This window comes from Vipera berus (genome assembly GCF_964194415.1).
Source record: "Vipera berus genome assembly, chromosome: 5".
NCBI lineage: Eukaryota > Metazoa > Chordata > Lepidosauria > Squamata > Viperidae > Vipera > Vipera berus.
Window position 1 is genome coordinate 78,339,845 of NC_138207.1, and position 123,073 is coordinate 78,462,917.

The 123,073-nt window shown below is 38.2% G+C and overlaps 2 protein-coding genes across 6 annotated transcripts; one reads left to right on the forward strand and one right to left on the reverse strand.

Annotated features, from left to right (window-relative positions):
* Positions 1-18,645: 18,645 nt before the first annotated feature.
* On the reverse strand, positions 18,646-84,954 carry PTEN (phosphatase and tensin homolog). 4 transcript variants are annotated; one of them, XM_081328673.1, is made up of 9 exons: positions 84,102-84,954; positions 70,910-70,994; positions 64,712-64,756; positions 63,286-63,329; positions 60,108-60,346; positions 36,091-36,232; positions 33,516-33,682; positions 26,534-26,761; positions 18,646-22,377 (listed from the first exon to the last, which is right to left on the reverse strand). In XM_081328673.1, exons 1-9 carry the CDS (start codon positions 84,178-84,180, stop codon positions 22,192-22,194), a joined length of 1,215 nt encoding a protein of 404 aa, XP_081184799.1. In that variant the 5' UTR covers positions 84,181-84,954; the 3' UTR covers positions 18,646-22,191. The 4 variants fall into 4 exon arrangements, with proteins under 4 accessions (XP_081184799.1, XP_081184800.1, XP_081184801.1 ...); XM_081328674.1 differs by lacking the exon at positions 84,102-84,954 and adding an exon at positions 83,796-83,813; XM_081328675.1 differs by lacking the exons at positions 60,108-60,346; positions 63,286-63,329; positions 64,712-64,756; positions 70,910-70,994; positions 84,102-84,954 and adding exons at positions 50,521-50,625; positions 59,487-59,539.
* A 9,798-nt stretch (positions 84,955-94,752) lies between these two features.
* Positions 94,753-119,000, forward strand: ATAD1 (ATPase family AAA domain containing 1). 2 transcript variants are annotated; one of them, XM_081330069.1, is made up of 11 exons: positions 94,753-95,024; positions 97,294-97,400; positions 97,504-97,684; positions 99,759-99,857; positions 102,132-102,252; positions 102,973-103,173; positions 105,467-105,573; positions 107,834-107,923; positions 110,793-110,843; positions 113,615-113,748; positions 114,281-119,000. In XM_081330069.1, the coding sequence occupies exons 3-11, from the start codon at positions 97,523-97,525 to the stop codon at positions 114,399-114,401; spliced, it is 1,086 nt and encodes a 361-aa protein (XP_081186195.1). In that variant the 5' UTR covers positions 94,753-95,024; positions 97,294-97,400; positions 97,504-97,522; the 3' UTR covers positions 114,402-119,000. The 2 variants fall into 2 exon arrangements, with proteins under 2 accessions (XP_081186195.1, XP_081186194.1); XM_081330068.1 differs by having other exon boundaries at positions 94,753-95,021; positions 97,290-97,400.
* Positions 119,001-123,073: the final 4,073 nt, after the last annotated feature.

Here is a 123,073-nt window from a genome sequence, read left to right on the forward strand (position 1 = left end):
AGAAAGATTTGGAGAGCTGATGCTTTCCCTGGCATGAACTAAAGCATAAACCTGTGTTGAAGGAAAAGTCTTCATCATGGTTCAGTCCAAGCTGGGAATAAACAACATGGCGACTGCTTTAGAAAGAAGGTTGCAGTTTATTGAAGAGGAGAGCCAGACAGGAAGATAGCTCTGGAAGGAAAAAGAGTGAGCACATGTAGGGAGTGGGTTTTTATAGCTTCTTGACCCTTTTATTTGGAGTTGTTCCTGTGGCATGAACTTTGACCTGACTCTGAGTGTGCCTTTCTGGTATTCTGATGGTGATGGGTTAATCCTATTATGTCCCAAGGATCATATCCTGCTTCCCTGTAGCTGTGGCTGATGACTCTTAGATTTTTGGTGTTGATTCTAAGGATCTTTCTTCCTAATCCCAGTTTCCTGATTCCACTCTTTCTGACAAGATTATCACATCTGCAGTTCTGCAGACTTGGTTTCTGCTTGGGTCAGAGAGACTTGGAGGCTGGGGTGGTTTCTTGTTTTTAAAATCCTTTAGGGAAATATATTCTGCCCTTTTAATATTTCCTTCTCTGAGGGGCTGACTTCCCACACATGCACCTAGTCAGGTGCCATACAAATATGAGTCACAGGGTTGTCAGGAAGATAAATCTGGAAGGGAAAATCACACAACAGTGTTTTCAACCTCAGCAGTTTTAAGATGCATGGACATACTAGCTGAAGAATTCTGGGAGTTGAAGTCCACACATCTTAAATTTGCCAAGTTTGAAAAACACTGCTCTATATCATCCCAAAAAACTAAGGTAACCAACATGGCTGGAACAGGAAATATTTATGGGAAACATAATTGGACATATTTCACAAGTGTATCTACAAAACTTTATTATTTGCTTGTTTTGGGAAATCTTAATCCACCTAATTTAGTTTTCTTTTGAATTTCTGATTTTCATTTCTGTCTTGATGCATTTAAATTGGCATTAATCTATTGTTAATGCGAAATCTATTTTTTCTTTTTATTTTTGGTCTACCCAGGAACCCTTACTGTGTGTTTGCCAGGGATCAATAGGTGATTCAAATAATAGTCCTTTAAAAGATTGTGTGTATGTGTGTGTGTGTGTGTGTGTGAGAGAGAGAGAGAGAGAGAGAGAGAGAGAGAATTAACAATGCCTCATCCCTTCAACCAGAAGAAATTTCTGAATACAATTCTCAAGACATTGTTCTGGAGAAACAAAATTGAACATCTGGATGTTCATCTAAGATTATAACAAGATGCAGTTTATTTTTCCCCCTCCTTTCCTGTTTTTATTTTTCTATTTAGTATTTTACCCTACCAGGAATCATGGCAGAATTTAAACAGACCATAGATTCATCTGTATTGAAAAGATGTGGAGTGGATTTTTCCTTCTTTTTCATGTTTCCCTCAATTTATTTAAGCAGAAGAACAGAAAAAGAAAAAAAAGTGGCTGAGTTTTTTCAAGGGGGTGGTGGTGAACTTTGTATAATTTTGGAGTACCTCTTCCAGCCTTTTAACAATGTAAAATTAAAGCAAAATGCAAAACCTTAGCCCAAACCCATTTACATTCCAATTACTGAATTAATAGCCAAAATTCCAGGTGGATAAATGTCAGGCCATCAGTTTTCTCCATTATGGGTTTATTGCATTTGTAAATTGACCAAGCCTTTGATCTACTGTGTGCTATTTGGTTTTGAGGCATTTGTTTTGTTTATTCATTCGTTTTTCATCTTCCCTGGTCAAAAAGGCATTTTCCCACATATCCAACTCTGCCTCAAAGAAAAATTTACTTGCTGGCATTCATTTCAGGCAATGTTTGCTTGTGCCTCCACCCCCAACCCCACTGATCCAGCATTAAACCTAATTTACAGTTTGTAACTCTAATAGCTTCTCTGAAATAGCCACATACTTTGCTTAGCCTCCTTCTCAAATTACTGCTCTCAGCTTAAAGAAGCCAAACAAAATCTAAACATTTATGGAAAGTTTGCCATACTTGAATTCCTTTGCTAGACAAGGAAGTTCACACAGCACTGAAGAAATGGAGAAATCTCTTCCAAGCAAAAAGAAATAAACACTGGGTACTGAATCACAGGACACAAGTCTGCTCCATAAATAGGGAAGACTCCCCCCCAGCACCCTTTCAGCATTAAATTATCCATCTCTTAATTTGGGAAGAGGTACAAATAAGAGGAAAGGGAATTTTTGTCAAGATGTCTTATCAACAATTGCCATCCCCCTTCCACATGATCTTTGAATTATATGAGCAAAAGAATATTCGAATACAGCTAATAACAAGACTATTTCTGAAAAACTTTAATCATAATCATAATAGTAAAGTTGGAAGGGCCCTTGGAGGTCATCTAGTCCAACCCCCTGCTCAGGCAGGAAAACCTATACTATTTCAGACAAATAGCTGTCCAGTCTCTTCTTAAAAACTTCCAGTGTTGGAGCATTCACGGCTTCTGGAGGCAGGTTGTTCCACTGGTTAATTGTTTCAACAGTCAGGAAGTTTCTCCTTAGTTCTAGGTTGCTTCTCTCCTTCATTAGTTTACATCCGTTGCTTCTTGTCCTGCCTTTGGGCGCTTTAGAGAATAGCTTGACTTCCTCTTCTTTGTGGCAGCCCCTGAGATATTGGAAAACTTCTATCATGTCACCCCTAGTCCTAGACCTCTAATCATCTTTGTTGCTCTTCTCTGTACTCTTTCCAGACTCTCAACATCTTTTTTACATTGTGATGGCCAAAACTGGAGGCAGTATTCCAAGTGTGGCCTTACCAAGGCATTTTAAAGTGGTATTAATATTTCACATGATCTTGATTCTATCCCTCTATTAATGCAGCCTAGCACTGTGTTGGCTTTTTTGGCAGCTGCAGCACACTGCTGGCTGATATTTAAGTGATTGTCCACTAGGACTCCGAGATCCCTCTCACAGTTACTACTATTGAGCAAGGTACCACCTATACTATACCTGTACATTTGGTTTTTCTTGCCTAAATGTACAACCTTACTTTTTTCACCATTGAATTTCATTTTGTTAGATTTATTTTATTTTATTTTAATTCCATTTATATCCCGCCCTTCTCCGAAGACTCAGGGCAGCTTACAAGCTTAGCAGTAGCCTTCATTCTATGTATATGCCTGCTTATTAGGGCTTTCACACACACACCCCAAGCGGCATTATTACAAAGTCAGCTTAATTGCCCCCAACAATCTGGGTCCTCATTTTACCTACCTCGGAAGGATGGAAGGCTGAGTCAACCTTGAGCCTGGTGGGATGCGAACCTGCACTAATTGCAGGCAGCTGGTGTTACTTAAGGAGGCATTAGCCCACTGCTCCACCAAGGCTCTATTAGATAGATAGCGCCAAGTGTTCAAGTCTGTCCAGATCCTCCTGTATCTTAAGCCTGTCTTCTGGAGTATTGGCTATTCCTGCCAGCTTGGTGTCATCTGCAAATTTGATGAGTTCCCCTTCTATCCCCTCATCTAAATTGTTGATGAAGATGTTGAAGAGCACTGGGCCCAGAACAGAGCCCTGGGGCACCCCACTACAAACTTCCCTCCATGTAGATGCGGTTCCATTGAGGACCACACGCTGAGTACGGCCTGTCAGCCAGCTACGAATCCATCTGGTGGTGATGCTATCTAACCCACATTTTTCTATCTTATCAAGTAGTAGTTTGTGATCTACTTTTTCATATGCCTTACTGAAGTCCAAGTAAATTATATCCACAGCATTCCTCTGATCCACTAATTTTGTCACTTGGTCAAAGAACGCTATAAGATTTGTCTAGCATGATCTGTTTTTGAAACAAACACTGTCAGAAAGCATCGTCAGGTAGTTGGTGGGATGCTAAAATGAGCTGAATCAGTTTGACCCTGCCAATGTGTTGCTGACTTCCTAAAATATCATGCCTCCAGGAAAAATGGGGCTTAGTTTAAAACAAACCACTCATCTTTCAAAGTAATCTTTGTTGCTTCTGCTGCTGGAGGAAGGCATCGATCCACTGCTTGCTACATGTTCTTTTGGGTTACTTTTTTGATACCTCTCCTGACCTCTCTAACATTCAGGAACTGGACATCATAGCTTGCAGAAACTGGACTTAGCTCTATGTAACTGCTCACTTTGCCACTTTGGGGATTATACATATGAGAAGCAGCTGATAGCTATTTTAAAGAAATAAGTCCTCAACAATTATCTTCTGAAGGGTAATTTACTGTTACTTGTATGTATCTGTGGATAAGCTCATTCATGGATCCAACTGTTGGGATGTATCCAGTTGTTGGGATGCAGTTTGGCACCTATAATTCTCAGCTTAGCTGCATGTTATATATGACAGTCCATACTGAAAATGTTATTTCAATCAGAATAGAGCTGGAAGGAACCTTGGAGGTCTTCTAGTCCAAACCCCTACTCAAGCAGGAGAACCTGTCCCATTCCAGAGAAGTGGTTTTTCAATTTCTTCTTAAGTCTCTTCTTAAAAACCTCCAGTGATGAAGCACCCACAATTTCTGAAGGCAAGCTGATTAGTTCCACTGGTTAATTGTTCTCCCTGTTAGGAGGTTATATATTATAATCTGTTAGTATAGTTTTAAGGTGTTTGTTTTGTGAATCCAGTTACTTAGGATCACATAAATATAGGGAGTCAAGAGGAGAAGTCATCCTATTCATAAGAAGAGTTTCTCCAACAAATCAGAGAAGCTCAGAGAGAACAGTCTTTGGAGGAAAGGGGGTTTAATTTAGGAGCTGAGACATTCATATGCTTTGGGCCTGCCGTACAATTGCCCAATTTGGAACAGAAATTCACAAACTGCCATCCCAACATTGTAGAATTCGTTGCTTATTAATATATGAAATCAATCAACATACCAGGAGTTACGAATACTTTACATGTGGGACAAATTGTAGAACAGTAAAAGGCTTAATTAACAGTGGAGTGTTGCTTCTGGGCTCTTTGACTATATATGAATCCACATTTTCTTGAGCTTATGACTCTGTATTTCATGTAACTTCCTTTTCTTTATTCCCCTGTGTCTATTGCTAACTTGCAAATTTTAGATATTGCAGTCTGAGGATGGAGGAATCCTTCTATAGTACAGGGTTTTATTTTGCTGTAATTTTCTTAAGTAGTTTTTATTTTGCTGTAGTTTTCTTAATGAAGGGAAAGCAGCTCTGTTCCTAACATTGCTCAGGAAAACGTTTGAGGCCAGTCAGGAAAAGAGGATAGATTAAATGATTAAATGATTGGTGAGCAGGCTGTATGGAGCAAGTGTTCAGTGCGTGAGTTTAGAGACCCACTCAACTATGTCCTATGGGCCCACAAGTGCTACCATGAATTCCAATTCCTGATTAAAAAACTAATAGACTTGTACAACATTTTCTAGATAAACCACTACCTTAACTTCCATTTCTTATAGCATCTTCATTAAAATTAAACAAAGTGGAAGGAATCATGAGTGAATAAAGAAACATATTAACATCTGAAGTTGTCAAATAATTTCTTTCTCTCTAGATGATTAATAAACCAAGTGGTAAAACATGTATCAATGCAGGTCTACATATGTCTACTCCAATATAAGGCCATTTGAGTTCATTTTCCAGGTAAGGGTATTTCAGTCTGACTGGAACAGAAAATTCCTGTGAACATTCCAGTCTTTAAAAGTTCAGTCAGTCCAAATGAATCAAACTGAACAATATTCATCTAAATTTCACAATGCTTTGCTCCCTCTCACCACAGAAGAGAAAGAAAGTTTTTCAATATTTAAAACAATTTAAGATTGATGTTATATGTTTGCAAGAAACGCATATTAGGGTTATGGACCAAAAGTATTTATCGAACTCAAGGTTGGGCACGCAATTTGTTGCTTCTGCGATGAATAAGAAAAATGGAGTGGTTGTCTACGTTAAAAGTACTCTAACAGCGGAATTAATTGAAGCAGATAAGCAAGGAAGATATGTTATGATAGATTTGTTGTTAGAAGGTAAAAAAACGCTTCTAGTTGGACTGTATGCTCCTAATCAACAACAAGCTGATTTTTTTAGTTCACTTCATACAAAGCTTACTCAATTGGATTACAAATCGTTTATTTTTATGGGGGACTGGAATGGTGTTTTGGATGCACAGATGGATAAGGCTGGTTCTTTTAAGCGTGTTCCGAGTCATGCCAGATTGCCTAAATCTTTTTTTGAAATGAAGGATGATTTGGAACTGCGAGATATCTGGCGTGACACTCACTTATATGAAAAGGATTATACTTTTTTTTCTGACAGACATCAATCTTTTTCCAGGATTGATTTTATTTTGCTGACTAATGATTTTTTTTCTAGGATTAAGAAGGTAAAGATCTGTGCAAGAACTATTTCGGACCATAGTCCAGTTTGGTTAGAGATTAATAAGGACAATAGGGATAGGCGCTCGTGGCGCGTAAATGAGAACTTGTTTAGAAATCAGAGAAATGTGGAAGAATGTAAACAGCGGATGAAGGATTTTTTTGAAATTAATATGAATAAGGGCACCTCTATGGACATGGTTTGGGATGCTAGCAAGGCCTACATGAGAGGGGTGTTGATATATATGAATAATAAATACAGACGTACTTTGGAAGCCAGAAGGAAAGAATTGGAGAATGAAATTAGGGAAAAAGAAAAGGCCTTAATTTTGAACCCATTGGATGTGCAGACTAAGGAGGTTATTAAGCTATTAAGAGGACAATTTGATAAATTGATGGCTGATCAAGTGGCAACCAACTTGCGGTTTGCCAGGCATAATACTTTTTGCAATGCTAACAAGCCAGGCAGATGGCTAGCTTACAGACTAAGGAAAAAGCAAAGGGCTTCTAATATAGACAAAATTGAACATAAGGGGAAGGTTGTGTTTCAACAGGATCTTATTAAGGAAGCCTTTGTGGATTTTTATTCTAAATTATATGTTAAGGAGAAGATTAATGAAAAAGACATTGATGTATATTTGGAGAATGCTAGCATCCCGGTTCTTACGCAAGCACAAAAAGAGGAGATTAATCAATTGATAACAGAAGAAGAAATTTTTATAGCAATTAAGGAATTGAAGATGGATAAGGCGCCAGGTACGGATGGTTTGACTGCGGTTTACTACAAAAATTTACAAATGGAGTTGATAAAGCCGTTAAAGGAACTGTTTCAGACAATTCAGAGAAGGGGAAAGGTGCCTCCATCTTGGAGAACTGCTTTTATCTCTTTGATTCCGAAGGAAGATCAAGATGTTACTCAAGTAAAAAACTATAGACCGATATCACTTTTAAATACAGATTATAAGATATTTGCTAAGGTGTTGGCTAACAGATTGATGAAGGTTCTGCAACAGGTGATTCATGGAGATCAAACCAGGTTTATTAGTGGTAGGCAAATGAAAAATAATGTGAGGCATATAGTTGATGTGTTAGAGTTTTTGGAAAGGAACAACCAGATTTCTGCGGCGCTAATTTTTTTAGATGCTGAAAAAGCTTTTGATCAGTTGAATTGGCAATTTTTGATGAAAGTTTTAGATAAAATGAATTTTGGGGATAAATTTTTGCAACCAATTAGGGCATTATATCAAAAACAAACTGCCCGAATAATAGTTAACAATAGTTTGACTGAAGCATGTAATATTGAGAAGGGCACAAGGCAAGGGTGTCCGTTATCGCCTTTACTATTTGTGTTAACATTGGAGATATTACTAGTTAAAATACGGAATTCGGAAAGAATTAAGGGTATACAAATTAGAGATCAGGATTATAGATTGAGGGCGTTTGCAGACGATCTGGTTGTTACAGTGACCCAGCCAGAAAACTCTGTTGTGGACCTGATGGAGATAATAATGCAATATGGGAGGGTTTCTGGATTTAAAGTTAATGCACAAAAAACTAAAATTCTGGCCAAAAATATGACAGCATCGCAAAAGGCTCTTTTAGAAGGATTAACTGGATTTGAGATTGCTAAAAGGGTCAAATATTTGGGGGTGTTTTTGTCACCCTCTAATACTAAGTTATATAAAAATAACTATGAAAAATTATGGGGAAAAATTCAAAAAGAAATGGAGAGTTGGGAAAAATTGCAATTGTCTTTGCTGGGAAGAATCGCAGCAGTGAAAATGAATGTCCTGCCTAAATTTTTATTCTTATTTCAAATGATACCGGTTCTTAAGAAAGATTCTAATTTGGAAGAATGGCAACGGGGTATCAATAAATTTGTTTGGGCAGGGAAAAGGCCACGAGTTAAATTTAAGATTATGCAGGATACTCGTGAAAGAGGAGGTCTTAAAATGCCCCATCTTAAATTATATTATGAAGCTGCTGCGTTAGCAGGAATAAGTGACTGGATTAATTTGACACAAGAGAGATTATTAAATCTTGAGGGCCATGACTTGTTATTTGGCTGGCATGCATATTTGTTGTATGATAAGAAGGTAGATAATGTGTTTAAAGTGCATATTTTAAGACAGGCGTTGTTGAGAGTTTGGAAGAAGTATAGACATAAGTTAGATTACAAGATGCCGTTGTGGGCAATCCCAAAGCACGCAATAGAAAACATAAATGTTGGCTTCAAACATGATGTGACTACGTATAAGGAGATTTTAAGCTTGGAAAGAAATGTCTGGTGTTTGAAGCCGTACAACCTCTTGCGAGATGAGAAGATTGTTCAAACTTGGTTTCAATATACTCAGCTACGGGCCAGGTGGAAAGAAGATCAGAAAATTGGTTTTGCAATGACTGATGAAAATTTGATAAAGCAAATTAGAAATCAGGGTCCAGCACATATCAAACGGATATATCTTGCATTGATAGAAATTGACTCAGAAACAGAGCTTGTTAAGGATTGTATGATAAAATGGGCCCAGAACATCCAAGAAGTTATTATAATGGACACGTGGGAAAAGATCTGGGTGAGGAACGTAAAATTTACACAAGCTCAAAACCTAAGAGAGAACTTTTATAAAATGTTTTATAGATGGCATTTAGATCCTAAAAAGCTTGCAAGTATGTATCCGAATTATCAGCCAAAATGCTGGAGGTGTGGTGGCGAAGATGCAACATATTTTCACATATGGTGGACCTGTAAAAAGGTCAAGGCTTTTTGGATAAAAATTTGGTGGAATATGCAGAAGATCTTCAAGCAAAGGATAAAGTTTTGTCCGCAATTCTTTTTGTTGGGTATAATTACAGATGCTACTGTTGTGGACACTAAGTTGATGTTGAATTTAATCACAGCAGCAAGACTTTTAATAGGTCAATATTGGAAGAAGGAGGAACTGCCGACTATAGAAGAATGGACCTTAAAGGTTTCTGACCTGGCAGAAATGGCAAAGATCTCGGCTTATTTGAAAGATCATTCGCAAGAACGTTATATTATGGAGTGGAAAAAATGGATTGAATATATCCAGAACAAATATGGGACTAAAAAGTTTCATTTAGCATTTGAATAAGTCTTCCTTTCTATTTTCTTTTTTTTTCTATATGAAATATTAGTATTGCTTGTATTGCTTGTAGTTATCTTATAGGAGCTAGAGAGTGATAGATTTAAGAATTTATTATTGGTAGCAAATGGATGTTTATGATTGGTTTTTTTTGTTTTTATACCCTGTACTTAGCTCTGGGAAGTCGGGGGGGGGAGGGGGGAAAGGGGGGGAGGGGTAGGGAGGGATAGGTAGGGGAGGGGGAGGGGGGATTGTTAAAGATAAAATGTATTTTAAAACTTTTCAATTAAAAAAAAATGCTTTGCTCCCTCCATTTATTGATATACCAGTCACAGCTTGTAACTGTATTTCATTGACATTCATTCATTCATTCATTCATTCATTCATTCATTCATTCATTCATTCATTCAATCATTCAATCATTCATTTAAATTTGTATGCCATCCAACTCTCAGCAATTCTGGGTGATTAAATCCACATTTTTAAGGTAAATGGAAATTTGTATGATGCAAACCCATCTTTCTAGAATAGGGTGCCATCCAACTGCATTAGAGTTGCTGGCTAACAATTCTGAAGTTGGAAGCACAACACAGTCCGAAGATGCTTGGTTGGAGACATCTCACAGAAGGAGAACGGTGGTTGTCCTCTGCAATCCACACAGCAAGCCATTTGTAAGGGCAACTTTAGGAATCCTTCACCGATGCAAGATGAGGAACAATCAGGTGTGGCGAGTAAGGAAGATGGAGATATGCAAAAACTATTGCGTTGGTAAAAGAGGTTGAAACATTTTTCAAATCCAGAGTGAGGTAACATTCAGAAGCAGCTCTTGATTTGATTATGTGCCATCAAGTCATTGTCAACTCTTTTATGACCACATACATTTTCTCCGTGATAATCTGCTCCTAGCTTTGTCTTTCAGGTCTTCCAACAATGCACTCGTCACCACTGTAACTGAATGCACCCATCTGGGGTATGCAAGTGGCAGGGGAGGCATGGCAAGGCACAGGGAGATTGCAAGTGGGTGGTGACGTGCAAGCATAGAGGGATTGGAGGAGAGCAAGGGAAATGCCCCGCCAACTTGTGACCTTCCCTGCTGGCTTCTCTGTTGACTTTCTGGGGAAGCGGGTGGGAAAGGTGTCAAGTGGCAATCACACGATTGTGGAGTGCTGCAACTACTGGTAAGCGAGAACCAGCTGTACCCAGATTAGAATCTCATGACTGCATTGGTGCTGGGATGGCTGAACTCTGAAGACCAGTTGTAAGCACTATTGGTTCAATGATGTTGGAACTTTGAACTGTGGCTGAAGGAATGGTTGTTTTGTTACAGGGCTACCAGTAACAAAATCTTGAAAGCCTGATGAAGTTCATCTCTATCTTATTTTATACTAAATAAAAATCAAGGTACAGTTGAGTTTCTTTCTCATACTTTTTTGGACTGTGAAATCTCTTCTCACTCCTTACTAGGCTTGCTCACACCTTCCTCAAAGTCAGATCTACATTCCTTTATGCCAACATTCAGTTGTTGGGTTAACTCATTGTTTTTATTGATAGTTTTAAACTCATTAGTGACTGCCATTTTTCAGATTTATAGTATGTTTATTGCTGTATGTCTTTACATACCACTGTTTAAATGTCACATTTAACACCTGTGTGGTGTGAACCTGAAGAATACACAGTACTATGCAATCCTTACTGAAGGGTTAAACAAAGATTAATGATTAAAGTCACTTAGCTGAAGACCAAAAGCTTTAACACTCAGCTAGATGAAGATTCCTTTTATGTTTTGTACTAAGCACAGTGATTAACATCATTCTTTCTGCAACTTGAACAAAGCACAAAGAATCCCACATTGTAATATAGCTAATTTAAAGTAGGATTGCTCAGATTTGCAGTAATGTTCTTAAAAACACCTGGCTATAAGGTGAAATCTGGCCTGGGAAAAGTCTTTTTTACTTGTCCCTATTCTCTGATTTTACACTTCTGAATCACCAGCTGATGGTGATATCTCTTTAAAAATAAGCACATAATATTAGTCTCCACTTAAAATCAGAGTTATCTGTACTGAAAATAGTTGCACATATGGAATGGTTCAAACTACCAGTCAAGTGAAGGTTTGACATAAAAGTATGATGCAAATGTACAACAAAAAAATTAGAGCAAATACCGGTAATTAAAAACTTGATATGAAGCTTAAGTACAAATATAATCTGTAATTTTCACTTCACTGTAAGAATAATCAAAGTCAGAGCTAAAAGGTACTAGTTAGCAAAGATATGTAAAATAGGTGGCACATTTAAGTTATAAACCACCAGATTTGAGAATGGATTTTTCTAAATCTATGTTGATGTATCAAATCTTTTGAAGAAAACTATGGTGGAATTCTATGCTACAGTGCTTAATAATTGGCACCTGTAATGCGGAACCATATTTCCTGAAAGTCTAATTGAACCTTTTCCTTGGATTAGTTTCTTTCATTGATAGAAATATGCCAAAAGTATATGAAAATCTGAAACAAAAAACTGCCTAATGTTTACTGTAGCTCCTGAATGTGATTAATTAAATATCCAAATGTATCTTTTTTCCAGCAACAAATTAAAGGGTTATATTCAAAATGTAAATTAGTTTATGTAATGTGATGACATGAAGGATAGTGGTTCCCAAATAAATAAAAGACCTTTCAACTCTTTAAACATTGTTCTGAGATACCTACTGGCTTTTATGCATGTTTTTCAATTTATAAAATGGTTTGAAGTTAAAAGGACAAGTGGCAATAAACATTGCCTGTTGTGTTTTTTTTAATTTGCCAAAATGTGATTACTACATACAAAGTTGGATGCATGTATCTTCTCTGTCAAATAAATATGAATTGAAGCACTTCTTTTGTTCCTTTATTTGAACTTTTTTTTTCATTAGCAGGGGCCCCAATGGGGGAACAAACCTACCTAAAAATTGTAAGACTGCAAATTACACTAGAGGGTTAATTCTGACAGTAGAATGAAAAGTCTAAGTACTTAGATGGGATTTTTCTACAAAAACAACTTCCAAGAAATTTTATCTCATAGCATGAAATTAATGGAATTCAAAATTTATCAAAAGATAAACTGGGCAAGCATAGTGTTTTCTTTTTCTTTCTCCTTTTTCTTTTATTGTTGGATATGTGTAATATAAAAGAGTTGGAATGGCCTATATAAAGGAAATGTTTTAGATATTTAAAGGTGATTAAGAAAACTATAAATGGATTTAAAAATGTTTTGATTAAGAGTTAAAAGAATAGAGGATTAGGATTATTAAAGGAAATATTTTAAGATTAAATAGATTTTCAATTATGGTAAAAAAAGAACAATTTTTTTTGGAAATAAATATGTGTTAGCTTATACGAAATAGGGATTTTAAGTAGTATACTATCATTTTATTTTATTTTATTTTTATTCTCATTCTTCTTCTTTCTCTTTTTGGTCTTATTTATTCCTTAAGAAAGGTAAAAGTATTGGGTTGGTTTACATGAGAAAAAAATAGATTTAAATATTTAAATGTAATGAACTCTGAGAAAATCTTAACCAGTAAAAATGTTTAGAACATTGTGGGAAAAACAAATGCAAACAAGAACTGTAAACAGGATATATGGTGAGACAACCAGAATGACTAGATAGAAAGGGAATGCTACATTGCTGTGATTATTATTTGTAGAAATATTAGAAAATGTTTATACTTAATTATCATTTATTAAAACAATAAGAATTGTATTAACTTAAGGTTAACACTATGGGGAAAAGAGGAAATCATGTAAAGTTACCATGTGGATTATAGATTATAGAATTTAATTGTTAATGTTTGTTAAAAGTAAACCCAGACAACACACTGTCTACAGAATATTAAGGTGATTATGTTAAAAAATTAATAAAACATACTTTCAAAATTTGTCAAAAGATAAATTGGGTAAGCATATATGTCAGTAGCATCTGTAGTTTATATATTCCAGTACTGAACTCTTCATGTCTTCATGGCGCCCGACCTGCGCTCCTTCCGGCGCGATCTAAAGACTTATCTCTTCGAACAAGCTGGCCTGGCCTAATGGGATGGGGTTGGGTTTTATTATTTTTAATGTGTTTTAACCTATTGTCAGAGTTGTGGGCATTTTGTTTAATCTCTTTTAACTTTTGTATTTTGTCTTTTAACATGTACTGCCCTGTTCACCGCCCTGAGTCCTTCGGGAGAAGGGCGGTATACAAATAAAATTAATAATAATAAAATAATAATAAATAATGTTTAGTGATGGCAATTATTCATTTTTATGTGGTTAAAATGCCAGGTAACTAACAAAATGTAAAAATGAAAACAGATTGTAGAGGGAAAAGCAAGAGGGGAGAGAAATCAAACCTGTTGATAGAATATGTAAAACCTGGCAAGAGATCATACATGCGTATGTACACACTGGGGAATAAACAAGGCAAACATGGTGTAAGAAACAGCAAAATGAAGATGTAAGGAAAAGGAAACATTGCTAAACCTTGTTCACACCAACACCACTCACTCTAACTGTTTCTATCCTTGGAAACCATTCTTGCTTCCACATCTGTACAACTTCATTCACCATCTTATCTTTTAAGGCCCTACCTCTCTCTGAGGATCCATTGGTCAAATCTCCCATACTGGCATCTTCAAAAGACTCTTTTCCTGCTATTCTTAACAACCAGTAAGGCAAATGGGAGACACAATCCGGTTAACTGTGTATTACAATGTGTTGTGCCCCACACTGCACTTGGTTCACAATGGGTCAGCCATAGCTGTAACTTTAATCTGCTCCATCAAATGTACCAGATGTATAATAAATGGGGCTTTATTTCTGTTGTCTAAAGAAATAGCTGGATTATTTCTTCCAATTTACATATTCTTCTCTGGTGCCTCTACGTAATGAATCTACTTCTTGAGTTTACCTGATGCTACTTTTGTGCCTTTTCAATATCAAGTAAAGATACTTTGGTTTACCCAAGCCTTTTGAACAATTCAACTAGGCATGGCATATAACCATGTGTCCTGTTGTGTTTTATTTGTTTTTACACTTGCTGCATGTAATAAGGAGAGATGCTTTTCCACTTATAAACAAAGCTGGTCATAAAGCCAAGATGGAGCAGTAATTATAGCAATCCTCAAGGGAAATGTACACTGATGCTTATGACCATCACTTTGGTGGCTGGAACCTAAGAACGCGAAATCCACATCCAATTTTCTCTTAAATTTGATCCCTCACTATTCCCATGGGGCCACTGCTTGGCACCCATTCAGGATTCCTGCATTAAACTTGTTGCACTGTAACTATCATGGCTACCAGTAGCATCTGATTGCCATTAGAAAATAGCTCAGCAATTGTTCTCTTGAGGACAAATCTTCATTCAGGTTACATACTAAGATAGTATGACAGCTACCTTGTTAAACTGAAACAGTCTATCATCTATCTATCATCTATCTATCTATCTATCTATCTATCTATCTATCTATCTATCTATCTATCTATCTATCTATCTATGTTTTAACATTAATAATTAATGTTAAGGTGTTAATTATCAGCATATTAATATCAGTAATAAAGAAAATTGAGACAGATGATAACAGCAGCAGAATAACTCTATTTACAGAATCCAGTTCAAAATTTGTGATTTCTCAAATACAGTTGAGTAACTAGCTTTGACAGCATCCAATTCAACTTTGGTAAATAACTGCATTTATTCAAGAGAGAGGAAATGATTATTTTAGATTTAAGACAAAGATTTGCATTTTTTAAAATAATATAATCATAATAGTAAAGTTGGAAGGGACCTTGGAGGTCATCTAGTCAGGCAGGAAAACCTATACCATTTCAAATGGCTGTCCAGTCTCTTCTTAAAAACTTCCAGTGTTGGAGCATTCACGGCTTCTGGAGGCAGGTTGTTCCATTGGTTAATTGTTCTAACTGTCAGGAATTTCTCCTTAGTTCTAGGTTGCTTCTCTCCTTGACTAGTTTCCATCCGTCGCTTCTTGTCCTGCTTCTTCTTTATATATATAAACAAAAATAAGGAAGCTCTAAGCATTCTGAATTATCTGATCACGATAAAGTGGGGATGTGGAAGATCCTTCCCATTTGTGCATATGCCCATTCACTTGACTGGCAAGAATAAACCATTAAGAGTTTCAATAAAGAAATGTGGACTTGACAGTGGTTACAGATAGAGCCTGATGTGGACAGTGGTAAGATTTCAATCAAATTCATCTCTTTTCAAAATCACTTTGACTTCCTTTAATTTTTTTTTAGTTTCATTCAAACATTTTATGTTTGAAGGTTTGCGACTGCAAGCAATTCTTGGTTTGGTTTTAATAAACAGGCAGGAATTTTTTTAAAAAGACACCAATATGAAGATTCTGGATAAAAGGTTACTGTACCATATTGCCATTTTCTAAAATTATCAATCCACTCATCTTCATCATGCTATTTTCTTTTTTGAAGTAAGCAATATTATACAAAGTGGGGAAAAAAGGAATAAAGAAAGCCAATGAAATTACGGTAGGAGGTGAGACGTGGAGGAAATATAGGTTAACTGTATGCCCATTAATTATACTTCAATGTAATGATTCCTGCAAACCGTTCTTGTTTCTCCTATAACAATCTACTTCTTCCATTGCTTGTTGTTTCTTAAAACCTCTCATACACTTTTGAGGTTCTCAGCAGATCCATCCAAAAGCATTTTTCTTCAGTCTCAACTTATTCAGTCTTCCCATATTTGTATTACAATCTGATTCTAATTCAGTCTTTTTTATATGACTGAACCATCTCAGTGTTGTTTTGTCCTGGTCACTCACCTGTATATATAGCATCTACAATCATCTACAACCCGATTTACCACACCCACTTATTTTTATTATTTCTATTCTATAGAGGGCATGCCTCTGTTGACATGGCCAGATCTCATTTCCATAGAAGGAAGTGCACAGAATTGCTCCTTTCAACCATTATTCCTCATTTAAAAAAAAAAAAAAGTATAGTACTATCTTTCTGCTGGCATTTGCATGTGTTAAAATTCCTGCATCTATTTTCTCAGCTCTAGTAAGCGTTTAAGAGAACCAGTTGGGTCTAATGCAGAAGATACTGCATTAGACCCAAGAGCGAGAATGGGTAGCTTTAAAAAAAGACTTTCTGGCTAGAAAGTCTGCTGGGTGTCTTTGGACCAATCACTCTCTTGCAGCTCTAGGAAGAAGTCAACGGCAAATGTCTATGGAGATTCTCAAGTCATCCAGGTCCATGCTTGTCCCAACGGTGCTTTTTTTCAACTGGGCTTTGTTTTCCCTTGGAGACGTTTCGCTTCTCACCCAAGAAGCTTCTAATAGCCAGTCAGAATTGAAGAAGCTTCTTGGATGAGAAGGGAAACGTCTTCAAGGGAAAACAAAGTCCAGTTGCCTTTTGAAAAAAAACACCTTTGGGACAAGAAAATGGCAAGGCATTTCTGAAACTGCCGGCAAGGAAATTGTACGAACCTGTCCATATAGTTGCCAGGAATCAAGTCTGACTAGAAAGCAGGAAAAAAGCATTAGACCAAATTCATTTACGTACTCTAATTCTGCTTTGTCGTTTTTGTATAACTTGCAACTTTTTCATTCCATTTTCCTTGACAAAACATGACCTTCGTCGAGGAGCTGATTTTCAGGTACACGGGCCTAGTTGCATCCATCCATCCTATCTCAATCCTTTAGGTTTCCAGACCACGAAACTGCAAGGTCTGCATGCAAAAGTGTAAGCACGTTCACGTGCCCAAAAAACACTGCTCGCATCACCACAATCACTCCTTAACAATTTATCCCGAAATACATAAAATTTTTATTTTACCCTTGGTGTTGGAAGTAAACTGTTCAATAAATATTTCACTTAATCTTCTGCTTGCTTTGCTTTCATCGTGTAAGTACTGTTTTCAGCAAGACATCTTCTACATCCTCAAAATATTTCGTAATTCAAGCCTATCGAATTTACCTTTTTTTAAAAAAAAAAAATCAACCGACGTACAATGGGATTTCTTTCTCAAGATTCATACCCTTTTCACTGTAAAAGCAACTATTGTGACTAGCATGCTAAAACACATGCGGGTGGCTAGGACCTAGGTGCAGTTACTAGCAGAAACCCACAGTGCAGATGGTACACAGTACTTGACTTACAACAGGTTTAGTGACCGTTCAGTTACAAAATGGCACTGAAAAAAGTGATTATGCCCGATGATTGCGGCATCCCCAAGGTCACATGCTCAAAATTCAGATGCTTGGCAACTGACTCATATTTATGACACTTAAGTGTCCTGGAGTCACTAATTGTGCAACCCTCTTATAAGCAAGGTCAATGGGGAAGCCAGATTCACTTAGTAACTGTGTTACTCACTTATCAACTCGTGATTCACCTAACAAATGTGGCAAGAAAAATCATAAAACGGGGCAAAACTCAATTAATAAATTCTCCACTTAACATAAATTTTGGGCTCAACTGTGGTCGTACGTTGAGGACTGCCTGTACCTCTCTGTTGAAATTTGTGAGATTTAATGAGTGCTTGCACTTCCAAAATGGGGAGGAAAAACAGTGATGTGACTTTTAATCTTTGAAAACAAGTACAGCATAAAAGAGCATTTTGTGCAGAATTCGGTGTATCACTCAAGAATAGTACTACAAATTCAGATCATCTCAACATTCAAAACTGTATGCATTTAACAGATGAAATATAAGAGACTTGAACAATTGTTATAGTTTTAAACAAAATTCTTTTACTGGCTTCTAGAAAATGTTAAATGTTATTTATGTTAAACCCTGTAAAAAACTTTGGGCTGTTTCCAGAGATATTAACACTGAAAATGCTTCTACTTGTATTTGATTCTTGCATGGAACAAAATTATTCATGAAAATTGCTTATTTCTAGGTGATAAAAGATTTGAATGCTGCAGGATTAAACCCATCCAGATCTAATATATTCAATCTTACCACGAAAACAAAAAGATGGAGACATTTGATCAACATTCAAACTGTATTATTTAAGTGCTTTAGTTTGGAAAGGAAATAAAACAGCCACTTTACAACGCAATCAGAGTAATGGGTTATTTAGTATCCGTCTTCTTTAGCTTTTCTTGACCTCAGGCAGATTTTTTTTCCAAAATTTGTGATCATGGTTACTTTGGATTGAAGAAAAGACCAATCTTTTTAAAAACATGTTTTCACATGCAACCTTTTAATGTAGGGATATGCAGGCAACATCCTCCAAAAGTTTTGGACTTTGGATCCCATCAGCTCCAGCTAGCTCAAAGGCAAGAAGCTGAGAGCACTGTAGGTGGAAATATACATAATGGGGCACTATACAGAATCACTTGTCCGTCTTAATGCAAAGGTTGTAACATAATGCTATGCCCACACTAACGCACTCAAAATCAAGGTGTAGATCCCAAACATGAAAAGTTATAGTCACATTCATACTTTCATAATGGAAAACTTTTAAAACATTGCAAGAAAGAGTTACCTTTAAAATTCAATGAAAAAATAGCAAAAGCCCACCAATCTGCTTTTTAAAGAAACTTGAAATTTGGTGTTTTTAAATGTGCTTATTATGACTCATATAACTTTAGAGAAACATAAGCATTTTATTCAATATACTTCCATATATTTATTTTATTTTTTATTTATATATTTAAACAATTTATATGGCCGCCCATCTCACAAAAGTGACTTAATACACCCAACACAGTGACAAGAATGAAACTTTAATCAGTTTTAAGTGGAGTTTTAACACTAAGATAAAGGGCTGTTAACACAATAACAAACGGACATCTGATTCATATGAGACATTAACCTGTACATGTCATTTTCTTGTCGTGTGCATAGCATTACACACAGAGCCACTGTTGCACAGCACAATAGTATCTGAAGAGGCTGAATCAGAATAAGGCTGCTTAAATAGATTTTTTTTTAAAGTGTGTGTGTGTGTGTGTGTGTGTGCGTGTGTGTGTTCTATATGAAAACAGACTGAGAATTTTGAACTGGCAGAGTAAAGAGGCAGCTCTACTCAAGCACTGCAATTAAAGCCTCTGTTTTAGTGCGCAGTTCCACCCCTTCCATCTGCATGCATGACACATCTGAACAGTATTTTTAAAAAGGTAAACGAGGCACTTTGTGGCAACCACAGGCATCGTTAACATATTGCACGTTGCTAGAATTTAAACATGGAACTGTACACTGGCACCCTAAAACTTACTCCTTCCTTTCTCCCTCCCTTAAAGCTGAAAGAAATTGGTGCTGCATATAAACGACCCTTCAGTTTGCAACCATGCCACAGCAAAAACCCTCGGTGCTAATTTACACAACTGCCCTTTAACTATTGTGACAAACTATTGGAAGTTAGAATACAGATGAGGAGGGATGGCACAGGGCCTAACAGTAAGCTCCTGTCAAAGTAATGCCTTCAAGTAATTTTAGACATGTAAGCTACTGTACATCCGAAAATTTAAGCACACAGTCCAGAAACTTAAGAAATTACCAGAGGAGAATGCATTTTCACGCCAATGACTGTTATAAATAAAGTTTGAATTAGGACTCAAAACCTTTCAGTCAGAGGAATTCTTGCCATGTTCTATGGGATGGTAGCTGAAATTAACTATAGGAGAGTATGCATAATATATATGTGTTATACATACATACGTATATATGTATATATAAATAATGACATTTTCCTTTCCAATGACTATACCATAAAAACATATGCAAGGCTTCTCAGAACTACTGACACATTCAAAATCCAAAACCCTTACTCAGACCTTCACACTCCAAAGGAAAAACAACAGTGCAAAAAGCCATTCAACAATTTCCAATCTGGAGCTCCCTGCCAAATAGCAGAACTGTACAAGACATTGAACACTGTCAACATCCACATATTCTTAAAGCACTACTTTTTTAGGTAGCTAATGTTGCTGGCAAAAGTGTTGTATGAAAGCCAAGTTCAACGCAGTTCACTGGACAAAAGCCAGAGGTAATTCTGAAGTTGCCTCTTGCCAATCAAATCTCCATCTTCTGTATTGCAGAACTGGATCAACTTAGGAAGCCTGAACATTAGCGTTTTAAAAAGTTTACATAATGGATGAAAGCTATGGTTCTGTGCAGCTACATGCAAGCTCTACTAAAATCAGTATAAAATTATAGGCACAGGACTACACACAGGATTAGAAAAGATAACAAAATTCACCAATGAATGTTGAAGGAGCAAGTTTGCTCCTTTGTCCAGTATTCAGCCTGAGTTTTGCCTTGACTAGTTGCCACTACAATCTTGTTATTAATGCTAATGGACTGGCACAATGGATTTCAAATTTGTTTACTCGAGTGGGATAATAATGAATATGTTAACCAATAAACAAGCAGGTTTTTACACAAAAAATCAAAATGGCAATTCCATGTTTTGAAAGACAAATGGGGAGGGGTGGGGGTGGGTTGTTGGTTTTTTAGACATAATATTGCTCTGACATTTATCATCCAAAGCTTGGGAATGGCAATTATAACACACAAAACAGTTTTGTAAGCCCATCTCTGCTAGATAACCATCACATCGGTATGACTATTATTGTTGCCCTCTGCAGGCAATTAGACTGCAACATGCAAACATATGCACTCAAATTATCCCAAGGGTGAGGGTACACAGGCAAGCATCACCCCTAACATTCCCTGCCTACAACAGGAAGTTTTGCAGGTGTTGTGTTCACCTGGAGACACCTGCAACTGAAGGACTCCAGCCTTATCAACCTTTCCAAACATTGAACAGTAAACTACATTCTTTGCAGCACTTACAACTCCCTACATATCTTAGTGACTACAGGTGTATGTGAAATTCTGCAGGGCAGCTAAATGTGCAGGGATGTGGGGTGGAGCCTGTACGCACACCCCTTCATCCCTTTTAACTGTCATGTGTACAAGCTGAAGATCTGGTTTGTTTCACGTAAAACCGTATTTTTTTTAATCCCTTCATTTATAGAGCTTTTACGATGCCATTGAAGGTTCATTCCTGTTCCCCTCCAGCTGCCTTTTCTAGCACCATTATGCTTAAAAAAATAATAATAAAATGCACAAACAAGCAGTGACAGCGGCAATTCCTCAAATGTCCAGGATTTATTACTGTAGCATGCGAAAGAGGTGCATGTAAGCTAGAAATGGTACACAGTCCAGGGTCCAGCACAGAACATTCCTTTCTCAGCTTCTCCTTCCACACTCCTATCCATGGTACATGCATTTGAACGTAGTAAAACCCAGTGACTTCTCTGAGCCAACTGCAGACTTATCTGTTGCCACAAAAGTGCAAAGAAAGGGGCAGGATGTGAACCTGTGTATTAGAAAGAGCTTTACAGGAACTTCAGTTGGTGACAGAACACAAAAGGAAGATTCCTACGTATACACAACAGATCTGTCTCCACTTTTATAAAACTGGAATCAAATGGGAAAGTGCCATTTCTGTGTATTCCTAATTGAAATTTCAACGTCCTCTTGACACCAAAAGGTATATACATAACATAGCTACGTAACCTTTTTTTCCCCTTTCTTTTTTTCAATGGGAGAAGTGTCAAGCCAAAGGCTTAATAGGGCAAAATGAGATTGGTCAGGTAAAGAACTGTTCCTACAACAGGTAATTCTGACACAGTGTCCTATTGCCATTTTAAAAGGTCCATAATTCAGTTTATTCAAGTTTTCTTCGTTGTGGTATTTTTTCCCAAATTAAAAAAAAAATCAGACTTTAGTAATCTGCGTATGCTGATCTTCATCAAAAGGTTCGTTCTCTGGATCAGAGTCAGTGGTGTCAGAATACCTATAGTGATCAGGTTCATTATCACTAACATCCGGCGTTACTGAAGTTGAGCTGCTAGCTTCTGGGTTTGATGGCTCTTCTACTGTTTTTGTGAAAAATAGCTTCACCTAGAAAAAAAAAGAGAACAGAAATTAGTATAATATGTGCCTAAAAGAGCTACTGTCTGGCCCATAAAAAAAAGCAAATGAAATATTTGATACAATGCAAATATATATTTCATTAAGTACAAACTAAAATATTCTCTCTTCGCAAAAAGCAATGGAAACCTACAAAGCAGCATCAATTATGACAAAGACTGAATTGATTTAAACATTCCCATTAATTCTGAGGTGCACATTTATTTTCTGTGCATGTTGTGACTCAAGAGGTTTGGCCAGAATGGACCTGCATTTGGCTAATAGAAACTCCAAATATCTTCCTTGTTCTGGGCTTCAGTTGAGTCAAATCTGGAGACATCTTATAAAATGTGTGCAGAAATACTGATGCACTTTTCCCCCTCTTGATTCTGACAAGTATTTCAATCAATGGGCCTAAAGGCTCACTGGGATTTTTACAGCAAATAAGGGAACAAAATAACATTCCTTCATGACCTAAATGTGTGCTTATGAATTCCAAATTAAAGTTAAGAAAGCTCATTTTCTTTCCAAAACATTACTGAACAAAATTCAACTAAGATTGTGTTATGCCAAAACAAGCAGGATGGATTTTCCAGCATAGATAATATATATTTGTATGTTAAGTGTAGGTGACCATTCTCAACTATTTGGCTCAAGCTAAGTATGAAGGGCAATAGAAGAAGGGGACGACAGAGAATGAGGTGGCTGGATGGAGTCACTGAAGCAGTAGGCGTGAGCTTAAATGGACTCCAGAAGATGGTAGAGGACAGGAAGGCCTGGAGGAACATTGTCCATAGGGTCGCGATGGGTCGGACACGACTTCGCAACTAACAACAACAACAAAGTATGAAGGATGATTTTTCAGTCCACATGGAAAAAGGCAGTGGCAACTAAAATCTCATCCTTGGGCTTCTCTCCGGATCTACTCAGCATGGGATATGATTAGGCAGAAGCAGCCACAAAACTCCGTGTACCAAACATAAAGCACCAACTGGATCTAGTTAGGTCCCCAGTCTTTATTGCTGCTGAATCCAAAAGCTACTTTGCCTTCCTTATGGCCTACTTAATTAACCTCAAAGTGCCTAATTGCCGGATGGCACAATGTCATGACCTCCCCTCAACTGTCCTTGAAGGTTGATAGAGGAAAATCCCCTATCCAGAGACACAATGCACCCGTGACTGTGGCCACACAGAAACATAAATGCACAGGGTTGACAGAATAATTCTATAGCCCTCTGCTCTTCTCAGATACTAACACTGCTACAACATATAAGATTGCCAGATTCTGCACAGCAGCACTTAAAATTCATCAGTCATAACTTGTGCCATAAACTTAATGACCATCCACTTTGTCATTCCAGAATGCTCTGTATTGTGATAAGATTTAGTCTGCCACACAGTAATCTTTATGCTCCTGTACACTCATCTAATAATCTCATCTCTCCTTTTAGTTCTCTTTCAGACTGTTTAATGTGTAACTTTTAGATTTTTAGCTTTTCCTTATTATTTTTCTAGCCTTTGATGTGCTTTCTATGCTTTTTAATTGATAATCTCTTTATGTTACTCTTTGACCATAATAAAAGATTTGATATGCTATTTAAAAATCCAGTATTTTAGTGTTAAAAAGTAAACTCTTTTATTTACATAAAGACATTTTTTATTATTAAAAACGTAGATACTGCGGAATATCCAACGCTCCCACTGGTAACTAATCTGCAGCCCCTCATTTTTAGAGTAAATCTGAATTCAAGAAATTAACTATAACATCTAGGCTCAATTGGATTTTTATTTCTTTGCTTACTCATTTTTATACCACTTTGCCTGATGAAGACTTTTATAACATGAAAAACGTGCATACCTCTGTGTAGCATTCTGGCAGGTCCTAATTAAGCAACCATCCAACTTTAAATATTAACCACGTGAATTCATTACTATTTTCCCCCAAATATTTGACTGGAAGGTTATGCATAGCTTGCTTCCTTTTATTTGAGTTATCACCTGTAAAGTCAATGGGTGGCTCTATTCTGAAGCCTTCCACAGTTTACAGAATTATTTCCCCCTCCACCCTTCTACCACTGCCTGTAACTAGATGCACGGCTACCCACCAGTTCCGAAAACCCAATCTGAAAGAACAGTGAAAAACCAACTAGGGAAGAAAGACTGTTTGAATTCACAGATGGCCATTTAAAAAGTGCAGCTACAGGTAAGGAACTACCGTATTTTTCGGACCATAAGACGCACCGGACCATAAGACGCACCCAGTTTTTAGAGCAGGAAAAGAAAAAAAATTCTTTCTCCTTCTCTCTCTCTCTCTCTTTCTCTCCCTCCCTCTCCCATTGTCCCTTCCTTCCTTCCTTCCCTCCCTCTTTGTCCTTCCCTCTCTGCATTAGAGCAGTACCCGCGGAGGCGGCCCTGCAGCCCGGCTTTCTCTTGCAGAAAGCAAGCTGAAACGGAGGGAGATTGCCAGAAATGCGAATCGGCCGATCTCGCGCTCCTGCAAACTCCCTCGCTCGGTTTCAGCTTCCCTTGCTACAAGAGAAAGCAAGCTGAAACAGAGTGAGGGAGATTGCCAGAAATGCGAATCGGCCGATCTCGCGCTCCTGCAAACTCCCTCGCTCGGTTTCAGCTTCCCTTGCTACAAGAGAAAGCAGGCTGAAACGAGGCAGATTGCAGCAGCGCGAGATCAGCCGATTCGCATTCCTGGCAATCTCCCTCACTCCGCTTCAGCCTGCTTTCTCTTGTAGCAAGGGAAGCTGAAACCAAGCGAGGGAGAGTGCAGGAGCGTGAGATCGGCGTTTCTCAGCACGTGCCGATTCGTGCTCCACTTGCAGAGTTTGGGGCTGGCCATACGGATCACCTTCGGACCATAAGACGCACCCTCGTTTCCCCCCCCCTTTTGAGAAAAAAAGTGCGTCTTATGGTCCGAAAAATACGGTAGTTTGCTTCCCACTATGACCTGTGATTCACGTACACGAGTAAGTAGCAAGCAGTTTGAAAGAAGAAGAGTGGTGATAGACGGCAACAAAAGAAAGAATGGTCCTTCCGAAGTTCAGCCCAGATGGCCAAGTAGCAGAATTATGCTAGGACCTAGCGGCTAGGTGGAAATAGCCCAGAAGATTGGTGACTCTTGTGGAGCAAAGATGAATCAGAAAGGAACCCTGTAGCTTGGAGCCAAGCTTAACTGTTGGCACTGATCCTTTTTAAAGAGACAGCACAATGAACCTACTTGGTCATTAAGTATGCTGCTGCTTGCAGGTAGGTAATACTGGAGCCCAGGATGAAATGGATATCCTAAACATTGCCAGTCAGACCTAACATCCCCTACCAGTGTTGCCCATGTGTTCAACTCAAGACACTGAACTTGAAAGTCACTGGCAGAGTTGTTTCCAAATAAAACACATTTTTTTTAACATAGTGTAGCATTGAGTTTGTGACCTTAACCAGGAAATCCTCTCATATAGACACGCTTTACAAGATTTGGTATGCCTTTCAAATGTTTGAGGGGTTTTTTAATGCATCTTTCTATTTGCAGCTTGATCCAGAGTTCGGAACATTTTTGGGAAAGATCTAAGTGGAAGGAATTGTCTGAAATTATCCACCACTGGATAATTCTTTAATGCAGGGCAGAATAGCTCTAAAATTTGCCAACCTTAAAGCCTGATAATAGACCACAATTCATGAATGGGAAGAACAATTGTGACAAGCCTGTTTTGGCAGTGTCTACTGCACAAACTTCACCAAGACACAAAAGCAGAACTTATGCCCATCCAAGAAGGAAATCTGTTCCCACAACATTAGAACTTGGGAAACAGCAGGCCTAGTGTGCTGATGCACAACTCAAGACGTCTCCTGAGAAAAACTAGGAAAGGATAAATAATACTGATAGGAAGGAGAAAGAATGTCAGCTCAATAGCAAGTGTACTTATTAATACAGTAGTTTAACAGAAGGGGTTCAGCTGACATTAAGCCTAGCTGAATGTTAGGGGAGAGATGGAATACTCACAAAATAATTCTGTAAGCTCTAAAAAGTTCTGAATAGGCCTCTGTGAAGGCATATAAGCCGTAGGCGTGAATCAGAGACGACAACGTATAACATAAATTGCACACAGTTTATGTTACATTACTGGACTGCTTTGAAAATACTTACTCTAAAGTTTGGAGAAAAATATCGATTTGCTTTGTCCTTATTTGCCTTGTCCAAATCATTTTTTGTTAGTGTAAGGATTAAATATTCCTTGTCATTATCTGAACGCTCTGTACTCAAAATGCCATCAAGTTCCTGATCTCCAAGAAGACTTCCATTTTCTACTTTGTCAGAGTTTTCTTCCAGTCCTGGTATGAAGAATGTATTGACCCAGAAATGAAACATTTTGTCCTAAAGGTAAAAAAAGGAGATGTTTTAACATAACACAGCACAATAACCACCTATTTACAGTCTTAGGTTTAACAGTGCAAACATAAGACATCAGAACAACATATCTGCAAAGTTTTGCAATGAGGACAGTTCTGCTTCCCATTCTATTTCCATGCTAGCAAATAGTTACTCTCTGCTTCTAACACCACCCAGCTTCTATTGGGCTTGAATATTTTAATTTTGTTCCTTCAGCAACTGAGTCATTATCAAATTAAAAGGTATTTCTTCTTGATGATTTGAAAGTTTAAAATCAAGTTAGGGATGGATGGAAGGTGCTTTATAATTGGCACGAAACTGAAGTACTTATGCACAACATTTCCTGAGAAGAGAGAAATTGCTCTGTAATTGGCATTTTAGAACCAGCATGGTGCAAATAGGATCGTAATATCCCCTCAATGCATCCCTGGATTAAAAGGTGAATTATAATGATAATGAATACATTCACAAACTTTATATCCTGGTCCTGATAAGTTGGGGTTAATTGTGTTCATGAGTGACAAGAAACATACTAACCAAGAGACACAGCAAGCTAAGCAAAGTTAAGCAAGACTGTACTGTCCAAATTTGATTTAAAATGGACCTGGACAATGAACTGTTCTTTTACAAATACACCAAGAGGAATAATATTTGATTCATGCTAAATCTAATTATACAGTCAAGAATATACTGGGGGTGCCTTGATGATCACACAATGAGATTAAATCAATCCTGTTTCCTGTCTAATTTCCTTGAATTTTCCTGATACCAAGTTATGCCATAAGTAACTATGGAGTAATGGTGGTTAATACTGATATGGCAGAGGAAGATACATATATTGGAATTGTTTGTTCTCTCTGAGCTTGGTTGTTTACTTGCAGATGTTTCACTGTGTAACTGGGTCATATAGATGGTCCCGGTCTTGAACAGCTCATTTAATGACCATTTGAAGTGACGACGACACTGAAAAGAGTGACTCATCAATGTTTTTTACACTTAGGACTTTTGCAGCCTCTTCATGATCACATGATCAAAATTCAGACACTTGGCAAACGACTCATGACAGTTGCAGCATCCTGGGACCACGTCATCACCTTTTGCCCCTTCTGACAAGCAAAGTCAATGGGGAAGCCAGATTAACTTAACAACCACGTTAAGAACTTAATAACTGTGGCAAGAAAGGTTGTAAAATGGGGCAAAACTCACTTAACAAATGTCTCACTTAGCAACAGAAAGTTGAGGATTATTTGTTTTCTCCCGCTCATCTCAAAACATGAGCTAGGAGGTGTGATGCTGGCCTGTTACAAAAATCAGGCACTGAGTGGATATTTATAATCTTTGAAATTTACAAACTTCACAAGACTCCAGAAACAATTCCAATAGGTAAGAACTGCAGTAACACTTAAAAAAAAATAAACCTAATATAAAGGTTGTCTCTGTATCCCTTCTTCATTCCTGCTGGAATCAAAGATTAATGACAACTTACACTGAGTGCAGTAAAGCTATTTAAAATATCTATGTTAGTATATAAAACCACACAAGAATTTCACAATTATAACGATAAAGGTAGGTATAATATTTTCTTTAGTTCTGTATTTTGATAGCCCTAAATAGATGTACTAGAAGTTATCAAAAGCTGTGACTGTTCAATAAAGCTGAATTAGCACTTCTACTGAGAGGTAGAGTCAGCAAGAATGCAGTTTCCACTAGTTTCATCCCTAATTCACCATAATGGGCATAAATATTTTACCTAATGTGGCCTTTCCATTAAAGGTTTATAGGTGTTCTTTTTAAGAAACTACGATCTAAAAGTAGGCAAAACAGCCTATCTTTCACTGAGCTTTTTTTCAAAGTTGCTCCATTATAGTAATTTCAATAAAATGATGCAGAAGATCTGAATTAAATCCTCAATGTGCTTTTCACTTGTTTTTTCCCCTCTTCTTACAAATCACAGAAATGCCTTAATACCTCTAAAAACCTATTCAGTTTGGGTAAATTATGCTAAGCAAATTTTTAAAAATGCAGCCAATTTGGTATGGTAAACTAAATGACGACTTCAAAATGGGCACAGGTAGTCCTCGACTTACAGCCCATTCGTTTAGTGATTCTTCAAAAGTTATAACGGTACTGAAAAATAGACTTAGGATCATTTTTCAGTTATGACCTTTGCAGCATCTCCATGATGACATGATCAAAACTGATGTTTGGCAACTGACTCACATTTATGACAGGTTTACTGTCCCGGGGTCACGTGATCCCCTTTTGCAACCTTCTGACAAGCAAAGTCAATGGGGAAGCCAGCTTCACTTAACAGCCATGTTACTAACTTAACAACAGCAATGATTCACTTAACAACCGGGGCAAGAAAGGTCATAAAATGGGGCAAAATTTGCTTAATAACCACCTCGCTTAGCAACAGAAATTTTGGTTTCAATTGTGCTTGTAGGTTGAGGACTACCTCTTTGCCCTTTGTAGAAATTTTCTATTTAGCAAACACAAAAGGGCATTCCAGAGTGGTACACATCATCCATCATCCTACTGAAATGCATTTCAAGAACAGTTACATACAGGAAAAGAACAATACTGAGCTATTACAATTTCTCTAAAATTGATTGAAAATTTAATATTTAAAAACTAAGGTAGCTGCGCTACTCACCCATCAAGATAGCAGTCTTTTATTTATTATGATCTAGTTTTGAATATACAGATATTAAATTTTCTACAACCCTCTCAATCAGGCCTGGCCTTAGATCCCAAACTCCTACAAGTCCAGGTTGACATTTGCCAAGACAAATGCATTTGTCTAATAAATTGACATTTACTACTAAAGCAAACTTTACTAGATTTTTTCCCTCCGAAGATGATACACTCATCACTGAGAAATGTTAATTCTGCTATGCTCATATGTGCAGCAGTGAAGAATGAGAATATTTAATTGTTCAAGCTTGTACAGAAATAGGAAATTATCTCCAACCTTTTATGTATGCATATTTCATATTTTATGGTTTAATAACTAGGTTTTAAAACTGATGGGAGCAATTAAATGCAAAAAATGAAGCATGCTCTAGCTGGAGAATTCTGGGAGCTGAAGTCCGCATATCTTACAGTCGCCAAAGTTGAGAAACACTGATGTAGAAGGGATTAATAACAAATGCTAATGTTTATGGAGGAAGGAATGTGCATATGCTATTATGTTATATATTATTCAATTTTATTAAGTTTGATAGACTTATGTTTTTGCTATTTACTATTTTTCAACTCTACATTTCCCCAAATAATGTACAGCATTACATTATACTAGCTAGCTAATATATTTACAATTTCCCACTACTTCTTATCCCTATCAATTCATATATTTGCTTGATTCGAAATGCCTTTTCTCTAATTGCTATTTTTCAAGTCAATGAAGTTATTTATATTTTAAGATGCATATTATTACATGAAAGAGGTATTGTGCAAAATACCTATTCATCATTAGTAATAATAAATCCATATGAAGGTCAACACCAGCTAATGAACTGGCAGCTGGGACTTCACATTGTTGTGAACAAATAATAAAGAAAAAACCAAATGAAGAATAGACAAGAGACATGCCAAGCCTAAGTATTAGATAGCCAGTACATTAAAAAAAAAGTAGGCCAAGCAAATAGCAAGACTTGGAAAGTTGAAAAAAGAGGAGTTAATTCTGATTTCACAAGAATAAATGCATACCAAGCCAGAATTAGGAAGACAGCTATAGCCAGCAAATGCCACCTCTGCAAAACAGCTAAATCAGGGGTCTTCAAACTTGGTCCTTTTATGTCTTGTGGACTTCAACTCCCAGAATTCCTCAGTTGGGCATGCTGGCTGAGGAATTCTGGAAGTTGAAGTCCACAGGTCGTAAAAGGGCCAAGTTTGAAGATCCCTGAGCTAAAGAAAGGGCGGTCCACCTAGTTAGCTGCTACAAGAAGATGCCACAGCCCGATTATAAACCAAGGCTCCCCCAACCCCTAGCCCACTACCGGGACACAGCCTGTTTGAAACCAGGTCGTGGGAGAAATGGGCAAGCAGACACGTGTGAAGCTCCACTTGTGCAAGTGGTGGGCAAGCATGAGCACAACGCTCCACTCATATGAGTGGAGAGTGCTTGTACTCATGTGGGAAGCTTCACTTGCGTGAGTGTAGGGTGCTTATGCTCACATGCGAAGCTCCATTCATGCAAACTGAACTTTGCATACAATCGCCCTCTGCACACACAAGTGGAACTTTACGCACAAGTGCCTGTCGCTTGCATGAGTGAAGGGCATGCGTGTGCACCACTCGCACAAGTGCACGCACCTGCCACTCATATGGCAGGTATGTGCACTAACCTGCCACTCATATCCACCCCCAACACCCCAGATTGTCGATAAGAAGGACAAAAAAAATCTGGATAGTGGATGTGGCAGTACTCAGAAAAAGCAGAATTGAAGAGAAATAACTGAAGAAAATCACAAAACACTGAAGCCTGAAAATAGAAGTAGAATTACTGTATCAAAAAAGCAATGATAGTATCAATAATAATAGATGCCTTGGACGCAATCCCAAAACATCTGGAGTGCCACTTGAACATCACTGGCACTGACAAAATCACCATCAGTGACTTACAAAAGACAACCTTGCTTTGAACCCCTTGTATCCTGAGACGATATCTTTAACAGCATCAAACAACAGCATCTATCTATCCCAGGTCCTTGGGAAGGACTCGATAAGTGGATAAAAATGCCAAATCCAATATTAAACCGCTGAGTGTGCGATGAACCATATTTATTATATATCATAATTTATTATTTATGGATGCTACACCAAAATACCTTGACAGATAAAATCTGCATATTGACAAAATTTCTACTGTCAATTATAAAAAGCATTGCTTTGGTCCACACATATACGATGTCAATACATTATGACATCCTAGGTTCTTGAGAGGAACTCAATATGAATGAAGGCCAACACAACTAAAGAACTGGCAGCAGCTATTCTGTGTTGTTATGTATACAATAATTTATTAAATTTATATGCCACTTGATTCCCAGTGACTCAGGGTAGTTTACAGTTATTAAAATATTTAAAACAAAGCTAGACCTTTATATCTTAAAAAATTTCTCCTAAAAATTTTAATTGATACATGTCCATCACAGGGCATAAACCTAATGTGTTAATTTCTTATATTTTAACAGTGTATATTTTTTGTAGTAAAGTCTAAAAGGTAGCAGATTCCATTTCAAGTTTTTGTCCCCATTTTCTACATACAAAGGTCCACCTGTTTATATAGATCCATTTCATGCTAATCGGACTATAACAAAGCTGCATCACCCAATATACATCTGGAAGGTCTCAGAAATGGTGTTTTCAAGTAACAACAACAACAACAAAAGTGGGGCTCTCAGCAAAACAGCCCAATTATAATTCAATGACAGAGTTTGACTGGCAAATTAGAGAGGCCAAATAAATACAAAGGAAAGCAATCAAACAGAAGATGCTAGCTAGAGAAAGAAGAGACAGAATAGTTATCTCTATATGCATCTCTATATTTCCTGGTTCAAAATGAAAAGATACTTTAAAATGTTCCCTGAGATGAAAGGGGAGCTATGTATAATACTAATGGAGTCATTTCTACTGGAACAGTCAACAAAAAGCAGTCACTGTTTTACTAGTTACTCTAGCAAAAGCATCCTACACGTGTAGAGACACTTTTAGAAGTCCTAAAGCAGCAATTACGTTTTCTTTTCTCAATCCTTTCCAGAAGTAATGCCTACAATCTTGTTTCTCTCTTTATACACGAAAATGGTCAGATAAAGACTCATATGGAAAGTCTGATCAGATATGCCAGGAAGACTTACTTCACATACTATTTATCCTTAATTGGGATCCAGGTTTCTTGCACAAGCAGAAGGCAATTCTGCCAATCGTCCTGCTGAAATCTCCTGCCTACCGCAGGGTCTTTTGACCCGTCAGGAATAGTTTTGAGGAGCATATGATCCCCAAGGGACGAAATCTCTCTGAAATCCCCAAAACTCTTTTTCTAGATTCAACTATCTGTAGACACTGTCGTGCAACCTGATCACTAAAGTCAACCACTTTTCATAAGGTCTGCCAGTTCCCCCCCCCCCCCGCCAGAATCAGTCTGAAAAAGGAAAAAAAACAGCTTATTCTAGTGGAGGACTTCGCTTCAAATAAGTCCCATTCTACTGACCTCTTTATGTATAAATGTGACTTATGAAAAACCAATTTATATACTGCTGTTAGATAAACCTTGATGACTGAAAATTTGCAGAACCACTGCAATAGTTGGACATTTATACAGAAGCAAATCGCTATGAGTATTTTCTCTCAAATTCATCAAATTATAAAACGGCAATCCTTTCAGATTTTGTAAATAAGCTAAAATGTTGCCGCAGTTGTTTATTCTAAAAGAAGGTTGGAAAACTTCATATGCTGCACATTAAAGTTGTAACATGGAAATTTCATGAAATATAAAACAGAAAGAGTCCTTCTTTAGTGGCTTTCCAAAACATTTCAAACAACAGAAAGTGGATAAATATTACACATATGCTTCTGTTTTTTCACCTAAACTCAGCAGCACTGATAGTAAAAGCATGAACCTCTCAGATTTGTTGAAATTCAAGGGAAATGCCTGAAATAAATGAAGAGAGGGTGAATAAATTTAGCACTTAGAATTAAAAATCAAGCATGATATCAAGTTAAAAAACAAACAAACCTTTTTCAACATCTTGTTTTGCTTGTGGAAGAATTCCACCTTGATATCACCACATACTGGCAACGGCTGAGGGAATTCAAAGTACATGTATTTGTCTTCACGTCTTGTAGGTCCTGAAGAGGAGGTGAATATCTTTACCTTAAGCTGGTACACTACAAAGTGAGGATCTGTGCAATAAAACAATTTTTACACAATGAGGTTAAAGAACCATCTTAAGTTCTAAAAGAATTGTAACAGTAAGCAAAAAAATTAAAATTAAAAAAGACTTTAGGACAAGAATATCTAGTATTGCTTACATTATGCTATAGTTATATCAACCGTACATTAACAACCTGGAAAAATTCCAAACTGTTCCTGGTGCTTCTACGTCAGCTTAGCACAGAATGAAAGTTGAACTGACATGAGATTTACCTTCTATAGAAAGGATATTATACAGGTAGTCTTAACGAACATAATGGAGCCTGCCCATTAGGATTGGAAGTTAGGACCAATGTTAAGTGAACTACCTCATTTTACAACCAAATATCCCTGCTCTCCAAGTACAGGTCATTAAATGGAGCATTTGGGGTGGGGGAGTGTACATGCAAGCCAGCAAAAGACAATGAGAAAGGAAATTGTTAGGAGCATTCATTCCGTTGCCCTTCCTCTTGCCAAAATGTCCCTTGAGAGAAAAGCAACACTCAATGACAGATTTAATATAATTTTACAACTGCAGATAAGCCACTGTTTTATCATATTTTATATTTGACTTATAGTTATCACCTGTAGTAAATTGACTGCAGTGCCTAGTTATTTATACCATCTTATAATGTCAAAGACCTATGATCAGGACATATAATTGTGAGAAATATCATCTTAATGACCTCAGTTGATAGAAAGTATAGGAAGTTTTCACCTATGATGTGACTGGCAATTTAAGACATAAAACTAAATCGCATCTAAGTTCATTTGAAAGCAAGTTTAGTTTTTAACTAAACGAAATTTAATCAGAAAAAAAGTACAGGTAGTCCTCGGTTTATGACCACCATTTAGCCCAAAATTTCTGTTACTAAGTAAGATATTTGTTAAGTGAGGCTTGCCCCATTTTACATTTTTTGCGACAGTTGTTAAATGAATCACTGTGGTTAGTAACAGTTGTTAAGTGAATCTGGCTTCCCCATTGGCTTTGCTTGTGAGAAGATCACAAAAGGTGATCACATGACCCCAGGACACGGCAACCGTCATAAATGTAAGTCAGTTGCCAAACATCTGGTTTTGATCACATGACCACAGGAATACTGCAACTGTCGTTAAATGTGAAAAACGTTCATACGTCACTTTTTTTAGTGCCGTTCCAAATTTGAACAGTCACTAAACAGACTATCGTAAGTCAAAGACTACCTGTACATAGCAATTTAAGTATTGATTTTAGGTTTGAAAAAGTTTTATTATATTATCTATTCCAGTAGATAAAGTAAAATCAAGGACAAGCTATATAATTAAGTGAAATCTTTAGAGCATTTAAAAAAAGCCTGTGACTTAAAAGATGGAAGCGGCCTTTATATAAATATTACATGTTATGCCATGCCATGTCTTGTGTTATTATACTATAAGGTAAAGGTAAAGGTTCCCCCACACATGCATGCTAGTCGTTTCCGACTCTAGGGGCCGGTGCTCATTTCCGTTTCAAGCCAAAGAGCCAGCGTTTGTCTGAGGACGTCTCCGTGGTCATGTGGCCGGCATGACTAGACGCCAAGGGCACACGAAACGCTGTTACCTTCCCACCGTAGTGGTCCCTATTTTTCTACTTGCATTTTTACGTGCTTTCGAACTGCTAGGTTGGCAGAAGCTGGGACGAGTAACAGGCGCTCACTCTGCTACATGGCACTCGGGATTCAACCCGCCAAACTGCCGACCATCTGATCGACAAGCTCAGCATCCTAACCCACTGAGCCACCGCGTACCTTATTATACTATACTATATTTAAATAAATAATGATTGTAGACATAGTATTCTTGCCATTCTAAAATGAGTTATGTCCAAACAGGAAAAGTGCAACAAATTTCTATCACTAGTGCTGCTGTGCCTCTGCAGTGAACAACCCACAATAGGCTTGACTGAATTCCCAATAATTTTTTAGACAAGCTTATGCTGCATTAGGATGTTGGGATCACGTTCACAATACACCCTGAATCAAATGTGCAGGATATTCCGCAGGGCAAACCAAAATGTGAGGACAAAAGTTAGAGAAGAATCAAACTGAACTCTGGAATCTCACCTATCTCTGGAAAATGTGGAAAAATCAAAGTAAGGAGATATTATCTATATTGTCATGGTCACTCAAAATAAATTAGGTGAAGGGGAAAGAGGGTAAAGGAAAAAGCTAGCCAGAAAAAAAAGTGAGGGATAAAAGTCTAAGAAATACATATCCCAAGAATGCAGAAGGTTATTTTATCAAACTAGTGACTTTTTAATATTCTACTGGAGAAGACAGAATTATTTAATAGTACTTTATATTTATTTCAATTTTTAGTAAGTACTATACAAACATTGCATATAATTCCACATAGTATGACTGCTTAAAATGTTACTTACTGCAAGTGCCGCCACTGAACATTGGAATTGTTTCAAACATCATTTTATGAAACAGCAGTGCTACTGGTCTGTAATCCAGATGATTCTTTAACAGGTAGCTATAATAATATACATAGCGCCTCTGACTGGGAATAGTTACTCCCTTAATAAAAAGAAAAAACATTGATCATACATGTCGTCACAATTTGTTAGCTGAACTGACTTTCATATAGTAAATTCTAAAAAGGAATTAGAATGGTTACATGCAGCCAAATCTATCAACAGAAAAGAATGTTTGTAGCTCAGGGATGAACTGTGGGGTCCTTGGTGCTGTCTGTGCTTGGTTGTTGTTGGGTTGTTTTTGGTAAACATTTCATTACCAAACTAGACAACATCATCAGTGACAGGAGGAGGTGGGGTGTGCTCTCTGTTTAACCCTAACCCGCACAAATCTATCAATCTCATACATATTTTATTATAGTCTTAGAGGTTTAATGTAACTCTTCTACAATGCATTAAAAAAGGCCAAGTCTATTTTTCAATGAGGATCTACACCACCTATATTCAGCATACACTTTCTATACACCAAATTGCAAATAAAGTGTAATCAATCCAAGAGGGCAGTCAATCCACAGTGGTTGGACACTTTTATAGGACATTCAGAGGAGTAAAGTATATTCAAATATTGTTGTTGCTTCTGTCCAGGTTTACACTGTACATAGCTAAGAAAATAGCACAGAATTGTTTGGAAAAAAATAGCTGTGCAAATGGAATGTGATTTGTAATCTGATCTACAAAATCTATTACTGTGATTCTTATGCTAAGCTTGTAGCATATTATAAAAACAACATTCATCATTTTTTGTAGAGCAACAAATTACTACAATATTCCCATCACCATCATCATATGACTTTACATACTAGTTTTATGTTTGTTTGTGGCCACAACATTGCTAAGTGCAGTTAGTATATTAAAAATTGTATATGCATGAGAAGATATGTGGTTCCTCCTCAGTAAATTTTCTGTGAATCTAGTCCTCTCATTACCTTTCATTGTTTAAAGCAAAAGAATGAGATGAAGTACGAATAACTACACCCACATCATTGCTGAAGAATGAGCGACATATTCTTCCTGAAGACAGAGCCTACCCAGTTTATGAATTTTAATCTATTTTGTAAGCTATATTGTTTCTCATTCTTCTCTCCCTTTCTTTGTCCTGATAATACCCATATTAGACCACTTTTTTCTTCCCAATAAAATGATCCCTTTCTTTTAAATCATTTATCATCCCATTTACATTCTACCTGTTTTGCTTTTTGAACAAAGAATGTTTTGTCTGTGCAGTGTAGTCTTTCTGTGTCCCTGATATAGTGGTTTGTATTGAGATAGAGATATATAGGAGAAAAACCAATGTTAAAAATGAGGTGCTTTATTTTATAGCTAATTAAGTTTAATCAGTAGTTATTAATTCAGTTTTAGGTTCTTTTTGGGATATGGCTTTTGGCAGATACTCATAAAAACACTTTTGCACTATCACACTATGCGTGTGATGCATTATCAACATCAATTGTGGGGAGGGGACAATCTCCAGAATCAGTTTCTGATGAAGCTGACAACCATTGATAAAGTGGAGAATATGGGAATTGCATAGGATCATTTCCCCGCCCCCCATGTCTAGAGTACTTTGGAATGTGGTCATCTTAAATCCAGGGTCACGTTCTTTTTAAGTGAATATGTAGAAACTCCACTAGAAAAGGGGGGGGGGAACCAAAGGGAAAAACCAAACAACTAGCCACTTACTTCTAGAATTCTAATCTGCAATAGGTTGTTGTGAAAAACATTATAGATTAAAGACAGATTTTTGATCTAAGTAATTCTACTTTTGTCTCTTGAATACAAATGCTAATAAAAGAAAATTGATCTAAAGAACAATCATGTTCAAAATTGCCTCAATAGAAGATAGATTTTACTACATTCCATAATCTCTTAATTTAGTTATCCTAATTAAATTGGAGTATAGTGTAAGAATCAATCACATATTGGTGTGAGTGAATATTTAAAAAGGCAAATAATCCTGACTTCTTCTTATCTACTGGTAAACGCAGGGATGGCAAAGTGGCAGGCAAAAAAAGTTTTTACTAGAAACTTTTTGCTGTAATATTATTTATTAAATTTACAGAGCATTCATAAGGCATGCAGACCCCCTTCACTTGTGTCAATTTTGTTATGCTGTAGCCTGATTCTACAGCTGAAATTCATTTTTCCTCATTAATCTACACTCAGTACCTCATAATGACAAAGTGAAAGCAGAAGCTTAGAAATGTCTGTAAATTTATTAAAAAGAAAAAGCTGAAATATCACATTTGCATAAGTATTCAGACCCTTCACTCAGTACTTTGTTGAAGTACCTTTGGCAGCAATTACAGCCTCGAATCTTTTGGGGTATGACACAACAAGCTTTGCACATCTGGATTGGGGGATTTTCTCCCATTCTTCCTTGCAAATCCTCTCAAGCTCAGTCAGGTTGGGTGGTGACCATCAGTGGACAAACGTTTTCAGGTCCAGAGATATTCAATAGGGTTCAAGTCAGGGCTCTGGCGGGGCCACTCTAGGACATTCACAGAGCTGTCCCTAAGCGACTCCTGTTGTCAGAATCCATTTATATCACATTCATAAATGTATGTTTAAAACATTATCCCCCCCATGGATTCTGCCATCTCCTGAGGAAGGAGGAGCGCATGTGGATTCAGCCTGCCTTAGGTTATTTCAAAGACCAAGGGAAACCTTTTGAACTGGGAGAACAAAGGGGAGGGTTAGGGAAGAAGGCATCTGGCCTGTGTCTCCATTTGAATCTGTAAAGGAAGAAGGCAATAACCGTAAAGATTCGAAGTTCCCTTTTTCCCATGAAAGGGATGACACGAAGTAAAATGATGGGGGGCTGACCAAATGGGGTTGAGGGAAGGGGGGGGGGTTTGAACCGGGAGCTCTTTATAAAGTTTCAATCTGTAAAACAATACCAAGTCCTGTCTTGTATTTCCACAACCAAGCATGTCCTAGTAAAAATTCCTTTTGGACTAGAACTGACTCCAAGAGTTTTTGTTTTCCTAAGACGTGGATTGGGGTGGGTCCTGACACCTGTGTTGTCTTGGCTCTGTGCTTAGGATCGCTGTCATGTTGAAAGTGAACCTTCCACGCAGTCTTGAGCTCCTGAGAGCTATGGAACAGGTTTTTATTGAGGATACCCCTGTATTTTGCTCCATTCAGCTTTTCCTTAACCCTGACCAGTCTCTCAGTCCCTGCTGCTGAAAAACACCATGCTTCACTGTTGGGGTGATATTGGGCAGGTAATGAGCGGTGCCTGTTTTCCTCCAGACATAATGTTAGAACTGAGGCCAAACAGTTCATCTTGATTTCATCAGACCAGAGAACCTTCTTCCTCACAATTTGAGAGTCCTTCGGGTAGGTGCTTTCTTGCAAACTCCAAGCGAGCTTTTCATGTGTTTTGCACTGAGGAGAGGCTGTCCTCTAGCCACTCTGCCATAAAAGCCCAGATCAGTAGAGGGCTGCAGTGAATTTTGTCCCATCTCCATACAGGATCTCTGAAGCTCACTCAGAGTGACCATTGGGTTCTCCCTCAATTGTTCAGTTTGACCCAGAAGAGTCCTGGTTGTGCCAAACCTCCTCAATTTGAGAGTTATAGAGGCTACTGTGCTCTTAGGGAACTTCAGTGTAGCAGAAATTTTATTGTAGCCTTCCCCAGATATGTGCCTTGCAATAATCCTGTCTCTGAGCTCTCCAGGCAGTTCCTTTGACCTCATGGCTTTTGCACTGCCACAGTATGGATCATCAGCTGTGAGACCTTTTATAGAGAGATGTGTGCCTTTCCAAATCATGTCTAGTCAATTTAATTCACCACAGGTCAACTCCAATCAAGGTGTACAAACATATCAGCAATGATCAAGAAAAATGGGAGGCACCTGAGCTAAATTTCAAGTGTTGTTGCAAAGGGTCTGAATACTTAGACCAATGAGATATTTTTCAACTGTTGAATCAGACTGCAGCATAACAAAATTGACACAAGTAAAGGGGGGTCTGAATACTTTCTGAATGCACTGTATATGTTGTCCATTTCACTCAGCAAACTGACTACAGGTAGTCCTTGACTTACAACCATTTTAGTGTCTGTTCCAAGTTACAACTGAAAAAACTGATTTATGACCGTTTCATTTATGCAGCGTCTTCATGGTCATATGATCAAAATTCAGCCACTTGGCAACTGGCATGTATTTATGATGTTTGCAGTGTCCCAGGGTCATGTGATTCCCTTTTGTGACCTTCTGACAAACAAAGTCAATAGGGAAAACAGATTCCCTTATAATTGTGTTAATAGCAACTGCAATGATTCACTTGAACATGGCAAGAAAGATTATAAAATGGGGCAAAACTCACTTCATAACTGTCTTGCTTAGCAACAGAAATTTTGAACTCAACTGTGGTTGTAAGTCAATGACTACCTTTAATAGTTATTTCAGCACTCTTCATAGATCTGCTGCTTTCTGGTGTGTAACAACAGTTTTGAAATGTCTAGAAATTGCGAAATAGTCAATATTCATTCTCTGCAATATAAACTACAGTTATGATAGTCTGAAAACAGGTTATGTTCAGTATTATCTGAATTTACACATGGTAAACAGAACAAGTTTTGTTTTATGAAGGAAACAATGCTCCTTCATTAGCATGAAGTGATCTAAAATATATCCAGATTTTTCAAGAAAAGTATATTAATAAGTAAGCTTTTTCAAAGTCATTTCTGCAAAACCATACCAAGACAGCACAAATCAAAGGAATTTAATTTCAGATTGTAAAATAACATATTCCATGCAAAGTATTTTCTATCAGATTACAAATCTGCAAGAAATTTGTTTGCCTTTCCAAAATATTTTTACATGCAGCTCAGATTTTTCACCATCTATGTATAACTGCAATTTTGTATTAAAAATGATAATTTAGAATCAGAAATCAACTTCAATTGCATTGACTTAAGATAGCAAGTTCCATCCAAGCCTAATATGCACGTTTTTCTGAAAGCCAAATGAAGACAAGACTTTACATGGAGGTCTCAGGAATTGTATTCAATGGCTCATCAAGAACATATGGCTAATGAACAAAGAATGAGGACACAAGATATCCCCTTGAACTGACCAATGACACCAGATTAGCACTGGCTAACCTCTTGGATCTCTACCAGCCTCTATATATTCTCTCAATCTTTCTTTTCATCCCAGTTGAACATGAATGTTATGTCTGGCTTGTCCTTCAACTTGGCTATCACCATTCTCTAAGTGCTGTCTTTCTCTAGTTTAGCTCTTGTTCAAACATCAAGTATTGCTTTTCAAAAAAGACACTGCATCTAACTTTTTGCCCCAACTGGATTACCAATCATTAATATTTCCTGAGAACCAAGCATGCATGCAGGAATTGCTTAAGACAAGTGGGAATAAAGAGACATGGTAGGGTTGTGCAAATAAAAACAGGTAAGAAATTTACTGGAAACAGGCATTTGTGGGGGATTTGACCTCGCAGAGTATGAAATGTCTATCTAGTGCTAGTCAAGTGTTCCCTTGTTTGCTAACTTTGAAAGCAATAGAAAGAAATCTGCTTATTTTTCCATTTTTAAGGGGAGCAGATAAAACAAGAAGCATTCATTTCATGCTACTTAAGTATAATTATGATTTGCCTATATAGAAACAATGGGAGGAAACAATCTCTAGGTCCACAAAAAAAATCTAACAGCCAGCTAAAATAAAGACTGACATAAATGGAACAACTTAAATCAATCAAAAGTATGAAGAGACTTTGTATAAAATGGGTGGATCCTGAGAGGTAACAAAAAGAAACAAATGGACAAAAATGGTTTATATTACTAAGGCTTAATGGCTAATTGTGTTTTGAGACATACAAGACTACTCGTCAGATGGTTGGAATGAAAAAAACAAACAAACGGTATATCTAATGATAGTGTTTCAATACTATTTTAATTCAGAAACATCACATTCAATTTTTATTTTAGATGAGATATAATATTCAGTTTTGTCTATTACAAACATATTATTATAGGTCATCTTGGACTATCTGGCAACCCTCATAGGTTTAATTTTTCCTAAAAAATTATCAAAACATTCTCTTTAAAAAAATAAATTGCTCACTGACCCAAATTCTCAATGCATAATCATCACTTTTCAAGAAAAGGCCTCTACTCAAATTTATTCAAGTTTAATTGGAAATGCAGTGAACCTAACTGGAAGTACTAACTGTTATTTATAAATATGTATCACAGATGAAGATAAATTCTTATGCAATGATCAGTCACTGAAGGGAGGGCTTCTGTGAAGAATAGCTTGCTAGAGCTGAGGTCCCCAACCTTTTGGGTACCAGGGACCAATTCCCTGGAGAGAGGTTTTTCCGTGGACCGGAGGGTGTGCGGTTTTGTGTGCTGCCTGCACCTTGCGGATGAGGCTTTGCTTGTTTGTGCGGACCGGTTACTGGCATGCCACAGCCCAGTACTGGTCCACAGACTGGGGGTTGGGGACCCCTGTGCTAGAGAATTATACTCTGGGTCTTCACCTTGGCATCTATCCACCACTAGTATCCAAAATGATGCCTCCCTTGACATATATTGACCCTTTTAATCAATTCTGCCTTCTGGTAAAATAGCCATTTACTAGAAGATTCGTCTCCACAATCATTCTCCAAAATGTTTGTGGCAATCATCTTGGAGAATGCCTATAAGATCTTTTCAAAATTCTAAATCCACACACTGAAAAGGCTAGGAATCCTCGATTACCACCTTCAAATTCTGAAATATATTGCTTTGAGTAAAGCAGTATTCTTCGCTTAATGTGAGAAGACAGCATTAAATAACTCTTTGATTTATTCACTCCTTGATGCATGCCAGTTCTTAAAGCAAAATACCGCCACTGTGATTGTACTGAATCATTCTTAGTACCAAATGGCCATTTTAAGTGTTCTGAATTCAGAACAAAACATCCAGTGTTTGCCCCAAGATCAGGACACAATGATATATTTGCTGTATGTCATTTCAAGAGTTCTAGTGCTCATCTATGCAGTCTTCTAAGCCATGTAAATTTAGAAAATGCACTAAAACGTGCCGGCTATGCTTCCACTCTCTGTAACTAGCTGAAGGTAGAAGAGGGATGTATTTAATAATCAATTAAACATGGCCCAACAGCTAGGTTTAATGCTTTTTTTAAAAAAAATGCTATGGGGAGCTTTAATTCCAGTTAATGCACAATAATATTGTCCCTCTGTGTTGTGTGTCTACAGAGCTTTCTTTGTCAAGGCACATCGTCAAATATAAAAATATGTTACTAGTATTATTATTTTTTATTTGAACAACTTTCAGGTGCTAAATACAAACTTCACACCCCTGTTTGTCAAGATTAGTAATTAAGGTTACTTTAAAAAAAAGGAATTGCTCGTGTCCATTAGGAAAACTTGATTATTATTTTTTTGTTGTACGGTTAGCTGTTCATGGGTTGGTTTGAAGAAAATAACTTGCTATTGATTCTTTACTGGGCTAGGTTCTGTGGTTACTGTCTGAGCAAGCAGTATTGCAAGGGCTGTTGGTGGGGGGGAGCGGGAGGAAGGAGTGAGCACTATTGGTACGTACACTACCTTGAGCTTCTAAAGAAACAAGTTCCTATCGTGTCCCACATCGAAATAGTAAAAACAAATATTGGTTCTTTGGAATTCAGCAAAATATCCTGACATGACGTTTTTTTCCAATATGGAGCTTGGGAGAGTTTTTATGTTTATGTTCAGTATTAGAACATTTAAATTCAGGGCAGGTGCCATTTTTTATTATTACTAGAGAGAAGGAACAACCAAGGACCATATTTCAATAATCTCGTGGCATAGCCATGACCAGAATTTCTGAGAGATGTTTCTCAAACGCTAGGCTTTACTGGAGGTGCTATTTTTCAGGTGTGTCAAGTCTACACAAAAGCTTATACGTGAATTTTTACTTGTTTTCTGCTAAAGTAAGGTGGAAAATGAGACTATTTTATGATGCAATTGAAGGCAGAAAAGATATGAGCCTCATGCAGCTGCCTGTTTATGATTAAGCTAATGTATTTGATAAAAAGAAAACCCAGAACTACAGTCCTGTAGTAAAAGTTCTGGGCAGTTACGCAAAAATGCTGTAAGTTAAGAATGCTTTCAAAAATATATATTTTAATTATTTTTTATCAATTTACAAAATGCAAAGTTAGCAAATGGAAGAAAAATCTAAATCAAATAAATATTTGGTGTGACTACCCTTCGGCTTCAAACCAACATCAATTCTTACACTTGTGCACTTGCACAGTCAGGGATTTTGTAGGATTAGAGGCAGGTGTATGATTAACCAACTATACCAAGTAGGTGCCAATGATCATCAATTTCATATGTAGGTTGAAACTCTGATACTAAGGTGAGGTTGTGGAAGAAAGTTCCATATTACAGGTCACATACCATGGCAAAACTGAGCACAGGAACAAGACACAAGGTGTTACATCAGCAAGGTCTCTGCCAGGCAAGGATTTCAAAGCAGACTGAGATTTCAAGAAGTGCTGTGCAAGCTTTTTTTGAAGAAGCACAAAGAAACTGGCAATGTTAAGGACCGTAGACGCAGTGGTCAGCCAAGGAAACTTAATGCAACAGATGAAAGATATGTCATGCTTATTTCCCTTCGACATTGGAACATATCCAGCAGTGTCATCAGCACAGAACTGGCAAAAACCAGTGGGACTCAGGTACAACCATCTACTGTTCGGAGAAGTCTGGCCAGAAATGGGTCTTCATTGAAGAATTGCGGCAAAAAGCCATAACTCCGACATGGAAACAAGGCTAAATGACTCAACTACTACATGAAAAGATAGGAATTGGGGTATAGAAAAAATGCCAGCAATTGCTCTGGACTGATGAGTCAAAATTTGAAATATTTGGCTGTAGCTGGAGGCAGTATGTTTGTTGAATGGCTGGACAGCAGTACAATAATGAGTGTCTGCAGGCAACAGTGAAGCAAGGTGGAGGTTCCTTGCAAGGTTGGGACTGCATTTCTGCAAATGCAGAATGGAGAGTTGGTCAGGATCAATGGTGTCTTCAATGCTGAGAAATACAGGCAGTTAGTTATCCATCATGCCACATCATCAGGGAGGCGGGTGATTGGCCCCCAATTTATTCTGCAGCAGGACAATGACCCCAAACATACAGCCAATGTCATTAAGAACTATCTTTAGCGTAAAAGAATAAGAAGTCCTGGAAGTTGGCCCCCACAGTGCCCTAATTTCAACATCACTGATTCTGTCTGGGATGACATGAAGAGACAGAAGGATCTGAGAGTCTACATGCACAGAACATCTGTGGTGAGTTCTCCAAGATTGTTTAGAACAGCCTACTTGCCGATTTCCTTCAAAAACTGTGTGAAAGAGTACGTAAAATTGATGCTGTTTTGAAGTCAAAGGGTGGTCATACCAAATATTGATTTGATGTGGATTTCTCTTCTGTTTTATTTACTTTCCATTTTGTTAATTGATAAAAATAAATTATTAACACTTCTATTTCTGAAAGCATTCTTAATTTGCAGTATTTTTGTACAACTGCCTAAAATTTTTGCATAGTAATATATGTCTGTTTTAGACTTGGGTTACTGCTTTTTTATCTTCCCAGACGCTCAATAAACATAGCAACTGCTTGTAGAACAAAGTACAGCTACTTCTGCACCTCTTTTTACCTTTGTACCCCGGAAAATGTTACCATAGAAATATATTAATCTGTTACGTGAGGTGAAACTTTACTGAAATTGCACAACAAGCAATTGTATTTTAATTGAATAAAGCAAGATATAATTTGATTCTTGGAACCAATCAAATTGGAAAACAGCAAGGAGCAATGAGTTATTTTGGATATAGAAAAAGTGAATGCAACATGGAGAGACATATGGTAGTTTTCCAGTTTCCAAGTCTGTACAATCCAGCTAATAATATAGAAGCAATAGAACAGTGGGAAATTGAAGAAAATAATGTGGTTACATCAACACAGAAAGCTACAATAGCAAGAGAAAATTTGTGGACTGTTTAAAATTATCCAAATATGTAACCTACAAAGCAAACAGAGCTTCCTCTAAGTCTAGTTAACAGATTCTTATTAAGCAAACACACCCTAAATAAGATACTGTGCTATGTCTTTACTGAATATATTAAGACATTTATTGTCTTTGCTAGGAGCAGGGTGAAAAGCCATAGGAAAACCAGTTCTCTTACTGGCTTAAACTAAGCTAGATGTTCCAATCAATGACAATGGAGGATGAGTTGCAGACGCCTCACCTATATTAACACATGTTGGTTCAATCCATAGTCAAAGAGATAGTATACAAACGGACAAATGGACATTGTTACTATTCCTAGGGGTGGTCATCCAACAAAAATTATTCTAAGAGTAAAGTATAAAATATTCTGAAGGTCACAAAGAACCCCAGGATAATGACAATGGATTTGTCATTTCTGCATCATTTCATGTCAAGTGGTCATAAGTCTACCATAACGACATTGTTGAGTAAAAGTGATATGCGTTGGAAGCTAACTTGGAAAACTACTGCATTCCAGGAAATATAATGCTCAAGTTGACCACAGACCACTTAGATAGTCAGGCTATATAAGAACATTTTGTAGATACATGAAAGAGGAAATTTTGGGCATTTATATGAAAAGATGCTTGGGGGAAAAAAATTTATCCAACATGAAGCAAGGCAGTGGAAGTATCATGGTTTGAAGCTGCTTTACAGCATTAGATCCCAAGCAGCTTTCTATCATTCTGGATGGTACCAGAAAATTCTATAGAAGACTGTCAGGTGTCTATCCATGAGCTGAACCTTAAAATGATCCTCACCACTGACTTTAAACTATAACAGAAAGAGGACTGAAGCAGAAGAAATCTTACATTTGCAATAACTAAGCCAACGCAATGACCTTAAATGGATTCAAGTTGTTGTGGTTTGAACTGAACTGAGCTTTACATGCAGCCTAAAAATATCAATGATATGAAGTAGTGCTGTATGGAGGATAGGCCAAGCCAGTATGTGGGAATGACCCTCAAGTGAGGAAAACTTTCAGTTGAAGTCACTGTTGCTTAGAGATACCACTAGTTTCTAAGCCAACAAAGGCACTGAATGTTGGCCTAATATGTTCAATGAAGACAAGATAAAGTACATTGTTTTGTGTGATGCCTATTAAGGAGAAATACTTTATCAATTCTATGTTAGTAGAACTTTGATCACATTTGAATTGTACTATTGTAGGATTACTGATAGTTCTAAAAGGTTTACAAATGTTCTCTCACCACTGTTACAACTTTTTACAATTTCTATAAGATACTCTTTCCCATATACTGAGAAATCCTGAGAAATCACAAATATGAAGAATTCTTATGCAGATTAGCAATTAATGCATATATAGTAACTGAATGAAGTGAAGACTATTAAAAGCACCAATACTTTAGTATAGGTTGTATGATGTCTGGATGATTTGCATTACATTTTTATTTACAATGTAATTCAGACATAAATTCCAGCTGTAATATTCTGGGCTGCTTTATTAAAATAGTACAAATGGCTGCTATGCTGCAAACTTTATGGGCAAACAGAAGAATATTGTTCAGAAGCAAAGAAAGGTCAATATAAGGTCTATGCAAAACCACGTTAACGCATTTCTTAAAGGATAAGTTTCATATGCCATTGAGAGATGCCCAGTGAAGTGTCTCCTTATCAAGAAATCTTAGCAGAAATAATTTGTCACTTGGAAATTCAAGATTGACAGTGAGAAATTATACATCACTCCTTATTATCCAAGGAAGACAGAGAAATAAACTGAAATATGTTGACAGTGACATCTCCCTACTAAACACAATGGGATGACATGACAATAAGCATCTTTCTCAAGAATCAAAAACACAAAGTAGATGCTCTTTTCTTGAAAGGACAGGTGTCTTCATTGCCAGCAAACAAAACCTCTAATAAAATGTTTGTTTAGATGTATGCTTTTCTCTCTGCCATTATAAATTACTAAAAAACTCTTGGGACAAACTTTCCCTCCTCATATTATAACCACTAATTCTCAGACCAATAAAAGACAACCGACAGGCAAAATCTTCACAGTAATCCAAAAGAATGGGTATTAGCAGCACAGAATAGGACATCATGCATGGGGGTTAAATAAAAAGCAATGCTTTTCAAGTTGCTAACAAATGGCAATACTAATGTGCTAAGAAGCTCTGATGTGGTCTTTAGCATGTTCGTTCATTTCACAGGAAATTGCTATAAAAAATATTGTGCTGCTGTTGTTCATGATTTCATGAACCCTAGTGGGACCCTAGTGAGTACCCATCAGTAAACTTCCTAAGCAATGCGCCATGACAGAATTATTTTTACTGCCAAATGAATCCCTCCAATTGTAATTCACTGCCAAATCAGGTTGTTTATAGAAATAACTGTTTTGATGAGTGCTGTGCATCACTGGCCAAAAAAAAAAAAAAGATAAAAAGATAGTGAACTGAAAAAAGTTGTTGCGGGTGATCAAGAACGAAGTGGATAACCCATGATAGCCTTCGATGAGTTTCACATGAGAAAGGGTTGATGACTTAATTGAGATCAATCAGCGGATGACTCAATCGGAAATTGCTGCCAAGTTTTGGCATTTCACAGGAATATGTGGGTCACGGTGATGTTCTTAAATTCTATCAGGTTTGTACAAGATGGGTGATAGCAGAAATCAAAGTTTGAAAAGCAGAAATTTGCCAGCAACTAATGTCATGCTACAAGAATGAGGGTGAGAAATTTCTTCATAGAATTATGACAGGTAAAAAAGCATGTATATGATTCAGAGACAAAGCATGAGTCCGTGAAATAACATTACAAAGCTTCACTTGTAAAAAAAATAATAGCAACTGAGAATCAAGACTTCAGCAGGGAAACTCATCGCTGTGCGCTTTCGAGATGCAGATGGTATTATTCACTTGGATTTCTTTGAACTGGGCACTACTATCAACTCAGAGCTCATTAGAATATTCAAAATTTTGTAACGACTAGACCACTTTTATGAGCTACCCTAGAGACCTGCGAAGCTGGATCTTACTGCCTTTCTTCAATTGTCATACAGTCCAATTGCAGGGCCTTGTGACTTTCACCTTTTGTCAAACTTGAAGAAATCTGTTTGATTCAAGTTAAGAATTGAAAAGGATTGCTGAGACTGGATGAAGAGATAATATACTGGGTTCTTTTCTGACAGCTTTAAGAATGGGTCTAAAAGTAGTAGCAATTATGGTATAATAGATAGAGGTAACAAAAGATTTCATTTTTCCTATTTCATTTATTAAAATATCCCTATTTAAACTGAACTTAAGGAAGCACCAGTATTTTCATTCAACTCTTGTATATCTAAATCCTTCATTGAGAAAATCTCTGGATATGGATATAAGGGACACATATATTTATTTGAATCTAACTGATAACTCAGGTGAGAAATTTTTTTTAAGCCATGAAATAAAATTTTAAGAAAGCTACACCTGGATGGACTGCACACTTGGATGGCTTACAAGTGAGTGTTTCAGAAAAATGCCCATAGCATCTACGGAAAATGAGAAAATCACTATAGTGACAAGAACACTCACAATCAGCGGTCTTCAAACTTGGCCCTTTTATGATTTGTGGACTTCAACTCCCAGAATTCCTCAGCCAGGCAATTCTGGGAGGAATTCTGGGAGTTGAAGTCCACAAGTCATAAAAAGGCCAAGTTTGAAGACCCCTGCTCACAATCATATTACATTTTATTTTTATATTTATGTTCCTTGATCAGTATATTTAATTTTCCCTACATAAACTCAACACAGACTATCACCTCATGGTACTAAAAATAACAAATACAATATATGTATCTGATTACTTCAAAATACTTCAAACTAAATTACATGCACTGCTCTAAAATTTCATTGGTAAAGTCCAGCTTTGAGTGCTTTTTGTAAATACAGCAGTCTCACCTTGGTGATGAGTTTCTATAGCAAAGGGGCTTATCCCTGAAAAAGCCCGTTTCTTAGCTCCTTCTCCTTGACTTCTCAACCTGACCTCATGGCCTGCATTAAATGAATTAGATCAGGAGACCCCAACCTTGGCAACTTTAAGACCTGTGGACTTCAGCTCCCAGAATTCCCCAGCCAGCATTGCTGGCTGGGGAATTCTGGGAGTTGAAATCCACAGGTCTTAAAGTTGCCAAGGTTGGGGACCCCTGAATTTGATAGTTCCAGTGGTACAAAGATCTCAGTCACAGGGGCTTTATACATGAAAATCAGCACCTTGAATTGGCCAAGAAGTATATGGTAATAAAGGATGCTACTTTGCTGTACCAGTGTTAGCTAGTCCATAAGCAACGGAAGTGCATTCTGGACCACAGCAAGTTTCAAACTGCTTTCAAGGGCGGCTCCACTCTAAACCAAGTTGCAGTTCTCCATCTACAAGGTGACAAGGATAAAAATTACCATTAGCAGAGTCTTCAGACCTAGAAACTGCATCATGGTCAGCAGCTGAAGCTCAATAAAAATCTTGCTGCCTAGTGTCAACTTGCTGCATCAATAGGAGCTGTGAGTTCAGAAGGACTCCCAAGTTGTTACCTTTTTTTTCTTTCTTTCAGAAGTAATGACATTCCATTCAGAGCTAAAAATAATGGAGTTCTGAAATGTAAGCGCTTTTGAATGCTTCTGAATAAACAGTACTTCATTCTGCTGAGATTAATATCAGTCTATATTCCATCAAACCCTTCCCAGCCATCAGGTCAATTCTTCTACCACACTGCCAGGGAAATACGGGATAGATATAAACAATATTGGTAATTACCCTAAACTAAACTAACAGATAACTTTCCTAAATGCTTCATATATATTTGAAACAACTTGAGCACTAAGGCATTCCCACATTGATTGGCCCAGGGTCTCCATCAACCCTGACTGGAACAGGAAGGGAGAATATTCACTTAATACCCAGATTATTTACAAACTGGAATTATATCCACAGATGTCCATTACACAGATGTCCATTAAAATTGAGAGATCATCAGGAAAGACCATTCTTCTGATGCCAGTCTGAAAGCTGCTACAATCCACACCCATTCTTATTATGTATCTACACTCCCTCTTCCAGACTTACAGTAGCCAAAATAACACTGGTATCGCTTCTTTTCTGTAACGTAATCACTTTCTCTTTCTTCAACTATACCAATTCCTGAATCCACAGTGGAAACAACTGAAGAACAAAACTTGTTGCACTCATTCTCATAACTACTTTACACAATTTAACAATCCTTTTTCCACTATTCTTGCTAAATCCAGCATCATCTAGACCTCTTCCCCAATGCTTTATCTAATGTTCCAAAACTTCAGCTTTCTATTCTTGTTATCTTCACAACACGTCATATCCTTTTCTTTCATCCCCGCAAACTCTGCTTTTCCAAGTCTCTACGGTTAGCTCTTTCCAGTTTGTCTCAATATCTTCTCCAATTTCCAACCACTTTCAGGATCATTCCTTGCGAATCCTCCAACCTCCACAATCTCCAATATGACTATTTCTGCTCAATACTCAATTTCACGCTTACTCCTATACCCAATGTCATCCAGCTACTCCACTAAACCATAGGCAAATCAGAGACTGCCATAAAATATTCAAGTAAGAAAAACAGCAAATCACCACCAAAACAGGAAAGGACATTGTTTTGTTTTGTTTTTGTTTTTTTAAATTCAGACCACCATGATGGCAAAAAAATAGAAAAACAAAAAAAGTACATTTTGTTCTGTCAAGCAGATCTGGGATCAACAGCATGGAATTTATACTAATTATGCTATACAAACAGGCATCCATCAGACATTTTTATTTGCCAGTGAATGAAATGGCATTTTTATTTGCATATGGTGGGTGGGTGATTTCTTGTCAGAAATTGACTGGTGAAGAGATAGAAGCAGTCTACTGCAATTATCCTAGGCAGAGAAAATTTCTCTATTGTCAAATTTCAGCAAAATATATTCTCCCATCTCCCATAGCAGGGCAAGTGCTCTTATCTCCACTGATATGCACTGAAGAAAACCTCTACAATTGTACATTTTATTTTAAAAATGAATAGCTGCATTCATTTTTCAAACAACCAAAGCACAGACTGGTAGCCATTAAGTTGCAAGACCTAACAGTATAGATAACCATGGCCCCTATAAATGATAATAATAGCTGAAGAATATTCAGCACAAACTACCATATATCTACATAGTTGTGTTCATCTTGTGTTTAGTTATTTTAGAACTCTGTCAGGTTTTTTTTTAATTGTTTGACATTCTGAATGCAACTTTTAAGCCTTTATGATTTGCCCTCTATACATGTAAGCATCATTTCTTCAAAAGAGAAAGGGTAACTACTCTGGAATAATTCTGAAGTAGTTTCAGAACTATCATGTGGTGCAACAAAGTGCAAATGTATTGCAGATGAGAACCTACATGTTACTCTCTGCCTTTGAGATATATATATATATATATATATATATATATATATATATATATATATATATATATATATATTTATTTATTTAATTTTATTTTTATACCGCCCTTCTCCCGAAGGACTCAGGGCGGTGTACAGGGCAATAAATACAGAAACAGAATACAAAAGTTAAAAGCGATTAAATAAATGCCCAAGGTTAAAACAATAATTAAAACGTATTAAAACCCCAACCCTAACCCATCAGACCAGGTCAGATTGCTTGAATAGATACGTTTTTAGATCGCGCCGGAAGGAGCGAAGGTCGGGGGCCATCCGGAGCTCAACCGGCAAGCGGTTCCATAGGTCTGGCGCGCCCACACAGAACGCTCTCCCCCTGGGGGCCACCAATCGGCATTCTTTGATTGGAGGCACCCTGAGGAGGCCCTCTCTGTGGGAGCGCACTGGACGGAGGGAAGTTGACGCCGGCCGCAGGTGTTGCCGTAGGTAATCCGGACCCATGCCATGTAGGGCTTTGTAAGTCATTACCTTGAATCTCACCCAGAGGGCAACCGGCAGCCAATGCAGCTCGCGGAGCAAAGGTGTAACATGGGAGTATCGGGAAACCCCCAGCACAACTCGCGCGGCTGCATTCTGCACCAGTTGGAGCCTCCGAGTGGACTTCAAGGGCAGCCCCATGCAGAGAGCATTACAGTAGTCTAGACGAGAAGTCACGAGCGCATGAGTGACTGTACGCAAGGCATCCCGGTCTAGATAGGCGCACCAGGGTATGGCTGGTATTATCATAGGAGACAATCAAAATATTTGAATGGGGAAAGACTAGGAGATTAAGGGCAAAACTATGCTTGTGTTATTAGGCCTAGATTCTTCTCATAGTCACTCATGTCTTTTATCACCTAAGGTTTGGACTACTGCAATATACAGTATAGAGCTGCCCTTGAATACAAGTGGGACTGGATTTTCCATCACAAAGCAATGCAGTCGTAAAACCAGACATCAAATGACTACATTGCTTAACATTAAAAATCCTGACAGTCCTGGTTGCTATTGCAAATCAAGAATTGCAAGTTGTTAAGCAAGTACACAACCCAACCCAAGCCATTCTGGCTTGGTCCCTCTCAGCCCCTAGCCTCAATAAGGTTAAGGGACTGCCTCTAACTCTCTCCACCCTATCTCCATCTCTGCCATCTTGGTTGCTCTGCACCTTATTTTGAGGGGCAGAAGGCAGCCCCCAAACATACAGTGGGCACTCACCCTCCACCACCCTATACTCCAAGATCCCTGCCATGCCAATGGTAGAGCAGAGTGTTCAGATCTGAAACTAGAACAAGATCTCTCTCTCTCTCTCTCTCTCTCTCTCTCTCTGTGTGTGTGTGTGTGTGTGTGTGTGTGTATACGCGCGTATGCGCGCAATATTTCTAAACCACCCATCTCCCTCAAAGAGGGGCTCTGGGCAGTGTATAATACAACTGATAAATAAAAATGTATAAAAATTAACATCAAAATTAAAAATTAAATTAAGGTTAAAAAAATGTTAAATTATAGAACAATGACCATTAAATATCAAAAGGAGAAAAAACCCCACGGATGGCTATTTAACATTGGAGTATTACAGACAGGAGGACTCTCACTAGCCAACCCCACAATTGCATGGTCCTCTGTGCCCCCCCCCATTCAAGGACACAGAGCCAAGTTTTTGACCTCTTTTGGGAAGGCCAAGAGCAGAATGTTCCACAAAGTGGGGGCAGCCACAGAGAAGGCTCTCCTCCTAGACCTAATACAGGTAGTCCTCGACTTACAACAGTTCATTTAGTGATCATTCGAAGTTACGCCATTGAAAAAGTGACTTATGACCATTTTCACACTTATGACCATTGCAGCATCCCCATGGTCACGTGAGTTACATTTAGACGCTTGACAACTGACTTCCATTTACAAAAGTTGCAATGTCCTGGAGTCACGTGATCCCTTTTTGCCACTTTTGACAAGCAGAGTCAATAGGGAAAGCAGATTCACTTAACAACTGTGTTACCACTTTAAGAACTGCAATCATTCACTTAACAAATATGAGAAAATTCTTAAAATGGGGCAAAACTCACTTAACAAATTTCTCGCTTAACAACATACATTTTGGGCTCAACTGTGGTCTTAAGTTGAGGACTACCAGTATACCACATTACACCACTTAACTGAGAAATATTACGGTCACCCCAAAAGCGCCTTTTATGTAACATTATATACAGTTGAGGGTAGCCTTTGATTCCATTTCATGAGAATGACTCTGGAAGAACTTACCCACTAAAAAAATAGATTGCCTCCTTCTTAGACTAATAATGCTATTTATCAGTCCAAGTCTAGAAACAACGCCCCAAAATCCAATTCAGTCTTCCTCGTACTGTCCTGAGATTTATTTAACATTTCACATGTTGCATATAGGACATTATATACTTGGGTAGAAATTGCATTACCTATTTAGAGCAACAACTGGTTGCTATATAAGGCCCCTGAACAAAAGCTAAACTTGCTTCTGTTCGGATGAGTGGAATCAGTTCCACAAGTTAGTAAAATGTTCATAATACATCAACTGATAATCAAGTTTAACACTTCCAATTGTTTATAGCTCCTATTGCAATTGTAACCAAGAGTCCATTTCCTTCTCCTAGGTGACTATTCTTCAGAAACCTGTTTGCAAAACTCTGATCAAGAGTTATAGCTAGTAGAAGCTATAAATTCCTCCTTTATGTTATTAATTATTAGTGTTAATTGCTTTAGGATTTTCACGCTATTTTAATACTTCATTTTTTATGGCTATTATACTTCATTACTAGTCTTTTTCTTGTTTAGTTTAGTTTTATTTGATTTCTATACCGCCCTTCTCCCTAGGGACTCAGGGCGGTTCACAGGGCATATATAAATAACGATACAAAAGTTAAAAGGAAATTAAACCAGTGCCCAGTTAAAAACAATAATAAAATACTAAAAATCAATTTAAAAACCCATATTCCCCCATCAGGCCAGACCAGCTAATTCAAATAAGTGGGTCTTCAGCCCGCGGCGGAAGGATCGGAGGTCTGATGCCGTCCGGAGCTCAACCGGCAGTTGGTTCCATAATGCCGGAGCGCCCACAGAGAAGTGTTTGGTCTTAGACAGTAAATAAATTTTGATTGGTCAAAAAACTAAAAAGTTTTTGAAAACTAAATATTTTCTGGTTACTTCAAAAGGTCTTCAATTCACACTCACAAACTATTGAAATTATAGTACTATCACCATCTCACTTTTACATATTAGAGAATAAAAGTCTTACATTGTGTAAGGTGTGAAAAAATTCCACAAATTTCATTTTATTAAAGGCTAGGTTTTCCTAAATATGTTTTATGTATTTTATGTTTTATATACTGTATATGTAAGGCTTTTATACACTGCATACTTTCAATTATTATTGCTTAGGCACGTAACATTTGTGAAAAAAAATCTGATTTTGTGAATATCCTAGTCTTTTATACTATGAGAAAAAAATGTTTGGAATATGGAATCACTTTGTTAGAAATATCGCTTTTTTCCATGAGTTCAAATGTGATACAATTTAATCCAAGTAGGAAACATCCCACAAAATGAACTATGTTATTTACTACCTTAGTAACCTGAGCATCTTAAGCGGGATGTGCAAACCATTTAGGCTGAGAGCAATATTTGATCTTCAAACACCATGCTAGCAAAGGGCAGTAGCATCAATTCAAATAAATTTACATTAAACAGTTAAAATGATTACATATCCAATGCCCTCACTCACATTAAAATTACAATTTGGTGCTAACTTTGTGAAAGTTACATTATTGCAAACTAATTGCAAAGCTGTATATAGAAACAAAATGTACTTCCTGAATTTACAGATCAAATAATTTTTGATTCAATACAAAATATATTTAACTTAGATTAAGCTATAGTATCTCTGACTCAAGAACTATTTGATATATATATTTAATTATCTGATATTTTATAATGTACATTTTATATTTAAGAGTTAAATATCATTCATAAGAATAAACATTATTCTTTTCACCGGGACATTGATCTATGAGCATATTTTTCTTACAATAATTTTTTAATAGACATAGGAAGGATTGTTAAATAGCTACAACTTAATAAATCACCAAACTGGACAACTTTTGTCAACTGAAAATATACTTCTTTCTGAAGGTGTATGTAAAATCTAACTCTGCTATGCTTCCTTTCATCCACCCCATTTATAAAATAGGAAAATGCAATTTGCAACATTGTCTAAGAGTACTACCTATGTCAATTGTACATATTTTGAAAGAGCAGAGATTAGAAATGATGGTTACTTAATTTTAAAATTAAAACTTTCTGTTTCAAAACTAAAAATTGAATTTTTCACCTTTTAATATATTAAAATCCTTTTGCTTTAGTAAAAATTGTTCAATTAAACTAAGCAACAGATTTTCTTGAAGGAACACACTTTCTAAAGTACCGTATATACTTGAGTATAAGCCGAATTTTTCAGCCCACTTTTTGGGCTGAAAAATTCCACTTCGGCTTATACTCCAGTCAACAAAAAAAACTTACCGAGGACTTGTGCGCGGCCGAGGCTTTGGTGCTTCCGGGATCGCCCGCACCTCTCCCAAGCCACCGCCGTCCGAGACCTGCCGAAGTTTGGGGAGGTTTGGGGAGGTGCGCGCGCACCTCCCCAAACTCCGCGCCTTGCCTGCCTGCTTCTTTCCGCAGCGGAAAGAAGCAGGCAGGCAGGGCGCGGAGGAACGGAGACTTGCCGACGTTTGGGGAGGTTTGGGCGCCTCCCCAAACCTCGGCAGGTCTCCGTTCCTCCGCGCAGACCTGCCGACGTTTGGGGAGGTTTGGGCGCCTCCCCAAACCTCCCCAAACCTCGGCAGGTCTCCGTTCCTCCTGCCGACCTTTGGGGAGGTTTGGGCGCCTCCCCAAACCTCCCCAAACCTCGGCAGGTCTCCGTTCCTCCTGCCGACCTTTGGGGAGGTTTGGGCGCCTCCCCAAACCTCGGCAGGTCTCCGTTCCTCCTGCCGACCTTTGGGGAGGTTTGGGCGCCTCCCCAAACCTCCCCAGGTCTCCGTTCCTCCTGCCGACCTTTGGGGAGGTTTGGGCGCCTCCCCAAACCTCGGCAGGTCTCCGTTCCTCCTGCCGACCTTTGGGGAGGTTTGGGCGCCTCCCCAAACCTCCCCAGGTCTCCGTTCCTCCTGCCGACCTTTGGGGAGGTTTGGGCGCCTCCCCAAACCTCGGCAGGTCTCCGTTCCTCCTGCCGACCTTTGGGGAGGTTTGGGCGCCTCCCCAAACCTCGGCAGGTCTCCGTTCCTCCTGCCGACCTTTGGGGAGGTTTGGGCGCCTCCCCAAACCTCCCCAAACCTCGGCAGGTCTCCGTTCCTCCGCGCAGACCTGCCGACCTTTGGGGAGGTTTGGGCGCCTCCCCAAACGTCCCCAAACCTCGGCAGGTCTCCGTTCCTGTTTGGGGAGGTTTGGGCGCCTCCCCAAACCTCCCCAAGTCTCCGTTCCTCCGCGCAGACCTGCCGACCTTTGGGGAGGTTTGGGCGCCTCCCCAAACGTCCCCAAACCTCGGCAGGTCTCCGTTCCTGTTTGGGGAGGTTTGGGCGCCTCCCCAAACCTCCCCAAACCTCGGCAGGTCTCCGTTCCTCCGCGCAGACCTGCCGACCTTTGGGGAGGTTTGGGCGCCTCCCCAAACCTCCCCAAACCTCGGCAGGTCTCCGTTCCTGTTTGGGGAGGTTTGGGCGCCTCCCCAAACCTCGGCAGGTCTCCGTTCCTCCGCGCAGACCTGCCGACCTTTGGGGAGGTTTGGGCGCCTCCCCAAACGTCCCCAAACCTCGGCAGGTCTCCGTTCCTGTTTGGGGAGGTTTGGGCGCCTCCCCAAACCTCCCCAAACCTCGGCAGGTCTCCGTTCCTCCGCGCAGACCTGCCGACCTTTGGGGAGGTTTGGGCGCCTCCCCAAACGTCCCCAAACCTCGGCAGGTCTCCGTTCCTGTTTGGGGAGGTTTGGGCGCCTCCCCAAACCTCCCCAAACCTCGGCAGGTCTCCGTTCCTCCGCGCAGACCTGCCGACCTTTGGGGAGGTTTGGGCGCCTCCCCAAACCTCCCCAAACCTCGGCAGGTCTCCGTTCTTCCTGCCGACCTTTGGGGAGGTTTGGGCGCCTCCCCAAACCTCCCCAAACGTCGGCAGGTCTGCGCGGAGGAACGGAGACCTGCCGAGGTTTGGGGAGGCGCCCAAACCTCCCCAAAGGTCGGCAGGAGGAACGGAGACCTGCCGACGAGCCGCGGCCACACAGGGTATTCCTGTGTATTCAGGCTTGCAGAACGGCGGATCGGCTTATACTCGAGTCAATAACTTTTTCCAGTTTTTGGGGGTGAAATTGGGGGTCTCGGCTTATACTCGAGTCGGCTTATACTCAAGTATATACGGTATTTGGAAAGCAGATGCTTGTCCTCATTATTATGAACTAATGTATGTTCTTTAATATTTGCATGGTTTGCCTAAAACTGGTAGCCTTTTTCAAATTTTTCTTTTAACTTATATGCAGGGTTAAATAGATCAATTAACTGAAATACATACAATGAATCAACTAAGCAACTGATGCTTATTAACATATAAGCAGGAAGCAGACACATTAATACTGCTTCCTTCCCGAATGAAACATAGCTGTGCTTTTAACAGCTGCATCAGTAAGATAGTCCTATGTGAGACTTTCATTATGTGTATTTCCTCTTTTAATAAATATATTTCTGACATGGATCAAAGGGAAATATGTAATTTTCTTAACAAGGTAAGGGTCCCTCAGACTGACCTTGCCTTCTAATGACTATGCTGATATAATAATCTTTTCTTGGCAATAAAACAAGGATGTTTCTTTCATTCTTCTTTTTCTTCAAATTTCCCAGCCTAGTTTGTGGCCTTGGGATTTTCTGGCAGTTTCCCATCCAAGTCTTAACAGATCTGATTTTTGAACTTTTTTTAGATCAGCTAAATTCAGCTAAGTGCCTCTAGTTGCTGTATATCTAGTAAAAAAATGATACTCATATGAAACTGGACAGTGAAAATAGGAAAGAAATCTATTTCTCAATTATTATCATAATTATAGAGATGTGTAAAAAGAATATTCACTAAATGACTGAATGCTAACCAGATCTCAAATCCAAAAAAGTGGATCAAAGTACACTACAGAGAATATCTGAAATCTTAAATGAATTTTACTTTTGCATTGCAAAGAAATACAAATACAGTTTTTCCTAAAGGCAGATGTTTCTGATCATGTAAGTGAAAGGAAATTAAGTAACAATGCAATATTTTTAATTGTACATTCACCATCCATAATACAGTAAGGACAAAAAACAAACAAACCATGAAATCTAAGAATCAAGACTCAGAAAAGAAAAGAAGATAAATATGGAAAAAGCAAGTTTCTTACCTTTTTATCTCTGGTCCTTACTTCCCCATAAAAATCTAGGGCTTCTTGTGCTTTCTGAAACCTTCCTCGATGTAACAAATAAGCACAAATCATTACACCAGTTCGTCCCTTTCCAGCTTTACAGTGGATTGCTGCAACATGATTGCCATCTTCACTAAGCCATCGATCAAGATCTTCACAAAAAGGTTTGATGAGCTCTAGCTGTGGTGGGTTGTGGTCTTCAAAAGGGTACTGTGCAACTATAAAACAAAAAATGGTATCATTCTATTGAATGCTAATATTGCTTGCTAAAAACATCTGTTGCACAATTCCTTGAATAAAAAAATCTGGGCATTTCTAAGTCTATTAGAGATTGCCATGTACAGATTATTTTAATAACACGAGCTTCACAACTCAAAATCTTCATTGGTCTCCATTTCCCCAAGAAACTCCAATGAAAAAAATCTAGATACTAAAAACTGTTCACAATTCAGTCTAAATCTATCTGACCATTTAGGGGTTGTTGTTGTTTTTTTTTAAAAAAGCAAAAAAAAAATAAGATATACACCCATGGCTTTGGTTTTATATATGCACAGAAACAGAAGTAAAATATGAATGGGTATCATATGACACATATTTAAGCTTATTAACTCCCTCTGTCAACTTTTGTATTTAGCACCAGCAAGACAAATGGAAGAGTTTAATTTTACTCTCTGTCTCAATCAACTATATGTGAAATTAATCAGTGGCCAAGATTCAAATGCAACTGAATTTAACAGAAAATGGAAGCAAATTCTCTTCTACCTCTCAGACAGGGAATGAGTGGGGAAGAATGAACTAGATAGCATTAAGGTATAGTTTATGAATCACATCTAATCAAGTTCGTGGGTGGTAAAATAAATGTAATGAAACTGAGGTAAGACAATTATCTTATTTCCTTAGTACAAAATTTTGTTGCAAGGTGTGAAATCAGTGAGATATATTCAGACAAACCAAAAGCTACCAAGTTGGCCAGCAACAAAAAATATTTCACCACCAAATGTAAAAAAACCAGCCTGCTGAGTAGGTTCAGCCTACAATATCACTGAGTATCAAAAGTTCCTTAAATCACTGAAAGTGCCAGAAGAAGACTGCTGAACTTTCTACAAAGCTATATCCAGCATTCTTGCACATTGGCAATTCTTACAGGATAGATTCTTCTCACCCTGGCAATTTATCTGCATTGCAGTGTTAACAGCCCCTTAATTCTTTCTTGATAATGGTTGGGGTTATATAGTTACATTTCTCAGTGACTGAGGCAATCTAGGAAAAAAAATCCTTTTGATGAGATCATTATTGATAAGCTGTGGTAAAATAGAGACTCTTAAACAGAGGTTGTATATCCAGATCATGAAAAAATGAAGTCCTCATTCAGGCAAATGATTGAACATGTGAAGGGCTCAATCTGGGTCCTGAAAAGGCTGCACACACAGGTCTCATACTTGCTCTAACCTTCATCCCTTCAGCTGTAAGTTTTTGAGAAGGGTAGCTGCTCTTAAATTCTGTAGAATTAACCATTAAGCACAACATGCAAAACAATATTCTTTAGAGTTCTGATATATGAACTCTTTCTTTCTTTAAACAGTGATTTCCAGTTTAAAAGTAGACATATTTTACATGTTTTTACAAGCTATTTGCTGCTGCCCCTCAGCAACAGCCCTTTACTGTTAAATATAAGCCCATTCCCAATAAGGCACAGAATTAAGGGCCCTTATCTTTTAAGGTCTTTAAAATTTTGAGAAATGTTATGACCACTTTCAGAAAATAGCTATCTCAATGTGTGTGGACAAAGCAGAGCAATCATTTTTAAAATAACTATCCCCTCATCGTTATTTTATACCTTGCTCTCTCTGTAACATCAGTCTGTCATGAATTTTACTGAGTCAGTGGGCACAAATCGTAGGAGAAAGGCTTCTAAAATGTTTATTTTCAATATGCCACAGGGACTAAATGTCTGGAGATGTTCTGCTTTGAATTGCAAGAGTCACAAAACCTTCTGCAGGCTATAAATACAGTGTTCCCCCTTTTTTTAAAAAAAATTAAAACAATCCCAAAATAATAAAATCCTATAGCTATACAGTCCAGCAAGTAGCATATTGATATTTTTTAATCATAAGATGGAAAACCTACTATGTCAAATAGAAGTACACGGTCACACAGCTATAAAAGCTGATGCATTAACAAATAAATTCCTTGCTTAGTGTATGCTGGGATACACAATTTATAATCTGTGCATTAACTCCTGAATGCCCACTACATGACCGTATTCCCAGACTACATATTGAAGTTATTTACTTATCTGTTTTAAACTATGAGTGATGAAATCTGAGCCAGAGAGTTGAGGGGGGGGTTGTTGGTAGGGGTTTCTCTTTCAAAAACAAACTTCTTAAGAGATCTAAGATACCTGCCTTCTTTCCAATGAGTTGAATTTTGCTATTGTTTCAAAGAAATTGTTTCAATTCCTCTCTTACCAAAAAGCTGATAGGGTACACTCTGGAGATATCATCACTTCCTTAGCTGAACTTCTTGTTGCCCTCAGAGATCAAATTAAAATAAAGTGCAAATTCTGGCTATAAAGAAAATATTAGTCCTAATTTACCGGTACTAACTAAAACTTACAAAGAGCCACAAATATATATCCCATATAACATTAACCTCTAAACAAGTTCAAAATATGGACAAATACATAAATACACATCTACTCAAGAGACAGCTGAGCTAAGCAGCAGCTGGATAACTATCAGGCTGTGTAATTACCTTTTAAGAATAAGCAATTTCTGAGGAGTTGGGGAACATAACTCAGCATCCCAAACTTCTAAAGGACTGTTGAAAGGGAAGGGCTAATTTTTAGTCTTTCTAAATTGTATGCTTTGGGAGTATTTAAGAGTTGGGGATAGGAATACAAGGGACTAAGAATGAAATTCTTGAGATTGAACTCTTGCATGATGTTCTAGGAGATATTTGGTGTGCTTGGAATTCATTAGGTCATGAAATGTTTGTGAAGAGGTTCCCCCCCCCCAAATAAGGGGATGAAAATAAAAGGAAAATTGACATTACTAATATTAACACATTAACACTTCAGATCTGAAATGGAATTATTGTTCAAGGCTCTGCTTGCTCTCTTGTTTCTTAACTTATGAAAAATACGAAACAAACATACCTCTGCAGTTAAATTTGGCGGTGTCATAATGTCTTTCAGCACATCTGAAAGAAAGTTAAAATTGCATGAAGCATTATTTTATCATTTCATAGGGGGACAAACTTATATATACAGTCCAAATTTCTTTCTACAATGTAATAAAACAATCATAAAGAGAAGAGTAAAAAAGCACTAGTGTTTGGATGTTTTTCGTGCCTTATAGATACAAGTTTCAGCAAACCATTCAAAATTACAACAGGACTGAAAAAACAGATTTATGATCAGTCCTCAAACTTGCAGCCATTGCAGCGTCCCTACAGTCAAGTGACAGGCGCTTAGCAACTGATGCACATTTACAAGGATCATAGCATCCCAGTCACATGATCACTATTTACAACCTTCACAGTCAGGTTCTGACAAGCAGTCATTGGGGAAGCCGACAGGAAGTCTTAAGTTGTGGTCACCTGATGACTGTAAGGGATTTGTTTAATCACACAATTAAATGCAGCTGGAACTGACACCATTAAGTAAGATGTAGCCGCTTGAAGTTTCACTTAATGACATTACTTAGCGATGGATGTTAGTCCCAAATACAGTCAGTAAAAGAGGATTACCTGTATATTTGAAAACATAACAGCTATATACAGAATTCTTTCTCTTATTTGTGGCATTAATGTGATAATCACCATACACCTAAATCCTAATAAATTTCTACACAAAGTAATAAAATTATAGTCCACATAAATCTGAAAATAAAAGAAAAAAGGTGATTATAAGAAAGATGAATAACTCAAATAAAATGTGAGTTCATATCACTGTTCAGTTATAAAGATCCTAGGCAAATTTGGGACTCTGGTAAGTATATATTCTTTCCCTAATAACTCTCTTCTACAAACAAATAAAAGCCAACTCCTGCTTAAATAACACTCAGCTAATAGGGAAGCAGGTAATATATTGAATCTTGTTTTTAAAAAATTACATTAAGAAAATCAATATTAAAAATATTTTTATACCTGTTTTTCCTAATAAAGATCATTAGGAATTAAACTCCAAACTCTCAATTACTTTACAGAATAAAGTATCATAACTTATGAGTTATTAATGCTTTAATTCTCTTTTTACTCATTATGAAGTCATTCACTTGCTAAAACTAAAACAAGTTAGGTAACATATCATTGCTTCTTTTCCCGATCTGCTCAACTCTACTTTTTTGATTTAAAAAAAGATTACAAAATAGGTTTCCTATAAAAAAAAAACCAGGCTGCGGAAGTGAAAAGCCAGTACAAGTGATCAGGCAGTGCCCGAAATCACACCCCTGGTCCATGAAAAAAGTGCCCTTCTCTGAACTGGTCCCTGGCATCCAAAAGGTTGGGGGCTGCTGCTTTGATGCATTTTAGCACATTTAAGGCCAGTATATATAGAAGCTACATACAAAAAGCATACTTACAGATTGTATATCTTGTAATGGTTTTTATGTTTTGAATCCAGAAACCTTAAGAGAAAAGTCACAGGTTAAACTCATTTTGATGCTTTTTTAAAAAATGAATAAAATATGTGCATCACTAAGTTTGACAGCAATTTTGATCAAATAATATTTTATGAATATAACCTATCAACTGCTGCTTTTCATTCCTGTTTTTTCCCTTAGTTATATATATATATATATATATATATATATATATATATATATATATATATATATATATATATATATATATATATATATATATATATATATATATATATATATAAATGGATCTTTGGTTATTCGGGTTTTTCCCCACCTTTAGTTCTATGCGGGGAAAAACCCCGAATAACCAAAGATCCACATACGAACACCCGCGAAAACCTCAGAAAACATATATAGATAGATAGATAGATAGATAGATAGATAGATAGATAGATAGATATAGATATAGATACACACACACACACACACACACACACACACATATATATACACATACACACACAAAAAAAAACAACTCTAAAAAGTATTCCTGTTACTGAACTAAAGGAAGTTCAATTTCTAGCACCATCTACACTGAAATTCAATTTTAACTTTCATACAATCTGTCCGAAATGAAAATAAATTCAACACAACAGAAAACAAAGCAGAGCCAACTTCAGATTTGTCTGATTTTAGTAGGAAAAACCTCAATTTCAAATAATAAGGTTTTTAAGCAAAGATGTGGTTCTATGTATTTTAATTACATTAATTACAATTAAATACAGAATGTGGAGTATTAATTTCCCCCCACTATTTTAAGAAACCCCAATATTCAACAATTACAATGAAATTCTGACTCATGTGCTATGTGGTTACTGGAATTTTAACAATTTAAAGTTTCTTCAAATGCTGGAGCATTGCATAATTTATGCAGTGGCATATAGCACTGCATCATTTATCAAAAACCACTCATAAAATTTATTCTACATATTTAGAAAAATGTGATTATTTCTTGCATAATCATAATCTACCTTCATGAATCAATATTTCTCAAACTGAAAACAGCTTAACAGAACCAGTTCTTAATACATCAAACTTGAATGACATTTAATAGAAGCTAAATAACTGAGAATTTAAATGGGGGAGGGGGTCTGTTTCTTTAGGAGATGTCAGTTATCTAAATAACCAACAGTTTCAAAACTGAAAAGTCCAGGGGGAAAAATCTCTAAGCTATGAAAAGGACAGGACAAAGAAGCACCAGATTTAAGCTGTAGTTAGGATAAGAAAAAACTATATGCTAATGACGGTAAAGAAAATCAACTGTTTATATTGGCTTCATGTTGGTATGCAATAAAGATTCCTATCTAGTTTTGTTAAGTAGACTGTCTGGGAAGCTTTTGCTGAATTCTATCTTTTTTTTTAAATTCCATTTATATCCCGCCCTTTTCCGAAGACTCATCTTGGACCCCTGACAAAATCTGTATGCTATGGTAAATCATCAATTCAGGATTTCAAATTTATTTATGATTCTTGTTTTGTTAGAAGTAATTCAATCAACATTGTTAGTATTAAGGTAGCTATTTTAATTGTGGCGTCCATGATATTTAACTACTTGGATGAATTGATTAAGTATGCATGAGTACATTACTACAGCACACTTGAGACAGAATCAATTGCTTAGTGTTACTGCAAAATTGGACAGATACTTGTTAACACATGCCAGTTCATAAATTATCATAATTATTTCACCCATAAATCCCAGGGAAAATTTTTATACAAATGTATTCTTATAGCAGTGTACTGAAGTACCCAAATCCTTTGTCCTATTATCAAGCTTCAATTTTAGTCATAAATGGTTTTAATACATAAATAATGCAGTTTTTATATAGAATTGCATAATTATTTTACTAATTTTATCTTGGGATAAGGAATCAGAATACCATTCCTCAAATTCTAGATCTCCTTGTCCAAAATACTATGCTATGCTATTAGTACATGATATATGACAGCGGCTTCCAACCTTTTCTATACCCCTCACACCTAGAATGCTTCTGATATTCTTGAACTCCTTACAAAAGTTCAAAATAATGGCAATGAATTATGCATACACACTATAATTTTGATATACTTTTCCAGTAATTTTCTCAATAATTTGCTATCATAACAAGTTAACCATGATTTTTTTTTGAAAGCATGTTTTTAACAAATATATTGTAGCAATAGGGGACGCGGTGGCTCAGTGGGTTGGGACGCTGAGCTTGTCGATCAGAAGGTCGGCAGTTTGGCGGGTCAAATCCCGAGTGCCGCGTAACAGAGTGAGCGCCTGTTACTCGTCCCAGCTTCTGCCAACCTAGCAGTTCAAAAGCACGTAAAAATGCAAGTAGAAAAATAGGGACCACTCCGGTGGGAAGGTAACAGCGTTCCGTGCGCCTTTGGTGTCTAGTCATGCCGGCCACATGACCACGGAGACGTCCTCGGACAAGCGCTGGATCTTCGGCTTTGAAACGGAGATGAGCACCGGCCCCTAGAGTTGGAAACGACTAGCACACATGTGCGGGGGAACCTTTACCTTTACTTTATTGTAGCAATAGCAAGCTGAATTGTAGAAGATTTTAGATTTGTATTTAATTAATATAATTATTTTAATTTTGATTCTAAGATGGCCGCGCCTGGATTGGGTGCAGCTGTATTGGCTCTCAAGGGTGAATTTTTTTTGGAGGGATATAGGCCACATGATTGGGAAGGCTTTAATGTGTTTGAGCAACGTGGTGGGAACTAAGGTAACATACGACTGACAATCTGCTGGTATGGCAGGTTTTTGGCTGTTTTGGAACTGTTGGTGAGACTGTTAAGTCGCTTGCACTGCTTGAAATTGTTCTGCTGGCAGCAAGATCTGACTGCTGGCCCAGTGATGGATTCTATTCCAAATCAGGCCTGTTTCCAAAGGAGGCGGAGGAGGAGAGGTCCCGAGGCTTATGGAGCAAAGGAACTGGATGAGGCTGTCAGCAGGCCCAGAGGAAGACAGAGGTTTTTGGAGGAAGCTCCAGGGGCAAAAAGGAGCGAGGCCACTTTAAGGAAAAGGTGGAAGAGACAGGATCAGAAAAAGGAAAGGAGGCGAGGTTGTTGTGCAGGAATGCAAGCTAATATGAGGGCTAATCCACAAGGAGCTCCGTTTCCATCTGTCCTGTTTGTCATCGTTCGCTCCCTAGAGACTAAAATGGACGTTCTGAAACTTGAGCTGGCCGCGAACAAGGAGTGTATACTGGAGGTGGTGGCCCTTTGAGAGCTGTATGCAACAAAATTTCATTCTGATGTATGCCGATTGGTGTACATTCAAAGTGACAAGTTATTATTATTGTCAAACAGATTACTTTTAAAGTCTTAGTTAAAAATTGCATCAGCGTATTCACCTTAGGTATATACATATTAAACTAATCAGTATATATAATCTGAGAAGTAATAATATATATTGAATCTTATTTTAAGTATCCATTATTTGCTGAAATGTAGTTCATGTAACTGAAATATGTCCAGATTTGATCTATCCACTAAATATATTTGCACAGAACAATTCTCAAATTATAACTGATTCTTGTTCTTTTGCCACCCTTTTACTACCCTCTTCATAGACCAACAAGCTTGACTGTCAGGTTTCTGGGTGTGAAATGAATCAACAGAAAGCTGGTAAGACAAAACCACAAATGTAACCACTGTTTAATAGCTCTAAAATAAGAGTACTTATTTCAAAATTCTTTTGTTTGCTCTATTTAATACCTATTTTTCAATTAATCAGATGAATCAGGTCTTTGGAAGAAAGGTACCCTATTCTTTACTTTTGCTTTTTAAAGAATTGTTTTATACCAAAATTCTTGCATCCTTAACATTTCCTACCAGAAATAGTATTAATTCTGTACATGAAGGAGCAGATTGAGTTTTCTCGTACAAAAATATGTTTTATCATTATTATGATACTATTAACATTGAGTGGAATTAGTCACAGTGAAACTTTTATTCTCAAATCTAAATCAATTATAAACTGTTAGACCTTCAAAAATCAGATACCAAGATTTCAAGACTTCCTGTTTCAAAATAAGCATCTAATGTATGATGTATGTATATTATATACAGTATAAGGAATGTTGTTATCCATCTAATATGAATGCCATTTGTCTTGTAATTATAATATTTTTATTTTTTCCTTTGGATTTTTTTTTATTTTTTAAATCTATGTTCTGTTTATTAAATACCAATTGATGGTTATGTGCCTTTAAGTCACTGTCAACTCTTAGTGGATACACAGAACATTTTTCCAGAATGTAATAAAGAAAGCAAAAATTTCTGATCTGAACAGAAAATCACTTTATCACATCTTCTTGAAGATAGTTAAAATAAGACGAATGGAATGGCACTGCGGTATTAGTTTTCCTAGAAAAGTAAGCAGTTTGAACACTAGATAGGCTAACCATGAAAAGAGATTGATCTGTGTAATATTTAAAAAGCCATCTGAATTGCCAATGTAGAGGCTATTTTTCCTTGAGATCATGTTTATTCTCCAGGTTAGAATTGGAAATATCTGATGCAAGATTAGTGAAATTCAAAAATCCTTGTTGGTAGACACATATACCACAAAAACAGCTTTGTCATATCCCAGCTGAGTGCATATTTAGGCATGATCCATAGTTTGAGGAGAACGTACTGCCTATAGCAAGGGTAGGCAACCTCGGCTCTTTTATGACTCGTGGACTTCAACTCCCAGAATTCCTGAAGTCCATGAGTCATAAAAGAGCCGAGGTTGCTTACCCCTGGCCTATAGGTAAAGGCATCTGGAAAAGCTACAAAGCAATTGTGCTGTGCTTTCTAGAGGACATGACAGCCTTAATATTATGTGGGGGGGTTTCATTTCACAAAGCAGCTCTCTGAAAGCTTTACATAACCCTAAATTAAATATGTGGTTCAAGGATCCCCTCCTCAAAATTATAACTGTGACATAAAGAACTGTATCTATATAAATCTACTCAGGCCTATAAATCATATGCAGTAAAGAAGATGCTAGGTCTGAGGGAACAAAAGGTTCTTTTTATTTTTTGGCAGATTAACTCATAGCTCTACTTATTTATTGCCATTATCAATGGCATTTTATTTTTATGTTTTTTTAAAACAATCCTACCTATTTTTACCACCCTGCACCATACATACGTACTCCAACTGATGAAGTGGAATGATAAAAGCTTGCATGATAATGAAATTAAGTAACCCTTCTGGGTATTATAAAATACTTTTAAACATCAAATTGTTTTGTACAAGTTTCAGTTCTCACACTGAAATGAGTTTTCTAAGCTCCATTTAAAAATAATTTATATTTAATACTTTAAAAAAACTGAACAAAGGAAGCATCAACAATAAAGGGGGGGGAAAGGGGGGGGGAGGACAATTGATTTCCTATATCTGTGGCCAGGCATTGGAGGAATAGGTTCATAGATAGTGGAAAATTAAAATGGGACTGAGATTTGTTACACTTAACAAATTCATAAAAGAGAGTAATATTTGAAGCAACCAAATTCATTCACTACTTTTCTGACTTGCGGTTATTATGCTTTTATGTTTCGGTTGACAGGGCAGGAATAAGCTAACTTTTTGATAGCTGAAAGGGCATTCTCATCAGGATTAAGGACTTCAATGGATGAGGTAGTAATATTAAGAGGGGACAACGTTGCGGGGGGTGTATATTTTTCTTTCTTTCTTTCTTTCTTTCTTTGTTTCTTTCTCTTTCTTTCTTTTTTCTAATATATAAATGGACATCTCTTCCATTTCCTTCAGAAAGTTTGGAAATTATCCTGAATTGTGCTAAATGAAGTCCTCTTCATCCTGAATTTAATCTAAAATAATATAGATATAGGCTTTTTAGAAAATACAGCAATTTCCAAACTTTCTGAAGGAAATGGAAGAGATCTTCATGCTGTGGATAGACAATGGCTAAAAGGATGAGATTAAATTCAAAGCTTAATGCTTTCTTAGCTCCACTGAATGTTTTCATAGAACAGAATCCAAATTTTCAAAATACTTTTATTCTCTAATCAGTTCTTATATACTGACAGTATTAGATTCATTCATTCACTCTCCAAAATGGTAAACATATTGACAAACCACAAAATATTAAGTTTGTCATTGACATACACATTGAGAATACATTCTTACCTCACAACGTCGTCAATATTGTTTCTGTACACTCCTTCAAGTCGTTCTGCCGGAAAACCCATTGCAATGATATTTGGATAAATATCTGAATATTCATGTTAAAGGAAATATTTACAAATTTTACAAAATTGCAGAATAATTGTAGTAAATACTTCAAATATTTAATTACATAAATTGAATTTTTAAAAATTGCTCAGCTACACCCTAATCCTAAACCAAGCATTTTTAATCACGAAGCAGTGCTTCCCTAAAACTGGTTTATCATTTAATTAACTGTCCAACTTAAAAGCAACAGCACCTAAAGGGACTACTACAGTCAGCCCTCAATAAACAACCACAATTGAGTCCAGGATTTTAGTCATACCTTGTTGCAGTCATTAAGTGGTCACCATGACTTATTTTACAACTATCTGTAAAATATTTTCACCACAACCATGAAACAAACCATATAGTTGTGAAGCAAACCACATGATGACTAAGCAAATTCATTCCCACTAATGGGCAGTTTTTGCCCGAAACCACAGGATACTACAACTTGTCATAAATGCAAGCCAGCTGCCAAGCACCTGAAATGCGATCATATAACCACAGGGGTAGGGTGTGTTTGTGTGTGACAGTCGTAACTTTGAGGACACATCATACATAACTTTTAGGGACCCGTTGTACCTTCAAACAGTTGTTCAGTGATTAAGTAAGTAGTACATTGAACAAAAACTGTCTTCCCACATAACTATTCTTTGAGCAATATGATACAGAATTTTAAAAAAATCATTTCCAAAGAATCTAATAAAACCATTGCCTTCAGGATGTATATTAGTGCTTACTTAAAATATATGTAATTAAGGTCAAACAGTATTATTGCATCATGACTGCATCATGAATACACAAGTATAACCTATCTCTAAACTTAGGAACCAGGTAAGAGGTTCACAACCATGTACGTCACTAGAGATAACAATAACTATGCCCAACTAACAATTGAATAGCCAGCAACCCCCACAAGTCACAAAGCACAGCTTAGTAGTACTGGAAGACTAATAACAAAACAGCCCGTCAGAATCTAACTAGTTGTAAGTAGAGGTATGTCTGTATTACAATATACATCTGACAGCTAGAACCCACCATAACAAGAAGATGCAGTAATTATTGTAAAGGTAGGATAACAGACAGGAGGTAGAAATATGAAAAAGCATAAGGATTTCAAGGAACAAGTATTCTCCCTATCATCATTTTCTTCATTTAGCAAAACACCACTGACTCCCAGTGAAATAAAAGAAACACAACATGGACAGAAAAATAATTCTTTTCTCTTGATAGGTTTTTTTCTCACTAAACGCTATTGCTATTTTCTTTCAAGTGGAAAGTAAATAACCCAAAGAAACAAACAGTACTACAAATCTGGATTTCTGGCTAGCAACACAAAAGGTCTAGTAACAGATGAAAAAAACAACAACAATCAAATATCCGAAATCCAGCTAGGTAAACTTGCATCGATTAACTAAGAACATTAAAAGATATAAACTGATTTTTAAACAATTGAAAGAGAAAGCATCATACATTATGTTAGCCAATGGCTAAGGCAAAGATAAAAAAGGTGAAGTATTTTTAAATCAAAGCAGATTTAATAAGTTCACTAAAGATTCAGATTTAGCACTCATGTGACAACTCATGCAAAATTGAAGATCCTAAAATTTTCAAACACAGAATGTTTGAATGGGAAAAAGAGAAAAGGAAATAAGCAAAACAAAAAGCTAAAATATTTTTGAACTGTTTACTATTAGCATTTATTGGATTATTTATTGGATTTGTTATGGCTAACTCGCAAAAAAACCCTGAAAACCAATATTACTTGATCTAAAACAACATAGTCCTCAAAAATGCTTTTTCCCAAGACAACTAGACTTTCTTATATTTCTCTGAAGACATTTCACTTCTCATCCAAGAAGCTTTTTCAGCTCATCCAAGAGCTGGAGCCTTCTTGGATGAGAAGTGAAATGTCTTCAAAAAAAAACCCAAGAAAGTCCAATTCCCTCATGAAAAGCATCTTTTGGACAACTGTGACTTGGATGACTGAGAATCTTCATACAGTCCTCAATTTTCTACCATATTGGGACCAGAATGTTTGTTGCTAAGTGTTAAGTGAAACATGCCTGAATTTATGACCTTTTCGCCATGGTCATTAAGCAAATCATGTGGTCATTAACCAAATCTGTCTTCCCCTACTGATTTTGCTTATTGGAACCCCCTGGGAAAGTTGAAATGGTGATCTTGCGACCCCCAGACTCTGCAACCATTGTAAATACATGTTGGTTGCCAAATGCCTGAAGGTTGACCACATGACCGTGAGGATATTGCAACAGTTGTAAGCAGAAGAGCTGGTTATGTCATCTTTTCAGTACTATTGTAACTTCAAATGGTAGTTAAATGAATGGTTGTAAGTCAAGGACTACCAATCTATAGTTTCTAAAACATTGTCGCAACCTGTTTTGCCTTTTCAGTATTATGACTCAGTAAGGAAGATGTCCTATTTTTATGTAGAGTAGTTTTGCAAAATATTCTAACAAAAGTCTTCAGGATGATACCATAAGACTTAACTGCAAGTTTTTTTTAAAGAAATGTATCAATGTTAATCAAAAAGGGATACTTAGCAATGCATTAAAAATCCTTAAAAATTGTTAGCTATGACTTGGCTATAGAATTTGACAATACAATAAACAAATGCAAAAATGATCCAAAATGAAGAATATTCAAATTGTGTTTAAATGGAAAGTCAGGTGTATTAGAACTTTTCTCAGAAGAAAAAAAGTATCTATAAGGCTGTGTGTATGCGATTTGTCTGTATGTATAGATTCACAAGGACGTTTACATTTAAATACATACTTCCAACAGAGAGAAGGAAATGTAACCATTTCTATGGAAGAAGGAAATGTAACCATTTCTATGGAAAATATAGAAATGTCAATTAAATAAAAGTTAAATTAGGTAAATAACATGTTGTCACAAAGGACCAATGCCCGAAACTACACTAAGCGGAGCACAATTCAAAATATTCAGTACTGTCTGAAAGGTTTAAAACCATTTCGTACCTTTGAATTCAATATTTATAAAAATCTATTTTTTCTTACTAAATATAAGAATTTAGATTAAAAAAAACAGTCACAACATAGAAGCAGCTCAGTGACATGAGAACAAAGGGACGTCTAGTTCAGCATCTTGTTTCTAACATGGCCAAACAGATGCTTCCAGAAACCTTCATGCCCTGCTTGCAGGCTAACAGCCTTTTTCCTGCTTACCAGCTGTTAGCAATCATAGAAGTTCCATTTAGTAATCATAGTTATTCAGTGCTGACAAATCTCTTCTTCTTAAATTTGTCTTATCTAAGTCAGAGGACACTCATGGAAAAAGAAGTTTGAAATTTTATCACAACGAAATATTTTATGAGCCAAATATATTCAGCATCTTCAGAATGATAGCAATTAGAAACAATACTTTCAACAAAGAGAAACAATATTAGGGGGGGAAAAGCTGTATGGATGTAACAAAAATACCTGTTATACATACCCAGGTCAACATTTTGGATTAGCTTAACAGTATTTTCAGTATAAGATGAAGCAGGGAAATTCGACGAATATTCCTGATTTAGAAAACAGGAATATTTTGGAACTACTATTTCAGCAAAACCCTTTGCATGTTTAATTCCATTAAAGTTGGCAGGAAATTGAAACCTGATTACATTATTCTATTGAGTTTTTTTAGATGTAAGAACATAAGCCAGGTTCCACTGTTTGCTTATTTATTTATTGAATTTCTATAGCTAGCAATCTCAATCAAAGACTCTGGGTGGCTTACAATTCAAAAAAATAGTGTTGCTGTTTTATTACGGTCATTTCTGAAGGCATCCAGAGTTGCATTGTCCAAGTTGAGCAGCTATATAAATATTTTAAATAAATATATTATTTATTTAAAACAATTCATTTAAGACAATTCATTAAGATTTAAAACACAGTGGGCAGACCTAGATGCCCATTTACAAATAAAATGGAAGAAATTCTGGAAAATATGCCTATGCGAATTCTCAATCATCCAGGTCATAGTTGTTTCCAAGATGCTATTTCAAAAAGGCAACAGGACTGTTTTTTTCCTTGAGGAAGACGACGTTTCACTTCTCATCCAAGAAGCTTCATCAGCTGTCTTCCATCCCGCCACCATCACAACTGATGAAGCTTCTTGGATGAGAAGCGAAACACCTTCTTGCTCAAGGAAAAAACGGTCTAGTTGCCTTTTTGAAAAAGCACCTTTTGAGACATTCTAGAAAATATGTTAATGATTTCCTTCTATTCTAAGGTAGGAAATAAAAAAACATGCATTTTACTAGGCTTGTTTGTTTGTTTTTAAAAAACCTCTCCTCCTCAGCAAAGGGAGGAGCAAAATAAACATTTCAACTATACATATGCAATAAATCTTCCATTTTGTGTAGTCACTCAATTGCACTCCTCAGCATACATATAAATGTACACATGCAAGCAGAATGCATCTCATCATCAAAAGTTGTCCATCCCTGATATAATTTCTATACTGTTACAAGTTTGGTCAACTTGGTCTAGTGGTTAAGGCACCAGGCTAGAAAGCCAGAGACTGTGAGTTCAAGTCCCATCTTAGCTATGAAAGTGAACTGGTTGACTTTGGGTCAGTCACTCCATCTCAGCCCAACCCACCTCACAGGGTTGCTGCTGTGGGGAAAATAGGAGGAGGAAGAGGATGTGTGTGTTGGATTACGTTCACAGCCTTCAGTTTTTTTTCTAAATATAATAAAGGTGGGATACAATCAAAGAAATAGAAGTTCAATTACATGCATAAGACTCTCATTTTAATTTCAAAACTGTAATCATGTGCCAAGAATAGCAACTAGCCTAAAGTAACCCAACAAGTTCTGTGGTTGAGTGGAAACTGGAATCTGCATCTCTACCGCACCAGTCTGAATCCATAGCTTTGAAAACCAAGAGCACTCTGGAGATAATGTGCTCTGGCTTGATCCAAAGACAGTTTTTGGAAAAACACAGAAACATGATCTAGCATGAAAATAACATATATTCTCTTTTTTCAACAAAATATAATGAAATATACATATAAGTCAGAGTTTGTGAGCAGATGAGGCATGATTTGCTGCATTAAAAAAATTGCATTGGGTTTTCAGGCAATATTGTTTAATAGCTTTAGAAAGGAAGGAAGGAAGGAAGGAAGGAAGGAAGGAAGGAAGGAAGGAAGGAAGGAAGGAAGGAAGGAAGGAAGTTCTGTTGTTGGACAGTATACACTGAAATTTGCAGCAATAGTAGCTTCTGTGCTAAAGGTCATCCATTCTAAATTTCAAATGGATTGAAATATTTTTGAGCAAACGGATGGCCTGTTTAGAAGGAATACAACCCTTAAGATTCCTGCAGTCTCCCCTAATTAAAATTCTGTAATCTAAACTGTTTGATTTCTAAAACACTTCGATATAACAGCACACCTTACATTCCCTGAAATCCAGGACTCTCACTGCTCATCACAAAAGAGTTTTACAAAAATGGAGAAAAAGAAATTCTGCTACAGTTGGTTTTCACATTCTGCAGAAGCCAATTAGAAAGTACTCAAGGCCCAGAGTTATTCACAGCTAAATTCAGGCATATCTCCAGAATAGTGAACATCTCACTGGAATTATTCCATTCTGCTAATTCCACTGACTGAGTCAAATCAGATGTACATTTCTAGAAATTAGCTTTCAACTTTTTATTCCAAGATTAATAGAAATAAATTTAAGTTCTTAACAAACCAATATAAGGTTGCAAAGGTGCTGACCCATCAATGTGCAGCATTTTCTGCATCAAATGAAAATAGGGAAATAAAAGGGCTTTTATACACTAATGTAGTGTATTTTCCCCACAAATCCAGGAATGTAAAAAAGGGGTGGGTGGGGAGGGGAAGTGTTTTTATAGAAAAATATATGACCTGAGATTGCATCCTGAATAGTACCTTGGGGTACTATTTGTTTTGATATTGTTTATTATAGCTTTATTATTAATGTGTTTGATTGACTATCAAGCCATTGGCATGAGCAGCAAATTAACCAATAAATAAATCAAATATTGCAATGGCATATTACAGACATGTCAAACACAAGGCCCGGATCCGGCCCGTGAAGTAGTTTCATGCGGCCCATGAAGCCATCCTGGAAACAGTGAGGGAACGGCCCCCACTGCCTTGGCCCTGAGACCCTCCTCCTGCCAGAGACCCTCAGATTTGTCCCACTCCTGCCCAGGCCCCTATAGGCACCCTTGATGCGAACGATGTAGAGCTGGCCATGCCCACCCAGTAGGCCATTTGCACTTTAGCCACGCCCACCCAGGCCACACCCACCTGGCCCCGAGGGCAACCGCAATGCTGATGCGGCCCTCAATGAAATTGAGTTTGACACCCCTGGCATATTAGGTATACAAAGCTATAGTATTCCTTTGTAGGAACTGTGCTAATGAAGATCAAACTTTCAAAGAAACATTTCATGACCAGTATTGCTGACCATAAAATCAACAACAATGCTGATTTTATAAAAGTATTAAGAAGCTTCCAGCTGGAAAATTATATAGTTAAAATGGCACTGTGTCTCTTACTAAAAGGGGAAGCAAATTTGGTAGCAGGACAAGAGAGAGCAAATAAGAATAACCTCTCATTAGCATCTTTGCTGAAGGAACATGTAAAGTAGAAGGTCCCTTTTGAAGCTAAAGCAATCATTTAGTACAGGGCTTTTCAACCTTTTCACCAATTGTACCACTTTTAGGATATGGCAATATTCGAGTACCACCTAGCAAGGTGTCAAAAACTTGATGACCAAAAAAAAAACCCCCACCAAAAAACTGTTCTAAGTTGTAATTGCACTGAAATGACATGACCATTTCACACTTATGACCATTGCAGCATGCCCAAGGTCATGTGATTTATATTTGGATGCTTGGCAACTGATTCATATTTATGATGGTCACAGTGTCCCAGGGTCATGTGATCCCCTTTTGCAACCTTTTGACAAACAAAGTCAATGGCAGGACTGCTGGTGGCCAAATGCTAAGGTGGGACTTCCTTCCCTCCCTCTCTCCTTCCCTGCCTCCCTCTTTCTCATTCCCATCTCCTTCTGAAGGAAGAATTTGGAAAAAAAACACCCATATTTTCCCTCTTCCATATGTTCATCAAACAAGGAAAAGCCTCCAGAGACAGAAAAGACAAGCCGATGAGGGAACTAGCTTAAAAAGGTGCATTCTCCTTTAAGAATTAGCTACTGCCTAGAAAGGAAAGTTACTGCAGCCAGCATTTCAGGAAGAAAAAAAAATGTAGTAAGTACTGGCTGCCGGCTAAGGCTCCCTCCGCAAATGGCTCCATTCATAAGTAAAGCAATGCTACAGGCAAAATCCATTCAGGAGAAAAATACTTCCAAAATCCCTTGCAGCAAAACTTACAGCTAACAATAGCAAAGCAATAGAATCTAACATGAGACATCAGCCATCCGCCAAATAGAAATTGCCAAACACTCCTTAAGAACACAAACTTCAAAGTCACAAAAGCACATAAGAATCCTTCCACTCTCCATCTCCCTCCCTCCAAGCCTCACCTCCAGCCGATGCTACCTTTCTTCATTGCTGCCTTTCTTCATTCCTCATGGAGGGCAACACCTCCCCCACTGCGTTTCTTGCCTATTTGCTGCTGCTAGCACAGATGGCTCCCACAGAAGTTGTAGATCGGCTCATGGCCGGCCTGCTTGATCTCCTCTCCTCCACCCCTCCTCCTTCTTTCTCTTCGGTGCATCTACAGCTGACTCCACCTCCTTCCAAGGCTGCTTTTTTTCTCTTCCTCTCCAGCCCAAACTGCCTCCTTTTATAGCCTCTCCTATCACCGCCCCCCTCCTCCTCTTTTCTCTTTCAGGTGAGCCAGAAGTGAGCCTTTGCCCCGCCCCAGCCACTCTGCAGCTCCAGAGGACTCTCTCACAGTAAGTCCTGCACTGTGCTGGCTCATTCCCTCCCCCACTACACTTGGCTGGGCAGGGCCGCGTACCACCTGCCACATGCTTATACCACAGGTGGTACACGTACCACCGGTTGAAAAAACCTGATTTAGTATTCCATAGTCAGCAGGAGCAAAATCCAAGAATACTTGTATCGTATTTATTGAATGTTATATGTTAAATTAGGTTATAATTTATGCCCTTCTATATATTTGTTTTATACAATACAGATAGCTATGAGTTTGGCTTGAGACTACAGATGTGGAAATCTGCTTGTATAATATAATTTTCCTTTCTCTCTATTGTACCACCAAAATGTGCTGAAGAGAACACAGTTCAGCCAAATCTGTCCCCTTACATGGACAGATATAAATGTACCCCTGCAAACAGGAAAGTTTCATTAGTTGAGTGAATTGGGATTTAGCAGAGATTTCTTGCCAAAAGAAGGGGTAGTAGTAGTGATTTCCCTATCCAGCAGCTGGTGGGGCAACCATGTAGACAAAGCTCAGAAAAAGCACTGCCATATCTCTAATGGAACTCTCTTGACCACAATTCTGAAATCAATGCATCACTGAACAATGTTTATCTTACTGCAACCAATCCCTGACTAATTGTTCAAAGGTAGATGGAATAAGTGGCTAAAACCTTGAATGTCTACTCTAGAACAACTTCCAAATCATTTTTGAAATGATGTCAATTCAAGTAACAAGATATTTTATAGTATACGTTTAGCATACTATATTTGCTATTTACAATTTATTTTATTTCAGATACTATGGAGAAAGTTAGTTTAAATATTTAGACACCAAAGAAGCTTCTACAGAACAGAAGCATATTTACTGATAAAATACACACACACACAATTGAACAGGCATTGTAATATTTCATTTTCACTGAAAAATCTATTTCTATCTTGGAATGTTTCTGAACTAAACACCCAGAATGAATGTATGTATGTATGTATGTATGTATGTATGTATGTATGTACACACCAAGCAGCAGATACCAAGCACTCCTCCATTCATGGATCAAATTTCAACATACAATTGTCAAAAATTGTTGCTATTTTCTTGCCATGCTGAGGGCTGAAAACACATGAACTATAAAAATACTCAAACACAATTCGTCCCTAGTGTGTGTTATATGGTTCCAGTCATCGAAGCCTCGAACAGTGCACAACCCAGAACGATGGCGTTGCCCACCAGAATTACACAATATGCTTACTTTTTTTGAAAATATCTTGCACTGTAGAATATAAAACAATGACAAATTATGTTCATGTTGTTGCCAAGAATACTATGTGGATGTGTCCTTGAAGTCCCCAGGAGCTGAACTTTTTATTCTAAACAAAATTAACCTTCCTTATCTGTATACGTAAGTTTATATTTTTATCTATACACCATAATGGAGCAAACTCAATTACACTTATAAAAATAAATATATAAGCAATCAGGATACACACTCACCCACACTTCTGTAAATACAAGCATTTATATTTCCAGCTTTAAAAAAAAAAGACTTGTCTCTGCTCAAGATCTTAAGGAGCGCCCCCCACCCCACCCCCGGCATCAAGGTATACAATACACAGCAATATAGACTTTAGGGAACACTTTCATAGGTATAAATGGGTCATCCCATTCTTCACAGCCAACAACTAACACAGCTTTATATACACATTCATAAATATCTGAGGGAAGAGGCCAATTTCATCCTGTCTTTTATACTGCAATTAATTTATACCTTACTCTATTTATTAAAACACAACATCTGGCTACTTGCTTATACTGCAATTTTTACTGTTCCAATTGGACAAAGCTATAATTTAACTGTGGATTATGTACATAAGCAAGTGTGTTAATTTTTAACTTCATGTTTAGTTTCCCCAACTTTATTGTGCATGTTCCAATTGCAATTAAATACAAAGCCATTTTTTTACCTTAATAGGATACTGTTTTACAGCATTAAGGAAACTAAGAATCCAATTAATTAATTAATTAATGTTAATCTATCACCAGAATGCATGCTAAATTTAATGATATCCAACTCAAAAGTATGAATTAACAAATTACTGCTAAAATATAAATGTATACATAAATTCCTTGAAAGTTACATGTTAAGAACATTTATATATCTTATATAAAGATGTGCACTTTCACTTTTATTCACACATTATGGTTTATATCAGATAGCCTAATGAAGTTTTTAATTAAAACTTTAAGCATATTCAACATGACTAATCAACAAGGTTTGTAGGAGCTGCAGTAAAAAATGAACTGAAAAATGAAAAATACTTCTCACTTCTCAGAACTAATGCTCATTGTGTTAGACAACTTTTTCAGTTTAACCTATCACTGCAATCACAAACACACTATAAATATTATTACACAGAAGTACTATTCTAACAATAAAACATCAATTTTCCTAGCAATAATATATGGGTCATTTAAAATGTATTACTTTAAAATCTTAATCTCTTTTTTATATGGACATTTACATATCCATGTACATACACAAACCACTGCTATGACAACTTAAATCTACAAAAATTTCTCAGCCATACAGGGCAATTTCATTATACTAGAAACAAATAAAGATCTAAATTAGATAGGACTAAATTCCACTAAAATGGAGAAGGTTTTCAGTTCAATTCTAAAGCATATTTACTTTCAGATGAGTTTTTCCAAATTTTACAGGACTCACTCTCTAATTACTAACTTACATGATACTGCAGTTAACATGGAATATGGCTTGATTTTAACTTTATCTTAATATTATCATTTTTTCATCTAAATAATAAGAAATACGAAACCATTTTCAAGAGAAACTCATTCCTAATTCCAGAAGGAAAATACTGGATGGTCTAAGCTAAGGCCAAAAGAGTAAAAAAAAAAATATCAAGTATTTTGCACATGACCTCAAATCCATAATTCTATTGTTGAACGATTATGTGGAAGACTTTTTGCTAGTCTAAAATGATTCACAGTATTCTAATGCAGAAAATAAGAGTTCAATTGGAAATACAACACATTTATGTATCAATTGTTATGAGCAAGTTATTTTTATCCCATTTACAGAAAGAATTCTTCCCTTTTTCCAGTGGAAATCTTTGCATGCTTATTTGAACAAACCTTAATGACAGCACTATGGATACAGTATGTTCTAACTTCAGTCCCTAATATCTTCAGCTAGGCCAGTGAAAACCTCTACCTAAATCTCAGGAGTGATGCTGCCAACTAATGTTAATTGACATCTATCAATTGGCTGAGCCAGATCAATCAATGAAATGACTCAATGTAAGGCAGCTTTCTAAATTCCAAATACAGCAACTTCAAACAAATGAATTTATTTCTCAACAGAGATGAATAGAATTATACTGTCATATATTACACTGTAAATCTGCATGTATTTTAAACAGTATGAAGTTCTGTTTTCTTAAATAAATGCATGTTTTATATGTGTGTGTGTGTGTGTGTGTATGTATATATATATATGTATATATATATATATATATATATATATATATATATATATATATATATATATACACATATATATATATATATATATAAATTGTAGTACATAACTTACAAAGAGAAGCAAACGATAAAGGGTTAAACAAATTGGAATAAAATTTTGGGCCTACATTCTGAACACACAATAACTGCTGACATCTCACTGAGGTAGATTCCTATAATTCTACAATTGCAACCAAATAATGGATGGCAACATAAATACAGTGTTCTAGCTGAAGTTGTGTTAATGAAATGCTGCTAAATCAAAAAGGAGCCTTACCTCCCAATTAAGATAGTATTTCCAAAATTTTCTATGCTATTATACAAGATACCACCAACCAGTACTCCTACTAAAGCTATTTCTGCAGAAAGACAAACTTGTCTTTCAGAATCAACTCTATGCTTTAAAAAAGAGCCATCTCTAAGGTTTTACATTTATACTCATAATTCAAATTACTGGATGCAGTATGCAAATGACCGTCCTAATTCTAGTAGCTGTAGTTTCTACTACTACTAAAAATACAAATAATCATCATCTCTTTATAATTAAAACAATACTGTGTGTTGACACCAAGAACCAATATCCATAGTACATTGGCCACACCTCCTGTACAGAAGCAATAAAAGTGGAAAGTAATTTCTTCTATAATCATCAAAATTGTACATTAGGAAATTCAAAGACTGAATATAACTATATATATATTTAGAAGCACTTTCTTAAGCAAAAAACACCTTGGCAGATAGGTTAGTTAAAACAGCAATTTTTCAAAATCTTATCTGGAGAACATTAGGTACTTAAATTTGGGGGTACTATGTAGTTATGTCAAAATCAAGCACACAATCGTATAAAAATGTGAATACTAGCTTTAATATTTACAACAATCTTTTGTTGCATATTTACCACCATTTATTATCCAGTATTGACCCTGCTTTTTAAATAAATATAATCACACTGGCTCAAGGTTGACTCAGCCTTCCATTCTTCCGAGGTTGGTAAATGAGGACCCAGATTGTTGGGGGCAATATGCTGACTCTGTAAACAGCTTAAGAGAGGGCTATAAAACACTATGAAGCGATATATAAGTCCAAGTGCTAATGCTATTGCTACACCAAAACACCACTAAACAGATTTTTCACTCACAGCCAACTTTCCCAACCCACTAAACTAACTCTGATGCAATATAGACAGAAGACTTTCTACATTAACTTTTTCCAGAAGACAAATGCAATGGAACTACTCAGCTCTTTGTCGCTGCTATATGAAAAACTTTTAATACGACTAACTGCCACAATCCATATAACTATTCCAGATCGCAAGACCTACTGCAAGGAGCATATACCGAGTTATCACCTTCCAGTTTCTGATGCAACAGCTGTAATGGGCACGACTCATTTCCATTTCATCTCTACCTTATAATGCAGGGCCTAGGCCCAGGTCTGCCAGATTGTTGCTTCTGCATATGAGAAGAAAGGGAGGGAGAAGCCAGAAATCACAGCCGTTTCTCTAAAAAAAAAAAATATGGCACCTAACGGGGAAAGGGGCGGGAAACACAAGCAACAGTGACACTAGGCTTCCTGGGGGAATGGGGGTGCAGGAGTGAGAAAGGGGGACCCTCTTAACAGGAACCGTCCCCGGCCTCCACAAGCTGTGGGATACAAGTCAGATCTAAATCGAAGCCATCCTCCTGGTATCGCCTTTTGTTCCTGCTGACGATTTCTTTGATGATGGCGGTCATGTCTGGGAGCCGGGAGCCGCTCAGGAACAGCGCGGAGAGGCACGGCGGCGGCTGCAGGGCGCAGATGGCTCGAAGCCTCGGCGGGGGAGGCTGCTCCCCGAACAGTCCCCGCCGCCGGTAAGACCGACGGCTGCTGACCAAGCGGCTGCCGGGCAAGGACGGCGCGGGGAGGCCGGCACAGTGCACAGGGCCTGCCCCCGATCGATCCAGCGGCGACTCCCGGGAAGGCCCTGCGGCAGCGCCCGAGACGGAACGCTGGAGCGAGGAAGGTCCTCCTGCAGGCTCCGCCACTGGCGCGTCTCCCCGCGGCAAGCAAGATCCCGAGAGCGGCGGCGGCGGCGGCGGCGGCGGCGAGGAAGAAACGCGGCCCCGACTCCCTATCGCGCTCCTGCGGCTTTGGGACGAGAAAGAGGAAGCGCCGCCGCCGCCGCCGCCTTCGGGCCGTTCCTTTCCCCCCTCAGTCAGGCAGCGGCGCTCCAGCTGCAGCGGTGAAAGCAGTTCCGCGACGGGCAGCCCCCCTCCCCCGGCCCGCTCCGCACCCCGCGCCAAGTGGGGGTGCGGGCGGGCGGGCCCCCTCGACTTCAAGGGAAGGCGGCCGGCTCGAGGCCGGGACTCTATGGCTCGACGCGACGGGCCGGCGGGCTCCCCCTCGGAGAAAGCGCCGGGAAGGCGGCTGGGCCTCAAGCGGTGGCGGTGGTAGCGGCGCGGCGGCCGCGCAAAACCAAGGCCGCCGCCGCCGCCTCCGCCGAAGATGAAGAAGAAGAACTCAGGTCCTGAGGAGGGCGCGAGGCTGGCGGCAGCCGCGGGTCATGTTGTGCTCCGTCCGCCGGGGGTTCGAGTTTCCGCGACCCGCTGGGGGCCGCCTCGCCGGTCGGCCGGCTCTTTGCCAGAGCCCGCTTCACCCGCGCTCACCGCTCAAGCGCTCGCTCTCCGTTGGGGCTGCGGCTCCGAGCCCCCCCCCCAACCGCCTGAGGAGCTTCAAACTACCATCATGGCTGTAGCTTCCGAAGCGAGAAGGGAAGCAGGAGGAGAGGGAGGGAGGGAGGGAGGAGAGGGAGCCCAGCACCGAAAGGAGGGGAGAAAGACAGACAGACAGCCCAGGCGGAGGAAAGGGGGGGTATGCAACCACTCCACCCTTCCTAGCTCCTTCCGACGACGACGACGACGAAAAAAGTAGTCCTGCACCGCCACATCACCGCCTCTTCGCCCACCGCGCCGACCGATTCGCTGCTTCTCGGACAGCTCCCTCTCTCTTCGGCCCCTCCTTCTTCTCCAAATCCTCCACGGAAAGCGCCCGACTCGTTCTCCGGGGAAAGGCCTGGCCGGAATTGGAATCAAAGAGGAGCGGAGGTGGGGGGAGAGGGAGGGGGGAAGGAGAGGAAAAGGGAGGGGAGGAGCGTACGCACGTTCTTAGTGGCGGAGGGATACGGCAAGCAATTGCCTCAGCGCTATGACGGGCTAATTCCCTGTGGGGTCACGTGACGCGCGCTGGGCGAAGCGAGGGGGGGGTCGCTTCCCGCTTCCCCCACCCCCACCCCCGTTTTCTAAGCGGCGTCGGGCTTTTCTCTGCCCGTTCTCCCGCCTCGCGCGATTTTCCCCGCCTTTTTTTTCGCGAAGGGAGAGTGTCGAGGGTGACGAGGCTTTTTGCAGGCTGAGATTGAATTTTGCCGTCCGGCGATGCAACATCCCCTTTGAGGGATGTTGCTTAATGAAACGGGAGGCCTTTTGCAAATATGGTTGCCGAATAACTCAAGCAAAATGTCTGGATCAGCTTTTTTTTTTATCTTTTGGACCCAAAAAAAATAAATAAATTAAAAAGCAGGAAGGTTTTGTTAGGAGCCAGCAGGTGCAACCCGAGCAAACAATGCCGAGCAAACGAGTTTGAACATCCGCAGATGGTGACCACAAGCGTCATTCCTGCGGGCGTGCTAGGCGGGGGGGGGAGAGGCCCGCTCTAGATGGATTGACAAGACCTGGGTGGCTTGCAGAGCCACCTCGTGGGGGAGCTTTTGGTGGCGCCGGTGGGGGGGGAGAGAAAGGGGAGAGACGCGTTAACGAAGGTGGGGGGGGGGCTTCGATCTCTGCAGCGGCGCAGGATTGCACCGAGCCTGCAAGGTTGCATGGGGGGGGGGGGAAGGGGCTGCTGCCTCCGTAGCTTTTGTGTGCTTAGCTGCGCTGATGTCAGTGCGGTGCTCAAGAGCCGGCGGCTCGTCCTCCCCCCACCCCTCCCGAGCTGCCATTGCGCCGCGGCTGCCGGGTGGCTGCGGCACAAGACGAATAAGGAGCGGACGCTCGCCGCCTCCGCGGCTCCCGCCGCCGTTCAACCCCATAGAGCAGGGGTCTTCAAACTTGGCCCTTTTATGACTTGTGGACTTCAACTCCCAGAATTCCTCAGCCAGCTTTGCTGGCTGAGGAATTCTGGGAGTTGAAGTCCACAAGTCATAAAAGGGCCAAGTTTGAAGACCCCTGCGGCGTAGAGCAAGGGTTGCGGAGACGCGACCGTGGCCGGCGCAATGGCGCCCCCTATTGCTTCAGGAGCGGAAGCCGCGCCTCCAGCGGCCGCTCGGGTCGAGGTATCCTTAGTCCGCGATTTACGGCCACGCCCGAGGTCAGCGTTTCTGGTGCTAAGGGAAACATTGTTAAGTGGAGTTGGGCCCCCATTTGGCGACTGGATGGACCGGATGGAAACTAGTCAAGGAGAGAAGCAACCTAGAACTAAGGAGAAACTTCCTGACAGTGAGAACAATTAACCAGTGGAACAACCTGCCTCCGGAGGTGGTGAATGCTCCAACACTGGAGGTTTTTAAAGAGACTGGACAGCCATTTGCCTGAAATGGTATAAGGTTTCCTGCCTGAGCAGGAAACTAGATGACCTCCAAGGTCATCTAGTTGGACTAGATGACCTCCAAGGTCCCTTCCAACTTATTATTATTATTACTTTTCTTGCTGCAGTTGTTAAGTGAATCGCTGTGGTTGGTCAATTAGTAAAGTGAAGTGAAACTGGTTTCCCCATTGCAAAAGGGGATTACGTGACCTTGGGATGTTGCAACCGTTTGATCACGGTCAATGGGAAATGCTGCAATGTGTGAAAAACGGTCATCAGTCGCTTTTTTTCAGTGACATAATTTTGAATGCTCACTACACAAACTGCTGTAAGTCGAGGACTGCCTGTATTTCTCAAGGCCTCCCAACTGGGTACCAGAACTGCCTATCATTGGCCTCCACAGCTTCCTTGCACGAGTTGGCGTTGCAAATAATTAATTTGAAGTTCTTACGGCTTCCATGATTTGCATCAGCTTTTAAGTTACCAGTATACAGGGACAGGGTGGCTGGATCGTTAACATAATAAGGAAAAAGCAGGATGGCCCGTTTTTCCTTTTCCAGCAAACAATAATCAATTGTGGGGTCTTTTTTTCAGTTGATGTAGAATGAAGAGCAGGGACGCGGTGGCTCAGTGGGTTAGGACGCTGAGCTTGTCGATCAGAAGGTCGGCAGTTTGGCGGGTCGAATCCCAAGTGCCGCGTAACAGTGAGCGCCTGTTACTCATCCCAGCTTCTGCCAACCTAGCAGTTCAAAAGCACGTAAAAATGTAAGTAGAAAAATAGGGACCACTACGGTGGGAAGGTAACAACGTTCCGTGCGCCTTTGGCGTCTAGTCATGCCGGCCACATGACCACGGAGACGTCCTTGGACAAGCGCTGGCTCTTTGGCTTTGAAACGGAGATGAGCACCGGCCCCTAGAGTTGGAAACGACTAGCACGCATGTGTGGGGGAACCTTCACCTTCACAGAATGAAGAGCAACAAAAAGGAATTCACTAACTTCTTGCAGTTCTCTCATGCCATAGTCCCCTGAAGACAATCTAGTTCTACCATCAAATGTATTGTTGCAAAGCTTCTTTACATGATGCATAATTACTTGGGTGAGTTTTATTTAGCTTCACTTCCTACACCACACTTCTCCGTTTAGCTTTCAGGAAAAAAAATGTTTTCGAGCAAGGACCATTGAAACACCAGAGAAAATGTACTGTTTTTCATTCCCCTTCCTAATTGTAGTAGGTTGAGTTCATACAACGCTAAGCTATGGTTTCACTCAACTAAAGTTTAATAAATTGCAGTATCTACATTAGCATATACTAAATTATAAACCATATTTAGAAACCCCAACGCAGAAGACTGCTTAAAAAACGTCAACCCCTTAAAGGAAAATCAAGCAAACCTCAGTCTAACATCACGTGTCTGGAGCCACACAGACACTGATTATAATTTGGATCTCCACATGGCATCCCAGGGTGGCTGTATGCTTGGCAACAGTTCCTGGTACCCATCTGATTTTATTTAACTAAGTTCAATCCTTGGAGCTCAGGACTGAAGTGTGGAGTCCTTGGTGCTCTCTCAGATTTATTTTTGTAAATGTATTTATTTTAATTTGGTTGAAAGCTAGCATGCTCTGAAACAAAGTACAAACCTCATCCTTTCTAAGCTCAAAAATGCATTCTTAAAAAATAATGGGGAATTAAAGTACAAAGTATAAAAAATAAAAACAATAAAAATGGGTAACCTTGATATAATTATGTTATTACAATAATTGCTACTACGTTTTTGTAGCTAACTTGTTCATCTTAAATCACTTTCATAGGGGGTTTCCTGCTGATGAGTTGTTTTTCATTAGTTTTGCCTTGTATTTTGGGCCAACATAGCTTGGCATGGTTTGTAGACTTAGCCAAGTATGACTTATTCCGCAAAACACAGTTAAAATCAATTTAAAGTTGACACAAATACCATAGGCATAAATTGCTTCTGAAACAATATTAGATTTGTCTCTTGGTTTAACTTCAAAGGTTTGCAAATAAAAATCTGGAGCTATTTTTAGAAGAAGTCCATGATCATAAGTTCCAGCAAGTTGCATTTAAATATATACGTATCAAAAGAGAGACCATGTAGGGTAGTGGTTTTGGTATTGGATCTGCACTGGGGAAGATTCAGATTCAAATCCATCCTCTAAGTCCATTGAAGTTCAGTGGGTGCCTTTGGCCCATTCGCTATCAGCAAAACCTTCCTCACAGGAAAGAGGTGATGAAGAAAAATTGGAGACAATGCTGTTTGCTGCCTTGAACCCTTGACGGAAAAGTAAAACATAAATCATACAAATGTAAATGTAAATCATGCAAAAGGAAAAAGAAATCCAGTTCTTATTGCTACATTGTGTGAAATTGCCATATCACCTATATTAATGGATAGAGAAGGCTTCATCTCCCTGCTTTTTAGAAACTATTTTATGCCCACATACTTGTGGTTTTTATAAGGCAATTTAGTTGTCTCTAGGGATGGATTGGTATGGTTCCATTTCCACTGTTTTCCAACATTCTCTTTATCTTCAAAAATTTCTCGTGAGGATTGTGCAATTGTTGGTTTATTGAGCTCATTGGTACCTGCTTTTAATTTAAAATGCTTCTGCATTTTCAAGGTTATTTCTTGTCAAGGAGACTCTAGAGACACATGAACTGCATAGTGTGAATTGAGCAAGAGTGGGAGGTGTTTGAAGAGAGAGAAAAGTGCAACTTTTTGCTATCTAAGGAGGTTTTACCTTTATATACATACACACTATTTGTTTTTACATACACTTTAAACTAGAAGGAATAGATAAGGATATAGGCCTGGGGTAGGCAACCTTGGCTCTTTTATGACTCTTGGACTTCAACTCCCAGAATTCCTGAGCCAGCACGGCTGAGCTTGGAAACATCTCCCTTTCCCCTCAGCCTGGCTGGCTCAGGAATTCTGGGAGTTGAAGTCCACGAGTCATAAAAGAGCCAAGGTTCCCTGCCCCTGATATAGGCTAACAAGCTCTACTCCTATATTTCTGTCCATAAACATTTTCTAAATAGCAAAAATGGTTTGACAGCAGAACATTCTTTTCAACAGTACTCCATGTTGATATTGTGAACTAGAGAAGGCAAGTACATACATTACCTATACATCAAATGTTATTGATTTCAGCTATAGGAAGCTTGTATTTTCAGTTCCTACACCAAATGTCAAAGTACTTGGTATCTCTCCAGTGATTGCTCCTTATGCTTTCTGAGGCTTGTACAGCAGGGCAATTTTTTGCATTTTCTATTAAAATCATGTATGAAGTGAACAATCTCCCAGTTTACATTTCAAATCAATCTTCGGTGAATGTCCATCAGCCCAAAGAGAATTGACAGTCTTTAAAAAATGATGATTAGCAAGAAATATATTCCAGTCTTATGACAAGCCATCTAGTTTTTCATTTGCTATTTGAAACATTCCTCAGTTCTTTCATCAAAAAACCAACTGCATTTTTTTAACATTCTAGATCCTCTTATTTCAACTTAAATGTAACACTATCCAGAAGCTCAATCTATACTGAATGTTACCTGCAAACAGTGGAGCAAATATACCAGATGTGGCATAAAAATTATGACAAATAGTGCTGGGGGTGAAAAAGTGTTAAATTAACTTTGCTAGGTCTAAAATGGGCAATTAATATTCCCAAGAGGCCATATAAGAAATTGGGACTGTTACGGGATGACCCAAATTAATAGGGGTGTGAAGGGTGCATAGGCACAAATGCTGCACATTAAGTAAATTGAAAAAAAATACAGAAATCAACTTCAAAATAAAAGCAATATAGTTGTACTGCATGCATAGCGCAAACTTATTTACATTTGATTTCTGATTTCCAACTGACTTCACGCAGGCCAGATAGGGACAGTCAAAGAGCCAGATGTGGCCCAAGAGCCATAAACTATCCAGGTCTGGTCTAAAAGCTATCAGCCCAGGATTTTTTTACTTAACAGATTAACTTTTGCAACTTTTTACTATTTGAATAGTAACTTGTTTGGGGTGAAGAACAAAATTTAATTTGTATTTGCAATGTACAACCTAAATCTAAAATCCTGTAGAAGTGGAATGTTTGGGAATAATTAAAAAAATATGTTTATATTGCAATTTGCAATATATTGCAATTTGCCTCTCAAATTAGATGAAATACAGTTCTGTAGGCCTGTTTGATTTGGTAACTGTTCTCTCTTATTTCCCCTATTATTGTTCAGAATGTGACAAGATAAATCATGCAGACCTGCTTTGTCTGATATCTTCATGGATAGGACCACTGGTATTTTGTTCACAAAACATCCCGTACTTATAGCTTAATATGTAGCATCTCACACACTTCTCTTCCATACCAAGTCTGTAAGTATTTCCAGCCATCTTTATAAAGATTACCTCCTTGATTTGACATATTTTTCAACTTTTTAACAATGATGTGAATCAGCAACATGCTGCTTTCCAAATGCGTTCAAGGGCATTTTGTTAAAAGCAGGGGAATCAAAATGCAGGTGGCCTACTTATAATATTACAGCTTCAGGTGACAGAGAAAGCAAGCACAGCTGAACAGTTAGGAAATACAGCATCTGGAACCATTTTATGCCTCATCTATCAATCTGCTTTATGGGACTAGAGAATTAACATTTCAAACCACACATCATTGCTTCATGACCGATAAATCCCAAAATTGTGGTTGTTACTTCACCCCAAAGCATTTCAGATGGACATCTGCAGAGGTCACATTGAATAACCACTTTCCAATGTCTTTACATTAAAAAGTTGTAATAAAATCTTCTATGTAATGAAGTTAGCAAAAATAGTAGGAGCTACTCCGGTATAAGCACCTATTATCAGGCCTCTGAAGTCTTTTAAATGCATTTTTCAGTGACAGCTCAGGTCGATGAGATGATAATGTGAAATATGAAAGATAACTGCAGAAGAGGGTTGGTTGCTTTTGTTAGAGCATTTATATAAATCCACGGTGTTTTGTACCTTTTGTGCTTTTCAGTTAAAAAAAATTCGAAATTGCTAATGAAGTATCCCATAAATTCTTACCTTGTGATTCTGCAGTTAGCAGTTGAGAATTATTTGTCTAGGCACAGTGATCCAGTCAATACACAGTATCTTCACTGCTATTTAATGATAATTTTACACTAGGTGTTGGCATCTACATTTAATAAATAAATGCATTCTAGCAAACTTCATATTTCTCTGCCATACAGTATTTGGCTATTTAAGCTTTAAAAAAGGTATATGTATTAGCTAGTTTTGATGTCTATATGCTGCTCCCATGTGCTCTACATCATTATGTGTGCTGTCATCACAAGGACATTGTATTACCTATGTACAACTCATACAACCCTTGTCCTGTGTGGTTTCACAGATGTTTTTAAATCTCTCACATTATGTAATTTATGCCCTCAATTTAATTAACTATAATACAAAATGACTGTGTAAAAAAGTTCAATTTCAACATTAAAAATGGAATGGAATGAGGGGTGGAAAATGAAGAATGAAATTATAAGAAGGGATTCACTAGTTTTCAGCATTGCAATCTATTAGAGAGAAGTAAAAGTATGAATTGTTTCAATACGGTAAGAAATATTTGAATTACTCTTCTTAAAGTCTATTATATATGCACATCAGTACAGTTTTCAATTTTGGAAATTGTGCAAGTATGAGATTTGTAAAGTTATATGCTACCACATCCAATTCATTGAGAATCTGAAATTATTTCTGCAGTTAATGGCTACAAAAGTCTATAACATAAATCCCTGATCAAGAGGTAGTAGAAGTATGGAATTCTAAACAAAGAATTAGGTATCGAGTCAAGTTCAGATCTCAGTGGCAGCATAGTCCAATGTTCGCTATTTTCCTAGCAACCAATGCTAAGGACATTCTTCTAATATCTAGTCCATCTACCATATCTGTGGCCTCTCCCTTCTACTTCCATTAACCTCGCCAAATATGTTTTCTAGTCTATCATTCTGGGTGCAGGCATAATTAATACCTTGTCTCCTAGCATTTAAATTGAAGAGTGAATGCAAGAAGCCAGATTCTGTTACTTATTTACAGTTTTTGTTACCCACTCACATCCATAGATTCTGGGTGGCATGAAATAGAAAAACAGTAATAAAAAATATATAAAAAGACAAAAGCACGTACACACACACACACACACAGAGAGAGAGAGAGAGAGAGAGAGAGAGAGACCTGATCTGCTGATCCTCTGTTTAGTCTCACTACTTGCAGCTTGTAATTCCTTCGCTGGAAGGTAAACTCATTTTTTCCAATTGAAAAACACAGAGAGAATACAAGCCTCCAAATATGTCTTCCTCCCAAATGCAGGAACAACGTTTCTTAAGAGTAGCCAAGATTCTTGGCTGCCTGAACAAGCTGTAGAGCAGCATCTTTATATCAGAAATTTGTGAAATGTGAAATGTGAAATGTTGGAAAGAAAATTCATCATTTACTTCCAGAGTCCATGTATTCATGATATTATTCCTAAAAAATGGTAATTTCTCCTCAAGCTTGCTAGATATCCTTGGATAACACATCAGCCTTAGTTTCCAATCTGAGTAAATAATAAAATGTATAAATGTTTTTCTTCCATTCAGTTGTGTCAGATTCTTGGAGACTGCATAGACAAGTCCCTCCATTTCCTTTACAAGGTTCTTCAGAAATGGTTTGCCACTGCCTCTTTCCTATGGCTAAGAGAAAGTAACTGGCCCAAGGTCAGCCAGCTGGCTTTGTGCTTAAGGGGGACTAGAACTCACAGTCTCCCAGTTTTTAGTCTGATGCCTTAACCACTACAACAAACCAGCTCCCAATATGCATATAATACTTGAGAATTTTGTGAGGACAGGCGTAATATCCTATGAGGAGTTCCAACATAGCTAGGAACAGATAATAGGATTACAAATCAAGAGTACTACTGAAGGTAAACATTGTGTAAAACTTAACATTTTTACTGGAGTTGGCTTCTCCCTAGGTGTGCAGCACAAATTATTCATGTCTCATTGCAAAATCAGTGTCTCAGCTCGACATCAAACCTTTACTCCATTCTCTTCAAAATATTCTCAACTCTAACAAAGACTATTTTCCATTGTTTTGCCTCCTTTATGTATTTCTGCCATTGCTTTGCTTGTATTCTTAAGTTCACCATTGTTGAGCTTTTATTTGGATGCTGACCACGGAGCATCTCGGGCTGGATATCAATGTATTATATAACACATATTTAATAAAAGGATTAAGAGACCTTTGGCCTCTTGTTTCCCCACCCTTACTCAAGCACAAGGTAACTTTATAAACCACAGTATCTGGAACACAGATAGCTCTCCACAACTTCTGAACGGTAAGGTAAATTTGTCAAGTTTCTGAATTTCCGGTTCCCTAGAGCCGATGTAAAGGAAAACAGGATAGCAATGGTTGGTTAGACCAGACTGGGGAAGTTTATATCTAGCTCTATTGTGTGCAGGCTAAATTGGAGCCGTCCTGAGCTCAATATCTTAACTCTCAGAGGGCTCTTTCCGCAAGACGAAGAAAGCAAACGCTCGCTGCGAGACCCCCTCCCCCCCACAACACCCGACCAGGGTTACGAGGAAAGCTTTCCCCCTTCCTCTTTAAGCGGAACCTTACGGTAGAGTCGCGGCGTCCGAGGGGAGGGCATTCAGCGTCGGCCCAACCCCCGCGCGACGCCTGCCGGGAACAGCCGTTTCCTCCACTCGAGGATTTTCGCGCGCTGCTCCCCCTCCCCCTCCGGCGCACGCCTTTTACGCGCCTCGATCCTTTCCGTCGCCCCGGTGCGGAGAAGGCAGCGGCGTCCGAAGGACTGACACGGAAGGTCACCTCGTGGTTTTCTTTCGCTTTCCGTTCAGTTCGGTGGCGGGGCTTTTCTGCAGAAGCGTTTGGGCCAGCCTGGGCTTTTCTGCTTCGCGCCGCTGTTCACAGCCCTTGGGAGCAGCCGAGAAGCCCTGCAAGCTTTGGGGAAAAGAAGGTGACTGCTCCGTTTCCCCTTGTGTTTTCGGGGCAGGGGGTGAAATAACGATCTTTTCTTCCCCCGCCATCTCTCCACGTGCCCCGCTTGGCTCTTGTTTTATTAAATAGGGTTGCGCGGAGTCCCAGTTTTGCTGGTTAGTCCCCCTCCTAATCATTAACTTGGTTTTTCCCGCCTACTGGTAAGCCCGTCCTGAAGTTGTCTGCAAAGACTGAATTAAAACTCTCAGTAGATTTTCTCTAAAGTCTAAGGTGCGCTGCGTTGTCTTACACCACACTTGTAACCCAGAAGCGAAGAGCCAGTCTTGACTCTTTCATTTTTTCCAACAGCTCCCTCTTCGTGTTGATACTAGTTCCTCTGCAGCTGTAGCATTGAGGTCCGTTGCCAGACAAAATAGGCGCGATGCTCCTTTTCGGGTGCTGATTCGTAAAATGGACAGGGTTTGCCCCCATGAGTGAAAATGAAAACAATTCAGAGAAAGGAGAAGCAAATTAAGCCAACGTCTTTAGAAAATGGTTGGATAGCTGAGTAGAATAGTTGCTTTCAGGAAATAGAGAGATGACTTGGCTTGATAGCATCACATGATAATGTTTTATGCAAGCACTTTAAGCTGACAATAGCACACGCCTACCTTTTTCAAGCTTCTAAGGAGAAAGTTGTGAAACAATAATGATGTATGACAGATTGCATATGTTTGGCCTGCCAAACTTGCAGGATGTTAGAATGAGGTCTGCAGATAACTGGGTGAAGAATTTGCACTCTGAAGCAGGCTGAAAGAATAGTTAGATCATATGTCATAACATATAAATGAGATTCTTTCTGTCCGTGGTCTTTGTATGGCAGTTTTGGTTAAAAAAATTAAGAACCTTCCCTTTAGCAAACATTGTGTATTTGATAGATAACAGATAGATTGTATATAAGGTTGTCCCACTCATAAATTGTGACTCTGGATAGTGCACATACAAAATAAAGACAAAATTAATGGATAGAAAGAATACCAAATAAACATATAGCTGAAACTGTATATGCTTTCACAACAGAACAGGTTCATCTAACCACTTAATTCTTCGTATAACAAAAAGCCAGGTTTTTATGGCCCTGTGAAAGGTCAGGGACATTTACCTCAAAAGAAGCTTGTTCCAAAATTCATAACTCCTTCATACAGCCTTGGCCCATTGCTGATATGCTGCATACAGTGGAGGCCTTCCTTATAGTCTGCTGGTCATATTTGATAAACTGCTTCCCTGAATGTAGTTTTGAAATTCTTTTGAGGGAGAATAAGAAATTGGGAAACTAACTAAAATGATAAGAAATGGCACATTTTAGAGTACACATGGAAAGAAAAGGTATGCTTCTAATTGAAAATGCAACATACTGGACATTCTGTTATTTTGCATTCGCTGTAGTTTGGAAGAAATAAAACCAAAATGTTTTACTTGTTTTGGGATTGGCTGAAACTTGTTCCACAGTGCGACTGGAGTGATTTTATGGTGCAGAGTGAGGTTGGTGTACATCATACACAGCCAGATACCCATTTGACCTCTGTGCTAGTCTACTATGCCCCAAGCTTAGTTTTGATTTACTTAATTTTAATATGTGTGTACTACAGTGTTATAGAAATTCTAGGTAGTTTGCAATAGTAAGGATAAAATGCAATGAAAGTCAATGAATACAGATTAAAAAAAGAACTTGTTCCGATATTTTGCCTGCTCCAAAAACCTTGTAAAACTGCCCATGTCTTGCTTTAGATCATCTCATACATGATAATGAAGCCCAGCATCTCATCAACCTTTTTCTCTGGTCCAACTTGTCAGATCAGCTAATAGCAATCTAATAGTATCTTCCTTCCTTCCCCCTGCCCCTCTGTATTTTCCCTGCTTCCCTTCAGCTGCAGGGGCCAGTGAATTGGCCTATGTGCCTATTCCTTAATACAGCTGTTTTAGCAATAAGGATTAGAGTTCCAGAGTGGCCAGTACCAATAGCCAATGTATTGCCCCAGTCTCCCATTGAAAAACCAGCTGTGCTGGAACATTCTGCACATTCATAGTATGTTTAAATCTAGTATTTTAAGTCAGATTGTAAAGCTGATACTTACTGGTTTTGACTACTATCAAGTGAGTTGCTAATAACAAAGGCATGTATGATGCTTCCTCTGAATATTATTGTTTTTCCAGTTAATATGTTCCATTTAAAAAATGTTTCCCATTTTGATTTGGTCATTGAGAAATATTGAGTGATAACAAATTATCCATTTCTTTATCTCTACAAGGAACGGAATTCACATCCATCTCGTGTATGAAATCTCTCATGTGTGAAGTCTCACTCTTCTTACATATGAAAAAAATCTTAACCGTCTTGTGTATGAATTAGCAGCAGGTTGGTAATGTATCAAGTATACTAATATATACCATGTACCAAAAATTACAATACTTCAAAGCTTCCTTTCTAAGAATGCACATTGACTTTCCTCCATTATTAGGTATAGTGAAACGCGCACAATGGTACATGCTGAAACGTTTTCTCGTCCTCTAACTCGGAATGAAGTTGTTGGTTTAATTTTCCGCTTAACAATATTTGGTGCTGTGACCTATTTTACAATTAAATGGATGGTAGATGCAATTGATCCAACAAGGAAGCAAAAAGTAGAAGCTCAAAAACAGGTAATAAAATAATTTAAATATAAATGTTATATAAGTAAGGAACAGAAAGCTAACATTATTATTGAGCCGCTGAGTTCAGAATGAGAAACCAATGGATTAAGTTTACATTTCGAACAGGCCTGTTCATTTATTTACTTGCCAGCTTGCTAATCTTGCTCAGTATCTTCACCTTATGACTCTGGGTGTTGTGCAACTGAATAAAAACAAATTTCACAAGGTATAAAAATAACCAAATAATTAATTAAAGATACAGCAAATATATACATGCATAGAAGAAATTCAGTTCACACATTTTTAAAAAATTTGGCAAGTAGACGCTTGCCAAATAACATAGTTCAAGTTCCAAGCCATGACTTTGTGAATAATGTATGGAAAATTTGGGCACCCAAAAATGCTTCTTAAAATCTCAACCCCTCGGCCCAGAAAATAGACACAATCACATGCTTTTCTTTCAGCAAGACTTAAATTACTGGGTTGCTGCTCTCTGCATTAGTCCTCAAGTTACTGCAGTAGGGGGGGAAATTAAATGTCATTCTTTAGCCCCTGAAAAGCTGTCCTTTCATGAAATAGAGAAATGTTATTGAACTCAGTGGTATTGACTTATGAGTAGACCTGTATAAAATTATGCTTTAAAGCAGGGGTGTCAAACTGCCGGCTGATGGGCCAGACGCATCATCCGGAAGCCGCACCCACCCCATTGCCAGCAATGGCGAAAAAGCTCTTATACGTTGCACGACGTCACATGACGTTGCGAGTTTGACATGTCTGCTTTAAAGCTAACACAATCTTTTGTTCATAATTCATAGTTCTAAAATAATGGAACCAGGCTATTGTTTTAAACAGCATGTATGATCTACATTAGGGATGCAGTGGCTCAGTGGGTTAGGACGCTGATCTTGTCGATCAGAAGGTCGGCAGTTTGGCGGGTCGAATCCCGAGTGCCACGTAACAGAGTGAGTGCCTGTTATTCGTCCCAGCTTCTGTCAACCTAGCAGTTCTAAAGCACGTAAAAATGCAAGTAGAAAAATAGGGACCACTATGGTGGGAAGGTAACAGCGTTCCGTGCGCCTTTGGCATCTAGTCATGCCGGCCACATGACCACGGAGACGTCCTCGGACAAGCGCTGGCTCTTCAGCTTTGAAATGGAGATGAGCACCGGCCCCTAGAGTTGGAAACGACTAGCACACATGTGTGGGGGAACCTTTAGCTTTATGATCTACATTAATAAATTCAAAGACCATATAATCATTATATTGAGATAGGATGCCTTGAAAGACTATGACTACCTCTACTAGTTTTTTTTAAAGGTATATGAAATTAATGGAGACTCGGGCCTGTTGTTTTACAAAGCCCACTTATAGAATGTTGCCTTTGTGGAAATTTCTTTATTTGTTTTTTCATCACAGATCTTTATAGCTAGAGAATAATTTTCTCTTCCCCAGTAATGAGTATATCATTCTGAAAGTTGTTTGCGTATTTAGAAAGAATTTCTAAGATGCTGTCCACATGACTGCATCTCTTTGCAATGACAGCCCCCAATAACAACAACAAAGTGAAGACTACATTACAGTGTTTGCTGGCTCCTCTGTTGACTTTGCTTATAGAAAGCCAGCAGGGAACATATGAAATCATGATTATGTGACGTTAAGAATGTAAAGGACCAGAATGCTCATTCTGTACCGTCATATCTTTGAACATTCGCTGAATGAACAAATGGAGGTAATCTAAGGAGTACCCATAATGTTTATGAATTATTCTTCAAGTAGCTGTGCTCAAATGGAACATTGCTCTATTGTTGAAAAGGTATTAGGGCAAAGATTAAAATGCATTTGAATAACCTTTCATTATCCTGGAGAGACACCCTGAAGTATTGTGATTAACAACAGGCTGGCTTTATTTTCAGCAAAGAGATGGTACTTTCAAACAAATGAAAATGGGGACATTCTTTTTTCAGATTCCTAATTCACAATTAACAGAATATTCACCATTCCTTAATAGCAGCCTTCCCCTTTCTGACATTATTTGAAAAGATCAAATGAGGCCATATTGCTGAACTCTGGCATTTCTTTAACAGGCAGAAAAGTTGATGAAGCAAATAGGTGTGAAAAATGTTAAGCTTTCTGAATATGAGATGAGCATTGCTGCACATCTGGTGGATCCTCTTAGTATGCATGTAAGCGTTATTTGTCTTATTCTTATGTAAAAAAATGTTATGTTTCAGGACAAAATGTTCACGTGGATACACATGTATTCATAGTGGAACTGTATTTTAATTGAATTTTCTTACTTTCGGGAGTAGATGGACATTGTGGGACAGATGTGTTTCAGCTTTTTGTTCCAAGTAGTAAGTTATACAGGTCCAAACTTCCGGGACCGATTTCTTTTTTCCCATTCTCTCAATATAGACAGCATCTTAATAATTTAATGATAGTGCTAGTAATCCTACACACAATTCAAAAACCTGAAATATTTGATAGAACTAATATATAATGACTATTTTCAAATATTGGGGCAAAAAGAGAAACAACATGCATCTGCAGCTAAGCATAGTATGAGATAGGGAACAAAATTCTGTAATGTCTGTTTTTACATTCATTAAATATCAGAATTGATCATTATTCAATTTTAACTTTTTCTTGACTAGTATGCATGATTGTGGACTTCTTTTAATGGGGTAACTTATTTATAACATTGCATCAAGAGTTTTACTTCAGTGAATTTATGCAGTTTTACATGAAGCTAAAAATTGGTGCTTGTTAAAAATAGTATTCAAAGTTCTCTTTGTACACTTAAAAGACTGAGTTATGGTAGTTTCATCTTGTTCGTAGGTTAACTCATTGTATGTTGTATCATGCTATATCATGCTCATATAAGATTATTTCAAGCAGCGCTGGGTGTAAGCACCCAGCACTCAGGTATCTCCGGTCCTTTTGCCACGGCCTCAAAACACTCCTTTTCCATCAGGCTGACCTGGACTGACAGGGATTTTAATTATGTTTTTAATTTTTAACTTATTTTAATTTTAATTTTAATTTATTCTACAGGGGCCATTAATTTAATTTTCTTTTAACTTCTGTATTATTGTATTTTATTGTTAGCCGCCCTGAGTCCTTCGGGAGATAGGACGGCATATAAGTCCCAATAATTAATAAATAAATAAATAAATAAATAAATAAATAAATAAATCTAAAAATTAGCACACTGAAAATATCAGTATGGTGTTTCTTTGGAGGAAAAAAACACTTATATTGTTGTAATTAAGTATATTGCAAATTTATGTGCAATATAAATTTTTGTTTGTTTGTTTTTGCATGCCCATGTCAAGATTGAAATCTCATAGGCAAGATTGGAAAACAGCCATTCACTTAATATCTATCCAGTTTAACCCCAAGAATGCCTGGAGAGAGGAAGGGTCCACGATGCATTCTTATGACCTGATCATTAGTGATCCCTCTACCAAACCACCTGGTTTTGACCTTCCTGGTTTTGTCTGGTCAAAATTGAATAGAATTAGGTGTGATATTGGAAGAAGTGGAAATGGAAAGATTCCCCTTGTTGCACCATAACTGACAGACAGACTGTAAAACATATTGTGCAAGTTATGAGGCCGCTGCCATACCCCCATAGAAGTTTTCCTTATAATTACCCGGACTGTGTTTATGTTTACTTCCCTTCCGTCATGTTCTCGTATAAAGCATTTTACATTCTTGGATGTACTGTAGATATAGTATAAAAATGTCTCAAAGAGTTTTCATTTCTACGTGTAATACTTATCAATATTAAAAGAGCAGGTAGGATATTAAAACTAGGTTGTTTATTATTAATGGTAAATTTGTACTAGTAAGAAGACTTATTTATTAGTGCTCTCCTGCCATACTGCTTAAGACCAACAATATCTCTATTTCTTAGATCAAGGATCAAAATACTTTTCAGAATCAGTAAAAAAGCAAAAATAATCACATGGTATACAGTGAGGGGAAAAATTATTTGATCCCCTGCTGATTTTGTACGTTTGCCCACTGATAAAGAAATGATCAGTCTATAATTTTAATGGTAGGTTTATTTTAACAGTGAGAGACGAATAATAACAAATGCATTTTTCTGGATATTTTTGTTGTTATTCTATCTCTCACTGTTAAAATTATAGACTAATCATTTCTTTGTCAGTTGGCAAATGTACAAAATCAGATATTTTTCCCCTCATTGTATTATATAAATGCATTCAGATCCTCTCAAGACTAGCCTAACTTAACCCAGCATCAAGAGAGTAAAGTCACAACCTCTGGGATATATTTTGTTTTATTTTTCTTGTTTGGTGAGATACATGGTTAATATACAAATGGCTTTAAGATTCAATATAACTTTCATCTTTATCCCTAATTTGAGATTATAGCTGTTTAACTGATGCCAGCTCAGTAATTTTTTTAATTTTATATTTGTGCCTTAGGTAACATGGAGTGATATCGCTGGCTTAGATGACGTTATTACAGACCTGAAGGACACAGTCATTTTGCCAATCAGAAAAAAACATCTATTTCAAAACTCGAGACTTTTGCAACCACCAAAAGGTAATGTGAAGAAGTCCAAATTATCTTTTTAAAAGAAAACCTTACTGTAATAGAATTCAAGGACAAAAGCTCAAGTTGTGTTAAAAAAAATCCAGTTTTACAAAAAACTTAGAAAGATCATTGAACTTGTCCCATTTATAATAAACTTCCATGGAGAATTAATTTAGATGTGGAGAAAGTAGAGATTTTCTTCCAAATAATTCATTCCAGCTAAATTTATACATTTAAGTATATGTAATTTTGTAATGTTGCTTAATATTTCATTCTTCAATTTAGAATAAAATTTATAGGATGACTTAAAGGGCAGCAATATAAAATTAGCAAATGACGGTGCAGAACCTTAAAATAATTTCAGCATAAATAAAATATTTAATTTGGGTAAACAAGATCCTTCTTTGCGTATCCTTTGTCTTTATACAGGAGGAAATTCTACTAAGCTGTGCCTAGCTCAAAATTCAGAATCGGTACATTTTCACCACATGAGTATTTTTGTGCCTATATAGCTTATTTCTTTCCCTCTGAGATTGTGCTCATTGTAATAAATTAGTGGGCAGATAAATGTCAGGATTTTATGGCATAGGAGAGCAGCTTGTAAACAATAATGCTGATGTGGAGACTTTGCAAAGAGTTTTATTAACCGCAGCATGTATAAAATACAGATACTATGTTTTCCCATGTAGAATGGCAATAAATTTATTAACAAATGAGTTTGGTTTTCAGGAGTGCTGCTATATGGCCCTCCAGGTTGTGGTAAAACCTTGATTGCGAAAGCTACAGCAAAGGAAGCTGGTTGCCGTTTTATTAATCTTCAGCCCTCAACATTGACAGATAAATGGTATGGCGAATCCCAGAAGCTGGCAGCGGCTGTTTTTTCTCTTGCTATAAAACTTCAACCCTCTATCATCTTTATTGATGAAATAGGTAAAGTGGAATTTTCTACGTGTTTGAAAATATTACCCTCACATTTTTTTAAAAACTTTGTATTCTTCTTTGTTAGTTTGCTCATGTGAGATCAATACTACTTAGAATTATCAATAGCAAAACAATAGGCATCTTTATAGGATTTGGGGGTGGGGTGGGGTTAAGGGAGGCCGCCGTTTAATTTGAAACAGCAGTGTTGTATTGCTATAATCATGTAATGGGTAGAGCAGCATCATTTCTCATCCCGTCAGGATTAGCATCTATCCAGTATGAAATTCAAAATCTTGGGTTAGATATATGGATTTTTTTTAAAAAAAAAACCATAACATTTATTTCACCCCCTGTTTATTATTTTTATAAATAACTCAGGGCAGTGAACATACATGATGCTTCCCCCCTCCTATTTCCCACAACAACAACTGTGGGAGGTGGGTTGGGCTGAGAGAGTGTGGCCCAAAGTCACCCTGTGAGCTTTCATGCCTAAGATGGGGCTAGAATTCACGGACTCCTGGTTTCAAGGCTACCACCTTAACCACCACACCACACTGACTCTACATTTAGCATGGGACACGTTTAGTTCTTAGATAACATGTAAAGCTAGATGTGATACTTATTGCTTAAATCCCAGTAATATAATACTTAACCAGAAGGCATATCACTGGAAAAAGCCTAATTCTATAACAAAAAAGAGAGAGAGAGAGGTTTCTTTCTCATTATAGTTAATATAAAACAACAGTCCCTAGCCTTTGCAGCTTGGCGGTCTGGGAGGGGGAGAGGACAACTGGGCTGTGGAGTGGCATGCAGGTGTGCATGAGTAGTGGGCCAGCGTGCACACACATGATTGCCCACTGGACCACCACTCGCGCAAGTTGAGCTTTGCATGCACTCCGGCCAGCCATTCACGTGGCCCAGTTCCAAATAGGCCGTGGCCCGGTACTGGGCTGTGCCCTAGAGGTTGGGGACCCCCGGTATAAAAAGTCTGTCCCCTTTCCTGTTACCTTTTAATTTTCCTCTTAAGTGTACATTAACAGCTAATATCTGTTCCTAGCTGGATTCTTTGGGTGAGTGATGAGATCAGATATAACCCAGCTGGAATACATGCATACATATCTTCAGATATTACAAATTGCTCCAATCAGACTGACTGTTCCTGGTCTTCACGAACACTAACAGGGATGGGGCCAGCCCTTACTTCAGGCTCAGGATGTCCCTGAGGAAGGAGACAAGAACTGCACCAAACCTTATCTTTTAGTTTTCATCAGATGAGCAAATTCCACTTTGAGTGGACACTCCTGCATATACCCAATTTCTATGAAATAATACTGGATAGTGGTTTGAAAACAAGCCAGCTGTAAAGCTGTATTTTAAGGTGGACTTCCAGATGCTATGAACCCATCCTCTTTCACATTATACCAATTTTACACAACTTTTGAGACTATACATTTGCATACTTTGTTTTGACAGTTAAAGGAGTTTTATTGATTTATTTTTAATAAAAGAGATCAGCTATAACAAGGATATTATAATTTGAAAGAGGGTGGAGTAGACGTCATGCTCCTCAGTAGATATATGAAATTTATTACTTTAAATTGATCAGATTTTTATATTAAGGAAGATCTAAAAGCTGCAAATATTGTTATAAATCTTTAAAAAAACAATAACAGCAATGCTCGGTGGGAATATTTTTGTGGCTTTGACCAATATTGGCTTTGGCCAATAATAGAATTAGTTATGTTACTATATGGAGAGACTACAGTGTGCCCAACGTTTTAGACTTCTTGTCTAAATAATGCCTATTAACAGATACCAAAAAATGTTTTTATCAAAATGCCTCTAGTTGATTTGTGCTTTTTTAAATATATAAAACAGGTGGGGGTGTTAACCAATCCAATTAAGGTATTACTAATTTATGTCTAGGGATCTTGAACTGTACTGTTGTTTAAGTATTGAAATTACTTTATCCAAACCAGGTCTCCAAGTTCAGCATTTTTTTATAAGATTCCTAGAAACTGATAGACAATAGATAACCAACTGAAAAAGGTGCATGGGGCATCCACCCTTCTTGGTTGCATCATAATCTGATTCTAGAAATTTCTTCCATTTACTAGAAGAGCCAAGAATTGTTGTTTCAGAAACCCAGCTAACCACATACGACGTTATCTTGCATATCTTCCTATGTGTCCCCTCTTTTCTCAGTTAATGCATGCACCTCGATTAATTCATTATGCAACACATACAGCTTCATACTTTAGTAGTACAACTTCTACTCAATTTTTGTTTTTGTTAAATTCAGATTCTTTTCTACGAAGTCGTTCAAGTTCTGATCATGAGGCCACAGCTATGATGAAAGCCCAATTCATGAGTCTCTGGGATGGTCTAGACACTGATTTTAATTGCCAAGTAAGTAGCACATTATTATTTTTATTGATACATTCATGCAATGCTCATAAAAATGTACTTTTCTTTGCTTCGATGCACAGTTATGGGCATTTACTATCAAGCAGTGCAGCGAATAAAAAAATGTCAGCTTGAGAAATGGAAGCAGAAAAAAGATGGTTTATTCATTTATTCCTTTCCTTCAGGAGATCAATATACTCTACATAGTATTTCTTCCTTTTTACTTTTTTCCACAAGAACAGCCCTATGAAGTTAATGCTGAGAGACCATGTTGTCCAAAGTCACCCATGGCTAAGGGTTAGGACCTGGTCTCCCTAGATGCCAGTTCAACATTATAAGCCTACATCATACTGTGTAGCAGGAACTTGCAACTTTTTACAGGCTAGGGCACAGGTCTGCAACCCGCGGCTCCGGAGCCACATGCGGCTCTTTCAGCCGTCTCCTGCGGCTCCCAGTCCTCTGCCATGTGCAGTCCCCCCCAAAAAAAAAGTGGGACTAAAAAAGTTCAACCAATCAATTCAAATATGTAGGGTAGGTGCATATCTCGCCTTGGCTCCACTCTTCAGTCAAACCCTGTTCTGCACATGCGTGCATGTACGCGCATGCGGACACAATTTTGCGGCTCCCAGTTTTTCCTTTTGTGAGGGAACCAGTTCCGAGTGGCTCTTTCACTGTTTCAGGTTGCTGACCCCTGGGCTAGGGCAAGGGTAGGCAGCCTTGGCTCTTTTATGACTCGTGGACTTCAACTCCCAGAATTCCTGAGCCAGCTATGCTGACACAGGAATTCTGGGAGTTGAAGTCCACGAGTCAAAAAGAGCCAAGGTTGCCTACCGCTGGGCTAGGGTCTGCTGCCATATTTCATATTTTTAGTTTCATATTCTTGCTTGGATTAGTTGTGCCCATAAGAAAGTCTTGTCTTATTCTGGTTAAACCTAGCTGATTCAGTTGAGATCAATATTGCTGCAGTTGCTCCAATTAAGCACCTTGGCATGGTTATTTTCTAACCACAAAGCGGCGTAATTGGCTGAAAGTCACTGTGAAATGGGGAAAGAGACATCCAGCCAGCTTTTCAAAGATAAGACTGATTGCAAACTACTTTTTAAAAACTTTTTCCACCCAATCTAATCTAGTGATAGGAAGCCTTAAATGGCAGTATCTGTGTCAAAGTGAATGTATACATCTAGGAACCCTGTTTCTTTATTTCTAACCATTTCATGAGAAGTGAAGGTGCACTAAATAATAATAAGTCCCTTTTCATTTGAGGAGGTTTTTTTTCCATCCCTAGATGATGCCTCTGTATGTGCATACTCTCAAACAGCATGTAGAGCTGGGATGTCAAACTGCTGGCCTGCAGGCTGGTTGCATCATACGGAGGCTGCGCCCACCCCAGCTCCAACAATACAAAAAAGGTCACGATACGTCATGACATGTCACGTGATGCGGCAAGTTTGACACCCGTGATGTAGAATAATATTAAATAACATTTCTGGACTACTTTGAACATGATAACGTTTTATTTTATTTGTCCCATTTATTTTGTACATTGTCTATTACATACTGTACAGCAAACAAAATAAAGATGCCTTAAATGATGGTCAAAAACTGTAGAAAAATTTGAAAAAAATAGAATAAGAGTATTCTCTTTTTCTTGAATGAACAAGTTAACTTACATTTCAGTACTATGCAGATTTTGAATTGTCTTGGTTTGAGAAAGGAGTAGGATAATTTAAAAATAATAGTGACATTTTTAATATTAAGCAAAAGGAGGTCTTTATTTTGGTTTGGAACTGCTTTTGTATGTCTAAAACTCTTTAAATTTAATAATTTATTCTAATTGTTTGATGTTCAAACAAGCTTTAGGATGAATAAAAGTTCAATTTCTGTCACTATCAATTTGGAGGTGAAAATCTAGAGCTGTAAACAATTGATCAACAGTTTCTTTGATCAGTTTTATTTCCATATGAAGACAGTAGCAACATTACTAATTTTGTACTCCGACATATTTTATATGCAGTTGTAATCATGTATTTTGGAATCAGTATTTATAAACACAATTTTGTAATGCTTCTCAATTGAAAGTGGGCTTTTTTTGAGAAACTTAAAAATCCAGAGGTTTATTCAGATTCAGATATATTATGTGCTGATTACATTAATGGGGAAAAACATTCTTTAAAAACTAGGGCCACTTGTTTGTGAAATGTGATATGTCAACATTCATGTATTTCATCAAGAATAACTGTTCCTTGTCATACATTACATTTAGGTGATAGTGATGGGAGCTACCAATCGCCCTCAGGATCTTGACACTGCCATAATGAGAAGAATGCCTACAAGATTTCATATCAATCAACCTGTAAGTTGGTTAAAATGTTTGCCATTGCCTTCTTCCCAAAGCACAGGTTGGCAACCTGTGGCTCTGGAGCCGCATGCGGCTCTTTCAGCCTTCTCCTTAGGCTCACAGTCGTCCTCCGCCATTTTCAGAGAGAGAGAGACAGAGAGAACTACTTGCACTTCCCTTCTCTCCCTCCCTCCCTCCCTCCCTCCCTCTCTCTCTCTCTGTGTGTGTGTGTGTGTGTGTGTGAAAAAGAGAGTGGCCTTGTGCTGTGCTCTAAGAAGCTGACAAGCTTATTGGGCGGGGCTCCTGCCTTTGCTGCGTCTCCACAGGAAGCAGGAAGCAGCAGAAAGCAGGGCAGGAGAGCCAGCCCAATAAGAATGAGTGTCAGCTTGTCTGAGAACAGTGTGAAGCCAGCTTGCCAGGTGAGCAGAAGATCGGGGGGGGGGGAGAGAAAGAGAGAGAGAAGTCATGCATAGCAGCCTCTATTTCTTTTTAATTAAACTCTTCAGTCAAGCTCCCCTCCTAGCGGGCGGATGCGCGCGAGAGTTTTATGGTTCCCAGTGTTGTTTTTTTCTCTGGGATATGGGTCCAAGTGGCTCTTGGAGTGTTTAAGGTTGCCGACCCCTGATCTAAAGAAAAAGTGACTGGCCCAAGATCATCCAACTTGTTTTGGTGCCTAAGAAAGGACTAGAACTCATGGTTTCCCAGTATCTTAATACTATGTCATACTAAGTTTCCAAGGTAGTTTATCACAAAGAAAAACAAAATATTTAGCCAAATGCACAAACACAAGCTACTTACGATGAAATGCTGTTCCATGGAGAGAACAAACAGGATTTTTTGAAAATGGCATACCAAAATTTGGGCAATTTACCTAGAACAGACATGTCAAGCACAAGGCCCGGGGGCCGGATCCGGCCCGTGAAGTGGTTTCATGCGGCCCGCGAAGCCATCCTGGAAACAGTGAGGGAATGGCCCCCACTGCCTTGGCCCTGGCCCAGAGACCCTCCTTCTGCCAGAGACCCTCAGATCTGTCCCACTCCTGCCCAGGCCCCCATAGGCACCCTTGATGCGAACGATGTAGAGCTGGCCACGCCCACCCAGTAGGCCATACACACTAGCCACACCCACCCAGTAGGCCACGCCCACACAGGCCATACCCACCCGGCCCCTTGAGGGCAACCGCAATGCTGATGCGGCCCTCAATGAAATTGAGTTTGACACCCCTGACCTAGAATGTTCCCCTCCTATTTCTGTGCTATCCATATTTTCTTAAGGTGATAAGAGGTATTGTGGGTTGTTCCTTGATGATTTCACAGGGAAGAGAGTAATAATCCTGCATCTGAGCTACGTGGGGGTTTAAAACTTAAGACAATAAATTATGTTTTCCTTCAAAACCCACTATAGGTAGTCCTCGACTTACAACAGTTCATTTAGTGACCATTCAAAGTTACAACGGCACTGAACAAAGTGACTTATGGTGGCTTTTCACACTTACGATCATTGCAGCATCCCCATGGTCATGTGATCAAAATTCAGATGCTTGGCAACTGATTCATATTTATGACGTTTGCAGTGTCCCAAGGTCATATAATCACCTTTTGTGACCTTTTGACAAAGTCAATGGGGAAGCTAGATTCCCTTAACAATCGCGTTACTAACTTAACTGTATTGATTCACTTAACAATCGTAAAATGAGGCAAAACTCACTTAACAAATGTCTCAGCAACATAAACAGGCTCAATTAGGATCATAAGTCAAGGACCGCCTGTATTATGCAGTGAAGATTGGACCTAATAACTGTTATGTCTGAGATAGGAATTCCTGTCACGCCCATGGAGTTTTGCTTGAGTTGTAAGTTTCATGCACTTTCAAAAAACCATTTAGAGCAGCGGTCCTCAATCTTTCTGGATCCATGGACCGGAAGTGGGAGAGGGGCATGCACAGCCTAGATTCTGAGCATGTGCAAATGAAGGTTTGCATGCCCGCCGCTTGTGCAGCCTGATTCCCAACAGGCTGAGGACTGATAACTGGTCCGCAGACTGGGGTTTGAGGACCCCTGTTTTAGAGGATGTGACGAGAAATCAGAAAGTTGTCATTCCTGATTTCGCCAGAAAGCTGGAAGTGGAGTGTGTGTGTGTGGGGGGGGGGGGGGATTTTCCAGATTGGATATATAAAAGGGAAATTTTGTAAAGCTTCAATTTTATTTTAGTAGCAGAACTAGTAACATTATTTACTGTATTTACCTCTTGATTAAATCAGTTTCTTGCTCATCAGAAATTCATCAGCCTTGTCCGAAATAAGTTTTAGGTTTTTTTATTCAGTTTTCTGTTCTTTATAATCTGTATTAAAATTGTGTGGTAGTATCTTGCTGTTTATTTTAACTTTTCAATTTGTATTTTATTTGCCATTTATTTGAACTTAAGGAAGTTCTGGAAAGACTGTGTCTGTGTATGCTGAGAAATTAGCTGTATTTGGTTGTGTTTTTCCGGAAGCAGTTCCTGCTGCTCCAGACTCAATTTCTGACTGACTTCTCCCAAATAACCTTCAACTATCTTCCATGAATCCCTGTTATCAAAGGATTTATTGTCTCACAAATGCTTCTTTCAGAAGCAAGGAGTAGAGAATATAGATCCTGGGTGCTGTTGATGTGGGAGAATAATAACATTTGCTTGAGAAGCACTTGCATTTGACGATTGAAACTACTTTTGATCATCAGCCCCTTCTCTGGAGGATCCAGTGGTACGACAAGGAATCTATAGCAGAGTAGTATCAAGTTTTTAAAATGCATCATAATAATTGTAAAATTATCACTTTAAAAAAGGTTGGATCATTATTATTATTTTATACCAATATGATATCACCTTTCTTTTCTTTTCATTTAAAGGCACTAAAACAGAGGGAAGCCATCTTGAAACTTATTTTGAAAAATGAAAATGTAAGTTGGTCATTTTTGCACTATAAAGTAAATTAATATGTATTCCTACAACATGGTTGTAGACAAGTAGTTTGTGCCAGCTCTCATATGGAGGTTTTTGTCCTCTGTAATAACTCAGTTAAGATAAAATTCTGGCTCATAGCTGTTTTACCCAAACCTGGCTTTTAACAAAATTTCGCCAAATAATAATATATTTTTAGAAACCTATTGCATATTGGTAAACTCCTAATTTATTCCAGTTTATTGTGCATCCATAATACTTAACCATATTGCTAGACAACATTCAGAATTATCAGTAGAGACCTTTCAGGTTATCCACATATTATAGCAACTTTGATTCAGTTTTTTACCATTTGCTTACTGTAAATTTTTGTATGGAATTACTCATTTTATGTGGTCATCCATTCAACAAAGTGATTAACGATATGAAAAATAATACAGGTAGTTCCCCACCTTACGACTGTTCATTTAAGAATGGCTCAAAGTTACAATAGCCTTGGACAAAGAAACTTAAGACTTGCATTTGCTGTTATGGCCATTGTACCAATCCCCCAGTCAAAATTTGGGCACTTGGCAACCGCTAGCATTTACAACCAGTTGCAGCATCCTGCAGTCACATGATCACAAAAGCTCATGTGCTCCACAATTGTAAAGGTGAGCTGGTTGCCAAGTGCCTGAAATATGGTCATGTGACCAGGGTGGGTGGGGGCATTGTACAGCCATTGAAATGCTGGAACTGCATTATAAGTAGCTTTTGGAAAGGAGTCTGTCGTATTTTGGAACAATCACTAAGTTACCAATCATTAAGGATTACATGTATCATCTCAACTTCCCTTCGTCCAGTGCGCTCCCACAGAGAGGGCCTCCTCAGGGTGCCACCGGTCAGAGAATGTCGACTGGTGACCCCCAGGGGGAGGGCGTTCTCTGTGGGCACGCCAGACCTTTGGAACCGCTTACCGGTTGAGCTCCGGATGGCTTCCGACCTTCGCTCCTTCCGCCGTGATCTGAAAACTTATTTATTCGAACAAGCCAGCCTGGTCTGATGGGTTTGGGGTTTTAATATTGATTTTAATTACTGTATTTTTCGGACCATAAGACGCACCTGACCATAAGACGCACCCAGTTTTTAGAGCAGGAAAACAAGAAAAAAAATATTCTGAACCAAATAGTACCGGTGTACTAGGAAGGAAGGAGGGGAGAGAGAGAGAGAAGGAAGGAAGGAGGGAGGGAGGGAGGGAGGAAGGAAGAAAGAGAGATAGAGAGAAAGAAAGAAAGAAAAAGAAAGAAAGAAAGAAAGAGAGAGAGAGAAGAAAGAAAGAAAGAAAGAAAGAAAGAAAGAAAGAAAGAAAGAAAGAAAGAAAGAAAGAAAGAAAGAAAGAAAGAAAGAAAGGAAGGTACCGGTAGTTTCTTTTCCCTGAATAGGTTTTCTAAGATGCCGAAGCAATTTCAAACAATTAGCAATATTATCTTGCAAATGGGAAATCACTTCCAATAAACTTCGCAGAGAAACCTGCAGGGACAACTCCTCACGGCTTTGCCTATGAGGATTAGTTTAGCAAAAACTTTCTTTAGCAGCGAGGAAAAAGAAAGAAAATGTGCGCGCGCAGGGAGGGGGAGGCAGTCAGAAGGCATGGCAGGCACGTCCGTATTTCCTCCCCTGCTGACCAATCACAGGGGCGGGGCGGAGAATTCCATGTCTTCATTCAATCACGTCTCTCCAATGGAGCTGATGGACTGCGTTGACTGAACGGGAGACAAGTGTTTTCGCTTACCTTTGGACCATAAGACGCACCTCGGTTTTCCACCCACTTTTGGGAGGGGAAAAGTGCGTCTTATGGTCCAAAAAATACGGTATCTAAAGGATCGGGCATAATTACCGTATTTTCCAGCGTATAAGACGACTAGGCTTATAAGACGACCCCCCAACTTTTGAGATGATTTTCAAGATTTTTCGTCTTATACGCCGGAAAATCAGCGAGCCCGGGAAGGCACGCCCTCCCCTCTCACTGTGGAGGAAGCAGGGCAGGCTGGTGTCTGGCGGGAGCCGGCAGGGCAGTCCTGTGCACGCGTGCGCTCCCTGGCTGTTAAGGAGCACTCCTTAGCAGCCGGGGAGTGCGAGCGTGTGCAGGAGTGCCCTGCCGGCTCCCGCCCGACGCTCTTCCCTCTTGAGGCAGCATCGCTCCCCGGCTCCTAAGGAGTCCTCGGGGATGCTGCCTCAAGAGGGAAGAGCGTCGGGCTAAATGGGTTAAAAAGTTAAAAAGATGGGTTAAAAAGTCATCTTATACGCCGGAAAATACGGTATTTAATTTTCTTTTAACTTTTGTACCTTGTATTTTTGATATTTATTGCCCTGTACACCACCCTGAGTCCTTCGGGAGAAGGGCGGCATATAAACCAAATAAATATAAATATAAATATAAAATATCTTGTAAATAAAAAAAACTTGCAGAACAGTTATGCAAAATATCTAGTTTATTGCCAGTTAGGACATAAAAATTTATCACAACCATTTGACTTGTTATTAGTAATTGCCAAAATTATAAGGTGCCCATCAATAACCAAAATGCCATGTTCAGATATAATATATGGAGATTTCTTGATTAATATAACCATTCTGGTCGTTTTTGAATTTCCATAAATAACTATCTAATAAATCAAATTCCAAACCAAAGTATTTTTTTAACAAAATTATTTGATTCTATTTCAGTCTATTATTGTTTCTAAGTTAATTATATGGCCCTTATATGTGCTTTTTTTCCCTTTGCTTACAGGTGGACAGGCGTGTGGATCTCCTTGAGGTTGCTAAAGAAACTGATGGGTTTTCAGGAAGTGACTTGAAAGAAATGTGCCGCGATGCTGCACTGCTGTGTGTCAGGGAATATGTAAATACCGCATGTGAAGACAGGTACTTCTTCTTAATGCCCCAGAAGATTTGATATCTAGGAGCCAATTTTGCTGGTGGTTTTTTTGTTTTTGTTTTTTTTTTTGTTTTGTTTTAACAGGAATGGATTCTCATAGCCTAAACATTGGCTGAACTGTTTGGAAGATTCAGGAGGGGATTCCTTCCTATTGTCTTAGTTTGTGTAGCAAGATGGATGTGCTCTTAATTCATGACTAATTTCTATGTCTTATTGCATCTGGAGAAGTGAAACTTAAATTAATGCCACATAAGATGTTGCAGAGAATTTTAAATATGCAAATATCCGCTTTAAATTATTTTTAAATACCTCAAAACAATTCTGAAAACAGGGCCGCAGCGGCACCGCAAGTGGGGGGGAAATGCACTGACCAAGAGCCCACAGCCCAGTCCCGGGCTGCGGACCACAGGTTGGGGACCTCTGCTCTAGATTATTCCCAAATAGTGCATGATACATAGTACTCTTGTCTCTTATTTTATTAACTCTGCTTTTTCACTTTTTCCTGTTCTTCTCTCCCAGCAACGACGATGATGAAATTCGCCCAGTGCAACAAAGGGATTTGTATCGAGCAATCGAGAAGATGAGGAAATCAAAAGATGTAACGAATCAAAATGTTCTGATGCATGTTAGTTTAGATTAATGTTATCCATAGCTTCTTTTAGTGACTGGTAATTTAAATAGTAGAGGTCAATTGAAAACAAAACAAAACAAATCCTTTTAACGATTGTTTCTGGAATTGCTTTTATATGCTGATACCTAAGTTATTGAAACCTAGTAATTTTGCAGAATTGGATTCAGTCCGTGTGACAGATCATGACATGGAGGTATATGGTCTTGCTTAAACCAATGTCCTTGTTGCAGCCTTAAATATTTGTTGGTAGGTTTTCGCATGGCACATGGTTGCTCTGAGAAGGATAGCGGAGCCTGTGTATATGTATATGAGACGATGTGTGTGTGTATATGATATGTATGTGTATCAACAGGTTTTTACATAAGAGACATAATACGTAGAAAACTTGAATGTGAAATCCGTTCATTCTTTTTCTTTTTACTTACTATCTGGATCGAATTAGACCATGGGGTTAAAATAATAATTGCACAATTCCCTAATGCACACACATTTTGCTTTTTTGGAGAGTCGGGAGGGGTGTATTTGTAACGTAGGGAAATTCTCATTTCTCCTTTGCATCATAACTGACAGTATGCGCTGGTGCCAATAACCTAAACATAAAAAGTGCTCAAATCTCATGAATCTTCATTTTGTATGATCCTACAAATTGTATTTTTAGTACCTTTTTGTATAATTGAAATTTACATGTCAAACTCGTGATGTCATGTGACGTTGCGCAACGTATCGCAGCTTTTTCGCCATTGCTGGCAATGGGGTGGGGGTGGTTTCCCGGTGATGCGTCTGGCCTGTGGACCAGCAGTTTGACACCCCTGTTCTAAGTGGAAATAACAAAAATGATAACATAAAGGACAGTGGCTTTCAATTTTAGTTAAATTTCTTTCTGTGAGACAGGGATCTTGCAAAGAGTGGGAAATAATACTTCATATTCATTATGAAATAATCATAACTGGGAAGATTGGAATAATAAGATTTATTTTCTTAAATTCATGTACTGTTGGTTTTTTTCCTCCCTGAATTCATACCCTAATTCTAGGTGTACTCATAAGTTTCGTTTCTTTGGGTATAGAATCAAAATGTCTTTTACAGATTATATGCTAACTAGAATGGTTTAGGGTTTTTTCTGTGTCCATTTCAAAATGGAAAATTTGTGGCCAAGGAAAACAAATCAGTTACTCTTACATAAAGCAGTTTTTGTCAAATGAAATAATTCTTTTAAAAATTCAACCAAGTCAACCCATCTTAGAATTTTAGTCCCATTTAAGTGGCTGATCAGAATATTTGGGATTAAGAACTGAGTGGGTAAATGTATATGTGATGATCAAATGCTTTTACATTATGGACAACTTTAAATCATAATGGGGATGGGGTGTCATTCCCCAATTAATTTTCCTTTTATTGCTAAATTAGTCCTTGTACATATCAGAGGTATGTACATATCTGAAAAGAAGAAAAATACTTGAAAAATATGCTTCTGGATACGCTGCTCTCATCTTCAGCCATTCATATACAGCTTTAGATACCAGTAAGTTGACCTTTTAAAGTCATTTACACACACCTCTTTTGCAATATTAAATCCTAGGACAAATTCCTTTGGTAGATTGTGATAAAATATTTGATTTAATTCTTCAATTAAGCCTTTCATATTAATGACCTTTATTGTATTCTGATAGTAATTCTTTGGTCACATCTCAAATTTTATTCTACTTAATTTCAGCCAAACCTCAAAAGTGTAAAATTAATAATTTTATCTTATCACTTCATAAAACTGTATCTTTCCAGTGTTTTCTATGGCCTATAAATAAATATCACACAGTGAGTCTCTGTTATACCTCATGTTCTAAACCTTTATGAATGACGATGAATAATCTTTTGCCACATCAGCAAAGCTGGATATTGGCTCTTGTGACCAAAATATATTCATTTTAAGATGTATCATTTCACTTCATAGTTTTCATAGCTCAGAATAGCCCCATTTAAATTTATAGTAGCATAAATCATACTTCATTTCTCTCTTGAGTGAAACAGTTTTATCTTTTTTTCATTCCTTTAAGTGCTTTGGTTTATTTGCAAGAGGGAAAATTGAATGTTGCTGATTCCAGGTTTATTTTAAGGACAATGGTTAGGATCCAGAGATCGTAGCAGCTCAGGAAATTTCAGCAGATGCTGTTTACGTATGAGTTCTCTCAAGAGTTTTTAAACCTTGGTCAATACTTCTGATGTCCTTTGCCATTGTATTTAAAACATGACTTAAAATCTTAAGCTTGTTTGCCTTCTGATCCCCTCATTCCAGCAGTAAGTATTATTTTAATAGGCATAATTTAAACATAGGAAGTAAGAAGCACTTGAAAATGTTGAATTAATTTTGCCTCAACTTGTTTAAGAGAAAATAAATGTGAACAATCTATTTAATTTCTAGAACTATTCTTTAGGTATTTATTCCACCAGATCTATTGCTATATAGTAGTAACACTTAGATTTTTATCTCTCTCCTTGGTCACTAAGCTCTATTAGCTTAGAACATAGCTATATAATTTTATAATAAAATATTTATCAGCATTTTACAGACTAAAGAGCAGTTTTTCCAATATCCAGAGGTCCTAATTATCAAGAATGGAAATTATCTTTCTATTCTTGATAGTTATGGTCGGATTGTGGTGATGGGAATTCCCACTGAAAGTTCCTTCAAAGGAACAATTTTATTTATGATTTCAGGAGAAATAGCTTTGTTAGTCTGTAGCACCAAAAATAGCAGTCTTTTGGCATCTTCATAGTTCCATGACATAAATTTGCATATTCAGCAGCCCAGCATTTGCCTTATAAAATTGATTTCCAGATGAAAATATTGGTATATTATTTTTGAAAAAAGGGGGGGGGTTGTTTATAGGATAAAATTCATGGAAAGTTTCTTGTCTCCTTTGCTCCACCTACAAAATTTCTCCAAGGGTTGAGGATGTTTCTAAAGTAAGATCGAATGGATGCAGAAGGTTTTTGGAAGAATTGTACCAAATAAAACAGAAGGTTCCCAGTATTGACTTACTTCCTTTTTTTAAAAGAGCTGTGATTTCAGCAGAGCGCCTTACTTTATAATGGAGCCATGTTAATGCCTTTATGGTACTTTCTTTGTAATTATTCATTATACTTTTAGTTCTTCTGACATTCAGATAAGCATTTACTGAATGTCAATTCTTTGCGCAGTCAAGATGGCTCTTGAATAGTTACAAACAATTCATAATATACCGTTGAGATTGTCTTTCCTGTTGTGTACTATTCTAAAATTAAATTCAAGTCTCATCATTGGCTTGACCAGCACTCTTTTCCTATTGTGAAAGAAGAGTTGCCTACCATTTTCCTCCTTCCATCTTGCAATTAATACGCTATGTTAGAGCTGCACGTGAAGGCCCAATGCGTGCCACTACTTTGAAAGATGGAGATAATTGATCTGCTAATATTAAGCATACAGTACATGATCTCTCTGTGGGGGCTCCAGTTTCTTGTGATTTTGGAGTGGGAATGGGCTGTTCCCTGTTCTGTCATGGACACAAGGTCTGTCATGGGCACAAGATCTGTAGTTGTGGTCTGTACAGTGTTATGGTTGTGTCAGGTTTATATGTCATCCTTTTTTACTCATGAAAGTAAAATAGTCCACCAAGAGTTTTGAGACTGAAATCTAAGCAACAAGCTTTGTCATTAGGTATGCTTGTTCTTTATTGTCATTACCAGAATCCGGAGCTCCACTAACATAAAAGAGCACAACTGCTGTGTAAAATAATACAGGAATGGGCATAGGGATATATAAGAGTTTCTTTCTTAAACTTGAAAACCCATTGACAAGGCTGAGCTTGATTAACTTAGGGAATGAAGCAATAAATGTGACACGATCACGGCAAATCATTTCAAACATGTTTTTTTCTGTTTTTCCATATGGTTTTAATAAGGATCAAGTATATACATGTATTCTCACTGCAGTGGCTAAATGTAAATGAATAAAAAAAATTACCCTATTTATGATTCACTTTCGGTGTTCCTTTATTTTCTGAGAAGATGCTTTGCTGAAGACAGTATGTTTGTTTTTTTCTTCTATCTAGGAGAGAAATAAGGATGCTGCTGGCTTTCAGGTACTGGATTTCAACTCCAGTCATCTCATTTTAGCTACCCTGGCTAAGATTAGAATTAGTTTAATTCAAGATTATGAGAGCTAAATTGTTCTAAGACATCTTTCCCTAACTTGGTATCTCCTAGACCAGGGGTAGGCAACCTTGGCTCTTTTATGCTGGCTCAGGAATTCTGGGAGTTGAAGTCCAAGAGTCATAAAAGCCAAAGTTGCCTGCCCCTGTACCTAGACTTTTAACACCCACAATAACTAGATCACAGACACACACACTCCGTCCCTTTCCTAATGACTACTTGGACAAGTCCCTGCAGTTCTGGAAGTGGTTTGCCCTTGCAAAACGAGCTGAGAGTGAGTGACTGGTCCAAGGTGCCCTCTGCTGGCCTTGTCCCACAGGCAGGTCTAGAGCAGGGGTAGGCAACCTTGGTTCTTTTATGACTCGTGGACTTCAACTCCCAGTATTCCTGAGCCACCATGGCTCAGCTTGGAAACCTCTCCCTTTTCCCTCAGTGTGGCTGGCTCAGGAATTCTGGGAGTTGAAGTCCACGAGTCTTAATAAAGAGCCAAGGTTGCCTACCCCTGGAGATTATGGTCTCCTGGTTTCTGGCCCAATGCCTTTAACCACTAAAACTGGCTCTCAAGTACAGGCATTCCTAGGCTTAACGACTACAACTGAGGGCAAAATGTATGTTGCTAAGTGAGTTTTGCCTTATTTTACGGCCTTTCTCGTCGCAGTTAAGTGAATCGTTGCAGTGGTTAAATTATTGTTACGTGAATCTGTCTTCGTTGACTTTGCTGGTCAGAAGGTTGCAAAAGCTGATCATGTGACCCCAGGAAACTGCGACTGTCATAAATATGAACCAGTTGCTGAGAGTCCGTATTTTGGTTGCGTGACAGTGGGGAATGCTGCAATGGTTGTAAGTGTGGGAAATGGTCCCAATTCACTTTTTCCAGAGCCGTTGTTGTAGGTTGAGGACTACCTGTACATATTTGCTCAATTTGTAAAGAATTACAGTTTTTTCTCCTGCTTTTCTAGCAAAAGCATCTGAATCTCTTGCTCTTTATACAAAGTGACTATTCATTTTCCTGATAGACATACTGGCGACATTTTTTTGGATAAAACTTTACTAAATTATGTAGAACTATTGCAGACTTTTCTGTAGCATCATAGCACTTGCAATTTGAGGACATTATTACAGATGACAAGCAGATGTCAGTTTTGGGCTTTACCACATGCACACAAGCGAAAGGCAGAAACATTCAAACAGCGAAATATTTATTGTCACCAAAATGAATTTTAGTAATAGAAGGCCAAAGTGAGAAGATATTTTTATCAAGAGATGCAACAGTTAAGGCACATGTCGGTTTTGGGGTTTGTAATAAATATGCTATAAAATATAGGATGTATTTTTGTAGAAAGAGGTAAAGGCACATACAACATATTTATTTGGACTCTATAGTTCTATAAGGTTAAAAACTTGGAAAAATATTGGCACTATAAACATTTAGATTACAATGGCAAGAAAACATTTACCTTCAAGCTCCCTTCCAAAACTTCAGTTTAGAAGGTCTTGTGGCTAATGTAGATTAGCCAGCAATGCTGGAACCTTCTATCATTGATACTGGCTATCTGTCTTCTGTTCAATGCAATTTGCAAGATGGTTACTGCTTACCTACTGCATTCAACTGACAGAAGAATAAAAATAAAGGAAACCCGTTTTATTCTCTTGGTCCCAAAGATTCAAAAAGCATTAAATGCATTAAAAGCATTAAAAGCATTTTCAAATATTTGTATTTGGACTATGAAAATGACTTTGTTGCATAATTGCACCATGAAAATGAGAAAAGCAACTTAGCTATTCCTGGACACGAGTAGTGAAAAATCCAAATCATAAAAGAAAAAAAAACTTAGCATACCTGTAGCTAATATAAATGCCCAAATGATGACCACAATCCATTTTAGGCTCTATAATCCATGATCGGAATCAGTTTTTCATCTTGTGGGGGTCACGATAGGAAGAAATTGTAACGATATGAATAGTTATACCCAAAAGAAGGATGGATGAACAGGCAGATAAAAGTTTCAGAGTATTTGTGGATTTCCAATTAACATATTTTAAATTCCATCATTTTTTTCTTTCCAGTTCTATGTTTGGCCTGATGTTGTACTGATTTGAAATTTTAAAAGGTAAAGGTAAAGGTTCCCCCGCACATGCGTGCTAGTCATTTCCGACTCTAGGGGCCGGTGCTCATCTCCGTTTCAAAGCCGAAGAGCCAGCGCTTGTCCAAGGACATCTCCATGGTCATGTGGCCGGCATGACTAAACACCAAAGGCGCATGGAACACTGTTACCTTCCCACCGTAGTGGTCCCTATTTTTCTACTTGCATTTTTACGTGCTTTCGAACTGCTAGGTTGGCAGAAGCTGGGACGAGTAACAGGCGCTCACTCTGTTACGCGGCACTCGGGATTCGACCCACCAAACTGCCGACCTTCTGATCGACAAGCTCAGCATCCTAACCCACTGAGCCACCGTGTCCCTTTTGAAATTTTAGAGTGCCTTAAATTGTGTTTTCAAATAAAGATGTCCTTTATAAAACTTACAAAAATAAATAATACACTGAAGACATTTAATGCAACAATTCTCCAGTTGTGAAAGTACAGGTAGCAGCTGGACTTGCCTGGTATATCATACAGAGCAGAGGGCAGCTGTTTTATGCTAAGTTTTAAATAAGCCTTGATTTTGGATGTGGATTTCAGAACCAAACTTCTGTTTAAACATAGCAGCAGATAACTGTGTGTCCAATGGTAGAACAGCACTAGGCGTATGCTCAAAAGCACGGCCATCTCAGACTAAGGTGATGGGAAAATAATAGTGTATGTAAAGCTCCTGAGACCGTCTCTTCTCAGTGATTTTCATGATGGGGCTATTCTGATTTCTACAGTATTCACTCTCCTTGCCAGTGAACAGCACACTAAGTATTGCAGCACAATAGCAAAAGGAGCTGGTTTTTTTTTAAAAAAAAAGCAATAAAATATCATAAGGGTATACTGTGTTAAACTGCATTTAGCATCCATGACTGAAGTATTAAGATGCAAAAGGAATGTACCAGTTAATTCTGACTGAACCAATACAACTAAAACATGTTTTCTACTCCTATGAGTAGATTCTGGAACAGAGCCCCATAATTTGGGATTCATCAATCATGATAATGTTTGTGCTTATTTGCTCCTTACCAAGAAGAAAAGAATTAAAAATACAGGAATCGTGATGATTCAATATATAAAATGCAAAAAACCTTTCCTAAGGGAAAAGGGGTTGTGTCCTGCACATGCATTCACCTTTCCCTTCAGTATTTACTCCAAGATTCAAGTTGCCTTATGGTGACCCTGGAATTTTCCCCCTAGTTTTAAATGCCTCTTTTAGATGATGATAAGACAGGGTGTTACAAAAACATGCAAAACTATCAGCTATTGTGTACATGAATCAGTCCTTGAAACCAGTTGTTAACAATTTCTTTCTCTAAGACACCTTCACGGGATCTGCTCAACTAAGAGAATTCAGAGTTTATCGTTGGATAAATGGAGTCAGTAAAAAGGGGGTGGGACAGCATTGTAGCTGTCATGAGTTTTTTGACACCCCTTCCTACACACACCCTATAAGATGGTTAGGAATGAGTCCATGTCTCTCAGAAAATCTTCTCCAACGTCAGCTGTTCCATTGGATAAGCTAAGGCGATCATGGTGGATGCCGATTTGGGCAACTGTAGTGTGCAAAGGAAATGGCCTTGGCAGAGAGATGGAGAAGCCACTACCAAGGCAATATAGTCAAATAAAAGAACTGGGCTGAAATGTAACCTGAAAAAAATTTCAGGCAAGACCCTCTCTGGTTCTCCCAAGGATAAAGAGAGGGAGGGAGGAAATGTATTCAGACTTGTAAGATTCTATTACTATATCTTTAAAATAAAGTAGTAGTGGCCTACATGACTTTGGTTTCCTAGTCTGGTCTACCTTGGAAGGTATGACCAGAGCTGTGAAAAGGCAATCAATTTAGCCTGTAATGATGTTATTAGCACCCAGTTGAGGGGGAAATGCTTGCAAATGTCCTCTATGAAAGAATTTGTTTAAGGCTAAAAAGAAAATCGATGTCAAGGGTGAGAAAGGTGCATTTCTTGGTTCAAGTTGACCAAAAGGCAATTTGTAAAGAATTTTTCGGAACCAGCACAGCTTTGTGACCTCTTATCAAGAGAAAACTGCCATGGAATTCTCTGTTAGGAAGCGCTGATTATACCAACTCCTTTTCATCTTCATTATCATCACCATCTAAAAAATGTCATGCCATGAAATCCTCCCTCTTCATCCCAACAGTCTATGAAGGGTTTTGGTGGAAGCCAAAAAAGCCTCAGTGGGAAAGTACTAGTTTATCCCCTGCTTCTTTCTAGGGGGTCAATTTATAGCATTAAGAAAGACTCGCATGCTCTAATGTGATAATTTGCAAAGTTGCATAGTGTCAATATTTTTTTGGCAAAGGCTGTCAGAGCTGGCTCCCAATGGCTTTGAACTCATTTTGATCT

Coding starts and splice junctions, on each gene's coding strand:
- PTEN (XM_081328673.1), bottom strand. CDS start 84,180: ATGACCGCCATCATCAAAGAAATCGTCAGCAGGAACAAAAGGCGATAC. Junction 70,995..84,101: donor CTTCGATTTAGATCTGACTT/GTATCCCACAGC, acceptor ATGAATATTCAG/ATATTTATCCAAATATCATT. Junction 33,683..36,090: donor GTTCAGTGGCGGCACTTGCA/GTAAGTAACATT, acceptor TTTATTGCACAG/ATCCTCACTTTGTAGTGTAC.
- ATAD1 (XM_081330069.1), top strand. CDS start 97,523: ATGGTACATGCTGAAACGTTTTCTCGTCCTCTAACTCGGAATGAAGTT. Junction 99,858..102,131: donor TGGATCCTCTTAGTATGCAT/GTAAGCGTTATT, acceptor TTTGTGCCTTAG/GTAACATGGAGTGATATCGC. Junction 103,174..105,466: donor CATCTTTATTGATGAAATAG/GTAAAGTGGAAT, acceptor TGTTAAATTCAG/ATTCTTTTCTACGAAGTCGT.